Source organism: Stegodyphus dumicola, chromosome 6 (genome assembly GCF_044657685.1).
Source record: "Stegodyphus dumicola isolate Sdum_Otavi_A_Nest chromosome 6, ASM4465768v1".
Taxonomy (NCBI): Eukaryota; Metazoa; Arthropoda; class Arachnida; order Araneae; family Eresidae; genus Stegodyphus; species Stegodyphus dumicola.
Window position 1 is genome coordinate 209,364,162 of NC_140773.1, and position 124,497 is coordinate 209,488,658.

Below are 124,497 nucleotides of genomic sequence, written 5' to 3' on the forward strand. Positions count from 1 at the left end.
GTAAATACTCGAAATTGCAGGATATCAGTAACTGAGAATCCATTCACCCTAAAGCCAGTATGTCTTCAGTCTATAAAAAGGACACTGTGTGGTGCGAAATAATGGCAGTGTTAGTCATCAGTCCATTCTTCTTCGAGATCACACCTGTGGGTCCTGTTAACTGCACCATTTTTTGTCAAGCAGTATGAAGCATTTTTGCTTAACCATGTCCTTCTGGCAGCATCAGTGTGTGGATCGCACAATATTCATGCAAAATGGCACTCCTCCGGACATTGCTACTTGTGTGAAGCAGCTGCTGATTCCTCATAAAATCATAAGCTGCCATTTTCCAACAGGGTGGCTGCCACATTTGCCAGACTAAACCTGTGTGATTTTTGGCTTTGGTGATACCTAAAGAATGTTGTTTGCAATGGGTTGATTGGGAATCTGGTTGACCTTGAAGGCAAGCATCACGCACCACATTCATAACATCAGCACAGATACCCTCCAAACTGTTGGGGAACATGCCATTTTGCACTTCCAACTAGTAGCGGAACAAGGCGGAGGCCATATCGAACTTATGCATTAATCATCCGTAAGGTATTTGTTTTATGAAACTCCTGTTTTCTTCTTGTTACTATTATTGTTTTCGCTCTACAGACATATTATTTAAACTGTTCGCTGTGAACATGTCTTTTCGCCTGTCATAAGCCCTTGGAGTCTATTTCCGTTTGGCTAACAACATTATTGTGTTTAATGATTAGACCTTACCCCTGATAGCGCCATCTATTGGCACATTTTGGAAATATTTCTTTCCCTCGCAAAACAAATTCCATTGCCTCATGATTGTTCTGGTAAACTATCGAGTCATTCTGACCGTTAGTTTTAAAGTTAGAGCATTTTGAATTCGCAACTTTAATTATAATCACCCTGTATGTATGTGCATATATGTGTATGTGCGAACACATTTATACATACATACATCATTTCCGAATACAGTCCTGATAACAGAACTGTACCTGATTATCTTAATCATGTCCATGAGAACTAGATTTTCATATCTCTTCCTTCTTCTTAATTTAAACATGAAACTGCTGCATCAGTATATTTTATTTTACATTGTTTCACATACTATAATAACAGTTTAAGGAAGACAAATCAAAATATACCACTAACAGCTAAATTAATTTTGCTCATAAGAATTATGAGAAAAATTTCTTGTGTAATGTATCACCAATAATTAACAGTATACCTATGAAAGCTATGAGTTGGTTTGGTTTAGTTTATTATGGCAAAGCACAGTATGATTATCTGCCTAAGGGGATGAATGCCTTTGTGGAGGACTTTCATAGGGAAACTGGCTTGTTACATATGGGAAAACCATGAAAACGTCCATGCAGCCAGCCCGTTCACCTGGATTCGATCCCAGATCACAACTACCAGTGTTTATGAAAGCTATGAGAACAGGTGAAAGTGAACTAGTCCTTTCTGGGACAGAATGTATTATGTTTCTTTTAATGCTTCTGAATGTTAGATAAAAATATACTTGAAAGTGTTAATGTATAAAATGTTAGGAGACTAATCTAGTCCCTCTAATCTATTGATGGCATGCTAGTAATTGGTTTATATATGCAAAAGCCTGCTGTATGCAATATATTATGAGCACATAATTGCTAGGAAGATTGTTAGTGTAAGAAGTTTATTTGTTAGTTTCAGCAACAGTGATTTAGGTTCAGGATCTCTAGTAAAGCCTGCTTCAACATCAACAGTGATTCTGGACACTAATTAGTGCAGAGAGAGAGCAGAATTCATTACGATCACATGAATGTACAGGAAACTGATTTTTATGGCTGAGAAGTAATTGTGTGGATGGTTATCATGAGCAATGCCAGAATTTCTCACATCTTTAATGGAAGTATGTAGTGACATCTTTGCAGTATTGTACTGAAATTCTCCTGTATCATGGGTTTTTTTTATAGGGCAATTAATTCATATTTTATGTTAATGAATGATAAGGCCTTCTCATATATAACAGCTAAAATGTCATACACAGTAGCAGGGGAAGATATTGAGTGCATGACATGGCTTGAATATTCCTTGGACCTATTTCTCAGAGTATGTCTGAGATATACTGAGCAGACATATTACTGAAAGAAAGACAGAATCCGCCTGGAATCATACTGGAACTCAAAATCTTTCCGAGAGACAAACATCCTCTAAGCTGTCCTCAACAGTTAAGTGGATGGCATACATAACAGATAGCAAATACGAATCATGATCTGAGGAGATCAGAATCCAGATTGATGGATTCAAATCTGCTCTTATTTCAGTCTGACTACATCTTTGTAATGATTCAAAATAACTGTTTCTTTTTTAGGGAAGGGGACTTACCTTGTTTTGCTATGTAGCAATATCCTGTGCCATTTCAGGACTTCTATTACATACATATGTGGCAGGTCTCATTTCTCTAAATGATGTGGATGATTAGTTATAATGAAAAATGATTCTGTACTGTAGCAGATGGCAAACAGTGTAGTTCCTCAAACAGCCTGCTATCATTTCATAATTACTTTGAAGACCATGCCATTATATTTGAAAAATAGTATATTTTGAACCTTCTATATATTCCTTAAATCTAACTTTTGTGCACATCCATGACCTTTAAACTTCCTTATAACTCCTTTAAACTTGTGAATCCAAACTATGTAAGCTATTGCTCATTTTCGTGATTATTGGTATCTAGTACTTTGAAATAATTGGGGAGTGCATGCAAGAGTGCTTGTAATTTGTAGTATATTAATTATGTTGTAGGACATTTTTTTGACTCTGTAGTATTTATCTATGTGTTATTTTTGTGTTAAAATAAATTTTAAAATTTTTCTTCCAGTATCGTGACGATGCGTCAGCTTAAAGGTAAGGTGAAAGAATCAAAGAAAGAGAAAAGAGAGAGAAAGAAGGACTTTGCTGAGAACAAAAGAAGATTTTTGACTATAGCTCTTCCAATCATCATTATTTTGTTTGCTTTAATAGTTTTCTTCATATATGCTAATACAAGGCAGAAAAGGAAAATGTGAAGTAAAGTAAGGTTTTATCATGATTAAAATAATCAGGCTGTTTATCTTCTTTCTTTCTTTCTTTCTTTCTTTCTTTTTTTTTTTTTTTTTTTTTTTTCATTCACTCAAAATTGAACATTAAAAGATGTAATTTATCTATTCTTAATATGATTTGTTTAATTTTTATAAACTAACTTCATGTGTGTTGATGTAATAAGGATCCACTGATATCCTTTTTAAGCTTGCATTATTAAATTTATATTAAAACAAACTGCATATTTTACTGTATCTATAAAAGCTGTTTGAGTAAAATAAACTGTAAAATATATATTTGTAAAACGATTAGATTTAAAAAAAAAGTCACCTGTATCTTATACACCTTGCAGGCCAAAAAAAAGCAGAGATTATATATGTATACAGTAATCTGTTTCAAAAATTAAAAATTCTGAATGTTTTATTAATTATTACCTTATTAGTTAGATGTTATTTAGGACTCATTATTAATACTTACATGCATGTGGACAGTTCATGATTATACTATGATGACTCTGTGTTATCGTGACTAATCCATTAGAATACCAGTCTGTAACTGATGAGAGCATCTTGATCCATTTTTGCTATAGTGCCCACTTATTACAAGTATTTTTCTGTAGAATACGAAGGGTGATTATGTGGACCAATTATATGCAATTTCCATTTTTAATAGATACTAAAATCTTCATGTAATATGCTGAGTTATATATTTATGATTAATATTTTTTGTATATGTCATTTAACCTTTTATTCATGTTTGGTTTATCATAAAGTTACCATCAAGTTCTTGACACAGCTTTTTTTTTTTTTTCCCTCTTCTTTTAATTTTGTCATTGTATGTCTAATTTAGGTATTGTAAAAGTTTCAGATACTTAAATAATTTTTTTAAATATTCATTACTGGTATCCATAAATTGACAGGAAACAAGAATGAAAAAACTATTGAGATATAAAATTATGTCTGTTATTTTGCTGCTATAAATTTCCCTAATAATAATTTCTCTAAAAGCCGGGCTTTTAGAGAAATTATGTTTTAGTTCTGGTTTCGCCAACAGATTGCGCCACTTGCTTATTCTTGTTCAGGCTTTCTTATCTTATCTAATCATTATTTCCTATCTTGTTCATTTGCGGTTTTGCAGCTGAAGATGAAGGTTCGGTAAAACCATCGAAACTAGTCCTGTGAAAATTTTGTAGGTATAACGCTGATTTTTGTTGTTTGACTTCTGAATTAGTATTGTTGTATAATTTAAAAAACAACTTATGTAATGGTATAATATTGCTTCATTTATGAATTTATATTAAAATTAAAACTAAAATTACAATTTGATTTTAATGTAAGATTAGAATAAAGATAAAATTTGGTTTAGGAAATAAAATTTAGTGAATGAAACGTATTGTTAGGTAACAGATAAGTAATAAAATAATTTTGTAAGATTTTATTTGGAAGCATATTAAAATGAAAACCATGTAAAATGCTTTTGTTAATGCTCTTACTAAGCAAAATCACAAATATTAGAGATATCTTACGTAGATGACTCTGTGCCAAGCCCTGGCCTGAATATCTTGACAAACTAAAATTCTTCACAATTGAGAATATAACAGTAGTTTTTAGGGATAGTTCATAGGTGAAAGACTGGGCAGAAAAGAAACATGATGTCTGGAAAACAGAAGATGTGGCAAAGAGCATAGAATCTTATATAGGTGGAAGAAATGGAGACAACTTAAACCATGTATATTGTTCCGATATTTTAATAAGAATATTTTTGTGTATCAGGCTTGTTAGATGAGAAATCTAATCAGCGTCATTAGATAGGCTTGTTTTTATTATTATTATTATTATTATTTTATTTATTATTATTTTTTTTTATTTATATTTTTTAAAGTTTTTTCATATACCTTTACCATAATGGTAGCAATTTTCTTTTAATTATAAACCTGTAAAAAAATATGTGACAAAAATCTTTATTTTCTTTATTATTTTGATTGTTTTATTATTTTTGCACTTTTCTTCAGGTATTCCACATGTGATGCAACTTCCTGGGGAATCTCAGTGCCTTGTGTTTTATCTGAAATATGCATGAAAAATAATATCTTTTTATGCAATTGAAAACATGTAATTCCAGATATTAATCATATGATATTCATTGATTCTGTTTTTATTACATATTAGCTTTTTTATACATATAGCTTTTATACATCTTTTGCTTTTATCAATTGTTATATATTTTTCTTTATGTAGTTTATTTCATCTTTGTTTTATGTACAGTTTCTGCTTGTCTCCAACTGTAATGCATCGCAGATCTCATATGAATTTTTATTTGGAATTGTGTTTTTTTGTATTGTTTTGAAGATATATTTTTAATTTAGTTAATTCATTTTATTTATTACTTTTTACTATAAAGGTATGGACTTACTTACTTGTTGCTTTGGGAGTATGTTTTGTATTGTAGTCATGTACGACTTTCTAAAATTTAAACATGCAATGGCAAATTCAACTTAACTCAAAATATCACATGAATGTAGGCAATTAAGCTACATATTCATGGGGGGGGAATAATTAATATGTATTTAGACAGACATACGATCATTTATACATGAGCATCATCATTTCTACATTAAAGAAATTGTGATTAATGTAGACAAACAAAACTTGGGTTAAAAATGGAGTGAGTGCTTCTGAATTTCATACAAGCTGTACAGCAACATTCCAGTATTTGTCATTCCCTTAATAGCACAGTTTCCATTTGATTGGAGGGAAGTATGCAGGGAGAAATAGGATATCCAAAGTCATTTCAAAGATTTTCAACAGGGATGAGAATGTGAAGGCCATTTCTTTTCAAGTAATGTGTTCATTCATTAGGTTTGCTGTGTGTAGACTACATTATTATCCATTAAAATAATGCCAAGCAGTATTCATTCTCTTAATGGAATCAAGGACTTTCTTCTGCTACCTTTTAGCCATCACAGAATCTCCTATGAATATATGCAAGCCAATACAATAATTATATACACCATTATACTGCCAGTACTGATAACAAGTGGCCAATGATATTACTACCTTCTAATCAGATCCTCATACTCTTTACTGGCTTTGTACCTTCTAATCAGATCCTCGCACACTTTACTGGCACATGTTTTAGGAGCAGAAAGTTAACCATTGTTTTAAATTTCCAGTGTCAGTTTGATAATATCAGTGCATATGTTTCAAAATCATTTACTCAGTTGCTTTCTCAAATTATTTAATATAATCATGTTTTCAGTATATAAAGAGGCAAATGTGCTTTAATTATGTAAAGAAGGAAAAAATCTATTAATGTTACAAAATTACAAGTAATAGCTGTTGATAGGTGAAAGTATTAAGTTCTTTAAAAATTAGTCACTGAAGACTACACATCATCTGTGAAATTAACTGATGCTTCATAAATATTATTTCTACCCAAGGAGTCTAGAATATATATGAGTAAGACTGTCCCAGAAATCTGTATCCTAATAAAAACATGGAAAAATTCATTTATAAGCAAAACAAATACAATGGTATAATGTCAGAATGGTTTAAATATTTGAAGATGTGCAATTATATACTGTATTAAAGGTACAAGAAGATATATATCCAAGGAGAAATTTGGTCATAGACTTAGAATAAAGAAACAAAACTAACAGGAAAAACTTGTATAAAAACACATTAGCATGCTTTTGTACATTGTTGGAAAAAATATCCACATTTCTCATCTCCTTACACACAACGAAAAATACCACATATTTTGTACATTTATTAAAAAAAAATAAGGTGAGTCCCAGTTTGTTCAAAAATATGTAAATGAAGTTTAGAGATATAACAGTGTTTTAAAATAATGGACAAATTCATACTATACACAGACAGATTTATACAATGATGTCAAAATTTTCATGATTTTATTTTAGATATAATTCACTTAAATTAAAAACTTAAAAAAAAAAAAAAACCCTCATACTCAGATAAAAAAAAGTGAATCATAATTACATAAAAAAGGAAATACCAAAAATATATTTAATATTTCACATTCTTTTGTATGATGTTTTCTTGTTAATTAATTGCTTTTTTTCATATATTTTTGATTCAAAAGTTATATGCTAATTTTAATTTATTATTGTTATCTGATGCATTTTTAAATTAAATTTTTAACACAAGTATTCATGATTTCGAACTATTAAGGATATGACCTGTTGTATTTTAAAAATTAATCTTACTAAAGAACCTTAAAAAATTTAGTTCTTAATTCAGCAGATTATCATCTAGCAGATTAACATTAATTACAATTCAGCCAGATAATTATTTCCAAAAGCTAAATGTACACTGCTTATTATAATGCATGCAAGAAAATTTAATATTTTGTGTCTCTCTTTCCCTTCCCCAACAGAGATTATAAAACAGGAAAAAAAGTAATATTCAAAACACCTTCTAAAACAATGCATTTTTTACAACATTAAGAAATAAAATTACTTTTTATTTGCATAAAATCGGTATATTTCTATTTTAGTTAAAAGAAAGAAATTTTTATTTACACAGGATCCAAATTGAATATATACTCATATTATATTCTGTACTAAATTAAAGAATTTCCCCCCCCCCCCCCCCGTTTAAACAAAAATCTATCACTCTTCAACTAAATCTAAGATATTCTCTTATGATGCAAAATCATGATCTGTGTGTAGATAATGTCAATTAATTAAGATCAAAATTTAATATCTTTTAATTTTTCACTCAGTGGAAAAGTTAAAATATGTAGTACGTAAAGTAACAATAAGTTTGATAGTTCTAAATAAAATAAACTATTTATTTGAAGTATATATAATTAGAATTCTGTTGACCATTAGGAAAAATAATGAATATTTATTTAAGGTGGGAGATTTCTTGTTTTAGTAACTTATTTTGTTGAATAATTTCATTTTTAAATTATAAGAAAATTAAGTCCAGTATGTTAACTCAAACAATAAATGTTATAAGTTTTTAAGATTAACAAAGTTGCTGTAGTTATTTTTTAATTACCTAAAAATTGTAATTTCTAACCAAATTTAAAACATACTCTTTATGTATACGAATAACGAGTATCTGAATAATTCAGTTACTTCACATTTCTGAGAAAATTACACATGAACTCTTTGGTAGGCAGAATATTTGCAATACTGCATACATTTGTGTAATGTTTCATTTATAAATATTTTATTGTTGATCATTTGTTCTGCGAGGAAGTTGTGTTTCTTTCAAATAATGATATGTTCACAAATTGAAAGCATTTATTATGCTGTATTGAAGTGTGTTTGATGGTATAAAAAATCACTATTTAAAAAAAACGTCTTAAATAATAACGATTACTTAGTTTGGTATATCATAACATGCATGTATCATGCAATGAGACATCAGTTGGAACACAAGTATTATTATATCATAACATGCATCTGTACATTATCTTAAGTTCTTAAGAAATGTTTTGGCACAGCTTGAATTCACTATCTTAAAAAAAAAAAAAAAAAAAAAAAAAAAGAAGAAGAAGAAGAAGAAAAGGTGTACAAATAGGATGGTTAGGTGAATATTTTAAGTTCTCGGAATAAAATTCTTCGGCCTTATCATCATTTCTGCCCCTTTTAATGCAGCGTTGCCTTTCCAGTCGTACCACAAAATTCCTTGCCAGCCTTCCCTCTTGTCTTCAGCTTTGAAATATTCGCCAGTTAGGAAACCGAAATAACATCCATTGAACCACCAGCCTCCTTTGTACATTGCTGCACAGTTCTGTTCAAATTTGTCATTTTTGCGATCGAAGGTACTGAACGGATGCTGGTTATGATAAAGCAAACTGTTCGCTGCTGTGCTTGGTGTTCCTATCGGAGAGCCAATATGCAGACGATAATTAGAGCTTTCATTTCCAATAGTGAAAAAACCGTAATCCAGGTTGATTTCATCGTCATCAAAGGCAGATAAATGAACCCTAAGCATATTTTCATCTTCCGTTGTCATAAGATGTATGACATTGTTTCCGAGCCAGAATTCACCTTCCGTATCCCCGAAACCATTTTTATAGCTGATCCAGTTTTTATTGAAGCTTGTCATTTTATCACCGTACTCACCTCTTCTCATGAGCACCTAAAATAAAGCAGAAAAATCTGAATAGGAAGACAGAAAGGTTCGCAACTCAATTCATAATTTGTTAAAAAGTATAAAGAGAAGTACTCGATATAGCTTTAATATCATAAGTAATCGGAAGATAATCACAGAAAGTCTTTTGATATTATTTTTAAGAATAATGTCTTCTCTGTACATATTCAAAAATCCAATGAGCTCTCGATTATGTATTTCGCTAAATATTTGTGCATCGTTCTCAAAAGGCAATTCAATAATTAGAAAACTTGTGATTATTTCTTAACAAAATACATAAAATCTGATGAGTTATGAAATGAAGATAAAATTATTGTCTAGAAAAGACTGATTCCTAACACTGCAAAACAGGAAAACTAAGTTTAGGAAAGGATTTCAACAAAGTCGCCAAAACTTCCAATTTGATTGATGACCTTGTTGAAATTATTTCTAGTGTTTAAAGACTTTGAGTGTACTAAAGAAAAGTGGGAATAGGAAAATGAAGGCGCAGTGGGAATCTGCAGATAAATGATGAAATTATATGGGTAAAATATATAATTTGAGTTCCACAATTGTTTATTTTAGTATTTACAAAACAAAATGTATCTATGTATGTGACTAAGGATCCAAAGATTAGGTTCAGTTATATATGGCAAAGCACTCATGAGTTAGTAAATGACTAAGGGTGTTAGTATGTGACTGAGGATGTCAGTATGTGACTAAGGATGGATGAAGGGATGCCTTCATGCAGGATATTCTGAAGGAAACTGGCTCGTATTTGAGTTAACACAGAGAATTCCAACGATGTTCTTAGCGCATTCGTTTAGGATCGAACACAGGTTGAACTGCTTATTTTCAGCCGTTTTAACCACTTGGCCATTGGTAGATTTATAATAGCCAAAATATTTGCATGCATTATTATTTATAATTATTATTATTGCATGTTGTTATTTATAATTGCATAAACTGAATCTGGAATAAACCTTTTGCTTATGTAATAATTTGCGTTAATATTGCCATGATCGAAAGAGCTTTCCGTGTTGTCCTTTTTGTTAAAGCAAAAATAGGAAACAGAATGTAGTTGGATATTCTTGTTGCTAATCTGGAATAATATAAAACCAATATACTTTTATAATTTGGAAGATGTCATTCAGCGTAGACTGTCTACAATTTCTTTTCTCAAATTGTAAGAGAAACACGCTCATATAAAATTTTAAATTAAGCGAAATGGCAATTATAGTTTGGAGCAAATTTTGAATAAAACTATCGATTTCGAGGCGACCGGAATGTATGTCAAACTAAGCTTGCTTTTTTCCCAAATTTTTGAGTTTCTTTTTTGCAAGGACACGATTTTCTTTGCTAAATGTAAAGCAATTCTATTTCATTTGAAGTCAATGAACGTTAAGCTGTCCAGAAAGTAATGTCGTTTTAGAATGACAAACATAAAACGGTAGTATCAGAAAATATTTAATGGCTTAATTACAAAATATCTATCATTATCGATAATGATACACAATTCTAGACTTAATACTTTCTTTATAAAAAAAACACGGTTAAAAAAAACGTTTATTTTGACTTAGTTAATATTTCGGAATGATGCCTCCCATAAAAGGTGTCATAGAGATCAGAATCTGTCTGAACAGTGTCTTATACCCGAACGGGGCAAAACATCCCAATTAATTCTGCAGTCTTTAGCTGGGTCTTGCGTTTGTTGTCTTGCATTGTTGTGTGGGACAGGGTAACACTTTGGTTGTGTAACGCCGGATGCTCAGCAGAAAGAGCGTGATTCAGATCATAGAAGTTTTTGATAAAAGAAAATAGTAGTGTAAATCTGATCAGGTTTCATTACTTCTAAGTGAACTATGCTTGCGACATTCCAATGAACACGAAATGGAAATAGGAAAATGAAGGCGAAGTCGATGCCACAGGCACTGCAACTGGTGTAGCAGCATTTAAGGGTGGAGAAATTTTGAGAATTTAGGAGCTACGGATATCGCACCGTGCGATAAAAAGCTTAGCATCGGTCCTACGCTACAAAATTATTGTAGTTCTGATTAATGTTGAAATTGTTGTCTGACCTGGTGAAAACAATTAGTTTTGCTCTTAATGCCGAGTTCATTTCTCAACTTCAATGCCAATTCGATGAAAAAAACGGTACTTCTTGAGCTTCCTCCTTTAATTTAAAGATAGGAGAATACTTGTCAGTAGAGAATTATCTTCTTACCCTAATGCTTTGTCCATAGACCTTCTCAAATTTGCTGTAGGTGCTTTTGCACAATTTATGTGATGCTTTTAAATAGCTGTTATTTTTTAATCAATAACAGAGAAATTAAGCCGCCCAACCAGTATAGTGTTTAGCGTCGCTGACTGCCGTGCCGAAGAGCCCTGCGTAGGCATGGATGTTTGTATATGTATAGTGTCGGTGCGGCACTCTAAATATGCGGCGAGCTGAAAGTCCTCTCGTGTGGTTTGGTGGAAGGCGAGAAGGGTGGGAGATCCTCGGACCAATCCCCCCGAGGTGCTCGCCACCAGAATTAGGGACCGAACTGAGAGAAATCGCACTGTCACCTGGGGCTTGGACTGATGCTACTGTCAGACAATTGAGCACAAGTAACAATCGCACAACAGAGAAATTAAATTTGAAAGGTTTCATTCATTAAATCTTACATTTTGCTGAATGGCAACAAACTCGAATGAAAAATGAAGCAATGTGACACTGGATGATATTTAAAATGCTCAACGCAAAATTGTGTTTCGAGACTAATCGATCTTTTAGGCTGAAAATTATTAATTACCAATATCTAAAAGGTTATAATAGAATAATGCTCTCAAATTTCGGCTAGCCACCTAAAATAATTATTACAAAGAAGGAACGTACATATGAGAATTTTAATGAATCCAGCTAATAAAATTTCACATGTACAGCTAATAATTAATAATGATTGAAATGAATCTGCGTTCATTGGTTTTAAATCGCTTAGTGTGTTAACCAAAAGTTTTGTACGGATTATGAAATAAATAAAAAATAGGTTGGAAATTCAAAATTCGGGTTTAGAACAATGATCTCACGCTGGCGGCCTGCGAATATATTTCAGTTAAAGATTTTAATTATAGAAGTCCGAGTTTATATTATTTCCATTATGATTAAAAACAAATATAAATACGCACCAGGAAATCTGTAAATGAAGCTAATTAATTTGCAGTGTATGTAAATCTTATTTAAAGATTTGAAGATACAAATTTTATTATATTTTCTTCGTATTTGTCAAAAAATAAATTAGTGGCGAATTGTTGCAATGAGAATAATCTCTTTTTTGTGGGGGGAGGAATGCATTTGTATGTGAACAGCTTTCTTTCTCAATTGGAAATTCATAAGAAAAGAACCTGATTAACCGATGAGAATCGACGATTTGTGATGAAGATAATTTGCAGTAATTTCTCTTCAAGGCTGACACTTTATCAGAATCAAAACACCATCAAGTGTCAAGTTGCAGTAAGAAACATAGAAATTTATAATTACACTGCTGGCCATTAAAATTGCAACACCATGAAGAAAAGCAAATACAAAAAAGATATTTATTGCACGTAAACAGTATAGCATGAAGACAAAATGATTAAATTTGTAAGCAGCTTTGTGGTTTACAAGTGTGCGAAATCAGTAAAAACAGCTACCACTAGCGTTGCCACCTCTTAGCTGTCAAAATCTGGGAGAAGAAAGAAAAGTTTCTTTTCAGTCAGAACTGAAAAAAATCTCCACTTCCTTAACCTCGTTTAAAAGTATTTTTTGAGCTGCAGGAGCAAGCAGACTCTCGCAAATACTTGTGCATTTTGTTCTACCACAAGAAATCGTTTTTGTAAAAGCTGAATCTGGAAATAGAGTGCTGTACAATTTGTGCAATCCTAGCTATTAAAATTGTGATGGTGCTGACTGACGTGATTTCAATTGCTGATATATTGTCTTGTTCTTCTGAAGATTTCTTCATGAGAAAGTTTTAAACCGATTGCGAAGAATCCCTATTCAATATTAACGACTGGTGTTTCTTGCTTTGAGAATGTACAGTTAAAGCTCTAACATCCTCGTACTTAATATTAACCGTTTTCCGACATACTTTACATTCTCCGTTAAAGCTGTCTCTCTTCTTAAGCTAACAAATTCAGTTAACCACTTGTCTTGAAACAACGTCAAATATTTTGTCTTTTTTTTTTTTTTTGCTGGTACTTGTTTACTTGCAGAATCAGAATCTCGTTTTTTTTTCACTAGACATGATTATGAAAGCATTTAAATAATTTCAAAATACGCACTTGTTTGTAGATAGCTAGCTAACTGCAGACTAAATGAAAGAATGGATTGAAAATGAGAGGATGAGGGCGACACGCCGGCATGAAACCACGACTCAAGGCGCTTACTCTCCGCTCACCGTAGATCGCTGCCGTAAAGTATTTGTATTGACATAGACGTTCTTGGGTGCCAAGCGCAGTCGTGTGATTTTCGATACTCTCAACCATTTCGTACGTGCACATTTTGTTGTTATTTTCGAAAAACTCGGTATTCCGGGAGAGTAATATTTATTTTAAATTCCTTCCGGGAGATCTTAATTTTCAAGACTGAATTCGGGGAGAGGTGGGAACCCTAGCTACATAGGTAGCGAAAACGGCCCTTACCCGGTTAGGCATGAAGTTGAACTGACTCTTCGATGACAGAACGGCCAACTCATTCCATGCTGCTTCAAGTTCACGCCACACTTCATTAACCGTATTAGCTGGAGAGAGAGATGGCGGGCCACTCTCTCAGCAACCCATGACCAGACGTTTTCAATGGGTTATAAATCTGGAGACCGTTCAGGCTTAGGCAGCAATCGAATACCCTGTGTTTCGAGGAAAGTCAGAACACGACTTGCAACATGTGGACTTGCATTATCTTGTTGGAAGGTGGCGTTTGGCAGGCGTCGAAGATAGGGCACAACCCACTGGACGTAAGATTTCAGAAATGTACCGATCTGCGTTCAAATTACTGTCGATCCGAACTCTAGACATGCGCGTGTCGTGTACCCAATGGCTGCCCAAACCATCATATCAGGTGCAGTGTCCTTACGCTGATATCGAAAGCAAGCAAGTGACGTGCAGCCTCCTCGAAGCCTCCAGATACGTATACGGCCATCAGAATACTGCATGCAGAGCCAGGACTCGTCTGAAAAGACGACATTGTCAAACTCCTGAATCCAGCTTTGTCGTCTGGCGCACCAGTGTCGCTGTCTTTGTCTCTATGCTGCATTGCCAAGGGAAGCCGAAATAATGGTCGCTGTGTGTGATAGTTCACGCTGCTGCAAACGTCTACGCACCGTACGAGCGGATAAAGGGCGTGCAGCAAACATGCCCTTTTCCTGTCTAATGGCCCGTTATATGGTTGTAGGGTTTTGCAGGGTTGACCTCACAATATGTCTGTCCTCTCAGGCCTTAGTCAGGGGAGGGCGTTGATATCCTGCATGACGCTCAGTATGGCCCTCAGCCTCAACCCATTGATTCCATATTCGCGTGACAGTGGTGGTTGGATGGCGACCAGTGCGACGGGGGATATAACGGAATGATAATCCGTACTCTAGATAGCAATGATCCTGCCTGTATCGAATTCCTACACTTGCTGATAAGCATTTCTTTTTATTATTCGAGGCATATCACGATATTCTGAACAAACTCCGACCTTACAGAGTGCTTTCCGAATGAGAAATCTACTACACAACTTTTCTTTTTTAATGCAGTGTTTCAGATGTCGTTTCTCTCACCTGTGTCATTTAAATGCGCTGAAATACTAATCATCTGCATATCCCAACCTCTTCTTTCTTTCATTTGATTTTGACGTTCGTCAGATCATTCCTACCTGGTGTTGCAATTTTAATGGCCAGCAGTATATTTACATACAAACATATGTATGCGTCAAAGGAAAATTTGGTAAAAAAAATTACTTCATAATTAATACTTTTTTAATAATTATTTATAATTTTTTATAATTATTGCTATAATAAAAAAACTTTCAATAATCATTATTATGCGAATATCATAATTATAATTTAATGCTCAGCGAAATTGAAAAATAATCCGTAAAATCAATGTTTCATTTGAAGTTCTGCAATTTTTTGACTCGCAATTTTGCAATTGTTTTTGATCTTTTCTTTATTAGTAATAGTGGAAAACTTTTAAATAATTATTTCAAAATTTATTTTTTAAAAAATGAGTGACACTAGTGAGAAGCCGAATAGGTAGCATTAAAGCACTAACATACCAGTATTGCGACGTTTATGTACTTTAGTTATGCCTCAGAAGAGTGAAACAATAACTTTAGAAGGTAATCATACTTGGAGAAAAGTGAAAAATTTTTTATTTTCATTTTTTAAAAATTATTAATAACTTAGCAAGACATTCTTTCCAAAATGAATGTTATAAATAAAACTAGTTAACTCTCAAGTCCTAATTTATTAGATTTACACAACTGCTTAAAAAATGTTGTTCCTATTTGAAAAAATTATAAAAAAAGTTTCTAAACACACTGCTATCGCTGCGACAGGTAAAGCGACATTGAGCCATGTTTGAACTATTAAAGAACATAAGATACGAGAAACATCGATTTCATGAAGAAGCTGTTAAAAAACCTACACACACACACACAGAAAAAAAAAAAATGAAAAAAAATCTGAAAGCTTTCAGATTTTATATTACGCCCAAAGGGGCGTTCTTTTTTTTTTTTTTTTTTTTTTTTTTTAGCATTTTGTGTGTTACCTTTATTTATTAAATATCATGTTTTTTGTGCTTAAACCATAAAATTTAATCCAACAGCAATATCACAAAATATTTAAAAAGAGCATATCTTTAGAATTTCTGATACAGTCTCGCACGCTGGAGATAATCCCCCCCCGTACAGTGTTGCCATAGCTCGCTTTGAAATCGTTAAATTTCATAATCAAAAATTCATAAATGCTTTACAAAATATGAAATAGATAATAAAACAAATTTCAAATTCAGGCTTCCAGATGCCCATATTCGGGTGGAGATGTACGTTATTCAAGATTGGATGGCTCTAGGTACCGTTGTTTTATTACATTGCGAGAAATATGCATACATTTATGCAGATTCTTCATTATTTAATTTCTTTAAATATAATAGTGGCCGATATTATTTGGTGGCAACAATTCGAAAAGCGATTCGCCGTTTGTAGTGAATCAACGTAAAATGCCAAAACAAAATTAATAGCCCTTCTGGGCAAATTGCCACTTTGGGCTAAAAAAAGATTGTTTGAAGAACAGTTTTTTTTAACACTCCATTGAGCAATCCGCTAATGTTTTGAATGGATGCTTTCAACAGTTAAATGATTTTGTTACTGCATGGGAATTTGTATACGAGTTAAAAAATATGCATATTGAGAGAGAGGAGCATATTGAACAGTGTGTTATTATGGCTAAAATTAACAATTAATTCCAAATCAGATATTGAATAAGAGAGCGTACGCAATCTGTGGATCAGTTTCAAAAAACTTATCGTCGGCAACCTGATGCCAATCCGGCATTTTCCATAAAGGTACGGGGAACCTTATGCAAGTTCGATTTTCATTTCAATTACTGATTATTTAAGCAGGGGATGAAATAAGTCTTCGACACCTTTATGAGAAACAGATACTTTGCATAAGGTACTCTTAGGAAAAGCGCTGAAAAACTGCCCAAACTTTTATGAAAAATGGTGGACTGGCGTAAAGCGGCCTGCACCTTTATGATAAAGCGCGGACTCAGATAAGGGTGCTGAAGTTTTCGTCTGTCAGAACAAAAGTGTAGGTTGGGTTTCTCGGGTTTAGGCATTTTAATAAATTAAATTTTATTTTCACGGAAATGACAAACATATAAGAGGTTAAAGGTTGTATATAGTTCTTTTTAAAACCTAATTTTTAATTAATTTCAAAACGAAATTTTGCGTCGATTTACCTTTCAAACTGTTGCCACCAAATATTATCGCCATGTACTGTATTAAAAGAAACTGAATAATGAAGAATCTGTATGAATGTTTCTCGTATTATGAAGAAACAACGATACTTAGATCCATCAAATTGTGAATAACGTTGTCCTCCAACCAAACATGGGCACTTGGAAATCTGAATTTTGAATTTGTTTTATTTTCTATTTTAAATTTTGTAAAATTTTAACGAATTTTTGATTAACAAATTCAACGATTTTAAGGCAAGCAATGGCAACTCTGAACGAAAAAAAATGATCTCCAGCGCGCGAGACTGTGTATCGGAAATTTTAAAGATACGCTGCTTTCTTGTTTTTAAATATTTTTTGATATTGCTGTTGAATTGAATTTTATGTAGTTTAAGTGCGAAGAACCTGATACTTAATCAATAAAGATAACACACAAAACGCTAAAAAAACGCCCTTTTGGATGTAATATAAAATCTGAGAGCTTTCAGATTTTTTTAATGTTAATTTAGTTTACTGTCTTTCTTGTGTTTTGTTTGTTTTGAAAGCGAGAGTGAATATAGACCGCAAATTAATAAAAATGTCTTAGATTAAATCTTCAATATTCTATCAAATATTCAATTTTTCTTATGTTCATTCGATAGCAGAAATATCCTATCGATTTTGTTTTCGGCTATCATTTTGTCGATTTCAAATATAAAAAAGCATTTTTATTGTTAGTAATGGAATGGTTAGAATACCATTTCCCATTTAATATTTTTTTTTTTTTTTTTTCTAGTGTTTCCCAAATGTTTTAGCATTATGACCTACGAGCTCTCTGGAAAAGAGAAAGTTGCTCTCTGGAAATTTTTTAGAAAATGTTGCTCTCTATGCAACATAAAGAAGGATTCGAGAAGAAAATTATGCTATCACGGATTAGTGATAACTAAATATGAATAACGATCAACAAGCAATTAAGTCAATTAATAATAATAAATTGATTTGAGACATTAGGATTTTTCGCAGCAGGAAAGATGAAAAATTAATTAGCAATCGCCTTCGCCGGGAATCGAACCACGGAAATACAGGCTCAGTATACTGACCACTACACCACGAAGGCACGCCAAGAAGGTAGGAGAACTACTTTATATACTCCCCATTTTAAAGGGCGACTGAGGTTTCTAGGGAACCCATTCGCCAAATCCTGGGTGAGGAGAATCATCATCCAACACCCTTTTACTTCGGGCGCCACTGTAGAGTCATTAGGTTTATTTCGGAAGCAAAGGAAATTAAAAATTAGCAATCGCCTTCGCCGGGAATCAAACCACGGATCTCTGAAATACCGGCTCAGTGTGCTGGCCACTACACCACGGAGGCTCGCTAAGAAGGCGGGGAGAAATACCTTAAAGATTCATAATTTGAATAAATATATTTCACTGTAAAATAATAATAAAAATATTAAAATATATTTTCACTCATCAACAAAAGTTATTTTACGACGTAACCCATGCTTTGGGAACTACTATTCTAGTTTATTCATTGTTTGAAATCTGCTTTTCCAGAAAACATTGCCAACTTTTTCTAGCAAGGAACGCAAATGCGAAGTAACATTTTAGGTTCCCAAACAATTTTTTGATGGTGGAAAAGCATAATGCTTTTTATGGCAATGGGTCAGGGAGATCATAATAGCAAAAATAAAGAAAATAAAATGAAAAGTAACTTTAACAAACTTCACTTTAACAAAGTTTTATTAATTGATGTATAAGTAATATTGTAAATCGTAACTTTTGATGTCTTTTTCGATACTTCCTTTTGCAAATCTGTTTATCACTCTGCATAAAATATTGAATGAAGAAAATATTAAATAGTCTATATTACTAAAAGAATATCCTGCATTTGCTACGGGCAAAATTAAGCAAACAATTAGTTCACTTTTTTCAGCCCAAAGAGCAGTTTTGGCATTTTGTGTCGAAAATTTTAAAAGTCTGAATCACTTTTCAAATTGTTGCCACTAAATATAATCGCTCTGTGTTATATTTAAAGAAATTAAATAATGAAGAATCTGCATAAATGTATGTATGTTTCATGTATTGTGGTAAAACGACGGTTCCTAGAGCCATCAAATTTGTCGCCACCTGAATATGGGCATCTGGAAGCCGAAATTTGGACTTTTGGAAGTTTTCTTATTATCTATTTCATGTTTTGTAAAGCTTTACTGAATTTTTCATTAAAAAATTCAACAATTTCAAAGCGAGCAATGGCAACACTTGTAGGGAAGAAAACATTTTTATCTCCAGTGCGCGGTACTGTCTATCAAAGATTGGATTTGGATAAACGTACGCATATTCTGATAAAATACGCCAAGGATAAGGCATAAGGGTGCTGACAATGAGTTCCAAGCGATAAACTGATTTTCAGCTGCTCACGCTCCGTTATTCCGTTATGAAGGCATCTGTCTTTTCGAACAACGGCCGTCTTACATAAAAGTGCAACATCGTTATGAAACGGTCCATCTGAACGTATGTTTCGCATGGCACATACTACTATATATACCGACAACAGTAGCGAATGGAGTGCATTGTTCTTGTAAACTTAAATAATTAAAGTTTACAAAGACTGATAAATCACAAGACTGAATGAACTGATGATTTTATCAATAGGAAAAGGATGTTGTAAATAATACTGATTTTACTTCCTGCGTAAGATAAATTGCAGACAAAAATCCCGAAAAATTAGCTTTTAATTTGTTGAGAGATTAGGTTATTTTGATGATGGAGACACGAAAAATGATAATACCTTAAAAATTCTTAATTTAAATTGGTTTAAAACTTTTATTTTTTGGGGGGGAGGTGAAGTAAGTTAAAAGGAATTAAAAATTCTTCTTATCTAGTAAATGAATGCACTTTATTTGCAAAATAATTTCAAATACCAAAACTTTAATCGACCCACGGATATGGGCTGCAGTTTAATTATGCGTTATGTATTAATATTTTCAAAAAGCTGTTTAGGGATTTTTAGAAGGTCGCCAAAAATATTCTCGGCCAAAGCACCAAATGTATTAAAGCCGGTCCTATGCATAAGAATAGGATTTGAAAACATCATTTGCATTATTTGAAATTCAAATGTTTTCGACATTAGAAATATCTTTATATTTTTTTCAAAATTTCTGAGTCGATATGTTAAGTTATTCTATCATGCATTTATCATCCACGTGATTTGTCAAGCATGGCATCGACACGAAAGATAAGATTCTTAATTTATTTTCTACGCGGCTATAGCAAAACACCAGTTTCCAGAGTGCTACCGTTCGATGAGCCATAAGATCTTCTATTTGTCTTTCTAACACTATTTGAAAGACACTGAATGATTTGAAAGCGATAAACGCGTTTCTTAATAATTTAAATCATTATTTTTAAACATATTTAACTAATATTATTTAAATATTTTCCAACATAATTTTTATGAATATTTGTAGTATTACTGAAATTAATCAAAATGCTATTTGAGTTCAAGTTTTTTAAATATATAATGTGAGCATCAAGAAATCGTAAAAGAGAAATATTATAAAAGCTTAACTCTGCATTACATTATCTTTTAAACACTAGATATCAATAGTTTATTTAAAAACAAGCTTACGAAATTCAAGTACATACTGTTTAATAAAATGTATACTATATATATTTATCTGCTTTCTGAAATATTTAATAATTTTATAATATATTATTAATAAATTAATTAACTTATTATTAGTCACAGAAATAGTATATTTAGCAAGGAAATTTTGATATTCACAGCGTGATATTTTCTTGTGACGGAATTTTCGTGGTGATTTCACCAGCCGTTCTACCCAAGATATCAAAGGTTACTTAGGTAATATAACATTAACTTAATTAGTTTAAGTAAACTATTTTATAAAGATTTATATCCTTGATAATCAATTAGACCGTTTTTAACTCCAAAGATTATGCAGAAAATTACGCATTTCAGTGATAATTTGCGCATAATTTATAAACGAATTTCGTTATGGATTATCACTCATTACTTTTCGAGAATTTAATTTTCATGCAAATAAAAGCCTTATTTTCTTTATAAAGATAGAGTGAGAATTGAAGATTTTAAATGGTTAGGTTAGGTTATTTAATTACGGCAAAGCCTCGAGGGCTATCTGCCTAAGGGGAGGGATGCCTTCGTGGAGGACTTTCTAAGGGAAACTGGCTCGTATACACGTTACACATGGGGAAAACCACGAAAACACCCATGCAGCCAGCCCGTTCGCGGGATTCGAACCTCGGACCGAACTACCAGTGTTCAGCGACTTTACCGCTCGGCCGCTGGTGGGCCCCAAAGGATTTTAAATGGAAAAGATATTCTCATGAAACTTCAGATTTCTTATCTCTTGTTTTTTAATACATATATGTAAAAATAAAAGGAAAAAAAATGATTACATACTTTGCCGATTTTGAATAGTCAGTGAGAAATGCATGTCACCCCCCCCTTAACGGAACTTTAATTGATAAAACTCCCTTTTAACTCATGAATTTCCAAGTGCAATGATACTTCAGAAACACAGACATGCTACTAAACTTTGAAAACAATATAGCCGAATGAATTTCTGGAGACAAAAGTGTAGGTTTCCGTGCATCAGGAATTAAGCTTTTTCGACAGAATAATGTGTTACTAACAACGATAGACCTGCAGTGTTTTCTTTAAAAAGCATTTAACTTCATTTATTTGAATGGAAACCAGAGAATGTGTGAAATTTAGTTGTGAACATTTCTTTTGCTTATTTTCTGTAAATTATAAAGCAATCTATTTTATCAAACGACCAGTATGTAGTTACCTAAACCTTTTATGCACGCATTAAAACAAAATCTTAAAATTTAAATAATTAACTCATATTTAGATGTGTCTATTATTCGTAGCGTTTTAAAGCCCTTATATGTTGTTTTCATTCCCGGGAGGATCATTTTAAATTTAATTTTTACCTGGTAAAAGCGTATAATATTGTTTATATATATATTTTCCAAAGAAATATTGATTACATTATCTCTTAATATTAATTTTAGTAGAAGTATCTAAAAAGAGTGAACCCATAGGTAGGAAGTTTAATTCCGAAAATTGGTAGGAAGGTAGGAAGTTTAATTCCGATATTATATATATATATATTTGAATTTAACAAATATTCTCTATTCGTATGAAGCTAATATAAATTTAAAATTTAATTAAGAAATTTTAATTGCAAAAATAAAAAATTAATTATTGCTGCGAACTAATTTATCATTTAAATTCTAAGAATATATGTAAATTAAGTGCACGTATCTAAAAATCATGGAAAATATATAATATTCCAAAAAAATAACTTAAAAAAAGATTTTTAAGGAATTTTTAAGACCAAATTAAATTGCATAAGTGAATAATTGTTGAGCAGGCAGGAGACAGACTTATCAAGGGGAAGTTGCCTCCAAATAATTTACATATGCTCTTAGAATTTAAATGATACTGTAAGTTAGTTCGCAGCAATAATTAATTTTTTATTTCTTTATTTTTGCAATTACAATTTCTTAATTAAATTTTAAATTTATATTAGCTTTATACGAATAGAGAATATTTGTTAAATTCAAATTTCTGCAGCAATGGCGCAAGAGAATTATTTAAATATAATTTAACTTTACTATATTCTTGTGAAACAATATATATTTGAATGCTTTTATCTGTATTTCCAAAGTACAAAGCGAATAAAATTCTGACATCATTTTATCAAACGACCAGTATGTATTTACCTAAAAATTCTGAGAGAAATTTATCATATTTAGAAAAGACAAACAAATGATATGAGATATTCACATTTTAGTGAGATAACTAATTTAAATTAAACATTAATATGCCAAAAAAAATCAGATACTAAATTCTTAACTTACCGTCCATCCTCCACCGTCTGTGGTCATATCGCAATAAACCCTCACAGCTCTAACGCTCTGTGGGAAAATGACATAAATACCATCACATGTAGCACCCCCTTTCCTTAAGTCAGCACATGATTTCGGATTCTGCACGTTTTGCACGTTTTTAGTGCAAGATTCACCTTTAGTGGACTTCTGATCATCTACAACCTGCTGAGGATGTTTTGCATAACTTGGAGCGATACTTCTGCTACTGGCCACAGAATCTGAAGGGATCAGAGGATCACACTGTGGAACAGATTTAGCGAGAACAGTCAGATTGTTTAACTTTTTATCGATATCTTTCATTCCTTGCTGAATATCCTTTCGTATTTCGTTCGTAGACCTCCCCAGGCTCTCTACTAAGTTATCCAAAGAATTTTCTACTTTATCAATAGCCCTTGCATTTTGTCTTCCTGCAGTCGATCGAGCATTGTCTTGAGGTGTCAACCATTCTTCGTCTTCCTTATCCGATGGATTGTTGCAGCTAATACTAGATGTCATTATTTTCAAGCTGGTTACTTCTGAGCGTATATTGCTGGTGAGTATACTAAATTGTTCTTTAATTTTCCTCTCTAATTCTTCCAGGTTCTCGACGAGAAATTCTGTGGCGTAACTGGATCCAGATTCACTCCTTAATTCTCCTTGAGTGTCGCTTCTGGGACTACTCATGCTAGATTTCATATCTTTATTTAATTCGTAAAGCTGAGTTATTACATTCATCATCTTTCGCAGCTTTGTGTTCATGTCATCTTTCAGCTGAATCGTTCTGCGGTCTATTTCTTCCAGTTTGGCAACATCGAGATTCATTTTCGCCACATTGTCTTCCATACTAGACACTGAAACTTCCAAACTACGTAATCGCGTGTCAATCGCTTCCAAATTAGTTTGTATACCGCCAGGAACAATATCTGTTGATCCCCTACTGCGAGGAATAGGTGAAGCTGAGTTTTCCATGATATTCAAAGCTCGTTCGACTTTGGAGTTCAGTTTTTCAAAAGTAGTTTCCAGTTTTAGAAAATTTGACATTTCTCTTATTTTCTCTTCTTTGAGATGTTCTTCGATTCTTTTAACACCGTCTAAAATTTCGGCAATTTTACGTTCTCTGTTGCAAGAAACGACGTTTAGTATTCCACTTAGAGTGAAATATAAAAAGAGAGAAAAAAGTTCCATTTTCTTCCTTGATCGCGAAAATGCTAATAATAAAATTCCTAAACCGTTCTACAGATTTAATTTTATAGCTTCGAGTTTCATGCGATTGCTCTTAACGCAAATATATAAACACTCAGTAATTCCAGTCCCTCAGCAAAATGAAATTTAGCTGTCACGTCTGGACTTCTGAGTGTATCCTGGCTTAATGAATGCTGTTTCTCTTTGCTGCCGCTCTCTTTTGACGCAGTTTCTGAGAATGAATTGATTATCTTGTTGACTTTCAAAGGAATGACTACCACATCCATGTTTTCTTCTGCCGCATCTTTAATTGATGATTCAAAGCATGACGTCCAAAAGACAAGTTAATTCCCATTGGCTCCAGATCGTGCAATTCTAGCTGGAAAAGAACCTTAAATAACACTCCATAATGAGCCTCGAGTTGATTTCTTTCTTACAATAATCCCCGCCTCCACTCCTCGACGTACTTCTTAGCTTATCAAGTGGCAGATTGTTGACGAAAACGACCCTATCCTGTGACAGCGGTGCGGGTCGAAAGGTCACATCGCGACTCAAAAGAATTTTCTGTGCATGGAATTCAACGAAAGGGGAGGAAGGCGAATGAAAGAACTTTTTATCTCTTTTTCAAAATAAAAAAGGGCTTATCTTTAACTGAGTTCGCGTCCGGGATGTGGTGGGAGGGAATGGCAAGAAGGGGCCGTAACGGGGGTGTCCGGAATTAGATACATAATAACGCAAGCGACATTCCAAGTATTCGCAAATATTGATCTTCCTGATTTCCTTCTAAAGAGGTAGTACTGAGTCACAATAAAATATTCCTATTATCTTTCAGGATGGGAACGGTAAAGTTACACCCTAGGGCACTTTCGATCAGAAAGTTTAACTTATAAAACATTAACAGATAGAAATTTTCACTTTTATCTATTTTATATAACCACATATTGTATATTTTATAAAATAATAAAATCAATTTGTAAAAAATATTTCAAAATGAATTACTAGAGTTTAATCTAATGTTAAAAAAAAACCATTAATGTCTATAAAAAATGCAAGTTGAAATTAAAAAAACACACACATGTATGCCTAAAAATTAATATTTTCATTAAACGTGGAGAAAACTAACGAAGTAGTTAACTCGTTCGCTGGGTCTGAACTAGGGTCGCCAACTATGTCGAGTTGCAATAAAGCATGCAAAATACCCATATTTCCATTAATTCCTTCTTATTATTATTGTAAATCATTGGAATATAATAAATTTTAGAATTAATGCACATGTGGAGAATCGTTTGTTTAAAACTTCGAAAACAATCCGAAGAGGTTTAGTAATTTAGGTTATAATATATCGATTCATTTAACACAAAAGATGCATTCTTAGAATAATCATTAATTTTTTTTTTTTTTAAATTATCAAAAAATGTAGCAAAACTTTAAAAAAATATTTGAAGCTTTTAAAACTAAGGCTAAAATAAACTTCTAATATTTAAAATTATATATATACAGACTTCAGAAAATGTGCATCACATTTTATTTTTTCAGCAAATTTTCTTTCAAATTCAAATATATAAATAATTAATTTTTTTTATAAGTTCAACACGCATTTCGTTCATTTCTCCATTTGGTTGACATGATACTAAGAATTCTCTTACAGTATGCTGATGCTACAGAAACTGCATACATATAAAAAACTGTTCTTAAATATTCATATATTTCTAAGCATTTTTTTAAATCTTGTGCGATTTACCACTTCTTACTTTAGATTCTGTAAAATGTTCAGAATTTTGAATATAGTCAAAGTTTCTTTAAGTCCAAAGAGGCGTTAGCTCAGAAGAGCTATTAGTCTAGAAAAGGCATTTTATCTCAAATCACTATAAGCCGCTGTATCACTTTTCAAATTGTTGCCACCAAATATTATCACCCTGTATTATATTTAAGAAATTAAATCATGACGAATCTGCGTGAACGTATGCATATTTATATGCATTGTGAATAAATAACGATACTTAGAGCCATCAAATTGTGAATAACGTAATCCTCCACCCGAATATGAACACCTGGAAGCCTGAATCTTGAATTTCGAATTTGTTTAATTATCTATTTCATATTTCTTAAACGTTAACGAATTTTTGATTAAGAAACTCAATGGTTTCGAAACGAGCAGCGGCAACACACTATACGAATAAAATATTTTTATCTCTAGCGCGAGACTGTTTATCGGAAATTTTAAAGGTATCATATTTTTAAATATTTTTAGCCCAACTGCTCTCGAAACGAGTATGTATGCGTAACTGAAAAAAACGCCCCTTTGGGCGTAATATAAAATCGGAAAGCTTTCAGATTTTTTTCTGGGTGGGGAGGAGGAGATTAAATTTCTTTCATGAAAAAAGTTATCCTCCATATTCAAAATCCAGTTTTTTTTTTTTTTTTTTTTTTAAGCTTCGAATTTTCAATAAATTTCTGGTATGTTAGAAATTAATTATTTAACAGACTTAAAATTGACAGTTTACCGAATGTGAAATTTTCTTCAAAGTATTCTAAGTAAGTGATTGATGAAAGAAAAAATAATAATTCATTGCAATCTTTATAGATTTTGAATTACGAGGGCTATAAATTAAGTAATGGCAACATAGGTATAAATCAGTTTTTAATGAACAATTGCATTACATTCCTTCTATGTAATCACCAGCAAAGCTTATAACCTTTTGCCAAGTGTCGGGAAGCTGTTGTAGACCAGTGGCAAGGTGTTGATTGTTGATGTGAGCGACCGACCACTCTACTGCGGGGAGTACAGATGAAACGTCATGAAATCGGTGATCTCAGAGGGGTTCCCTCAACTTCGGAAACAGATCGAAGTCACAAGGACTCATGTCGGGTGAATAGGGAGGGTGTTCCAGGATTTCCCACTGCTACCGTCGCAAAAAGAGAGTGACATTGTTTGCGACCAACGAGCTGGACATTTGCGCCGCATAGCCGGACGCAGATGGTGCTGTAGAAATCGGCAATAGTAATCTGCGTTAACTGTTTGTCCTTCAGGTACAGCATGTGTAAGAATCACACCGTCTAAGTCGTATGCCATAATCAGCATAACCTTCACCCGACTGGATTCCTGTCGAAATTTCTGTGGACGTGGCGAACCTTGGTGACGCCATTCATTTGACTGACGCTTTAATTCAGGCTCATAGGCTCGTCCCATGTCTCATCAATGGCGAGAAATGCGTATCCTTCCTTACGGTATCTCTCCAAGTGGGTGCCAGCCAGTGAATACTAGTGCCATTTCTGTACTTCGGTTAGTCAATGTGGAACCCAGCGGAAAGCAATTTTCCTCATGTTGAGAGATTTCTTCCTTATGCGCCACACCGTTTGATGACTCAGACCAACCTCTAAGGATAATTTTCGGAAAGTCCATCGGCGGTCTATGGTAAGGAGACAGCTCAGGATGACAATCTGCTTTTGAGGAATGGAGGGCCGACTTGTGCGTTGCAAATCTGCAGTCTCATTCCGACTCGAACGAAATGCTATCCCATCGTGCTACTGTCCTATACGATAAAGCATTAGTGCCACAGGCTTCCACTAATCCTCGATAGCATTCTGTTGCATTTTTGTCATGGGCAATCTCGATTTTAAGCCACGAGCTCTGATTACCTTTTGAAAACATGCTTTAGAGCGATGGAAACGATACTCCTCACTTTAACGCCACACAACAACTACCTTTCTAAGCAGATCGAATGTTTTTTTTGCACTCTACACATCGACACCAGCGCCACCTCACCGCTCCCATATCCTATTTGCGCATGCCCGCCCCTCTGCGAGTTTCAAGGTTAAGTTGCCACTATTTAATTTACAACCCCCGTACATACGTTTCTCAAATTTTGATGAACTTGAAATTGAAAACATCTGCACCAGTAGTTTCATTCTTTTCTAGTTCTTCAACAACTAATCTGAATACCGCCATGTTGCGAGAATAATATATATATATATTTAAATAATCGGTATAATTTCATCATCAGTTAAAAAGCAGTTTGAATAACTGTTTAGAGCAGGGGTTCTCGGATTTTTTAACGAGTGCCCGCCGCTGTGCGATCACAATAAAAATGTTTTAGTTTTCTATAAAATTCTATGTGAAAGTTTCCTCATTTTTAATGAAATAGAATTTGAGTTCAACACAGATACAGCACACAGTGAAATACGACCGATCTCTTTTCTATGTGTATGCATTATTAACCCTGTCGAGCTATAAATTCACCTTGAAAATGTAGCCCGCAGTCCGACAGATGTTCCATGATGTGTTCTTAGGACAAGAAAGGTTGAGAAGCTCTAGTTTAGAGAAATCATTTGGTCTGCTTAAGAAATAAGAACTTTAGACTTTCTACGAAATTAAAATTCTTTCAATACATAAGTTCAAAGAAAATCACCTAATAGGCACATACCTAAAAATTTTGCAGCTCTGTTTCTACGAATAAACGAAATGCTTAAGTGTTTCACGTCTCTTTGTTGACATAGAAAAATGGACAATTTTTAGGACAATATTTTTTGTGTTCACATTAAAATTTCGCGTAGCACATTTTGCTATATGTGCAATATAACAATTGTAATTATTAGCTTTAACAAAATCTTAATCTAATGTGAGGATGTCAGTATACACTGACTACCAATAAGTATTTGGACACCTGTGATAGAAAAGAAAAACTAACTTTATTTAAAATCAATAGTTGGTAAAGCCTCCACGAGAGGTAATAACAGCGTGGACCCTCCGGGGCATATTTTCCACAAGTCTTTGTATGACAGCTAGTGGTATTTTCTTCCACTCGGCTTGGAGAAGACATAGAAGTTCTTTCACCGATTTTGCACGGGTTGTGCACCCCTGAATTCGGCGATGCAACTCGTCTCAGAGGTTCTCGATAGGGTTCAGGTTTGGACTCTGGACAGGCCAGTCCATTAGATGAGCTCCATTGGCACCAACCAAGCCTTGGTTAACGTCGAAACATGACAACTGGCATTGTCGTCTTGAAAGTAACAGGGATCCAACCCTTAAAACTGCCACAACGTAGGAAGCACATTGTCATCCACCACGAGAAACACCCCCAGACCATAATTCCACCTTCGCGGAACTTGACTGTTGGCACAATGCATTCTGGCAGGAGACGTTCTCCAGGTAGACGCCAGACCCAGACCCTACCATCCGAACGGTAAAGGGTGAACCTTGATTCGTCACTCCAAAGAACCCGTTTCCACTGATCTACGGTCCAATTTCGATGTGCTTTGCACCACATTAACCGAGCAGTTATGTGGTCAAAGACTTTGTGATCAAAGGCTTATGGGCAACAGCACGACCATGAAAACCAAGCAGATGTGCTTCCTTACGGATGTTAGTCATTGAAACAATACTCCCGGATGCCTGTTGAAACTCCTCGCGGATGAGGGCCATCGGTTGGGTGCGGTTCTTCCGAATTTCTCTGGACAGCACTCGTCGGTCTCTATCTCCCAGTTTCGCTGGTCTGCCGACTCGGGGCACATTCTGACAATCACCGCTCACCTTCCACTTCTTAATCACATAGGCCACTGTCGATTTTGGGTACTTCAGATCGCTAGATATGTCCCTTAAGAATCGGCCACATTTGTGATACCCGATAATTATACCTTTCTCAAAATCAGAGAGCTCCGAACTGCGAGGCGTCTTGCAAGCCGATCCTGTTTCCTACACGATATATACCCGCGGAGTCCGTGACGTACCTTAGGACCGCAGATATCGTCATTTGCATAGATGTCCAAATACTTATTGGTAGTCAGTGTATAAGAAATGCCTTGTTCCAAAATTACACTTTTAATCTGCACTGAAAGAAGAAATTCTTCTCCATTCCAATTGAAAATTTTTCATAGTACTTTTCAAATACTATTTGAACATTCCATCTGAATTTTCAAAAAAGTCAGTAATATAATTTACTGTACTGAATTATGTATTTCTATATTTAAAAATCTGAACTTCTATTTTATTCTTACTTTGTTTCTCCCACCCCCTTTAGCGTCAATTTGAAAACAAAACTAATCATAATTTTTCAGTTTTTTTTCAGAGCTACTCCTAACGTCTTTTTACCAAACCCATTTGCAACCATTGCTTCAGATTTTGTTCAACGTAGCATAGTTTAGCAGCTGCTTTCGATTGTTGATACATTTTTTACATTAAATCTTCTTTAGAAATAGATTTTACGATAAACTTACCAATTAATGAACTGAAATATAATGCACTCTTTTATTTTTATGACAATTCGAATGTTTATGCCATCTTATTGCTAAGAAAATCACATATCCAATTTTAAACACCACGGTGACAAATATTTTACTTTTTTTCTTGTGGATTAGTATTTGCCGCTAACCATGGGCATAGGCAGGATCCAGTCCAGAGGGGATGCAAAACGTCCTTAAGCTATTAAAACTAAGACACAATAACACGCCGAACAAATACCAATTCAAACAAAAATCAGCGTTATATTTTCAAATCTGTGAAAATTTGAAAATATAAAGCTGATTTTTGTTGTTTGACTTTTGAATTAGTATTAAAACTAAACTAAGAATTGATTCGAAGACTTCAAGCAGGGGCGAATAAACAAGTCAGCTGTGGATAAAACTTTGTGCACTGTTAATGCAGCTGAAGATTTCGCATTTCAGCAAAGTGGCTGGCTGCATGGGCGATCTCTTGTTTTTCTCATGTGCCACGTGAATAAGAATCCGTTTTTCTTAGAAAAGTCCTTCACGAAAGCATGCCTCTCCGTAGGCATAATCCTCGTCTCATGCTTTGCCTGATGAACGAACAAATAAACATTGGATTTGAAAATATGAATGTAATTAGACTATTAAAGTTTGACGAACAGAAATAAAGAGTTTCTTGAACTTTTTTTCTCGCCTGTAGATTAATTTATGCTTAAACTTATGCTACAACAGTTTCCCCCCCCCCTGTGTTACATCTTCCTAGACTTTCCTTTTCTGTTTCGATTCTTCTTTCCTGAACTAACTTAAGATGTGAAAATATACGTAACCCATTAAAGCGATCATCTGCCATGTTTATTATTACGGAATTATATTATTGGTTATATTAATATAATTATTGAAAATATTGTTTCAAAAGAATAAATTGAGTTTAATTAAAAAAATAAATTTAAATACATATTTAATTAAATATTCTTTGCGCCATTGCTGCAAGGAATGAAATTTAAATTTAAACAAATTTAAATTCTAAACAAATACGTATAAAAGTAAAAAAGTAGAAAAGCAAATTTAAATTCTAAAAAAAGGAAAAAAGCCAAAATAATTTAAAATAATTTAAAATCTTTTACATGTTTGCATATTTTAAAATTATTTTAAATTATTTTGGCTTTTTTCCTTTTTTTAGAATTTAAATTTGCTTTTCTACTTTTTTTACTTTTATACGTATTTGTTTAGAATTTAAATTTGTTTAAATTATTGAAAATATTATTTATGTTATTTATTATAGAGAAATATGTTACAACTAGAAATTTTTAAATAAAGGCTGTCTCATGTATTAAATTTTAGTCGAAATAAAATCGAGCTTGATATGCAATAAAAGTAAGTACAACTTGGAAAGGGTGGCATTTCAAATTAAAATTAAGTAGTCAGAAATTAAAATAAAATCTTTTCATTTATACAGACATGCAGATTGTCCTTAAAAGTCCTTACATTACTTTTATTTTCATAATCGTTAGCCGTTTTCGTTTCATATTTTTTTTAATGTTTTTGGCAGCTTTGGCCACATACAATACTAAATGATAAGATGTAAATCGCAATTTCTTTGGTGGTAAAAATTTAAAAAAGTTTCTTCAAATCATTCATTTAGCTGTTTGAAAAACAAGATAAAATAATAGCTGCTGCAATATACACATACACACAAAACGAAATAAAACAAAATAATTTCTTGTTACATTTAGCTTTATTACCGTTAAATTCAGGAAGTGGTATGAGCATGGGTTAATTATTTTTTTCCATGCATATTAACCAAATTAGAATGGCTTTGATTCCATAACTCGTTTAAAATTATGCCAAAATTGGGAAGTTTTGCAACTATTTTTTCACGCATGATTGCTTTGCGTAGCTTTGATTTAACAAATCTAACAGCAGGGCTTGGTTACAGCCTAGGCCCGCAAGGCGTCGCAGGTGTATGCCTCCCTGTTTTAAAGGGTTCGAAATGTATGCCATAACTCTTCTTGACACTATGTTCGTTTTTACAAAGAGTAAGGAAAAAAAGACATTTAGAGCCTTAAAGAATAGTCTACCTAGGGCATGAGGCTTTCTATCGCGCCCTGTCAAAAAAAGGTAATTTAAAACTAGTATGTACAGAACATTATGCATTTTATTTCGGATCAGGAGGTGAAAGATTAGTGCTCGCCCAGGTATTCGAGCTCCGGCCTTCCCGGTTGCCAGCTAGACGTGTTTTCCAGTTACACCACGAAGACACGCCGAAAGGAAGGAGAAATCCCTTACATTCTCCCTCATTTAAAAGGTGAATGGAGAGGAAAGAACTCAGTAGCAATATCCTGGCGTTGGCGAATTATCATACAGCGCATTTTAGTTCGGGTGGCACTGTAGAGTTATAAGGTATTTCTCCCGCCTTCGTGGTATAGTGGTTCTGCACACTGGGCCCGTATTCCAGAGGTTCGTGGTTCGATTCCTGGCGAAGGCGTTGCATATTTTTCATCTTGTCTGCCTCCAAAAATACCTAATATCTTCACAGAGTAATGTAGAAGGTTTGAGACAAAAGACGTCATAAATATGCAACGCCGTTGGCAGAATTCGAACTCCGGAACATTCGGATTGCTAGTGAGATGCACTTTCCATTTACACCATGAAGGCGCGCAAAAAAGAGGATGAAAAACCTTATAACTTTATGAATGTATCTAGGTAACGCTCAGTTGTCTTTTGTGCTACATCGGCTGCGGTCGCAGATAGTAACAAGGTATGCAAACTTTAGATATAATGTGGTGTAGTGGCTGAACACGCTACCCAAAGCCCCTGCTGTAATGCCGGGTTGAAAAAAATTCCCAACTCACGTTATAAACGACAAAATGAATTTTAATGAAAACAGTTGCAGGTGCGGTTAAAAACAATCTGGGACTTGGACATTACTCAGTTCAATAGTTTCAAAAATGGTTACAACAAGAATGTGCTAGGTCAACATCAAACCCGAAGTACCTTCGTGCAAATTCCAATAGTGTCATCAGGAAGGTTCTAGCCGATGCTGTCCTGAAAACCACCTTCGCATCTCGCTGCAAAAACTCGAATAACCCTCACGTTGTTGCTATTCTTCCGCTGACTCCGGAGAAGGGGAAAGAATTTCTCCTCTCATAGACAACAAAATGTGTCCACATTCTGAACATGGCGAAAGAGTTTTAAAACTTTGGAACCATTCGGCGTGGCTTGTTATGGCCATAAGACCAACTTGTTTGGTTAGGTGGGTCGGGCTGCGGCCATTTCGGGTACCTTGGAACTATGGGAGTGACCTTAGAGAAAGAAACCAGACTAATTAACAATGGGACCTTGTTTCAACAGGATTTCTTCTCGAGTATGAAAGAGGCACAATTGCATTCCGAGTCCGGTCTTCCCCTGGGGGAAATCAGGCAAGGAACGTTTATGTGACCTTGTCACAATAATCAGGTATGTAAAAGTAATAAAATATGTAAACTTTGAACTGTCACAGATAGTAATATGGTATGCACTGTATGCATACGAAGGATATGAGAAAATTGTTGGAGATATGTTGTTGGAATTGTATCAGATTGTTGGATATGAGGAAATTGTTGGATTGCCGTCGAGATTTTCTCACAACCGTTGCATCATTTACAGCGTCAAAAATCAGTAATTACACTAAACTGTTGTGAGTCACATTTCGAAACTAGTTTTAGTTTGACTGAAGTGTGAAAAACAGAAATAAAAAGCATTATTTTATAAAAATTTCTAAAATGTAGAAGCTGACAGAATACGTGAAAAAAAAGGTGACCGGAAAAATGCCCACAAGAAAAATGCTCACAGAATAATGCTCACAGGTATAAATGCTCACAAGAAAAAAGCCCACACAGAAATATGCCCACATAGAAAAAAGCTCACATGGAAAAATACTCACTTAGAAACATGCTCACACGGAAAAAAGCTCACATAGATATATGTTCACATGGAAATAAGCCCACTGATAAATAAAATACGTAGAAATAGCCCTACATTAATCAATCCATAATTAATCGATTTGAACATCGTTCACCTACTTGAATTTTTCAAAGAAAAATTATTTAAATTACCAAAACATCTATGGTATATATATATATATATATCAAAAACTGTATAACTTATGTGTAGATTTAGTTGCTATATAAGATTAAAAAATGGGCCGTTTTGAATTAGGAAAAAGCGAGGAGGACAAAAGAAAAATGAAACAGAATATACAGCGCAAAATTATTACATTTTAATTGTTAAAAAAATAAAATAATAGTAAGTATAAGTTACACATTTTACAACATAAACATTTAGAAGAATAAGCAAATAGACATAATTATTTCATTTAAATTAAAATTACCTTGTTATTTATGAATCATGTATATTTCACATAAACTTATAAGGTATTTCTTCCGCCTTCTTAGCATGTCTTCGCGGTGTGGTGGTCTGCACGCTGGGCGCGTATTCTAGAGGTCCGTGATTTGATTTCCGAAGACTTTGCTCATTTCTCACATCTCCTGCTTCCAAAATACCTTATGTCTCTACAAACTTACTCAATATTTGCTAATGTACGTAAATATCTAATTTTATCATCGATTTCATCTTATGTTTAGTTTCTTACATGATTCGCGATTACGAAATGTAAGCTTTCATATTTTTTTTTTTTTTTTAACTTCAGTACGCCTTGTTTTTACAATAGCTAGTAATAAACGCTGACAGGCTAAATCTTTTTTCAGGCCGTCAAACAAAAACCACATACTAGGATGGCTACAATTAAATGATGAATTTAGTACCTTATGAAAGCTTTCGTAATAATTTGTTGTTTTAGGAGATTTTTCGAAGGCTGCTTCATAATGATTCCACACTTCGATTGGAAACTGTAGTAATCTAGAACTTTTTTGGCTCCAAACTTAAATAACTACATTCAAACATCAATTTCTACAGATACACGTAAAAAGTATGCAAAAATAGAGTAAATAAAAAATAAACTATTGGCAGTTACAAGGAGAAAAAAAAATATCGTACAGAGGGCAGTGGTATAAAATATTAAAGTACATGCAAAATTTTACTGCAGTTTTCATTCTTTTATATACCGCCCCTGGAAAGGTTAATATGAGCATTTGCCCAATATTTTTTTCAAATGATCAAATAATTTTTCTTTAAAAAATTCTCTTTCGTTCAAATAAATTCAGCAAATTATTATTTTTTCGAACGTTCCTTTAACAGTAACTAAGCGCTTTGCCAAACTCTACATTCAAGTAAAATTGCAAACAATTTTCTTCCCATGTCTTGTTACCCTAAAAAGCGATTTAAAGCTGTCGAAGAACATCAACACTAGTGAAAATGGCATCAAAACAGGCAATCGAAAAAGACATTAATATAGAAGGATAAAAGTCAAACAGTTGCAAAAGTCACATGGCATCTACATTAGGTTATTAAGAATAGCGATAGGTCTATTGGTCCATTGGTCTTCTGGAGAGCAGTAGTCAGAATTATATACTAGGATAATGCTACTATTATTTTTCGTTAAGCTAAATGAAAATTGTGTGCCATAAAATGATAGTACGTACGTAGCTTGAGAGTAACCAGTTCCTCCTGAATTATTTTATTTTTGACTTACCACAAGCAGTCAAATATTTGTCTGAGGATGCAGTTCTGAGCTGTTTGCGATCGGTGCGGCAGAAGTACGCTCAAACTGCGCAGGCGTAACAAAGCATGGGATGCAAGAGGATTTTGTAGATGAGTAACTTGTTGTCAATAGATAAAACACGATTCTGGGCAATTAAGGGGCAGAGTTTAATCGCACTCATAGTTTGTTTTGTGCATGCCAATGATAGTAGCCTCAAGGGAACGAAGCTTTTGAGAGCTCTACCTGATAAAAAAATTATCTGCGAATTTCAATGAATGAACAACGATTAAGAGGTCTTTGTATACTAACAGCAGAAATGCAGACTGCACGTTCATTTACCATTGACAAGTTAATTAAAATGTTTGGTGCTAAAAAAACACGAAATATGAACCTTTAAAGAAACGTTGGAAAAAGTTATCTAAAAAGGAACAAACAATTTAAAAATAATAATAATTTTTAAAAAGTCTGAAAGCTTTCAGATTCATATTATGCCCAAATGGGCGTTTTTTTTTCATTTACAAACACATACACATTTCGACAGCATTTGGACTAACGCCGCATTGTGCTAAAAATATTAAAAAACAGCACATTTTTAGAATTTCCGATTGACAGTCTCGCGCACTGGCCTCTCACAGATTGAAAACGTGTAAGTCCATCGACTATTATTGCTTCCCTTATCATCACACCAATATAATTGAAATAGTCATGTTCCATACCATTCGAAGGAAAATTTCGCATTTCTGGCTCAACTTCAAGATGTAAACATTTAGAATCAGATGTTAAACTAAACTTTGAACTCATCAGCATAAAGATAATAGGAGGTTTGGTATTCACGCTACATTGCAGCAATTAAAGCAATCAGTCTTTTGTTGTCAATGCAGTGAAACACATTCCCTTGGCTTTCTCGAAAAGGCCTTTTTCATTGAGGTTTCTCTTTACAGTTTGCAGTGATACAATAGTTCAGTGGCAACTGCAAGCTCTGAACTTGACTGCAGAGCTCTAGACTTCCTGTTATGATGGGCAGTTATTGCAAGACATTGGTACTGAGAAGCAGCTGGTATTCATTTACTGCCTTATGCGAGCTTCTTTAAAATAGTTCCAGAAATCTGAAATTGTTTCCATAGTATAGAGACAGTCTATCTGAAAATATTCACACATCGCTGCTTCCATGGTTATCTGCCCTGCTTCTAGAAGGGCAATAATTCACACTTCATGGATTCCATTAAATAATACTTCAGACATGCATGCTGTTTTCAGTCCTTACACGCTGAAATCAAATGCTGTTTACTCAGATATTCACTTTGTATCAAGCACTTGATTTGCTATCAGATGAAATAATGCCTTGATTTGCTATCAGATGACATAATGCCTTGATTTGCATATCAGAAACCATTTTATCACATTTGATTGGGTAGTGCTAGCTTGTCCTTTACATTCCCTGCAAAAATGGATAACTCTGATTGGATATTTCATTGAATATTGGGCTGAATTATATATTTTTGAGCCTGTAAAGATAAATTTGGACATGAGGGCATTTTAAAAAACAAAAGTTTTGAATATGCAACACTCCCCCCCCAAATAAGTTTTTCCGTAATCAAAATTGTAGTTATGTGGTGTTGCCATTGGAAAGTATTCAACTGCAGCTCTTCTTCTTGAAGCTTGGCTTCCCTTTGATGCCAGCCCTTTTAACTCATAAAAGAATATTACATGACTGGGTTCAAAGCATGCTTATGTCAGGAAATAAAAATGGCATGCATTTCTTGCAAGCAAACAAAACCTCACAGAAGTTAGAAGCTTATATACAAAGATTACTTCCGGATAATATATGTAATCTCTACATATAATAAAAGAAAGAGTCTGTGTGTCTTTTGTTTGTGCTGCGTGTAAGCTAATAGGCCGAGGGCTACGAAATTTGGAATATATGTGCATCTAGACAAGAGCCAGTGCACCTCAAAGCGATTTTTTCTAAATTCGAATCAGATTTTTTTTTTATTTTATCGCATCATTTTGAAGAGTTTCATTCTTTTAGAAATGTGGTTTTGGCAACAGTTTTCCATTTAATTGTATACTGGACTGCTATCAATAATCACATAATATCAGCACTGTTGACTCTTGAAAAAATGAGGGCGATAATTCTGCGCATTTTTAAAATTTAATGTTTCTCTTGGATACTGGACATTTGTCGAGAGAAGGCAACGGGAAGTTGGCTAATTTATTTATTAGAATAATTAATATTTGTATTAAGGTATATTGCTTATTTCATTGTAATTTTGTTATATGTAATACATTTTTTATATGAAGTTGTTTTGCAGAGTAAAATTCTGCACAGTTCTTTAATTTAAAGTTTGGTGTTCCATTCAGGCATTTTTCCGGACATTTAAAAGCCAGACAAAGGCTGGCCGGGTAGCTGCTAGTAAATAAGTATTAGAAACTTAAAATCACACTTAAAAATACTATTTCTTATGCTGTGGAAATTTTTAACATCAAGCATCTAAAAATCTGAATTTCGATTGGAATAATGAAGACATCCTACACATAATACAAAGTTTTTGCCATCTTTCAGTGCTGTTTAGGAATTTTGACTTAAAAGAATATTTTTACTATTTGCGATTACTAGAACTTAGCAAATATCGGCATATGTTGAAATTTGAGATAGCTTACAGCATTTCTAAACATTATTCTTTGATACATTAATAAGATAGGAATAAACTTAAGAGATTACTTTCACTGTAAAATTTTACATAAAATGTTTTTCTTTTTTTTGTTTTTTTGTTCCTGTTTTCAATATTTGTTTAGTCGAAACTGCTTTTTAATTGATTTCCACATCTGCTTTAAGTATATAGGTCTTCCTAACCAATTCTCAGCTAATCAAAATAAATTAATATTTATGGCAAGATTAGTTAGACCAGTTTTACTGGATTTACATTTTAAGGTTTTTTAATACCTTTCCTAGCCAGTATTTTACACCTTTAACTAACAAAATACCACAGAAACTTTTGTTCTAATTAACAGCTTTTTGGTTTACAAACTTTAAAACGCTTATCTTTAATGATGTAATCTTGAGTTGCTGTCTGTCATTTTGAAAGGATATTCTTGTTAAATTTATATAAAGATATTTATTGAAAATCCTCATTTTCTATCTATTTTTCTTTCTAGTCAGAGCTCTTGAAACCATCACTTAAATTATCATACTTACATAACTAATTGAAAATCATGCTATTTCAACAGTTTCTTTTTTTTTAGTCATATCTCTTGAAGCCATCACTTAATATAAAACTTAATATAAAATTCCAAAATACCCTGGCTTCAAAAATTAAGGAAAAATCACAAAACTACCAACAACTCATTCAAAAATAATCCAATCCATAAAAATTTTGAATATGTTGTCAAGTTAGAATTGCTGACTAAAACTGCAGTATACAAATTAGTGGCACTGCAGCCGAAATATGTCATCTGTGAGGAGCATAAAATTGCATGTTTCAGAGCAAGCCTGCAAATTTTGTTGATACTGAGATAAGAAATCTGGGATAGCCAATTTGTAACAATGACCACCAGGCATCATTTGCCTGAAGAACTGCAATGGAGAGCTATTAGCAGACTAGAGGCAGGACAAAGGCAGACAGAAGTGGCCACATGGCTGAATGTGAGTTCTTCTGTGGTTCATAGACTTTGGTAACAATTTCTAACCACAGATTCAGCATCCAGGAGGTTCAGTCAAAAACAACTAACCACTACAATCACTACTGATCAATATTTCTTGTTATGCACATCAAGGAACAGAATCTCAATTCTGATCTCCCTTGCTGCAGTCACTAAAAGGTTGGTGCCAATGTCAACCACGCATAGAAAGCTTCACGAAGGAGGTCTGTATGCGAAACAACTAGCCATTTGCACGTCACATCATAGAAGGGAACATTTGATGTAGGCACGTCAGCATGTCCAATGGAGGATTGTTCTCTTTACGGATGAGTGCAGGTTTAGCATGCAAAGCGATATAGTATAGTGTTATTTGATTTGGAGAGAACCTGGAATCCATTACCATCCATCAAACATCTGTGAAAGAAATGCATACAGAGGAGGCAGCGTCTATGTTTGAGGTGGTATATCTTTGGGTGGATGCACAAACCTCCATGTCTTTCCATGTGCAACCATGAATGCTCAGGCCTATAGAGATTACATCCTTGATGCTTATGTGCACCCTTGTGCTGGGACAATAGCTGATAATTTCCTGCTCCTGGATGACAAAGCTAGACCGACAGGTTCGCATTTTGGATGATTATCTTCAGCAGCAAACAATTCAGTGATTGGAAAACCAGCTAGATCATTGGACCTGAATCCTATTGAGCATGTCTGGGATGCTTTAGGAAGACATATAGCTCGCAATTCTCCTTTTCAGACCCTTGCAACTGCTTTGCAAGAGCAATGGCTCTCACTTTTTATGGAACGGCTAGACTGCATAACTGACAGCATCACACATTGCTGTATGTGTTGTAGTGCTTCTAGAGGAGCTCATGCTCCATATTGAAGGTAATTTTCCTACACCAAACTATATACATATGTTAATTTTTATAACACCATAACTATATGGTAATTCCTTTTCATGTTATTTTATACCTTACTATGTGCTGTATACTGTGAGTCAGTTTCATTAAGTTCTAAATGTAACTTTTTGACTAATGAACATTTTTGTGATTTTTCCTTAATTAATGATAACGAGCATATATCAGCTACTCACCTATTAATCCATTTTTCGTCATTTTGCAAAGAGAAAAACTTCATCAAGTCATTTAGTGTTTACATATTTATTCTGCCGACAACAAAATGGAAAGGCTTAAATCAAATGAAATGATTTGTTTACTATTTCATTTGCTCACGATTAAAGATACATTCACATGTTTTTCAAACATAAAAAATTGATACTTTTCATTATTCACTGAAAACTACATGCAAAAGAGATAAGAATAATGACTCAAAGATTTTAAATAAGAATTAAATATTTTATTGTATAATACATTATTTACAATTACACAACATATCTTCCACGTGATTTTTCTTGATTACCACAATATTCATTATAAACTAGTTTTGCTAAAAAGAGATGGAAAACAGCTATAAGGAATGCTATGGAAACCCAGAAAAATGCTGGTAGTCCACCTAGTTGATGTCCATGCCTATGTAATGCAATAATATGGTGCTCATGTGGAGGAGCTGGAAAGATATATATATTTTTTAATGTTATTTAAAATACTAAATAGCATAGAGAATTTTTATTATTATAAGAACTTAATGATGAAAATAAATGAAATATTCAAATAAATATTTTTATTATGTTCTTATTCGAGCATTTGTATGATATAAAAGTTCTTTTTAAAGCATGAAATCTGGTAAATTTAACTGTATTAAAAAAAGAAAAAAACCATTAAAAGTAACAAAATATTACTATTATAGTACAGTACAAAGTCTAAAATCCAAACATCCAATATCTGGTTCTTTGGACCATCAGCCAAAGTAAATAATATACAAATAAAAAATATCTCCCCTTGCAAGGTCTAGAAATGGAGAACATAATAACAAGCAGGTGTGCCATAAATTTTGATTTTTCTCCAGACTAAAGTTCCTCCATGTTACTTTCTACTGCTGGCTAAGGAGTCACATCATAGCTGATAACAATGCATTGATTGACGTTGCATTGATGTTGGCCGGAATGACAATTTTGACCTTTAACTGGTTGTAAGGGAGGGGGATAGGGCTGATGCTTAGCATTTTGCAGCCTGGTGCAATCTTCATAAGTCTTAAATTCTGCTGTACCAGTACCTCCCTAAATTCTTAAAATTTTGCTAACCTAAATTATAAAAATACTGCCATCTCCAGTTTTTGCTGTTTGGTGTGTTCTTCTAAATTTTAAAATTTTTGCCAATCCTAAAGTCTGACATGCAAGTACGGCTGCACCAGTTGCACTTTTTCTGATGATGGCCCTAGGGAAGGTTAGCATTTTTCTATCTGACCTAAACAATAAATAGCTTCATTGTTGCAATGCCTACATGTCATCTTACCAGATATAAACTTATGATCTAAAATCTGGAATTGTTGAAATCCTGATAATTCCAGATATTAGACTTTGTACTGTACAATAATTTAGATAAAATATATTTCCGAATGAAGGTAACGTTATTAATATTAGAAAATATAACAATTTTATTAAATATTACTATTCTGGCCTGAGTATAACAGCTTGCATATAACATGTCTTTGTATTCCTTTTAGCATAAAACTGAGATAAATATTAAATTAACGTACTTTTAAATGTTAGGTTTTGATATAAGACAGACATGATTTTTTCATGTGAGCATTTTAAAGGACGGGGATACCCATATTTTGGACAATACTGTGATAAAATTGTTGAATAAAAAGTTTCTTAATATCAGATTTAAATTTCTTAATTCAAATTTGAATTCTCCTCTTTTTTTTTTGGCAGAAGGGAGTGGGCTAGCAGAAATAACAGCACACTAATTTTGTTAATTTCTTCAAAAAATCTGACTCAATCTCAGATGACTAAAGCAAGAAATTTTAATGACTTTTCATATTTATTTTTATTATTTTTAGAAAAACGACATCAAATTAAAAATATACCTTCCATAACTCCACTGATATGTATGGCATGCTTGAGTTCCTCCATATGTTGTTTGTCTGCAGTTATGTACAATATGGCAGTAATTGGACTAGTCAGTTTTACAGGTAGCTGCACAGGTTCTGATCTACAAAGACATGTTCAAATTATATGATTAACTTAGCTTACTTGGATGAAATTATTTTTTACAATATTTCAGCAGCTTATTAAACCCCTTTACAACTCCAAATCTTATGATAAACAACAAAACATTGGAAAATTATAATTTTTATTTTATTATTAAAGAAGGGGAATCCCCAATATATATAATAAGTATTTTTAAAACATATTTTACATAAAAAAAATTTTTTTTATATCAAAATGCAATCAGACTTGCAGTTTTGTGGTTGAAATTAATACACTAATACCATTCTACTATAACAAAACTTTTAAATTAGCATATTGCCAATCAGATATGAACAGCTAAAAATAATATTCACAAATGCTTCTAAAATTATTATTATTATTTAATGAATCCCATTCGTCTTTTTGAATGTTATATATTTGTGTATTTTGTCTCAGTTTTTTGATACATTTAAAATACATAATACAAAAGTATACTAAAGGATTAATTAAAATTCAGCAAAATTCAATTAACATATGCACATGCCCCTCAACCCCAATTCCTCTTTGCCTCTTTATTATCAGTATTTTTTAAAAAAAATTATTTATAATTAAAGCATAAGGACTTTTACAGTAAGCAAGCTTCTATATAATATAAAACGAGATATATTAAAAATTAAATAATTTATTAATCTGCAATCACTAAAAATTAAAAAGTAATTTTTAATTTGGTTTTTTAGATTTCAGCTACAAGGACATCTGAATAGTGCCTTAAATTGTTTCAATGATACATAAAACTTGTGAATATTAAAAAAAATCCAAAATTCCATTCTTTCCTATAATGTGAAATATTTGTTCTAGAACCCCTATTCAGTTTATGTACAAATAATACACAAACTGAATAGGAATTCTATAACTAAAGATCCTGAATTCTACAATTAGAGCTTTCATGAAATACAATATAGAAGGAAATCATAGAAATATTTTTTTGTTGCTTCCAATAAAAATAACACACATTGTAATCATCCACTTAAAACAAAAACTTATTCTTTACTTCTAATTAAAATATGCAGATGACATAAATCTATATGTTGCTACAGAATTTTGTTAACACCATTAAGTTTTATTTTTGATGAAGTTAATAGTGTATAAGCAGGATTACAGAGAAATTTAGTAGTCAGTGTCTATAATAATTGGTTTTAGGAAAATTTTTCATGAATTAAACAAATTATATAAATGTCATGAAAATAATTAATTTTTATGGTAAAAGAAATCATTTTATAGGAAAATAACGGTAAAGTCAAAGCACATGAATAATAAATATCATATTAACAATCTTGCTGTCCAAAAGAGAACCTAAACTGTAAAGTACATGTTGTTCATAAACATGTATATAATTCTCTTTATTATACTGGCTAGTAGCTTATCATTATAATTTAAAACATAAATAAAAATATCTAAAGTTACTTAGATTGGCCAAAAGTATAAACTGTTTTAATTTTTTTCATGATTTTCTTCTTCTAAAGCAAAAACATTAAACCCTTAAAAACTGCATAATAATAATAATAAAATAATAATAATAATAATAATAAAAAGTTAAAAAATTGATTTTTTTTTTAAAATTCAAAGGAAACTGTTCAAAAATAAGTGTATGAGCAATATATGTATTCATTTTTTATTTTTGGAATTTTATTTCGCTCAAGAAATCAAGAAAATATGTAAAATAAGAAATAAATTTTTTTCTGGATATAAGAAATGGATTGTTTTTAATCTTTTTAGTAAATTTATATTGAACACTCCAGCCCAGAATTATCAAAGGCACAAGAAATATATGACGAAACCTCACCCGTAAATTTCATGGGTGTGAGAAGGAAAGTGTTAATACATATTAATAAATATTTGTTAATACTAATACTGACACCAAATGTTAAGAAAATGCCTGCATTTAACAGTAAAATGGGAATTTTATTAAAATTAAAAGCATTAACAAACTACAGTGCAAATGCCATTGGGCACTGCACAACTTAAGAGAATTAAATAATTTTAGCAATTAATTTTCCTCTCTCAAACATACATTATTATTATTATTATTATTTACATGTCTTTACTAAATATTCATAAAATTAAACAAGAAATTATTTCCAGTCATTTATATTTAATTACATTTACAGAACTCACCCAAGTTTCACTGGAGAATCTAAACAACCAGCATCACAGGCATAATAATCTTTATCACTGCGATCCAAGGCAGCATAAATCACAGCTTTATTATCTTCTTGAACAATAACACTAACATTCACATGTGTGGCATTACCATAAATAATGCGTCGGAAATAATAATCTCTGTGCAAATCTTTAGGCTCGGTATCAAATTCCAAATGGTGATCACTGAATTTAAAACCACCAAAACTTAGTAACATGGCTTGCATCACTCCTTCCGCTCCTGGAAAGTTATTCAGTAAATTATTCAATGATTCAAACTTGAAACAATACATTAAAATCAGAATAACTTACAAAACATAATACATAAATACAAACAAATTTCATAACTGGAAATAATTTTAATAAGTCAAAACTAAGAGCTTACAAACTGAATTCTCAATATTTTCTTTAAAGAAATTTTTACGACATGCATATCTCAATGTTTTTTTTTCATTTCTATGTTGTTTTTAAACATTACTGTGTTATAAATTACTATACAGAAATGCAAAATGAGTTTGTTTTTATATGTAATAAATCAATACATCCACTAGTATATTATAAAGATATTCATGTTTTTCAGGAGAAATTAAATTTATAAAAGATGTTTCACAGATGTACCTTCATTATATTAATGATAATTTACTTATTTATAGTAATGATAATTTACTTATTTATATTAATGATGACACCAAAACTTTCTGAAAAGCGTGAAAGAACTTCCCTTTTATAATAAGAATAAACGAGAAACTTCAATTTGAACTCATGAACTTTTGAAAAATACAGAATTTTTTCCTTCGGTAAACTTTTCTCTGTTGAAGGAAAAGTTGCAACATTGACTTAGATAACACACTTCAGACCTTGGTGTGTATTTTTTTAAAGGTCCATGATCTTGCAATCCCTCAGAAATCTTTTTATTCTTGTTTGAACCAAATTTGATAAGCTGGCAAAAATTCTTCATGCCTCGACAACTCCTACCCTCCCAAAAATGTTAATTCAAATGTAAGGATGGAAGTGGGATGACAAAAGTAGTGATTATTATAGCAATGGCAATGTTAATGTACACTGTCTTTGTACGTTTTAATGATTGTTCAGTTTTCTTCTAAACTTTATTGCTGCCTTGCTGCTAATATATATAAGGCATGAATAATATGCATACTTGACATGAATAATATCAAAAGTGTCTTACATACATTAGAGTGGGGAATATATATATTTCTAAGGCATAGCATTTAACATATTTATTATCTTACCAGCTAGCAACAGGCGCTGGCAACCTTGCTTAGTCAATGTGAGAAACCACAAGTCTACAACTTTATTTACATCAGTGATAGTTTTCAAATCTGACCACAAAGTTGAGGCTTGCCTGTTAAAAAAAAAACAATGCTAAGAGCCTAATAAAAAATACATAATTTTACTATTCCTACACATCAGATAAATAGGATTTAAATTTATTCTATAAAAATGCACAACAGTATTTTTAATAATCTTTCCTTTACTGAATATGTATAAAAAAACATTCACATGGCACTAATTTATGACAAAGTAATTCCCTATAGTAAGTTTTTTCTCTGCCTATTACTTGGCAGTACTATGTTAGGTAGTTCATTTTACTACTTTGATTTTATGCTTTGCATCATAAATTTCTGGAGATTAATTCTTGAACTAACAGAACATTGTAAATGTTTATCTTAAAAATGTTTCACATATTTAACTGGAATTTTAGAATGACTGCAATTTTAATGATTTTTTAATACTTTAAATATTTTTTATTTGTTCTGAGCCCTGCAAATTTCAAGATTTAACAATTTACGAATAAAGATTAGAAATACATATTCTTTTAATAAAACTAAAATTTTCTCAGAAAAAAAATTTACCACATTATTTATATGCAACACTAATTACAACAGTATTTATAGGAGAGAAAGTGTCCTTCTAAGTGTTGCTCTAATGATACAACTCTTTGTAGTTGCATTTATAATAAATGCATCTAAACTTCTTCAACAGAATTTCTTTCAAAAATATATTGTTACGAAATGTACAGGCACGGTAAGATGGCTTCCACGCAAAGCAGTTTTAGGGTTGCCATAATATGGGAAGGGAAAACAGGGTTGCCACATTTGGCAAGAAATCACCCATTTGGTGACAAAATTGGCAATTTGCCATGGACGGATGGAGAACCTTCTGGAATGAATTCTTACCAGTTTAGCCCAGAATGTTCTCAAACACAAGCTGAAAGCTATATAAACCCTGCTGGTACGCGGAGAGTTAGTTAGTATCGAGTGTGTGCCTCGTCTAGCGAGCTGATAGTCAGTCATTGAGCAAGTGTCTCGAAGTCTAGCGCCGAGTTGGTAGTCAAGCACATCAAGAGAGTCTTTTAGTTTATTGCGAATTAGTGCACCGTTTTGTCTTAGACTGCGCTGAGTCAAGAGCTATACTCTTGTGTATTGTCAAGTGCATCGCGAGTTGTAGCGTGGAGAGTATGTGGAGTTCTGAGAACGACCGAGCAGAGTCGGAAGCTGTACTCTGGTGCTTTGCAGTGAAGCTATCTCCACCGTTATTGCCTGACAGTGTGAAGGCTGTGTCGCTGATTGTTCCAGCGAGTTTATTGTAGATCTTCGATGACTGTAAAAGGGTTTTGGAGCTGTCCTGATATTGGTAAATAAAGTGTGTTTCGATACTTCATCAAGTGTTGTTGTTATTCACTCCAAATCCACAAGAACCCCGTACGAACGTGATGGAAGAAAATAACGTAACAATTGGTATCAGAAAAGAAAAACGCAACAACTGATGTCAGGAGTAGGTTTTGCGAGTGAATGCCAGCCACCTGCCTGCAGAAGAAAGCCATGGCAGAAGAAACGAAGACTTTGATGGACCTTTTAGCAGAGTTGAAAGCCGGACAAAAAGTGATGAAAGCTGAAATGAGAGCTAAAATAAAAGCCAAATATGTTGAGATATAAAGAGATGAAGGCTGACATGAAAGCCGGACTGGCTGAAATAAAAGCCGGGTATGATACGATGAAAGCTGGACGGGAAGAGATAAAAGCTGGATTTAAAAAGATGACAGCTGAGATCAAAGGCGGACTGAAAGAGATGAAAGCTGGATTAGAAGAGAAGATATCCCAACGAGAAGAAATAAATGTCGGCCAAGAAAAGGTGCGAGAGCAACTCCAACAGGTGAAAGTGGAGCTTACAGAAGAAACTGGTGCCATAAAAGACAATATGGAAATGATAGAAATGGTACCTGAAGAATCAAAGGATGAAGAAATGAAGAAAGTAGCTAATGAACTGTCCGAGGAAGATCAAGAAATGAAAGATGAAACAAATAATGGGATAAAAGAAATAGAACGAAATCATGAAGAAATAAAAGATGGGAAAGAAGCTTTTGATTCTCAAGTGCCTGATATTCAGGATATAGCAAGTTTATGTATGGATAAAAGTTATAAATGTAAAGCATAGCATACTATGCCTGGACAGAGTATATGAATATAATGGGGGATAGATAAAAGTTGAAAATATGTGGAAGTGAAATCCTGTTCCCAGCTGTCAAACACTGATTTGTCTAATCATGTAGTGTTATCTAAATGGTGATATAATTCAGTTTTTGTCAAAAGTTTAAATGTACAATTCATGCAGTAGTAAAAATGGCAAAGCTAAAACAGTAAAAATTATTCATTACAATTATGAGTGTTATCCAAATATCTAAAACTTAGAATTTAGATATTTGAATGACAGGCACATTGTTATTGCTTCATGAGCAGTGCGTTGCTCACCCTGTACAAAACAATAATGCTTATTTACATAAAAAGCAAATAATTTTGCAATTACTGCTCAATTTAATGATAGTAAATGCCATATTTCATATGCAATATAGATAACAAGTCCATAAATAAATATCACATGAAATATAAATTAGAAGAGAATACGTATGCTAATAATTACTTATATATACTAATTCTTTTTCAATTTCTAATTTATGCCTTGGTTTAAAGAAACTTATTATTATGGTTGTCTTCACATAAGGGAATTTGTTGATTAAATAAAACACTTGAGTTAAAATAACATGCCAAATAACGATTACTGGAGAAGTTAAAGCAACGAGAATCAGCCTAATAGTGATTCTTGTTCCTTTAACTCTTCCAATAAACAAAACACTAGCTTACTATAACAAAATTAAATGATGAAATGTTTACAATTGAAAAAGATATATTTCTTACAAAGTATGATGTCCACCATAACACTTGTCAGGCATATACAGATGTTTTTGATAAATAAGGCGCTGCTGTGGTGTTATGTCAGTTTCTGACATATAATCTCTGGAATTAGACAGAATATAATACAATGTTGCATTTATTTTATCGCCATTTAAAGCACCTTGAGCTCTTGAGATACTTATACTAAATCCACTGTGCCACAACTGTGGAAAAAAAAAAGCAAAGTTAAGATGCATATTTTCTCAAACAAATGCACATTAATAAAACATTTTATTTGATCTACTAGAAAGTTCTCTCCGTTTCTATGAAAACAATTTTCGACATGCAAGTACATGTTTATTTGGCACATGTTCAGCTCTCTATTTTTATCACTTAACGTATATATACTGATGTAGAAAACTAAATAAAACAAAGTTGATTCAAGCTAGTCGTAAGTGCAAAACTATGGTGTACCCATTGCTACTGATAAAATTCATTTACACCACTGTAGTTTATATGAATTTCAACAAGGAAGAAATGCTACAGAAGCAGGTAGAAATTTATTGAAAGTGTTTGGTGAAGGTGCAGTTTCTGACAGGACATGCAGAAAATTGTTCGAAAAATTTGAAAGAGGTGATATCAACCTTTTTGATAAGCCACGATCTGGGCGACCATCTTTGGTCGACGATGATGTTGTTGAGACCATATTGGCGCGAGATCCTTTTCCAACAACATCAGAGATCGCAGAAAGGCTTGATTTAGCTCAACAAACCATTTCGGGCCATATTCAGAAGATAGGATTGGTGTGGAAATATTCAAGATGAGTGCCACATGAATTAAGTCAGAAGAATTTAGATGATCGAGTCATCATATGCACATCTCTGCTTGATCGGAACAAAATCGAACCCTTCTTAAACCGGATGATAGCTGGGCATGAAAAGTGGATTACCTACGATAACATCGTAAGGAGAAGGGCATATTGTGAGTCCGGAAAATCTAGTCCTTCCACCTCTAGACCAAAATTGACTTTGGATAAGAGAATGTTGTGCATATGGTGGGACATTCGAGGACCAATATATTATGAGCTTTTAAAACTGAACAAAAAGCTCAATAAGGAGAAGTACTGTCAGCGACTGGATAATTTAAAGACAGCAGTCCAAGTAAAGAGGCTGGCAATGTTCAATAGGAAGGGCACTACCCTGCACCATGATAATGCCAGGCCACATGTTGCTTTAGGGACTTGTTAAAAAATTGCAGAACTAGGCCGGGAAATTCTGTCACATCCACCATATTTCTTGGACTTAGCACCCTCCGACATTCACTTGTTTTTGTCCTTACAAAATTTTTTGAAAGGCAAAACATTCAAGAATGAAGAAGATATCAAAAAAGCACTGGTTCAATTTTTCGCATCAAAAGATACAACATTTTTCAAAAATGGGATATACACATTGCCCTCACGCTGGCAAAAAACCATTAATAATAATGGCAATTATATTATTTAATAGAGTTTATTGACAGTAAGAAAAATTTGTATTTTGTGTTATTCTAAAAAAGGACAAAACTTTCCAGTAGACTATATATAAAAACTTACTTTTTTCCATGCTTCAATATGTTTCATCCTTAAATACAAAGGATCAGAATCAAGAGCATTTCTAAGATCCTATAATTCAAAACAATTATGTGAATATATATAGACTAATTCCAAGAACGAAAAATCTTCAAATGAAGTTGTTATGAAATACAAACCATCTGAGACTGTGATTCTAGCTTTTCTTTAACAGACTCTGGCTTTATGACAGATGAAGGCTCTGAATAATGAACAGATGTCCTTATAATGAGTTTTTTAGAGCTAAAATTTACAATAATATTTTACTGACATTTAATTATTTTTGTTTCATACATATGTACTATAATTTTAGCCTATAATTCATATTCAGTTATTATGCTATTTATGATCAGCTTTTCAGAAAAAATTGATCTCATAACCCTTGAATAACTTTTAAAATTTGAAAATATCAAACTCTTTGCAACTAATGAATGAACATGTCATATTTCACACACTTTAAAATAAATTAAGAATTTAGTAAATATACACACACACACACACACAAAATGAGAAATTTGGATATTCCAATTTAGAAGGTCACAAGGGGAGTCATCAACTTTACACAAAAAAATCGAATTTTATTTTTTTTTTTTTGCATTTTTAGAAACTGTAGTTATTTCTGAGTCTGTTAAAACAAACGGCATTACGATATTCGAATTAGAACCTTAAAAATTATGAAATAAAGAAAGTGAATCCAAGTTGAATGTTGCCAGATCGGGCATTTATTTCATCACCTGACCTTTATTTACGTCTGTACGCACAGCTGCTTACGAACGTTCACTCGTAGATTGCTTTAATTTCAAAAATTCAGAAAAGAATGGGCGAAAGCGAAAGCAAGAAATGAAGGGAAAGAAACTTAGCGAAGGTAAAACTCTCAGTGGAAAAGATTGCCTTACGGATGATATTATAAAACAATTGACATTTTATTACAGAAATGCTATTAGAAAACATGGCAATTCTGTAAAAGATATGCAAAAGGCAGTATGGGCAATATTTTACCACAAACGTTCAACCGACGTGGAACCTACTTACAATTTTTGCCCAACAGGGGAGGATTTATGGTGTTCACATGAAAGAGCGAGTGTGAGTGGAAATCTGAAATCGTACAAACAAACAAAAATTCAATTCCACCACCTGTAATGGATGCTATCAAAGATATATTAGTAGTGTACAAATGAGAGAGCTGGCGCAGTGACCTTTGGGGGCGAAACAATGACTGCGAAACCCTCCATTAAAATCGAACCCACTTTTAGAATGTGATGGCTCTCCAACCCTCCATTAAAATCGAACCCACTTTTAGAATGTGATGGCTCTCCAACCCTCCATTAAAATCGAACCCACTTTTAGAATGTGATGGCTCTCCAACCCTCCATTAAAATCGAACCCACTTTTAGAATGTGATGGCTCTCCAACCCTCCATTAAAATCGAACCCACTTTTAGAATGTGATGGCTCTCCAACCCTCCATTAAAATCGAACCCACTTTTAGAAAACAATGGCTCTCCAACCCTCCATTAAAATCGAACCCACTTTTACAAACGCTACTTTTCCAAAACGCCGCTTTTACAAACGCCACTTTTCCTCTTCATCGCATGCTTCTTTTGCAAGGGGACATTCGTCCCCCACATAATCCACTGGCATGGTATATTTAGTGAGGGTATTAATTTATACCATCAGTGCACTATTATGTATGGCTTCTAGAGCGTCAAAGGAGAGACAATGGGTAATTGATTAATAATACCTAGTGAATAATAAAAGCATTTAAAGAGAAGGTTTGTAGTATATAGAAAGACAAAATGGATTTTCAATCAAAAACAGTTCGACAGTTACAAGATTACTGTCGAGAAAATGATATTCGAGGATACTCGAAACTTAAAAAGGTGGAACTAATCGCCCTCATTCAATACCACAACGGCTTTTCCAGGTTCCACAATGACTTGTTTATCAAGCGAAAGAAGAAGAGGGAGCTAAAAATCAGGTGTTGCGGAAAGTTAATAAAGGAATCTAGCATAAATAAGCACTTACAAACTAAAGCTCATCAAAACTATAAGCCTAAGAAGTCCAGCCAGGAGGTTCACAGAGATGATTTTGACAATATGCAGGGGCTGCATCATATGACCATTAACCAACTACGTGAATTTTGTCGATCGCGTGGCATCGCAGGCTATTCCAAACTACGGAGGAAGGCAGACATCAAAGCATACATAGAAAGCGTTTTGTTCAACCGTCACTTCGAATTTGATTCCGACCTGTTTTCAGATTCGCGAGAGAGAAGGCTATATACCCCCAATGAAATTGATACGGCTTTTGAAAACCGTTTGGTGACGTATGATGTCCAAAATGAGCACAATCTGATGCTTCCCAAAGACTTCTTGAACGATGTTTCATCACTGGTCCGGGGTCTTATTACAAAACATCTGAAGAGGCTGCATGGCTTGAAGGTTAATTTCCAATTTCTCTGTGACTATGAAAAAGGGAAAGATGAAACGATGACAGAAATGGAGAAAAACTTCAAAACAAAAAATGAAGTCATCTTAGAATCAACTGATTTGGTAGCTTATTACAGATCAGTTATCCAAAAATTATTGACGGAGATGGAGGAGTTTGTTGCAAGGGGTTCAGGTTGGACGCTTGCTAGAATCAAAAGTCTTGAGGTGAGGATCAATAAGTACACCCCACTGAGAGGATCATCCTACATTGATTTGTCAAAAGTGATTAAAGCTAAAAAAGCAGTCATAAACGTAAAAAATGAGAATGATAATGAGTGTTTTAAATGGGCGATACTGTCTGCACTACATCCAGCAGAAAAAGATGCCCAAAGAGTCACCAAATATAAGCCATATGAAAATGAGCTAAAGTTCGAAGGCATTGAATACCCAGTAAAGATGGAAGACAGAGTACTCGAAAGGTTCGAAAAATTGAATAACATATCAGTGAACATATACTCATACGATGAAAAGACTAACATATACCCCTTAAGAATAACTAAGCATAAAGTAGATAAGCATGTCAATTTACTTTACATAAGAAACGAGAAAGGGAACAGTCATTACTGTTGGATAAAAGACATGTCCAAATTAATATGTGGGCAATTAACCAAGCATAATGGAAGAGTATACCCATGTGAAAGGTGCCTGTTATTTTTTCACTCTGAGGAAGATCTTCAAACGCATGAAAAGGATTGTAAGAAAAATCAGGCTGTTAAAATAGTAATGCCTGAAAAAGATTCAAAATTAAAGTTCAAACATTACCATAAATCGCTACGAGCACCTTTTGTAATGTATGCAGATTTTGAAAGTTTAACAACTAAGATAGATACATGTCAGCCAGATCCCAAGAGCTCTTACATGCAGAAGTACCAAAAACATGAACCCATGAGTTTCTCACTTTACATTAAATATAAGCACGGAGACTACAAACCGCCTATCACATATAGAGGTCCAAATGCAACTAAAGTATTTTACGAAACGTTGAAAGCTGAGGCCTTAGAGATAAAGAAAATTTATGATAAGAAGCACCCAATCAAAATTACTGATGAAGATGACAGGCATTTCAAGAGAACCCATATATGTCATATCTGCGGGTTTAACATCAAAGAAGTACCATCACCATATTCGCCGAAAGACTCTGAGGACTTCCAAAAAGTAATGGATCATGACCATTTACTCGATCCATCCAAACATGAATCAAACTATAGAGGGCCAGCTCATAAATTATGTAACTTAATGTACCAATACCCTTCCCTCATTCCTGTCTTCATTCACAACTTATCTGGGTACGATTCTCATTTATTCATAAAAGAGCTAGGTGGTGATAATGGGAATATCGATGTCATTCCAAACACTGAGGAAAAATACATTTCATTCAGCAAAGAGGTTGGAGCGGAATGGGTAGATGCAGGTGATGGTAAAAAGGTCAAGCTACCCGGAATAAAGTTGAGGTTTCTGGATTCTTTTAAGTTCATGGCTAGCAGCATTGATAGTTTAGCCAAAAATGTGAAAGAATTCAGAGAAACAGCCAAATTCTTTCCCAAGGACAAATTGGACCTCGTTACCAGAAAAGGCGTGTATCCGTATGATTATATGGACTCGTGGGATAAATGTGACGAAACACGACTACCCAACAAAAAAGAATTTTACAACAAAATGACTGAGTCGGATATATCACACGAGGACTATGCACATGCCAAAACAGTATGGAAGACCTTCAACATTAAAAATTTAGGTGAGTATTCTGATTTGTATGTGAAGACTGATGTACTGATCTTAGCTGATATTATGGAACATTTTAGAGATGTCTACATAAGGACTTACAAATTGGATCCTGCATGGTACTTCACTGCACCCGGTCTCTCTTGGGATGCTATGTTAAAAACCACTGGAAAGGAATTAGAATTATTGACTGATTATAACATGATTTTAATGTTAGAAAAAGGAACCAGAGGTGGGATTTCTCAGTGTTGTAATAGGTATGGGAAAGCTAATAATAAATATATGAAAGACTATGACAGAAGTAAAGAATCTAATTATTTAATCTACCTAGATGCCAATAACTTGTATGGATGGGCAATGAGCCAATTTCTACCATATGGCGGCTTCAAGTGGGGGGATACCGATATAGATGTAACAGCGATCCCCGACGATTCAGATGTGGGTTATATCTTAGAATGCGACTTGGAATATCCTGAATATTTGCATGATCTCCATTCAGACCTCCCACTAGGAGCTGAGAACAGAGTTCCTGATGGCTCAAAACATACAAAATTACTAACAACCTTATATGACAAAGATCATTATGTGGTTCATTACAGGGGTTTGAAACAATTTTTACAAATGGGCTTAAAATTGAAGAAAGTACACAGGGTATTAGAGTATAAGCAAGCACCTTGGCTGAAGACATATATCGACTTGAACACTGAAATGAGAACTAAAGCAACTAATGACTTTGAAAAAGATTTCTATAAACTCATGAACAACTCTGTGTTTGGTAAGACAATGGAAAATATTAGAAAAAGGCTTGATATCAAACTGTGCTGTGATGCGGAGAAAGCCGAAAAACTTATTGCTAAACCAAATTTTAAAGGAAGAACCATATTTGAAGAAAATTTAGCCGCTATACATATGCACAAAACTGCAGTACTCTTTGATAAACCTATCTATGTTGGAATGAGTATCTTAGATTTATCCAAAACTTTAATGTACGACTTCCACTATAATGTGATGGCACCTAAATATGGGAAAAACATTATAGTGTTGTACATGGATACGGATAGTTTCATCTATGATATAAAAACTGATGATTTCTATGAAGATATGAAAGGAATGCTTGAACATTTTGACACGTTTGATTATCCGGAGGATAATAGGTATGGAATGCCGCGAGTTAATAAAAAGGTTTTGGGGAAGATGAAGGATGAAAATGCAGGGGGGATCTTGGAAGAGTACGTTGGCTTAATATCTAAGATGTATGCCTGTAAAACTGAAAAAGACTTAGTTAAAAAATCAAAAGGTATTAAGAAATGTGTAGTGAAAAATAGAATTACTTTCGAGGATTACAAAAACTGTCTATTCTCACATCAAAAACAGTACAGATCTATGAATCTCATTAGAAGCACAAAACATAATATTCATTCCATACAAGTAAATAAGATTGCCCTTTCAGGAGATGATGACAAGCGGCACATATTACCAGATGGTATCCATACCTTGGCTCACGGTCACTATGCGATAAAGAGCAACCTCAAAAAGTCACCTGTACAGACGCCAGGCGAAGGATCAGCATTTTGGTAAGGCCCCCAAGAAACCTCTCCTCTATAATAGCTCGGCTACGTACTGAACATTTCAAGGGTATCACCAACTGGTCCTATCCCAACTGCTGTCCTGAATCCCTCATGCCTCTTCGAACTCCGCCAATAGAGATCCGCCTCCAGAACTGGCAGCACCAAGACTTTTTGATTTTTGCACCTCATGCACTTATGTATAGACATGACAACAACATTATCAATCAATTTAAAAGGGGTTAAAAGGAAGACTTATTAAAATAAATATGGACATGACGGAAGAAATGGAGGAAATAATGAGATTGTTTAGTCCAGACACAGAAGTTTCTTCAGACTTGAAAACTAAAGAGTGTGAACACAAATATGTAATTGGTGATGACTGGTACAATTGCCAAGCATGTGGTGAAGAACTGAGATATAATCCAAATAAACCCCCTATCAAATTAGAAGATTTATATTTCGAAAAGGCGCAGACAGCTAGAATGAAAAGCAGAATGACAAATCTTTATAAATGGATAAGTAAGTATAACTTTCCTTTCGAAGAAGAGCTTATGATTGATTTGTCATCTTTTATCTCTAAATACATAGAGTTGTATCCGAAGCGTAAGAACTTAATTAGCAAAGACTATATTTTATACCAAATGTTACGGAAAAGAGGTGGTTATGAGGTCCCACTTAAGCTACCTAAACTGATGACAACGCTAGCTCAGAATGAAGAAATCTGCAGAACCATCTTCGATGCATTAAATTGGAGCACAAATATGGGTGCGATGACCCCAATGAGTGAATTATAATTTTTAATAGCTTTCGTCGGCTATTAAAAATAAACTAAATCCTTCTTATCAATCCAGCTAGTCTCAGGATAGCCTAACCATTTTACTAGATATTTGTCCCCTTTCTTTTTGATGACTTTTTCAATCTTATATACGTTGTCTTTCTTATCATACTTTACCAATTCATTTTCATAAAAAGTACCTTTAACCTCTTCATTATTTAAATCCTGAACTCTATAAGTGATTGGATCAGTTTCTAATACTTCAGAAATGACAAATATTTCTTCTGTAAAAGTTGCTTGATAACCTCTTCTGAAGGCAGACTTATATATTGATATTCTTACTTTATCTCCTACTTGGTATTTAGGTTTATGTATGACCTTTTCTTTAAACAAATTGTGATACACATCACCACTGTTTTCTTTTAGACTGGCTTCAACAGGTGTCATTTTGATACTTCTGTGGTAGGAATTGTTATAATTTTTTACTAACTGACTCAATACATCTATGTATCTTTTTGTATTGTTTGCTGCTAAATATTTTCTAATTTTACCGTTTAAAGTTCTGTTGAACCTTTCCACTATGGAGCACTTGATTTCGACATTTTCAGTAGTAAACCAGTGAATATTATTCTCTTTAAACAGTTGTTGCGTCTCTTTGTTAATGAACTCGGTCCCCTTGTCTGTCTGAATTTTTTGAGGAATTCTTTCCTTAAAGATCTTTTTAAACGCTATAGTAACTTCTTCTCCCGTTTTTCTGCGAACTGGTATAGCCCAAGCATATTTGCTAAAAATGTCTATGACTGTTAGTAAGTAGTTGTTACCATCATTAGAACTTGATAATGGTTTTAAAAATAGCAAGTCTGCTTGCCATTGGTCGTCAATGTGTGATACGTAAGTTCTCCTTCTTTTGAATTTACGGATAAGTGGTTTGTGTTTGGTATAAACATCTTGCTGGTGTAAGAACTCTTCGATATCCTTTCTAGGAACATGCACCTTCCTCTGAAGCTCCTTGATGCCGCAATATCCAGTTTCAGGATCATAGTACACATCTCTCAGTCTAGGGGTGTTCTGAGTTACCCCGTCAACTTTAAAAAAGAACTTTTCCTTGATCCACACTTTTCACACTTTCCTTTCATAATAGGCCTTCCGTTGCTTGTTACCGAATTTTCAACATTTAGTGTACCTGTCTTCTTTTTACAAATCAAGCAATATGTCACAATAGCACCTAGTCCAAAAACTCTTTTGGTTTTTATGATAGGTCGGATGATAGCCCTAGCTTGTTTTTCTCCGAGTGGATAAAATCCGCTGTTTGGGTTTTCAATGGCATCTAAATCCTTTAAAAGCTCTTCATCTGCAACATGTCTCTGTCTAGTGTCTTTTGTTTGACTGTATGCTATGTCATGCTTCTTACATGCTTTATCTACTCTGTTAACTCCTGGATCCCCTCTAGTCAATCTTTTAGAAAGCTTTGTAAAAGGTCCACAGTACTGATAACCAGGAAGATGCATTTCTGGTGGATTGAGCTTATCTTGCATCCAACCGACTAAATCTCCACCTTTAATCTTTCTATCTTGTTTGCTCATTTATTAAGAATAGAAAATTATTTTTCGTACCCATTCAAACCTTTCTCCTTTAAATATTTTTCCATGGGGAAGTACTTCAAGTCCTTAATAAATTCTTGCTCTTTAATCAAAGCTTCCTCCTCCGAACTAGTCTTTGCTCTCAAGCAATTTAGTAAAGACTTATAAAACTTGTAGGCAAACTTGTATTCTTCTTTCCTTTCTGCGACATGCAAGGATTTATCAATAATCTCTATGACACTGGCCACGATGCTCAAGGATGCTAAGGGAAGCAGAGCGAAAGCTGTCAAACTCGAAGTACCAAACAAGAACTTCGCAATTGTCAGAGACAGACTAACATCACTGTAGAATTTGTAGCTTTTTCTGTATGCGTACAAGCATGACTCTAATTTTTGTTCCATGTTTTATTTAAAGAAGAAAAACATTTCCTATACCTCATTTCAGGGTTAACTAAATCAAGCATGAAAAAATCATGAGGTTTCGTGACACACTTTTTGTACATACTATCGAACTCCTCGCTGGTGAGACTACCATCGATTTCCCTCAGGATTTGTTTAACCTCTCTTGGTTGGAGTCTAAAGAAGATAAAGTAGTTACAGTTCTTGCGTATGTTGATGGGTGTTGAGTAATATGATTGAGATATATAGATGATGGACGCATTTTTCTTCCTACCTCTTATGAATAGGTCCTCTATGACTTTTTGCTTCTTTTCTGTCACGCAGTCATCGAATACAACTAGATTCTTAACGTTAGGATCAAGTTCATCTACTGTTATAAAATCGCCCAACTCTGACGTGAATAATGTTTCCTTCTTGAATTTGTGAAACATTTCTAAAACTTTTTCTTTATCAACCTTCTTAACTTTTTTAAGGCTAAGAATATCATCTTCCTCTATATCATTAAACTGCGTGTATGTTTCTTGTAGAGATGAATACTTGGGCTCAAAGATGTCTTTAGCACATACGTAGAGATTGTCAAACTTCAACCAATCATAGATGAAGTTAAGAAGCAAGTTTGTCTTACCACACCCTGAAGGTCCGGTGATTAAAAGTCTGAAGGGATGTTTGGGTAGCAAAGGATGCTGATCAGCATATGCAAACTCTTCAGGTTGCGTGTAATTCTTTATTCGAATCATATCTTTATTTAAGGTGAAAATATTTGCTTTAAGGCAAAAAATATTTACTTTAAGGCAAAAACATTTACTTTAAGGCAAAACTTTATTTGCTAAGTAATAAAGATGAATCAATTAGAAAAGGAACGCATTGAAAAGATAAAGGGGCAGATACTAGCCCAAAAAAGATTGGGTGAGTTACAAAAAGATCTTAGAAGAAAAAACGAGCAGCAGCTTCAAGAAAAATTAGGTGTTCGAGAAATGTTAACAGAGTTTCATAAGCCTGTGACAGAAGAGATGACTAAGCAGGAAGTATCTAGAAACAAACACCTTAAAGCTGTTCAGGATGCAATACAGGAAATATCCTCTCCATCGTTAGAGTCCACAACAATTCCAGAATTGGATTATGGAATAAAAGATTTGGAGCGCAGGATTTATAATTTAAACTTAAATAAGGATATCGACGAGTCTTTCATTCGGGAAGAGGGTTTTGAACTACTATCGGAATTAGTGAACAAAAGTGAGGGCGAGCTGAATGAAATCATAAAACGCGCCAACGACAGAAATAAAGAATTCGGAACTAGAAAAGGGCCTATGAAAAAAGAATGGAAGAACAGTGCAGAAGATAATGAAGATAGGAAAAAATATTTAAGAAAAGAGTTGGACAAGTTCGACTACAAAATTCAAATGATGAGGAACTATACAAAAGCACTCAAAACACTCAGGGATGGAAATTATTATTCAGGCGAGGGTATCGATAGGGTGGAGCTGCTTTCGCGACTGACGGATAAAAGATGTGGAGGGAATAAAAGTAAAACGCTCTACAATAAAATCGTTACTCTGTTGGATGCGCTTTTGAAAAAGGGTGAGCTAACTAATGATTTTGTAAAAAGCTACTACGCAAAGTTTTTGAGCTAACTAAAATTTTCTCTACATATAATAAATGAGTAACTACATTAAAATAAAAGTGCATCTGACTGATCATCAGATCAACAAGTTAAAGACTGCACACAAGAAAAAAGAGGAGGTCACTCTACAGATCAATACCTCCAAGGCGCCAAATCATGATCTATATCTTACACAAACACAGATCGAGCAACTAAAGAAGGGCAAACGCATAAAGATCAGCAAAACACAACTGGAGACAAATGGTGGATTCTTGCCTTTTCTTCTTCCCATTCTTACTACTTTAGCTACCGGTGCTCTTTCGGGGGCAGCTGGATGGGGAGCCAAAAAGATTATGGATAAAGTGAGCGGATCCGGTTGCGGGGGAAAGAAAAAAAAGGGGAAAGGCGTTCTACAAAACTGGGAATCTCGAACAAAATGATTGAGGAATGCATGAATGGTGAGAGAGGATTTCGTGGCGTCTTCACATCAGACTTGCTACCCAAAAAGATGAGAAAGTTTGAAAGTGGAATTATTAATTTAGACTTGTCGACAGGGCCTGGAACACATTGGGTGGCTTACTACAACGATCCAAAAAATAATTTTGTAGAATATTTTGATTCATTCGGAGACTACAAATATAAAGGTACTACTTTAAAGGATGACACTATCCCGGCAAACATATTTCATTACCTGAGAACATCAAACAAAGAAGTTCGGTACAATTCAAGCTTCCTGCAGAAACCCACATCTGAGCGTTGTGGCTACTTCAGTATGACATACATAAAAAAGAGAAATAGAGGACACCCTCCTTGGGACATCTTATACTCCCTAACTCAAGAACCAAGTGATCATAATGAGAAGAAAGTGCTACTTTAATGAAACATGTGTGTTATTTTAATAGGTAAAAGCCCATTAAAATAAAAAAAAAAAAAATATAATGCTTATAATAAAATGACTCTGCTTATATTAAACTCAAAAGACTACCCGAAGTCAGAAGACTTTACTGTCGAATACGCTACGCCTCTGAGAATCAAGAGGGTTGCTTTGCAATCATTTTCCTTATGGGTTTCATGGTACAACATTTGCAAGGCCTATGAGAACAACATGCTTTCATTCTATGATGGAAGCCTTTGGTATGATCTAACTATTCCGGATGGAAATTATACTCTGGGGGAGCTAAACGATTACATGATGCAGTACTTCAAGGACGAAAGTCCTCCCATACAGTTTGGCGTGATATTCGCTCGACAGAGATTTGTGATAAAACTGAAAGAACACTACAAGCTTGATTTATCAAAGAGTAAGCTTCATGAGATTTTAGGATTTGAACCAAAGATTTACGAAGAAGTGAAACAAGAAGCCAAGTATGTGGCTAATATTTCTCGAAGCATCGATGATATTCATATCCATTGTGATATAATAGAGGGAGCTTATTTGAACCAATTTGCATCAGAAGTTATCCATTCTTTCACACCGGCTCAAGAGCCAGGCAGTTTGCTCTCTAAAGATTTTGACAGACCTATCTTTTTTAAGACAAAGAGTAACCACATATATAGGATCAGGATGCGTCTGACCAATCAGGATGGTGAACCTATTGAGCTCAATAATCAAAGGGTACTTTACAGGTTGCTGGTGGAGTGAAGAAAATTTTTGTACTTACAATAAATGAACAGACATAGACTTTACGGAGCAAGCAAGAGGATACAAGGGCGAGGTTTCTTTGGGAGAAAGCTTTTGAACCTAGCTAAGAAAGAGGTTGAACAAGATGTGCAGCAAGCAGTGAATAGTAAATTGGAGTCAATCCTTAATAAAACGATTAAAAGAGGCACAGGTTTAAAAGTAGTGAACGAAGCTAAATTAGAAGCTATCCTTGGAAAGAATATGAAGCGAAAATAATTTTACTGCATATAATAAAGATGAACAATATTTGGGAGTTGAAACAAACGTCAGAAGACGTCATCAGAGATATAGAAAGTTTTGAGTATAGAGAAATCAAAGAAACGCACAACACTCAAGATACGAGTGAAGATGCCACGTATAACTTTCACATACTCGATACAACTGCTAAAATTCTCTACTCCAAAGGATATATTCACCAAGAACTCAGAGTCCTAAAAGCAAATGGAGATTCTGTAGGGGAAGAGAACGTGACATTGGTGAATGGTGGAGGTTTACTCAGGAGAAGTATCATGACCATCGGTGCCTACGAGATAGATTCAGATGTGCATGACACATCCTTGATGTTACAGGTTATGGGTTTAATTAACTTCACACCTGATTATGCAACTTCGGAAGCGACCAATATGTTTTACTATATAGATACCTCCGATTCTACCGAGAGAGGATCGTTCAAGTTTAACGGTGCCCTTACCGACGCTACAACAATAACAAATTTTTTCTCTAACTTAAGAGTGAATGATGACCATAACGAAGGTTTTACCAAAAGATGGATGTATACCCGAGATAGTCAGTCTGTGCACATATTTATACCGCTCAAATACATTTTCGGCTTCCTCAATGATTATGAAAAAGTCATTACAGGCTTTGATGTAAAATTTCAGTTTCAAAGAAACAGTCACAGGAACATGTTGTATACAAATGTACCTAATCCTAAATATAAAGTACAAGTCAAGAAACTTTCGCTTTGGCTACCTTATGTTAAATTCAATTCTTCTGTTGATGGTCAGTTTACAAAACTGATTCTGTCGGACCAATCCATCGACATTAACTGGAGGCAACCTAGAGTAGTCAAGTCCAACATTTTGGAAAATAGCAGCGGATCATGCAACATACCCGCCACTACTGATGAAGTGATGAGCCTTTACGTTGTGCCCCAATATGATAAAAGAAACGAAAACTTTTCTCAAAACAACATGCTGTTCGATAACTTAAACATGATTGATTGCTGGCTTATGGTCAATAACGTGAGGGTGCCAAACATCAATTATACTATGGACTTTGAGAAAAAAGATTATTCGAGACTCTACACCGCTCTCTTAGATGCAGGGCTTAACAATATCACTTCCGAAGCCGGATGTCTGATCAACTATGAAACCTTTAGAAGTCTCTATCCAATCATATGCTTCAACTTATCTTTTCACGAGCCGTACGTAAATGTTAGCAACCTGATGATTGAATTTCACTGGAGACTGAAGAGCAGCCCTGATGATAAGTATGTATTTTACTTTGTTTTGAATGAGAGAAAGAGATGCAAACTCAATATGGTAGAAAAGAAGATCATAGTGTTGAATACTTTAAGGATGTAATATTTAGAGATTATTTTTAGATTTTAATAGATTACAATCTATTAAAAACTTATTTATATAATAATAAAGATGGCTTGGTATCCTTTTGGAATATACTATCCCAGAAAAGCGGTGGGTCTTCGCGGTCCACCTGGAATAGGGTTTAAACTCACAAACGATGGGAATTATGATATGGAAAACAAGGTGCTGAAAAACTGTAAAGATCCAGTAGACGCCAACGATGTCACCACGAAGTCCTTCGTTTCCGGAGAATTGGAGGATTTAAAGCTGGAAATTAGGACACTTTATGATGTTATGACCAACAGAATAGAGGAATTAAAGCTGGAAGCTAGGAGAAGTAATGATGCTATGGTAAACAGCTTTAAAAATTATTCGTCAGAGACTTCGAAGAAGCTTAAAAGCTTGGAAATAGGATTCAAGCATACTGAAGAAAAATTACAGGAATATACTCAAAGTGTTTATGTATGCGCAGATCCTCCTGAAAGCGGGTACAGCAGCTCAAAATTTCAGAAGGTGACATTTACTTCGTTCAGTAATAATTTACTGAATGGAGCACTCATGACATTGAATGAAAGTGTAAAGGCTAAAATAACCTTCTTCGCACTCATAGATAATAATGGTACTTATCTTGAAAGTGTGGTTGAAGCTCAAATTTTTAACGGTAATAAGATGCTGCGGGAGTTCAATTATAACACCGAACAGGTATCATTTATAAACTATATTAAGAAAGATAAAGAGATACAAGTATTCGTTAAGACTAAGGACCTAAAAACTTATGTATACTTGAAAGTAGAAATTCTTTTGTGTTTATAATAAATGGCTGACGTAAATTGGAACGATATTTCGAAGACCGGTTTGTTGGAAGGACAAATCAGGGCATTACAACAGAATATAAGTTGGTCGCTCGTGAGTCGATACTTGACTCTTTCGGAGGAGTTCATCGAAGAATTCTCAAATCAGGTGAACTGGAAGGTCATTTGTCAGTATCAGACGTTATCAGAACCATTTATAGAAAAACATGAAGGTTTAGTTGAATGGTATGAAATCTCCAAATACCAGAAATTGTCGGAACCCTTCATGGACAAATATGCCTATAGTTTAGACTGGGAACAAGCTTGCAGGTACCAAAAGATGACAGAACCTTTCCTCGATAAACATATAACAAAAGTGCATTGGATAACAGTTTCCCACTACCAAGTACTGAGCATAGACTTCATGCGGAAGCACAAAGACTATATCGATATGGTTCTTATCTCTTCCCAACAAACACTCACTGAAGATTTCATGAGGGAATTCGCAGAACAGCTGGAATGGGAACGAATTGTCAGATATCAAACCTTTAGCGAAGAGTTTATCTTAGAACACCAGGATAAGATAGACTTTTGTCATCTGATGACTTATAAACACCATTTACTATCGAATGCCTTTTACGAGATGCACTATAAAAAACTGATTTGCATCCTTCTAACATATGCAACAGAAATTTATATAGATATAGCAGCGAAAATGAACCTTAAACCTAGTAATTTTTTAATGCTGTGTAGCATTAAAAATAAAATAACTACCCGCAATTTGTTATGATCGTGTTTCCGTTTTCAACGTCCCGCGTGGGGAAAAAAAATCGAAGCGAACGCTGATGAAATGACCTTGGAGTGAAACGTGTTCCTAGCTTGAGGAAATGATAAGTGCTTTTTTTTTTTTTTTTTTTTTATTCTATCGTATACGTCACGACCTTGACTGCGTCTAAATGCGTAGTATTAGAAAGTGACAACAGATGGCAGCACTTCACAAAACATGTTTGATATGTTACATTTATAAGACAGTTAGCAATTATTGAATACGGGTACCCTGGCTGAACGGTTAGCGCGCAGGACTACTAACATCAAAGTCCCAAGTTCAAACCCCGACCTCTCCCGGATTGATGGTCTTAACCTAGCCAAAAAGACATGTCAGCTTACTCTCGCCGTTGAACCAATAGAGTAGCATTCACCGTTATCCCAGCTTACTCTCGCCGTTGAACCAATAGAGTAGCATTCACCGTTATTCATAAGTGGGATCCCCGACGCTAAAGCGTCAGAGTCTTACAGTGTATGTCCTCTATGTGTCTTATATATGTTGTGCGAGAGGTGGCCTGTGGAGGTGCAGCTGGCGCGCCTGTGAGCCCTGTGAGTCCAGTCAGACCACAACTCCAGGTGAAGGGCGCTGCGCCCTCCACTGAGAAAAAGTTGGAGGGCGCTGCGCCCTCCAACCTCTACATTGGGAAAAAGTATGATAGCTTATCTTATCATGATGGTAAGGCCGTCTATATTTACTGTGTATGTGCGTGTTGTAATGGCTGTTCGCTCAAAGTTTAGTCCAATGGGGGAGAGTGTCCGCGGGGTCCTTCGGTCATGCTTGCGGGGCCTTCCTGGCTTTCTTCTCGGTACCTCGGCGAGCGAGTCCTTGGTATCGTTGGTGAGTGTCATCATAGTTAATTACTACAGCTTATGAATATACTGATCTCAGAGTCATTTCAAACGAAGGTTTCGTAAAATTTCGAGGGGTCTGATGAAACCTAGTGAATAATAAAAGCATTTAAAGAGATGCATTCTATATGTAAAGATGGCAAATATTTATGACTTATTCGGTGATATTAGAGCTTTATATAGCTCAGGTAATAACAGCAGAATGTGCGGCCTTGCTAGAATGTGTCAGCATTTACTGACTGCTGTTGAAGAAGAAACAGATATGAATAATAATTATCCTGAAATTCATTCGCTAATTTTAAAATATATTATTCAAATGTATCAAATACTACACGAAGAAAAGAATAGTAAGGTACAGAATATGGGTTATGACACTCTATCAAAAATGACCAGTAACTAAGCCTACTTTATTTTTTAATGATTCTATACCCATTAAAAAAAAAAAAAGTTATTGCTCAAATTTAAACATGTTTCCAGGTTGGGCTTTCCCGACATCTTTACTTCCTAAATAAACAAAATAAAGAGGTTTAATGCCATTGAGCTTTAAATAATCAGATGCTTTGTTATCACATCGCTTCGGTAAAGATACAACACACTCAGGTAAATGGACTATTATTTTTTTACCATACTTTGTGTTTATTTCTCTAATTTCTGTAACCGGATACTTTTCATTGATATTAAGTTCGCTCATTTTCTTGAACTCATTGAGAGAACTAAATGTGTTTAATTCTTGTAACAATTCCATCTTTACATATAGAATGCATCTCTTTAAATGCTTTTATTATTCACTAGGTATTATTAATCAATTACCCATTGTCTCTCCTTTGACGCTCTAGAAGCCATACATAATGGTGCACTGATGGTATAAATTAATACCCTCACTAAATATACCATGCCAGTGGATTATGTGGGGGACGAATGTCCCCTTGCAAAAGAAGCATGCGATGAAGAGGAAAAGTGGCGTTTGTAAAAGCGGCGTTTTGGAAAAGTAGCGTTTGTAAAAGTGGGTTCGATTTTAATGGAGGGTTGGAGAGCCATTGTTTTCTAAAAGTGGGTTCGATTTTAATGGAGGGTTGGAGAGCCATCACATTCTAAAAGTGGGTTCGATTTTAATGGAGGGTTGGAGAGCCATCACATTCTAAAAGTGGGTTCGATTTTAATGGAGGGTTGGAGAGCCATCACATTCTAAAAGTGGGTTCGATTTTAATGGAGGGTTTCGCAGTCATTGTTTCGCCCCCAAAGGTCACTGCGCCAGCTCTCTCATTTGTACACTACTTATATTTAAAGATCTTAGCATACCATTATTACTAAAAAAGTATTTAGGAGAACATACACAGAATCCAAATGAATCGTTGAATACTTTGATTTAGAAATTGTGTTCTAAAAATTCCGGTGTGGTTATAATATTGTTAAGACAGCAGTGAATGAGGCAGTTATTATATACAACGAAGTTCAAGCTGGGCGATTACATACTATGAATGCACTTGGATACCAAATTGGTGATAATGCAGTCAAGTTTGCAGCAGGCACTGATCAACATCCTATTTGGTCAGCCAAAATAAAGGCTGAGATGTCTAGATATTCGCAGGGCAAGAAAAAGAGCCAAACTTGGTGCAGTAACAGCTAAAGAAAAGGAGGGTTTGGTGTATGCAGCTGGGCAGTTTTAAACTGTTTTGGTGTTATTTTAGAGGCAATATACTGAAAATTTTCAAATTTTAAAATTTAAAACCATTTTTCTCAAAATGGTGATTTTCATACTTTCGCGCACTCTTTAAAAAAAAATCTATCATGGCTATTGATTTAAAAATTTCAGGGTAAGTACATTATGATATTCCTTTGAAAATGCACCTACCTTTTTCTCTAAAAAATTAATTTTGAAGTATTTATATAATTTTACTTAAAAAGTTTTTAATACTTTTTCTGTTTTCTAAGATCTTATTGTAATGGCATTAATATTCTTTGATATTTTAAAATTTAAGTAGGTGAAGAATTATATCTAATAATGTTTGATCACAAAATTGTAAAAATTATTACTGCAATTAAATTTGTATTACTGTCAGTTTGCGCACTGTGCTTCAGTGCAAATTTTAAATTTTCGGAAAGTATAGTTCATTTTCTCTATATAAAACAAATTTTTAGACACTCTTAATAAAATAAATTCAGAAACATAATCATCTATGTATAGAGATGAAACACTGAAAATTTTATATATCTATGACCATAACAATTATATGGACTTATTAAAACTAGACTTATTAATTACTAATTAAGAAATTTGACTTATTAAAACTAGAAAATCAGCCAAAATTTTCTCTTTTTGTGTTGCACAAAAGTGATGACTCTCTTTTTAAAGGCTGCAAAATTTATATCACGGTATACAGTGTTAATATAAACTTAACTATAAAGAAAAGCAGTATATAACACAAACTACAGTCTAATACTGACAAAAGTATGCATACAAAAAATAGTATGGTGTGTCCTTTTTATAGTCACTTTTTAGTTTTAGAATGCCCTTTTTATAGTAACAAGATAAAGGAAATGCTGGCACAATCTGTACTTAAGGAAGGCACCTTAACCTTGAAGTCTGCACTTAAGGACATGTTGTCAAATGTTATCAACTGCACGAAAAAGAAATTGATGAAGCAATTACTGATGATAAAATTTCCTAATTTGCATATGGTTTACATTTTTTTTCAGCTATGAAAATAGTTACTACTAAATTAACATCATGTCAGCAAATGATATAACATCTTCAACTCATTATTAGCAGTAACAGCTGAAGTGTGGCTACCAGGAAAGTTTGTAAAAAACATATTATTGGGTATGTATGCATATATGTATGAAGTATTAGTACTTATTTATGTATATAGTAAATAAATTACTATATATAAGAAAAAATGCTTCTGTAAGTACATATTAAATAAATTTAGTAAATACTGCACAAATTCTGAAGTGAATACCAGATATGTCATTAGCAGAATAGAAGAGATACAAAGACAAAACAAGAACACAATACAAAAAGTAGCATAAAGCCCTTTCTCAGGTGAAAATTCACAATATAATTGGTAGACAATGAATACAGTTTCACAAGAAGTGCTCTAAGTTCTGACTCTTCACAGAGATACATGCCTCATATTGACAATATATCGAATGTCATACATTTCAAAGATAATGTGATGTTTCACAGATAAAATAACCCATACATGAAGTGCATGTCTATCAACTCAAGAACTCTGAACTAAAAACTGATGCTCTCTCTGGTTTTATATAGTTACACCCCCCCCCTGCTGCGGAGAAATTTCCACTACCTTTGATTTCTCGAAATTGCTCGAAGGCATACACAGTTACCATTACACAGAACCGGATATGGCTATAGTTAAAATAGTGATATTGTAAGGATCTTAAGTTTTACTAACGTTTATTTTATTTTAAATCTTTACTATCACTTCTTATTTTCTACTTCCGGCCAGAATCATAAGCATGAAGGTATTTATGCAAAGTTTGTCTGGCGAACGCCAAGTATTTAAGCGTGGCCTTTTTGCCAAGCGAAAGAGAGGAAGCAGTAAGTCAACGCAGGCTGCTTACCTTAGAAGTTACGCAGTTGCTTGTTGCCTTCCAGGCCAGAGGTTTCAATCCTCTTGATAAATTTTAAACGTATTGTAGTGTTCACAGTTCTCTGTACTACATACGCTTCCTGTTAATATAAGGCCAATCTTCAACGTTTATTATTCTAAAGTTAAATTAGAGTTTAGTTTTATTTTTATACTTTTACGTTTTGACCCCAAGTAGCGGGTCGGTGTATTCCGAAGTACGGAAGTCATTGTAAATAGAGAAAAATAAAGGATTTTGTATACCCTTCTTGTGTATCCTGTTTACTTCCCACAGTTTTGAACATAGCTTTAGAAAGCTCTCTGTTCCGAGTCAGGTCCTTGCATGTTCCCGAAGAAGGTTAGAAGGGACATAGACCCTGATAATATGAACAGTTATAATTTTACACGGATAAGACCAAATCCTGCCAAATAATCGTCTAGATTGGCAAGATTTTGCCAAACTTGGCAACAAAAATTAGCCACCAAAACAACTGCCGGCTTGGTGCTATATTGCCAATTTGGCGAGATAACCATTTACCTCAATGTTAAATGGACCTGCCCCTGTAATCTTACTTTTTCTGACAGAGTTTTCCTTTTTTAAGGCATTTCATATTACATCATACAAGAGTTATTACAATTTTATACATAATTTCACTCAAATTATTTACATATATACAAAATTTGCAACAATATATACGTATGGGGGTACATGAATATTGTAATGATTTAAAATTATGGCAAAATCTTTTTAAGATGATGAACCAATGGATACAGATGATTTTGATTTTCTGTGGAAACCATTACCTTATAAAACATAATTACTGCCAATATACAGTAGCAATAATTAAGTTCTACTGATATTAAATATTACCAATATTATGTTTCAAATTCAGTTTAATTATACTTTCAGCAGAGGCAATCATCTTTAGGTAGCTGATTGCTGTGATAGATTTTACAGTAATCCCATTTTATGGAGTTTGATATTTATTTATTTAATTAATATATTGCATATTATACAGCAAATTCACTACAGTCAGTTTTTTTAGTACAGTCAGTTTTACGTTTTGACCCCAAGTAGCGGGTCGGTGTATTCCGAAGTACGGAAGTCATTGTAAATAGAGAAAAATAAAGTGTTTTGTATACCCTTCTTGTGTATCCTGTTTACTTCCCACAGTTTTGAACTTAGCTTTAGTAAGCTCTCTGTTCCAAGTCAGGTCCTTGCATGTTCCCGAAGAAGGTTAGAAGGAACATTGATCCTGATAGTGGTGCCCAACGAAGAAGAATAACCATGGCCGAGTTTCAAGAAGAACCTGTGCTGCCTGCAGAAACGGCTCAGAATCCAGAAATGCCAGCTGCCACCCTGGAAGGATTTGGTTACATCGTCCAGACCATGCGCGCTTCGATGAAACCAGAAGCAACATTTAATGGAAACTCACCGGTAACCAGTTTTTTGGAAAAATTGGATGACCACTTCATGCTCTACCCCGTGCACGAGTTTCAAAAAGTTACCTTAGCTACCAGCGCTTTGAGGGGCCAAGCGCTTAACTGGTTCAAATGTATAGGCAGAAGTCTCTTAGGTCAAGCAGGAAGTCCCACCTATACTTACGAAAATTTCAAGACTGCCCTACTAAAAGCCTTCCCTGTTGTAAGAGATCGTGCGAAATTAGAAACGGAACTTTTTAGTATATATCAACAAAGAATCGAAAACCTCTCAAGCTTTATTTTAAGAAAAATTCACGTCTTCAAGCTCTTGTATGGAAACCGTCCGGATCCTGAAATAATTCAAGTGATTTTGCCGAGGTTACTGCCCCAAGTGCAAGACTTTATTGAATTAAGAAATCCGACTACACTGGAAAAGTTATTTGAGCTAGCAATCCAGTTTGAAAGTAGAAGAACGGCGGACGTTGAAAGAAGATGCCAATATCAACAGCGAAACCAATTTGGTACGCCAAGACTACAGCAAACTCAAGCACACGGCTACGGAGGCAAAGCGAATCAGTGGGCAAGGAAACCCGAGCATTCAAAAACAGCCGGCGAACGTCGACAGTTCAATAGCAACCCAGGAAAAAAAGTCTCAAGGCCAGTGGAAAAAGAAGGAAAGCACGGAAATGAAAAATAATTTAAACTAAAACGGATTTCTGCTGACGGGAGGGTGCGGAAATCCGAAGGCCAAGAAAACCCCTCTTCCTACAAGTTAAATACAGTAATGGTGAAAAATTTGACTCTTCCGAAGATTGAAGTGTTGGTGAATAATATCCCAGCCACCGCACTCCTGGATACAGGCGCGCAGTGTTCCTGTGTGGCAGAAGATTTTTTTAGGAAGTATTTTCGTAAATATCGCATATATAATTCGGATAATACGACAGTGTTAGCTGCGCAAGGAGAAAGATGTAAGTGCATAGGTAAAGTACCTCTGTATATCCGTATCAAGGACGAACAAGTAAAGGTGATGTTTTTTATAGTAAAGAATCTGCAAGCACATATAATCTTAGGAATAGATTTTCTTTCAGACGCACAAGCAACACTGGATTTTAATGAAGCGTCCCTTAAGCTGACAATGAAACCAGTTCGTGCAGAAAAGGCTGAACCGCCGATGTTAAAACTTGACCACCTCCCTAATGACGAGCAAGGAAGAATCCGACAAGTGGTAAGTGAATTTGCTTCGTTATTTAGTGATATTCCAGGATTTACTCAGGTTACTAACCATAGTATTGACACCGGAGATGCAATGCCAGTTCGTCAAAAACCATACCGGTATGATAAGAATAAGGAAAAAATTATAGAATGGCATATTACCGATATGCTACGTAAAAAGATCATAACGCCCATCTCAAGTAGTTATGCTAGCCCGGTGGTGTTATGTAAGAAAAATAATGACTATCCTTTGACGCATCCAAAAAGGTGGAGATTCGCTATTGATTACCGTAAATTAAACTCCATAACTAAATATCCGGTATATCCGTTACCGATCATTGAAGAAATTCTAACGAACATAAAATCAACCAAATTTATGACGACTTTAGACTTAACGACTGGTTATTTTCAAATAGGGGTTAGGCCTGAGGACGTGCCTAAGACTGCTTTTATAACCAAGTCTGGCACTTATGCATTTTTGCGTATGCCGTTTGGCCTTTCAGGGGCCCCGGCAACATTTCAGCGATGCATGGACATTGTGTTAAGACCTGTTCTTGGAAAGTCCACATTTATCTATTTAGACGATATCATTATTACTAGTGATAATCTCGACCAACATGTACAGGATTTAAGACAGGTGTTTTCTTTATTAAATGAGGCCGGTCTAAAAGTTAATGTCGAAAAGTGCAAATTTGCAGCCCCTGAATTAAAATATTTAGGTTACAAAATATCTCAAAAAGGGATCGAGACAGATGAATCAAAAATAATCGCTGTACAAAAGTATCCGACTCCAAACACGGCAAAGAAGCTCTCTTCTTTTCTAGGACTTTGTTCATATTATAGGTCCTTTATAAAAGATTTTGCAGGTATCGTTGAGCCATTGTTAAAATTAAAAAGGAAAAAAGCAAGATTCTCGTGGACGGCCGAAGCCAATAGTGCTTTCGAAAAATTAAAAGAAGCATTAACGCAAGCCCCTGTGTTGAAATTTCCTGAAAAGGATGAGAATTTAGAAATTTCAGCGGATGCTTCGGATTATGCGGTAGGAGCGGTACTTTCGCAAAATCAGCAGCCCGTGGCATTTTTTAGCCGAACTTTAAATCAAACACAAAGAAACTATTCCGCGACCGAGAGAGAGGCACTTGCAGTTCTGTTAGCAGTGCAAAAGTTCCGAGTCTATTTTGGAAAGGCGCCAATAACAGTGTACTCTGATCGTGCGGCGGTAACTAGATTGTACTCAGGGAAAAACTTATCCCCAAGGTTAATAAGATGGGCACTCAAGCTGCAAGAATATAATCTAGTAATCAAGCATACCCCAGGAAAGGAAAATATCATAGCAGATGCCCTATCAAGAATTAAAATAGATGAACAAGGTAATACCGTAAAGATGGCAATGCTCACAGCATGTACAATAAATTCCCGAGAAACTGTAATAACCGAACTGGGTAAGGATCCTGAGTTCGAAGCATTTATGAGTATTTGAAGGATCCTGAAAATTTTAGCCACCAAGATATTGTGGCGATAAGAAATAGGGCGGCCCATTACGAACTAATAGATGGTCTATTATTCTATACAAAAACTACGAATTCCAACAACGAATTTCGACCTGTTATCCCAGCTAGTCTTAGATTAAATATCCTGCAGGAGCTCCATGACAGCCCTTTAGCTTCTCATGCTGGTATTCGAAAAACTATCCAACGCGTACGCGAGGCAGTCTACTTTCCTGAACTGCAAAAGTTAACAAGGGCGTATGTCCAGTCCTGCCCAACATGTCAAGTAGTTAATTATATTAATTTCCGCCCGGCCGGGTTTCTAAATAGTATTAAATCCGAATTTCCAAATGAAATAATTGGCATCGATTTATTGGGCCCTTTCCCAAAAAGTCAGTTAAATAAAAGTTGCTATCTCCTTGTTATGGTTGATCATTTTAGTAAATGGACCGAAATTGTTCCCTTAAAACGAGCCTCCGCGAAATTAGTTACTGATTCTATTTTAAATAAATATATTTTAAAATACTGGGTGCCCCTAAAAGTTATATCGGATAATGGTCCTCAATTTGTAAGTAATATATTTGAAGACATATGCCAAAAACTGGGCATACGTCATTTAAAAATGGTCCCGTATCGGCCGCAATCAAATATAGCGGAACGGGTCAATAGAAATATAGTGAAAATTATCCGTAGTTATGTTAAAAATTTTCATAAAAGCTGGGATAACTATGTCAATGAATTTGCTTTCACCCTTAGGACCGCAAAACATGATACAACGGGCAAAACTCCTGCTGAGTTATTTCTAGGCAGAAAGATTATAACGCTGTTAGATAAATTATTTTATGTGCAACAAAGAGCCCCAGAATTTAAAATGGGTGATATAGAAAAACTAATTAAGAAAGCGAGGAAGAATACTGAAGTAGCACAGAGAAAACAAAAATTATATTACGACTTGAAACGACGGGGAGTAACTTATAAAGTAGGGGATGAAGTTTTAAAAATTAAGCATTCACTTTCTTCAGCACCAGAAGATAAGACTGCCAAATTTTTTCCACGATTTGAAGGACCATATGTTATAGAAAAAATAACTCACGCTGTAGTACTGTTAAAAGCCAGAAATGGTGAAACCTGCTCCGCAAACATTGATCAAATCAAACCCTACTTTGATCGTAATAAAATGCAAATATTTTCAGATCTTTTGCAGGATCCGGCACGGCAGACACCGCAGGCACAAGCTCCAGAGGTGGAAAAACGACAAGTACAAGGGCAAGCCATTAAGAGGCAGGAGCAAGTGAAAAGAAAATTTCCCCGCGGAAAAATTGAAGGTAGCAAGAATAAGAAGCCGTTCCACCATCCAGAAAAGAGAGTTCACGAACACCCCCAGAATGAAGAAGGGAGAAGAACGACGTATGTGAAGAGAACCAGGAGAAATGACGGCAACTATAACCCGGCTCTAAAACGGAAGATCTACTCATCCGACAGGACTCTCCGCAGCAAATGTCGCCGAACTGCGGAAGGGCCATCAGTGGCGGAGGAAAAGTTACAAGGAAAATTTGAACGGCCAGCGACGAGGTCCAAGCAGGAACACAAAAGAAGTTTTCCGGTTCCGCCAAGACCAGCTGCCGTCAAACGGCCAAGACCACAAGCAGAGAAGAAAAAGAAGGTATTCAAGGGTGACCGAACTGGTGAAAAAAGGAAGCTTCCAGAGGAAGGCACTGAAGGGCGAGCCCGTACAAGAAGGAGGATAAATCAAACAACTATCTGCTATACCTTTAAGGACTGGGGCCCAGAAAAGGATGTCCGAATATCACAAAGATAAGTAAAATTTTATGTTACTTTGCAAACTTAAGTTAATCTTTCATTCTTACTGCAAGTGGCAGATTTCAAGAAGTTTTACCTCATGCGAGGTCTACCTTTATCGCCAAAAGGGCAAGAAATGAGTTGTTACCGATTTTGGTATTATGTTTTTCAATTACTCGCGCGTAAAACTAAAGTTGATGTATAATAGCGTTGTGTAAAGACTTAAATATTGTAAAAAGTTATTGTATAAATTTTATTTAAAACATTCTAGCAGGAAAGAAGTTTAGTCTGAAAGACTTTTTGAAATGTAGTATTTCAATGTAGAAAGAATTGGCACTTGCTTTGAAAAGAATAGAAGTTAACAATGTACTACTCATGTATGTTTTCAAATGTGTAAAATTAACGGCATGTTAATATGTTCTTATATGCAATGTGAACTGTTATTTTAAATGTTAAGAAATACCGTGATATGGTAAAAGTGAATGTTAAAATTTTTTTTATTCGTGTGTCTGTAAAAAGACTAAAGCATGGTGAATATGTGTTAAAGGTTGAATGATGTAGTTAGGCTCTCTGACGCTACACTTTAGAGTTAGCCACTTTTAGAATAGTACCTCAGGGTTTAGAGTTGAAATTAGGGTGTGTTAAGAGGTCTTGTTATGTTGAATTTTAACACGTTAGTGTTTTGATTGTAGGAGGAAGTGTGGAACACGTAGACAGAAACACATTCGTGTTTGGTGTTCTTTTACAACACATGTCAGAGAGCATGGGGAGAGATAATTAAAATAGTCATGAATGAAATAAGAATGTTAAGTGAAATATAATTATACATGTTACTTGCCATTTCATTGTGTAACATTTCATTAAACTAGTTTTCCTTCCAGATCTCTGGAAGGAACCAGATTTGAATAAGAGCTCCTGTTTGGATGCAGTATAGATGAAAAAAAAATTGTGTATCCGGGGAGCTGCTATTGTAAAAACAAATTTCTTTCTTTTAAATTTCTAGTTTCTAGCAAAAAATATTTGTAAAAGATTGGCCTCGCGTTAGATTCTAGAACTAAAAGTTTTCAACAAGGTCGTTTTAGACCTCAGTTTCAAACTAATTAACACTGGCGGGAAGTATGTAAGGATCTTAAGTTTTACTAACGTTTATTTTATTTTAAATCTTTACTATCACTTCTTATTTTCTACTTCCGGCCAGAATTATAAGCGTTAAGGTTTTTATGCAAAGTTTGTCTGGCGAACGCCAAGTATTTAAGTTGTGGCTTTTTGCCAAGCGAGAGAGAGGAAGCAGTGAGTCGAAGCAGGCCGCTTACCTTAGAAGTTACGCAGTTGCTTGTTGCCTTCCAGGCCAGAGGTTTTAATCCTCTTGATAAATTTTAAACGTATTGTAGTGTTCACAGTTCTCTGTACTACATACGCTTCCTGTTAATATAAGGCCAATCTTCAACGTTTATTATTCTAAAGTTAAATTAGAGTTTAGTTTTATTTTTATACTTTTACGTTTTGACCCCAAGTAGCGGGTCGGTGTATTCTGAAGTACGGAAGTCATTGTAAATAGAGAAAAATAAAGGGTTTTGTATACCCTTCTTGTGTATCCTGTTTACTTCCCACAGTTTTGAACATAGCTTTAGAAAGCTCTCTGTTCCGAGTCAGGTCCTTGCATGTTCCCGAAGAAGGTTAGAAGGGACATAGACCCTGATAATATGAACAGTTATAATTTTACACGGATAAGACCAAATCCTGCCAAATAATCGTCTAGATTGGCAAGATTTTGCCAAACTTGGCAACAAAAATTAGCCACCAAAACAATTGCCGGCTTGGTGCTATATTGCCAATTTGGCGAGATAACCATTTACCTCAACGTTAAATGGACTTGCCCCTGTAATCTTACTTTTTCTGACAGAGCTTTCCTTTTTTAAGGCATTTCATGTTACATCATACAAGAGTTATTACAATTTTATACATAATTTCACTCAAATTATTTACATATATACAAAATTTGCAACAATATATACGTATGGGGGTACATGAATATTGTATTGATTTAAAATTATGGCAAAATCTTTTTAAGATGATGAAGCAATGGATACAGATGATTTTGATTTTCTGTGGAAACCATTACCTTATAAAACATAATTACTGCCAATATACAGTACCAATAATTAAGTTCTACTGATATTAAATATTACCAATAATTATGTTTCAAATTCAGTTTAATTATACTTTCAGCAGAGGCAATCATCTTTAGGTAGCTGATTGCTGTGATAGATTTTACAGTAATCCCATTTTATGGAGTTTGATATTTATTTATTTAATTAATATATTGCATATTATACAGCAAATTCACTACAGTCAGTTTTCAAATCTTAAATTTTTGGCGTTATTTCCCCTATTAACATAATACCAATATACCCTTTATATATAGGGTGTTTATAAAAGAATGGTGCAGTTTTAAAAATTAATAATAAATTAATGTATTACTTTATATGGGTAAACCTTATAGCATAAGCAGGGCAACTGTTCAAGTTTGTAATGTACTAATCACAGTTCTTCAATACTTTGTGCCCCTCGTGGTCACATGACACATATCTACATAGCAATCAAATTCTTCCTATACTCAGTGTAGCGTGTCTGCCATAATTGTTTGCAGTGCATGTTTTATCCATCACAAAATTCTTGAAAGGACATGGGCATAAACTTGTATCATCAATGCCCATGTCCATGAGTTAGTCTTTAAAAAACTCCCAAAAAGCGATATTGCATAGTGTTAAATCTGGCAAACAGGATGGGTAGGGAGTAGATTTGTCAGCTGTTGCAGCATGTCCAATGCAGCATTAATGAAAAACACGATTAAGAAGCTCTGATACATTCCTATGAAAACGGGGATGGAGCACTATCCAGTTACAAAATGTAACCATCATAATTGGTGTTCAGCTGGGGTAACCATCAGGTTTCAAACATGTCTAGAAATGAGTCAATGGTCACAGTTTTTTGTTCCAAGAAATATGGGCTGTGCACTTTCTTGCGGGATACCGTACAGAAAACGTTCACTTCAAGAGATTCATGCTGATGTTCTACCTGTTTATGTGGTTTCTCGCTTCCCCTGATACGGACAATTGTGATTTTCACCTTGCCATTTACATGGAAAGCAGCTTCATTGCAGATAAGTCTTTCTACAAAACCATCTTCCCCCATTTTTAAATGCATCTCTTCGCAAGTCACACCTTTTCACTTTGTCTGCTGGTGCAAGGGTCTGCATTAATTGCACTTTGTACTATTTAAAACACAGCCACTTATGCAGCACCTCCCACACCATATTCTTTGGCATGTCCCATTTCCTGCTTGCTTTACTTAGTGACTTGTAAGGACTTCACTGAAACACCATGCACACTCTTTCAATCTTTGTAACAGACACACAAGGTCAATCAGAAGTCTTGCTTTTACAAAGGCATCCAGTTTTCGCCAACTGTCGGTATAACCTGCTTATGTTATTCTTATATGATTGGTATTTCCTAAACTTCATAACAAAGTCACACTACACTGTAACCACAGATCCGACACTTCAAAATGGAGCACACAGAAAGCCTTTCCCTGTTGTGATGCCATCTTGGAAACTGATGCTGCTGCTGCAAAGCATGACAAGCAAACAGGTAGCACATGAGAAATTTGGATAATTATCAATGCTTACAGTGTATGTTTCACCAGAGGTAAAGTAATGCATCACTTTATTATTAATTTTTAAAACCACACCATTCATTTATAAACATCCTGTATATCAACAATGCATACTTAAAATATTTATTTCACTGGTCGTCTATTTACCTTCCACGGTCGTATATTACCTTTATTTTATTACGGATTTTACATGCTTTTTTTTAAGATAAAATCAGCAATTACAGTCAAAAGTCGTTAATCCAGACTCGTCGGGACTTCGGCGATTCCGGATTATCGATTTTTCCGGATTATAGATCATCAGTTTAAATCGCGTAAGATGGCATGCAGAAATTCTAAAATTAAAAATATGAAACCGTAATTTATGAAATAAAGAACAATTATGATCCAAAGAGTATCAAAATTTACAGAAAAAAAAAAAAAAAATAAATAAATAAAGCTTAATATTTATTTGTTTATTTTATTAAACATTTCTTTCAATGTAAGTTGTTTCGTTTTATGTGATAATACTTTCTCTTTAATTCTATAAACAGACATAATTTTTGTTCACTTACAAAGTTCCGCTGTTCAAGTCCCGTTAATTGCTGTGCCGAGAATACCGACTAACTTGTCAATCGAAATTTTTTCGTTTTCACTAACCTCTCTGTCACATTCTTTATGTCTTTATCCATTTTTTGCAGCAATTCCACTTTTTGTTTGATGGACATCGAAACATACTTTCGTTTTGTACGATCCTTTGGCAGCTCCAGAATCAAAAATTCTATTTGACATAATCGAAAGTTCAAGTTTACTTTTTTAGTATTGCTCTTACAGTCTGCAAAAAATAAGCTGGATCCAATTCGAAAATTAAGTAACAACGCAATCATCAACATTAACTGAAATAGATAATTAGATAATTTTAGCTTACACCGTCCGTTATACAAAAAACGGGCACGTGAAAACGTATTCTGCGTTTGCGCACACGCAAATGCACAGTCGTAAGAGATCTTACGCGCACGCGTAAACGCCTATGCGCATGTGTCAACGCGGAGCATGCGCAGAAAGTTTTTAGCTTTGAGGTCCGGATTATAGATCATTCCGGATTATGGGTGTCCGAATTAACGACTTTTGACTGTATATCATCATGCTGTAGTTTTCTAGCAGTATTATTTTCTATCAACATAAGTGCAAAGGAATTCAATTTTCAAGACTTAAACATGGCTTGAAATGCATTTAAGTCCTTAGAAAAGATTTAAACATGGGCAGAATTATCTTCTCTAGATCCAGAAAAAATAAAAGAAATGTACTGACTGAAAGGCTGCAAATATTCACAGATACAATATGCATTTTTTTAAAAACAATTTACCACAAAACATATAAACCTTTATAGGTATGTGAAATGTATAGAATCTTAACCTTTAATGCTTTCCTGCTGTCATTAAATATTTATTATACATATATATATTATATTATGCATATAAACATATATTATACCTATATGTTATACAATAAATACATATAAACATATTTAAAATAAAACATACAGTAAAACAAAACATTCAATATTTTGGGAGTGCATATATTTTTCAATACAGATAAGATACGGCGGGTTTTCCAGAAGACATGATGTTCTACAAATGTTATAGTTGAATTAGAGACTATTTTGTTCATGCATGCACATATCATAAATGTTCCTTAATAAAGTAGAAATTAAAAACACTTACCTCTTTGGTGATACTGTTATTGTGCTGGGTACTTTTGCTGCAGCAATAGAAAGCATTATGGTTTCTGTTGAGCCAGGGACTTTTACTTCTTCAGAAAATACTTTATAATCAAATTTATTTCCATTTGGTAATGTTCTAAGCAAAGTGACATGTCTGATTACATGAGCATACTATCAATAAATGCACGTACGTGCTACATAGTATACCATACACAAGAAGTAACATAACATTTCAATCATTTTTATAACTATTTTTAACTATTTATATTATTGAATGCTTTGAAAACAAGCCTACTTTAAGAAATATAAATTACACATATAAATTGAGAGGAAAAAATCAACATATTAATTGAAGTATTACAAATACACTACTGGTCATTAAAATTGCTATAGCAGGAAGGATGCATACAAACAATCCAAAACAGCATCATTCGAGCACATGTGAAAGATCAGCAGCACAAAACACATACATTTCTTTCTTAAAGTACTGGCATTGCTTACGATACAAAATCCTTTATTATCCTTATTTAAAATTAATTATAGTTTATAAAAAAATACTGCAGCCACATTAGTAGTTTTTTAACTTTGATTGCATGAGAACAATAGAATGATTATGAATTAAAAGGCAGTGATGCACAGGACAGAATGTTCCCTTTTGATGTGGTTGATAAAAGTGCGAAGGATTCTAGTTTAACAAATTCACCACTGCAAAGTATTCTAGTAGTCCACACATAGCACCAACTATGACAACACGTATCTTATGAACACGGTTTTCAAGGACTACATTTCATCATCCTAAATCCTATATTATTGGACTTCAGAATGTCTATGAGAATGAAAATTCCCATACAACTCCAATAGGAGTTTCACAAAAAACAAAACAACAACAGCAACCAAAAACATGAGAAATTTTTAATACCACAAAGGCTGCAAAAGTAAACATCCAAAATAATTAATTAAATAATTCCCCCCTTATCATTACTGTTACCTGACATAACATGTAACAGATCTGCCTGAGAAAGGCCTTGTTAAATCACATATAAATAAAGCAAAAATACAGAATCATTCATACGTTTGTCTGCATGAGAAACAATGACTTTCTAATGTCATAAAAAAAAGAGCTATACCCGAATAATTGCAATTGCTCTACATCCAAACATTTTCCTTGCTATGTGGTCATGATAAAACAAATACTCAATACACTAAAGGAGATTTTACACGATTATATAAAAACATGCAATTGAAATTTTCAGCTTGATGTTTGGTTTGATTAAAGTTCTAATTAAATATATTTCTACCCACATTACAATGTATCAAATATTTTCTTGTTATACTACTGAGTAGTAGAGCGATACTTCAGTGAGCACTCTGCGAAGCCACTGAATAAAAAGCAAAACAAAGCACTTAGAAGGGGGGGGAGGAGAACGCAGAACAGTTCACTAAAGTTACAAAGGTAATTTATTGCACATATCTTGATAATGGTTATTATTTTAATGAAAATATAGTAAACTACTCTTAAAAAATAAAAATCTTTTTCTCATAAATTCAAATTGGAAATTAATACAATTAGGTAAGAAAGCTTTCAGAGGCAAAACTTCATTCTCAAAACTGTTCACACATACAACAGTTTCAGAAATACAGATATTTCTCAATGAAACTTAAAAATATACATGTAACAGTTCAAAACGAATACTAATGACAATTTAAAAACCAATGAAATGAATATATTATAATTCTTTTACATACTTACATAACTAAAGGGCTGTGTTCATTACTTGTAGCTGATTCTTGTCTTAATATAAGAGTCAAATCTTCACTCTGCAAAATTTAATAAAATAAATAAATATACAAATAAAATAAAATTTGGAAATATAGAATAATGTTGTTTTATGACTTCCAATAAGATTAAAATTATGAGCATTTATTATGTTAAACAGAATCTTTATATTCTGAATCGATTTATCACAAGATCTTTATTTTTCTAAATCACTTGACATATAGTGTCAAGTGCCATGCCACTCATTAAAAAAGAGGGAACGAAAGAAAATTTTCTTTATCTGGCATAATATCAATGCTTTCTATCGGCAGTAAAACCTAATGATAAATTTTCATTAAAAAACTTCTCAGTTAACCTATTTATTTAGTTAAAAAGTTGTGTTTAAGATTTTTTTTCTCTCAAAGCTTGAACTTTTTCAGCTTGAACTTTGCTCTTGGACTCACTCCTGTTGATACAAATTTGTCATTTTAACTATTAAGTATAATTTTCTTCACACTTACAGCACATAAAATTGAAAAGTAAAGTAAAATAAAATAAAATTAAAAACAGCATATCTTTACAATTCCCAATATTGTATTAAATGTTGACATATATTTTTTAGCTCAGACGGACTATATTCTCAAATCTCACTTTTGCATTTACTCACATTTGTTGAATGTTTCACTTTTCAAATAACAAACCATTGGTATGGACAGCTGCCTAAATTAGTTACTAAAAAAAAAAAAAAAAAAAAAAAGTATATATGCTTTTAATACATTCAGCTAGTGTAATTTCATGGGCAAAGAACTGTGTTTGCTGCTTTTAAATCATTTAGTTTGTTTATCAATAATAAACAGATTCAATTAAAAATATTAAATACTTTACACTTTGCCAAATGGCAATAAACACAGAAGTTAAAATATTTTATATCTGATATTTTTAGAATTCCTGATAAAGTTTTAAATATTGCTATACATTTTTTAATATTTATTGTATTATTTCTTTAAAACACATAGCAATACATTCTTTTATTTGTGTTGCCAAACATACTTTTACATTCGATATATTATTTCATTACTAATAACACATAGAGATAATATTTTAGTGGCAACATCCTTTTATTTTTATGGCGATCTTTTAGTATTTCCTATATTATTTTTTAAAAAGAATATACGGCAATAACAATTGGGCAACATTTGAAAAGTGATATGGATAAAACGTATGGTTCGAGACCAATACCACTTCTGAAGCTAAAAATTAAGCAGCTCTTTAATCACTGAAACAATTATGTATTAAAAGTTAATTAAACAGTATGATGGTCAAATGGTATTCCTTAGGTGACATGAAGCCTGAGGCTTTCAGATGGGTTAACAAAATTCATTATCATCAATGAAATTTCTGAATGAGTATATTTTCATACACCTAAGACACCTATATCCATATAAAGATTATTTGAAATCAATAGAGAACTTTAAAAGAACTAGAGTTTTACAAAATATTACAATATGCACAAAACATGACCACTTATTTTGAATTTTTTTTTCCCATTACATTTCCATATTATTAAAAAAAATATCCTTCCTTTTATCTACTAATTCTAGCTTTGCTTGCTTCTCTTCCTCATGTTTTTACTTCATCTGGTAAGCTGCAAGCGAGAGAGTAACATTCTCTTGACACAACTCTAGATTTTATTATATACTATCTGAAATAATATTAAAGCAAAAATGATATGTCACAAAGTTAATTCCGGTGGCTGTGGCAGTTTTTCAAACTTTTTAAATTTTGAAAATTATACTTGGAAGTGTTCACATAGGACTGTTAAAACTGCACGCAATACAGCAGTTAAATTACATCAGTTTATAGAAGTTTTTTTCATAGTGTACATGAATTACAGCAGGCAGACATAAGAATAATTCTTTTTGCTATGACTAATGCAATGAAAAAAAAATTTCAGAAATTTCTTACAGAAGAACAAAACAATAATAATGGCTGCAATTAAAAATCCATTATTTAAGACTGAAAGAAAACATGGAGCACATAACTCAAATGTTAGTTAATATCTATTACATAAAATTTTATATTCTTTAAAACCACCAAATAAAAATCTTTAAATATTTTAAATCTTTTAAAACTTCTAATGCTCTCAAATATAATATCCAAAATTTTAACACTGATTACTTTTTATATACAGTAACAAAATTAAACAAACATATCACATATTAAATAAATGGAATTTTTTTCAGAATTTTTTTGACTTTCTGAAAATACATTGTAGGTATTGAATTCTGCCTCTATATTTAAACCAATTATACTCAAAACATAAGAATTTCCTAAAGACAGCATTTTTTCAACCTAAATTATTCTTTACTAAACTACTATTTTATTAGCTTAATCAATGATATAATAGCCCTTTACTTGAACTTTTAAAATTTTATTAATTATTAAACTATTATTTGCTATTTACAATAATTTACTAAACTATTATTTGCCATTTACAATAATTTTATGTAAGTAAATATTTAGACAATTTTCCCGAAAAACGTCTTAAGCAATACAATATTCTGGAAGTGAGAACTACATTCTTATAAAATATTTCTTCAGATTAAAAATTTTACAAAAAAAGAGATACACAGAGTATATTACATGTAGCCACAAGGTAAAAAAAACAACAACTTACAAGCGGATTCACAATTTCAATTTGTTGAATTAGAAGGGATGGTACAATACGATAAGCATAAAACTGATGGATTACACTGACTGGTTTCCGCCTCTTTAAAAAAAGGAAGAAAATATATTACAAAAATATCATACTCAAATGCCAAAATGACGTCATAAGGCAATCTAAAATAAAAACTATATATTTCAAAACGTTATATAATTTATTTATAACTGTGACAAATGAATAGGGAGTCTGAATTAAACTTAATTTTTATAAACCTTCAAATTACAGTAGTTTTACATTTCTTTGATTTTGATTCTTTGATAGATCAAGCAAACATAAAAAAATGAATGTAAAGGTTAAGTTTTCATGAAAGTTAAACATAATCCATAATCAAGATAGAATTTTTTTAACATATCTTAGTCGCCTTCAATGCAATTCTCCCCTTTTTTTTAAACTTTTTGCATACATTGAATACAAAATTAAAATATTTAATTCAAAGATAAATAATAAACTCCTCATTAAAAATACTTAAAATATGATATGAATATTCACCATAACTCAGTACATTGAAACTTTGATACATTATTTTAAAAGGGGGCAGCAGGGTGGGATGACTAAACTGAGAAACTGCTGAACATTGTAAAGAAGTAACATATAAATTCATAAACATTTAAACATTTAGAATACGTAAATTGTGGTAATTCAAAATTAGGTCCATATGTGATTTAAGTTTTTCCCTCTCAAAGTTCATCTATGCATTTAATTTATTTGCAGAGACTACAGCAGATATAAAACAGGAAGGAATTGCTCATGCAGGAAACAAACAATTTAGCAATATTATCAATGGATTCTAAAATTAATTTCTTCAAGAGACAGCTAGCTTAATTATCTTAAAAACTGTCTAATAAATAAGAAAATATAAAAATTATTGGTATTTATGTACCAGCCAGTATCTACTGATACATTGTCAGAAACATACTTTTGAATTCAGCAGATTGATGAATCACGATTTTTTTATTTCCAATGAGCAACAATGTTTAACAATTTCATAAAAAATAACATTCTATTAAAAAACTATCTCCATCTTTTCTAGTTTTTTTCATCCCTCCAAAAAGTGAACACTAACAAGAAAAAAGGGGATATCTTCTTTCTAGAAGAATCCAAAACTTCTACACTTGCTCAATGCATATAAGAATCATAGATGACATTTTTAGTGATATACTGGCAGGGAGTGGCAATGCAAGAGTATCAAGTTATTTAATATAATAATGCAATATGCTAACATAATGCAATGTGATAATTTTGCAATATAACAAAATAGGTTATTTCTATATCTAATTTTTTTAAAAATTAATAACAAATTGGATATTTACCATATTAAAACACTGAAATTTATAAGCAATTCCATTGGTAAACTGAGTTGCTGATCCCTCTGAAGAATAAAATTACATGTTAAATGGCAGGCATTTAGCTCTAACAATATCAAGCAAGAAATTCATTTTGACAGGAAGGAAAAAAAAAAGTAAATAACAACACATAAGCTTTAAAATTTCTTGATGCTAAATTCTTAGATAAAAAACAGCGACATTCATGCTTATTTTCATTCTTAAAACTGGCTGTATACACAAAACTTTATTATCAGTGTTTTCATGGAATGAATTTCATCTTTAACTTTTTAGAAAAAGAATAAAAACTGTAACATAAAATGGAGTGTTTATCATAGGTATCATAGGGGGAAGAGAGGAGGTAGAGAACACACATATCAAATCAGCATGTAAAATGCTAGTTTTGCTTGAAATAAGGATAGCTATGATTTGCATTAGTGTGTGACCCTATCAGATACTGATGCATATTTGGCATCTCATGCACATGCTGCCCACTGTACTATTGAATAGAGCTTAACAAATGTTGTTTCATTTCTCTCTCAAAGCAATTTGGAGTTCCTATACGATTCAAGGAGAGTTCTGTCTTTGAGCAATATATCTGTCTCATGCATTCCAGGCACGCTGTATGGCATTTAGATATGAAGAATTTGGTAGCCATATCATGCTCTCAGTATCTTCCCCAGCTAGTATGTCAGACAATTTAGATGTCCTTTGCAAATAGGCTTTGTCATCCATGAACAGAGTCTGGATTAATGGAACTACAGAAAACACAGACATGAGGAGTTCTACCATTACACATGATACCCACCTATACAACCATTCCCTGTCTACAGTTCTGGATATTCTGGAGATGGCAATGAGTTCTCCTTTTCCTCCATACTAGCTGGTGTCCAGAATTACAATTGATAGTGAAACAGAATTTATCAAAGAGCATGATCTTTGTTATTGACACTAATGAATATGTGTTCCTTACACCAACATAATCTTTTCTGACAAAGATGTGCTTCTACAGGAAAAGATGGAACAGGCTTCTGTGCATATAACCCAGCATTATTTAATTGCCAAGAAAGGTTCTCGCTGAGATGTAATGGTAGTGCTAACAAGGTCTGCAGCTATCTGGCTACTGTTAGTATTTCTGTTCCTTTTCACCACTAGGGCAATGTATTTATCCAAATGAAGTGTGGTGGCCCTCCAACAGCCCCCAATGCGCTTTCACATAGTATTTCCACATTTGGTAGCCACCTTTAATCATGAGACAATACTCTGACTTAAGACCTGCCAAATACTGTTGACGCATGAGCAATACTTTGCTCTGCCTCAAGATTTTCAAATATTCCAATCATACGTATTTGGGTGATGTCTTACAGACATACTGTAATTAATACTTGCCATAAAGAATGAAAATTTACAGTAATATTTACAGAAATCAATAATGTGTCAAATATAACTGCCTACAGTTGTGAATAAGGGAACAATGGGATTGTACTGCCTTTTATAAAGATAAGAAGTCTCATCCTAGAATATACTCCATACTTACAGTTCCTGTAGTACTTATATATTATCCCACTGACCATGAAAGTTAGCTATCATTGAACCAAGAAAACTGGAAGCGATCCTATCAATTGCTCCTGCAGAAAGTTGCACAAATCGTACCTGCAGAATTACAAAGGAATTGAAGTTTCTTTATTTAATGAACAATCAATATTCGACCCACTTTTCTTCTGCTTCAAGGAAAAAAGTTTTTGTTGATTTATACTATTTTGTTGAGCACTGCCACTTTATCAGAAATTCTATTGAAAAAGCTGTGTACAAACTACAAACAGGTAACTGTTCCACAAGAAACATAAACAAGTACAGTCAAAAGTCGTTAATTCGGACACCCATAATCCGGAATGATCTATAATCCGGACCTCAAAGCTACAAGCTTTCTGCGCATGCGTCGCATTGACTCATGCATGTAAGACCTTTACGGCTGCGAATATGCGTGTGCACACGCGCATAATATGTTTACGCATGCATGTTTAATGTGCATGCGTAACGGACGGTATAAGCTAAGCTAAAATTATCTAATTCAGTTAATGTTGCAGATTGCGTTCCTTAATCTTCGAATTGGATCCGGCTTATTATTTTTTGCAGACTGTTAGAGCAATTTTATAAAAGTAAGCTTGAACTTTCGATTATATCAAATAGAATTTCCGATATATATTTACTAATATGTAATGGATCTACAAAGCAAAATTATGTTTCGAAGTCCATTAAACAAAAAGTGGAATTGCTGCAAAAAATGGATAAAGGCACATCCTTTGTTTCTTAACCATTCCGAAATCTGTTTATCAATTTCACACTGCTCTGCGAGGGGGGGAGACGCCGCGGAGCGCAATTAATTGGAAGTTGATCTGTCAGCACTATCCTCCTCTTCAGGGCAGATGTTTTTATTTTATTTGGCTTATAATTCCTTACTAAATGTAGTATTTCATCTTGATGTACTCCGTCTTTAGTATGATTTAAATCAAGTTCCTCGTCATTATAATTCGCTTCCGATAGTGAAGAAAGTGACACAGAGGTTATTGAAAACGAAAAAATTTCGATTGACAAATTAGTCGGTATTCTCGACACAGCAATTATAGGACTTAAACAGCAGAACTTTGTAATTAAACAAGAAATTATGTCTGTTTAATAGAATTAAAGAGAAAGTATTATCACATGAAACGAAGCAACTTAAACAACTTACATTGAAAAGAAATGTTTAATAAAGTAAACAAATAAATATTAAGCTTTTTCTTTCTGTAAATTTTGATAACCTTTAGATCATAATTGTTATTTATTTCATAAATACGGTTTCATATTTTTAATTTTGTAATTTCTGCATGCCATCTTACCAGATTTAAACTGATGATCTATAATCCGGAATCGCCGAAGTTAGGATTAATGACTTTTGACTGTAATTGTTCTAATTTATTACTGTTTCGTTGACCCATACTGAGCTGACAACATCGTGTTCATTAAACACACACTTTTGTTGATGGTAGGATTTCTTACCTTTAAAACTAATCAACTGTTTGCAATTCTATGCTACATACATCCCACATTTTAATCCCTTTTTCAAAATGCAGGGACAAAATACAGCATTAATAATTAATTTATATCCTTGCACATAGAAACAAAATGAAGCTTATCAAGAATCTTCTTGGTTTATACCTAAATAAAAGCATAGATGTTGTAATTGTGTTGCGATATCACAGTTATTCACAACTGCTGCTTAATTGTGCTCCTTGGTCACAATTTCATAGGGATACAATAATATTTAAATACCTTTCCTGCCGTTGCATGGCTTCCAGGAACAAACAACTACATAAATGGTTTTAGAAACTGTTATGCAGTGCAGCACTGAAAGTAAATTCTGATAATCTGAAATTGAAAAAGTAAGAAGGGGGGGGGGAACTGAAAATTATTGAAGAGAAGAAACATTAATTTTTACTCTGTTTTTTGACATTCAATTGTATCATCAAAGTCTGAGTAACGAAAATTCTGCTGAATTAGCTTGTGCCATCAATATGAATCTGTTTCAATTTTCAAATTAAAAAAAAAAAAAAAAAAAAGAAGTGCTTTAAAAATAACTGCTATTTTCCTTAGTCTTTAAAATAAGTCTGATTTACTGCTGTTCCTTTTGAACCAGATGGGAAAAAACGTCATACAAGAAGAACAACATGCATCACAATTCCAGCAAAATGCAATATTATTAACAAAGCATTAAAAATTATAAACAATTACTTCTTACCCATGTTACAACGAGACAAACATTTTTACACCTAAAGCAAAACAAGCTTTGTTTATCTCAGCAATGTATAAAGTCATCAAGAAAATACTTTTAAATTATTCTTCCATTTCAGCTGCATATTAATCCTAGACTTTACAAGCCTTTTATTGAGAAAACAGACACAAATAACTAGACTTCTTATAGCTTAAGAAAAATTAAAAACATACAGGAAACAAATTTCCTGATTTAAATATAATTTAAGATGATATTTTCATTAATTCACAAACAAGTTCTGGATCAAAAATCAATAGCAGCTGAATTCAGGCAAGCTTTAAACTATATCTAGCAAACAAATTTCTGAAGAAAGATACTAGAAAAACAAAGATGATCTTTTGAAATCATATGAACAATGAGGATGCAATATGTCTAAGCTGCTTTTTTCTTTTTTAAATGTTCCCATTTTGATTTCTTTATCTTAAAGCAGTGAATAATAAGCATGAGAAGTAATTTCGTAAAGATATTTCTGATACTAAGGTAAGATATCAAGGCTACCAGAATCTTAGCATGCCAGATGACTTTTGCTTTTAAAATACGGTACAAAGTCCAAAATCCGGACTGGTCGGGACATCGGCAATTCTGAATTTTGGATTTTTCCGGATAATAGATTATCAATTTAAATCTAGTAAGATGGCATGCAGAAATTATACAATTAAAAATATGAAATCGTAATTTATGAAATAAAGAACAATTATGATCTAAAGGGTATAAAAAAAAAGCTTAATACTTATTTCTTTACTTTATAAGACATTTCTTTCAGTGCAAGTTGTTTAAGGATCTTCCACAAAAAATTCAAAAAGTTCCTTATTCTTTTTTCTTGTGTCATATACAGTGGACTTTCCAATGCCATACTCCTCACACAATTTTGAGATGGATATGAATTTATCCATATTTGCAGCAATTCCACTTTTTGTTTAATAGACATCAAAACATGGTTTCGCTTTGTAGATCCTCTGGCAACTCCAGAATTAGAAACTTTTGTTGACATAATTGAAAGTTCAAGCTTAGTTTTTATAAAATTGCTGTAATAATAACAGTCTGCAAAAAATAATAAGCTGAATCAAATTAGAAGATCAGGGAGTAGCGCAGTCAGCTACATTAATTGAAATGCCTTATAATCAGTAAAGGTAATTTTAGCCTAGCTTAATAGCATCTGTTATACATTATCAGGGTTTGTACACATTTCTGCACATGAAAATTAAGTACTTTTAAGGACTTTTAAGAACCATTAATGAAAAAAATTAAGGACCTATGAAGAAACGGGAACTGAATAAATTCAATTGAAGATATTATCTATGCCTGAATTTCACTTTTATAATACCATCCTAAAAATAAAATAGATCCCTAAGTAGTACGCATTATTACTAAACATGAATTAATTAACATAATTGTTAATAAGTTTGAGAATAAAATAAACTATGCAAATTTATCAAGTAGTATTAAATATTTTACACTTATGATAGTTGTTCATATTTGAACATTTATATCGATTTCCTTCTCTTTTAAGCATCTTTTCTAACAATTAGAGATTTGTCTCAATATGCAAACCAATGCTCTCACTAGTTTCTGCGTGCTTCATCTCCTAACTTATAAATCTCTCCATAATATACCTATGAGGGTTTAATTGATCTGGTAAAAGTTAAATAGTCCAAAACCTCTGACAGATGTGAAGCATATTATCGCTATGTCTGAAATTAACTACAATATCAGACAAAGGTTTAAATAAGCCTCTTATTTAAAAAGAACTTAGAACATACAGGCATGTTCTGATGCTAACAAAATAAATTACAGCTCACGGTGACGTTGTAAGGATCCTAAGTTTTACTAACGTTTATTTTATTTTAAAACTGTACTATCACTTCTTATTTTCTACTTCTGGCCAGAATAAAATGCTTTAAGTTGTTTATGCAAATTGTCTTGCTAACGCCCAAGTATTTAAGTTACAGGCTTTTTGCCAAGCGGGGGAGAAGAAGGAGTTTTTAGGAAGCAAGGCGCTTGCCACTGTAGTTTTACAAGTTTTCACTCTGTTGCTGGTCGCCTTTAAGGCCAGAGGTTTAGCCCTCTTGTTATTTGCAAACGTATTGTAGTTTAAGCAGCTCGGTGTACTACATACATACCTTTCTTTAAATAAAGGCCAATCTTAGTGCTAGGCATTTGTATACTAATTCAAAGTTAGTTTTTAGTTAGAGTTTTAGTTAGTGTTTTTTATATTCTTACGTTCAGACCACAAGTGGTTGGTCTTTGTATTCCGAAGCTCGGAATATCCTGTAAAAGATAGAAAATAAAGGGTTTCACATACTTCACACTTTCTGAACATAGCTTGAGTAAGCTTCCTGTTCTGATTCAGGACCATTCATGTTTCTAACGCAAATCAAGAGAAATACAAGTCCTGATAAAGTAATTAAACAAGAAGAGTCAAATTCAAACTAATAATGTGGACTAGTGGTCAAAGATTATACAATTTAATTGTAATTTAATCTGGCTCAATAACTTTATCATATGAGGAAATAGAAATTGGAAATTATAGTAAAGGTTGAAATCAAACAATTGGGTAATTTACATAATAATAACTACACATATCTTTGAAGAATAATTTCCTTTATGTACTCAGTTTCTTTCTTCAACACGTTTCCTTTTCATTTTAGAATTTTTGGATTTAATTAAGGATTTCCGTTATTCTAAAAACACTAAATGCATTTAGAAAGTACAGAAAAAGTGACTAATTTTATTTCTTTAGTAATATGAACATTCAGAAGCAATATGAAATATTAGTAAAGGACGGTTACAGAGCTGATGTGGCAGAATTTCTAGAATTTAGTAACACACCGAACAACAAAATCTAGAAATGGCAAAACTTTTACAATTTAAATTAAGCATTGGAAGCAGAATTTAGAAAGGCAGTAGGCAGCAGAATTTAGGATCCACAGAGATTGCATCAGGTGGGAAAATGCCTATTGCCAGCTATGCGTATGATGCATTAAGAAATATTAGATGAATCTTTTAAACTGAAAGTTTTAAATTTCTTTATTAATAAAACAGGGTTGCCACTCAAACAGGAGAATGAAATTCCCTGACTTTTCCAGGTTTTCCAGGTGTGTTTCAAGAAAATTCCAGTCTATCTGCGTAATGTACGTTGGCTGTACTAAGAGATAAATTAATTATGGTATTACTTGTATTGTGTAGCAAATTCACTTAATTATTTAATAAATCCCAGAGGACATTTATTCTTAATTATTCTTGGTATACTTTGTTTGATAATTTTGTTTAGTTTTCACTTAAGAAACTTAATAAAATTTAAGATATATATATTGGATAACAAATGTATGTTTTATTTAATTATTACTCATGATCATCACCAGTTCAACACAAGGCTAATCCGGTCCTTATAAATCACAATGCAATGCTAAATAGTTAGGTTAGATTTTAGGTAAATTTAATGTGCGTGAGGTATGTTCTTAAAAGGCACCTTAACACTTGAAAACACAAATATAATTATAATAGTTGTTGTTTTCTCCACTGAAGATTGAAATTAGAATCTTCCCAATCTGGAATAAAATAAGGCTTTTTTTGCAGACATTCTGCAGCTAAACGAAAGAAAGAAATCTATTTTAATAAATTGAGGTATTTTATATTTATTTCGCAGCATACATAAGGAAAAAATATGTGCATTAAATTTGGTATGTCATCATACTGCTATAATTAATTTCAGGATTATGCCAGAAAAAATTTCCTGAAATTTGGAAATATTATTTACTAATAATAAATAAATTTAGAGGGAAGAAGCGACATTAAATTATATGAATAACATAAAAATAATTACTTAAAAATTGAATTAGAATAATCAACGATATTTTAGCGAATATAGTTATATTACATGGCTAGCCTAGGTGACTGATTACTATTTTTTTATTTTACTGAAAAATGGCAAGGTAATTATTAAAAAGAAAAAAAAAAGGTTTAAAAAGATTTTGCGGTAAAATTCTAGTATACGGTAAGGCTTTGGCACGATTTTGAAAATTGTCGCCAAGACCAAAATGACCCGTTTACTGCGCATCAAGATGTCGCCAAATCCCATTATTATTCTAACCAAAGAAAGTCTATGTAAAGAAGAAAAGGTTCCATACAAGTAAAATGCTATTACGCCGCTAGAATGCGGAGGGAAAATTTGCCAAGGGATTTGGCGACGGAACCTGGCGGCCAGAATTTCCCTCTCCGCGATGTGTACAGGAAATTGAGAAAAAGAACGCTTAGTTAGTGTTAAGAAGAAACGCTTTTTGACAAAAAGAAAACTACGAAAATCCGTTTTTAAATTATTGCGAAAAATCCAAGAAGAAACGTTTTATCAAAGGACGTTTCTTCTTGGATTTTTCGCAATAATTTTAAAAACGGATTTTCGTAGTTTTTTTTTTTTTTTTTTCCCCTGAAAATAACTAATTCATGAATTAATTTACTTGCGCCAAAAAATACTTTCTTTTCCTTTAGAGTTTAACCACTTGCGCTAAGACTAAACTTCACGGTTGCGGTGCCGTGCGCTACAATATAACAAGCGGTAAAGTGTCTCATTTACGCCGCTCCGCATCTGCGAGTGCAATCCAGAGCTGTAATTCGAGAAATAAACAATCTCGTTGTTAGGCGACGTGTGCACCACGTTATTTTCATTTTTGCGATAAATGCTTATCGACGTGTTCACGTCGCTCGCGGTTTGAGACAAAAGCATCTTGACGTGCGTGGCACGTCTTTTTAGCGCAAGTGGTTAAAGAAATTTTAAACGATATTCATTTTATGAACTCTTGATAACGTGACCTTCGAACTTCGACACCGGTTTCGAGCTTTGGCAACAGATATATCAGACATGCACAGCTGTTTTCCCTCTATGATGGAACGGAGCCACAGCCACGTCTGTTGCAGAGAGGTTTTCCTTCTTTACAATACATATTCTTTGATTCTAACCTCCATGGTACCGTATACTAGGATTAAACCCATTTTGTTTTATACGAGAACAGGTACTTTCTTTAGTTCATGCACTGCACATGCGATTCTCGAGAATATTGGAAACCAAAAGTTGCTTTGCCTTTCTAAAAGACAATCAAATTGGAGCTGCGAAAATTGGCTCTATGCCAGCTACCCGAATGACACTCACGTGATACATAATTCGCCAAAAAAGTTACCTCTTCCGACGTCGGCGCAAAAATCGCTTTTTTTGGCTGGATCGTTGTATGAACTTCCCTGACTTTTCCAGATTTTGACAAAAATACTTAAATTCCCTGACTTTTCCCTGAATATTTTGGTCAATTTTCGAATTCCCTGACTTTTCCCGGTTCTCCAGGTAGCATGGCAACCCTGATAAAAAAAATCCCTTTCTATAATGCCTGCCCATGTGATAAGATCAGAAGCATTTTTGATAATTTCTATGCTTCTCTCTAATGAAAAGTAGAGAAAATAAAGACAAGATAAACATGTTAAGATTATAGTATCAGAAGTCATACATTCAAATATTATGTTTTCATTGTTCTTCCAGATATTCTCCCAAAATTAAGAAATTCATTGCAAACGTTCTGTAAAATACATTGTTTTTCCAGATGTTCTCCCAAAATTAAGAAATTCATTGCAAACTTTCTGTAAAATATATCCACTACGTGTTGATACCATGGAGACATTTCTCATTTTGTCACATATTTCTCGAATCTTCTAGAATCTATGTCTATAAATCTTGCCTTCAAATCCTTCTAAACCTTCCAAGCTGCAGTGTCTGAAATCCTAAAGAAAAATTATCCCTACCATTTCTGTAATAGAAAAAAAGCCAGAAATATTTTGGAAAATGTAGGAGGGGAAAAAGTATAAAATTAATTTCATAGAGAAAACTGATGCACATTCTGAGAATTTTGATTATTCTGAGACAATTACATGGGAAAAACTCTTACTACGAAAAAATTAAAAACAAGACATTTTTAATTAATTACACAGCTCATTTTGCTTTTGCTAAGAGCTGTTTTGTAAATTGTGCTTTATAGCATTATACCTTGTTTATTTTTCAGATTAAAAATATTGTATAAGTTGCCAAAATGAAACTTTATAATATGACAGCGAAAAATAAAAATGTTTTATTTTAATGTTATTTTTAAAATATAATTTCAATATGTTACCATTATTTTAATAAAATTTATCAATGTTATGATGTTTTAAAAAAAATCGTCGAAAAATTCTCAGATTTTGGAATTAAAAAGTTTCTATAGAAACTAATCTTAAAATCGCCAAAATGTTGAAAAGTCACCAAATTTAGAACCATTTAATAAAAGAATTCACATCCCCAAAAGCAAAAAGTTGTTTAAGAGCTCTTTACTAGAAAAAATAAATTTCAAAATGCTTATGTTTCACTTCTTGCTTAGAAACTTGAGTATCCCATCATTTATATTAGAAATAGAAACAAATTACAACTCATGAACCCATTAAAAAGATTAACATATATATGGCAGTGAATCGTCAAAAATATTCTTCAAAATGCTAATTCACACTCAAAATGACAGTCGTAAAAACACACAGAAATTTTAGATGATTAAAATTAAGGACCTTCTGTTGATTTTGACCAAAATTAAGAACTTTTAAGCACCAAAAATCGATTAAAAAAATCTAAGGACTTTTAAGGACTCTTAAGGACCATACAAATTGGTACATTGTTTTTCCAGATGTTCTCCCAAAATTGGACCATACAAAATCCCAATTAATGGCTGTGTATCACAAGATTGGCGACGAAACCCAAGTTGTTTCACTAAATTTTATCTTGCTTCTATTGCGTACTGAATTAAGCCTGAATTGTATTAGTTATTTATTACACCTACATTTATTTCTTGCACATGCTTAAAACTAATCTGAGTCCTTTAATAAAACTAAAGTGCAATGTTAGCATAAAAGGTTGCCATACTCTTGTTACTCAATTACTAATACAAAAAAAGTTTAGACATCACAGCATAAGTTATTACTGAAGCTGTCATGTATTGATAAACGTGCGGTGATGAAAGCAAAATATAATAAATAATGACTTGCCAGGTGGGCGTCAGGTATATAAAATATGTGAATTTTTCTGTTTGAGATGTATGCCAGGTAGATACTCAGTTACAGAGGCAAATTATTAATCTCACAAATTTATGATTACATAATGAGATATTTCCATAACGAGGTATTTTATTTAGTGCCTAAGTAAAATTAAGAATCGGATTTTTTAAGTGAAAATCTCCACATGTTTTACTACAGAAGGAAAAATCAAATGCACATGCATAAAGCATTAATTAAAAAAAAAAAAAAAAATGTTTGAAGCTTTGAGGTCCAGATTTTAGATCATTCCAGATAATGGACATCCAGATTTCGGACTTTGTACTGTAATACATTCTTTGGGCAAGTTCAGCAGGAAAAAAAATTGTATATATTTAGATAACTTTTGTCCCTAATGTATTTACAAATTTATGTTCCTTGTGGAAACTTTAAACACATATCATACACATACACACCTTTTTCTGCATGGTATGAATCTTGAGCAATATAAATATTGTTACATACAAAGTTTACATATTTTGATTCATGTGATAAAAGAAATACATATTTTTCCCTCAATATCATTAGCCATTGTATACTCAATGCTACATATTTGTAAATGCAAAGAAGCACCCATTACAATATTTTCTTTGTCAGTGCAGAGGAAGTTTTTTTTTCCTATTTATTATATGAAATATAATTTGAAATGCAATTTCAAAATAATTTTTTCTCTAATATATAGAAAATAAGGTACTTACGTATTAACGCAACCAGGCCAAAATTCGCATAAATCGCCAAATTTGGCGACCCTACTTACGGCAACCCTGCGTGTTATGGGGCGTGTACTACCACAGCAATGGGTTTTCGGCGGAATTTGCGAGAAAAGAAAGAAACTTTTTTGGTTACTGTACCTAACAAAAGCGCCGTTTCCCTCATGGAAAAAATTTGTGAAAATATCAAGGAAGGAAGCATCATTTATTCGGATTGCTGGAAAGAATACAAGTGAGTTCAAAAATGCTGGATTTCTGCATGGAACTGTTAATCACAAATATAACTTTGTGGATCCCAACACGGGCGTTCACACACAACATGTAGAGTGCATGTGGGGCTCAGCCAAATGGCGCAACAAAAAAACAGAGAGGAACAGCCCGTCATCATCTTGACTCATACCTTATCGAATTTATATGGCGCCAAGCTCAAGCTGTTAATGGCAAAGACGGTTTTCAATTAGTGCTAAAAGCAATAGCCAAAAGATTTCCGCCGAAAATATAATTCTACAACTTATTCAAATTCGAAACCGGAAGGGTTTAATTGCTATTTTATATTTTAAAACAAAATAATATAAAAAACTGTATTAAAAATTATTTGTAATTAATAAATGTACATTTTCTTTCTATTCATACTTTTTTACTCAAACTTACAAATTGCGCCAACCTGGTTGCGATAATACGTAAGTACCGAAAATAATTACTATTCCAGTTAAAGATTAAAAAAAAAAAAAATTACTTACCTTGGCTGCTAGCTCCTGGAATATCTACTTGCACTATAGGGTGATAATTTACAGGTACTGATAAAGAACGCTTGTAGAATATGTATAGCTGTTCATTTCCATCAAGGGGTACACCTATTTTTCCATTTCCTGTATTAACAATTAAAGTATAAATCAAACAGCTATACATTAGATACAGTATTAAGTCTAAATATAAAGATGTAACAAATGTAAATTTAAGAAAGAATTTTCTTTAGCTACTTTATATGATTATTTATGCCATTTGTGTACAAGGCATGTCCAGGCGTGGTGAGATAGCTTCTCCGCAAAGCAGTTTTAGGGTTGACATAAAATGGTAAAGGAAGGAAGGGTTGCCACATTTGGCGACAAAATTGGCAATATGCCACGGACGGATGGAGAACCTTCTGGAACGAATTCTTACCGATTTAGCTCAGAATGGTCTCGACAAAAGTCAAATGCTATATAAACCTTGCTGGTCCGCAGTCAGTTAGAGTGTGACTCATCTAGTGAGCTGATAGTCAGTCATTGAGCGAGTGTCTCGAAGCCTAGCGCTGAGTGGGTCGTCAAGTGCATTGAAGAGTCTTTAGTGTATTGGAGTTAGTGCATTGCAGAGAGAGCATGTTGAGCTCCGGGAACAATTGAACTGAAGAGTCAGGAGCCATGCTCTCCATGTCGTTGAGTGCATCACGAGTTGTAGCATGGAGAGTCTTGAGAGTATGTGGAGTTCCGAGAACGACAAAGCAGAGTCAAGAGCTGTACTTTGGTGCTTTGCAGTAAAGCTCTAAACCGTGATAGCCTGATAACCTGAAGGCTGTGTTGCTGATTGTTCCAGCGAGTGTATAGTAGATCTTCGACGACTGTAAAAAGTGACTTGGAGCTGTCCTGATTAATATTGGCTAAATAAAGTGTGTTTCGCGACTTCATCAAGTGTCATCGTTATTCACTCTAAATCTGCACGAACCCCATATGAATGTAACAACTGGTATCAGAAAAAAAAAAAAAAAAAAACCCGCTAAAATTGGTGTCAGGTCGAGTGAATGCCAGTGGCCCGCCTGCAGAGGAAGCCATGGCGGAGGAAACAAAGACTTTGATGAACTTCTTAGCTGAGATCAAAGCCTGGCAAGAAGAGATGATAGCCGGACTGGCTGAGATAAAAGTCGGATATAAAGAGATGACAGCCGAGATCAAAGCCGGACTGAAAGAAATTAAAGCTGGCCAAGAAAAGGTACGAAAGCAACTTCAACAGATGAAAGTGGAGCTTGCAGAAGAAACTGGAGCCATAAAAGAAGATGTGAAAATGACAGAAGTGGCTGGAGCAGCTGATGAAATGTCTGAGAAAGATCAAGAAATGAAGGATAAAACATCTTATGAGATTAAAGAAAGAGAACGAAAAGATGAAGAAAAAGATGGAAAAGATGCTTCTCATCCTTGGGTGTCCGAAGTTGAACTGGAAGACAGTGATAATACTGTCTGTAAAGATGAAGAAATAAACGAAGTGGCTTGTAAAGCTTCTGAAAGAGGTGAAGAAATAATTCATGTAAATTAAGTTCCTGATTCTCAAGTGCCTAAAGTGGAAGTGGAAGAATGTGAAAATGCAACTGTTAAGTTCAACGAAACTGATAGTGAAATTATGAAGTCGCAGTTAGCAAGAATTGACCATCTCAAAGTGCATGTGATGCAGAGATGGAAGAAGCTGATATACAGCTTAGGCAGTGTGCTCCAGTATTGCAAGAAAATTCACCCACTTTGCAAACTATGTGTGCGTCCCATAGTGCAGATTTTGCCCACAAGGACTTTATTCTAAACTTGGATACTTCTGCTTGTAAAGGATCAGATTCTATTTATGATCTTGGTGCAAACATCAGAACTGGCTTTCAGGAAATAAGCATGTACCATCTGCTAAAAATACCAAGGTGAACTGTAAGACATGCTGCAAATGAACTACAGAGTGGTGAACAAACTGTCTCAGATCTTCCTGTGGATGACAAGTCTGAAAGGACTGAATCTACAGACTGTGATATGCCAAGCAGGTATACATCTGAGAACTGCAGTGGAAAAGTATTTTACCCGGATATACCTTAATGAAAAGACTGAGACTGAAATTCATTCTTAACTTTAATTTGAATAATTTAAAATTATTGTGTGTTTAATTTGTGTATATAACTTGCATATAGTGTAAATATTTGTTTCTTTAGTTATGTTATTTGTTTCTTTTACAGTTAAAAGTCTTTAATCCGGACTTGTCGGGACTTCGGCCATTCCGGATTATTGGTTTTCTGGATTATAGATCATCAGTTTAAATCTGGTAAGATGGCATGCAGAAATTATAAAATAAAAAATAAAAAATATGAAACCATAATTTATGAAATAAAGAGCAATTATGATCTAAAGGGCATCAAAATTTACAAAAAACAAAAGCTTAATATTTATTTGTTTATTTTATTAAACAATTCTTTCAACACGCGCATGCGTAAAGCATACATTACGCATAGTCGAAATTAGAAATTTTCAACCAGAAAACTATTTGATGTGTATTCGTGATATTTATAATGATGAAGAATTTGATTTAAATCATATCAGAGTACATCGAGATGAAATACATTTAGTAAGGAATTATAAGCCAAATAAAATAAAAACATCTGCCCTGAAGATAAGGATAGTGCTGACAGATCAACTTCCAGGTCATTGCGTACCGCGATGTCCCCCCCCCCCGCAGAGCAGCGTGAAATTGATAAACAGATTTCGAAATGGTTAGAGAAACAAAGGATAGCCTTTATCCATTTTTTGCAGCAATTCCACTTTTTGTTTGATGGACATCGAAAGATGCTTTCGCTTTGTAGATCCTTTGGCAGCTCCAGCATCAGAAATTCTTTTTGACATAATCGAAAGTTCAAGCTTACTTTTAAAAAGTTGCTCTAAGAGTCTGCAAAAAATAATAAGCCAGATTCAATTAGAAGATTAAGGAACAACGCAATCTGCAACATTAACCGAAATAGGTAATTAGATAATTTTAGCTTAGCTTATACCGTCCGTTATACATTAAACACGCATGCATAAATGTATTATGAGCATGCGTAAAGGTATTATGCGCATGCGTATGCCGCGGCGCACAATGAATTGGAAGTTGATCTGTCAGCACTATCCTTATCTTCAGGACAGATGTTTCTATTTTATTTCGCTTATAATTCCTTGCTAAATGTGGTATTTCATCTCGATGTACTGCGTCTTTGATATGATTTAAATCAAGTTCCTCGTCATTATAATTCGCTTCCGATAGTGAAGAAAGTGACACAGAGTTTATTGAAAATTAAAAAATTTCAATTGACAAATTAGTCGGTATTCTCGATACAGCAATTATAGGACTTGAACAGCGGAACTTTGTAACTGAACAAGAAATTATGTCTGTTTATAGAATTAAGGAGAAAGCATTATCACATAAAACAAAGCAACTTAAACAACTTGCATTGAAAGAAATGTTTAATAAAGCAAACAAATAAATATTAAGCTTTTTTTTTTGTAAATTTTAATACCCTTTAGATCATAATTGTTCTTTATTTCATAAATTACGGTTTCATATTTTTAATTTTGCAATTTCTGCATGCCATCTTATCAGATTTAAACTGATGATCTATAATTTGGAAAAATCGATAATCTGGAATCACCGAAGTTCCAACGAGTCCGAATTAACGACTTTTGACTGTATATACATAAATGGAAAAATTCAAAAAAGCAAGTTTAAAACCTAATCCAATTGCATGATGATAATAGCAACAAGTGGTGGTAATAATGCAAAATAAGAGATGCATTTAAAATTCATCACATATTCAATTCAGAATAAGTCATGTTGACAAAGAAATGAGCAGAGGATAGAATATGCTAAAATCATTAATGAAATATGAAATTTATATCTTTCACTGCATCAAATCCCAAAATTATAGCATCAAAAACACAAACAAATTCAACCAAACTGCAAAATAATAAACAAATTTTTTTAAATATTTTGTGTAGATAGAGTCCAAAAACAAAACTTACAAAGTAATAATCCATTACTTGAAAATAAAACCACATGCAAATATTTTATTCCGTTATTAGAAAAAAGAAACTATATGCAAATATTGAAAACATACAGGATGGATTAAGAAAGTAATAAACAGGCAATAAAGCTTAAAAATCTAATAACATCCACATTTTGAGTGGAACAAGTCCAAAAGTATGTAAAACAGAAGTAATTCCCCATATGAAAAAATATATGAAATAAAATAAAAATTTGGTCTAAAAAATACCAAAATAAAAATAGAGGAGTTCTTGAAATCTGTAACACAATAACAATAAAAGTTTTGAAATGAGAAAATATATATATGCCTGTATAGTAGCAAAGCCTAAAATGTATTAAGTAATGAATATAGGTAAACTATGAATTTTAAACTGATTAAACTCAATAAAAATAACTAAAAAACTTCTACTGTAACATAAAATAGGTACAGTCAAAAGTCGTTAATTCGGACACCCATAATCCAGAATGATATATAATCCGGACCTCAAAGCTAAAATCTTTCTGCGCATGCGCCACGTTGACGCATGCTCATAGGCATTTTACGCATGCACGCAAGATATTTACTACTGCGCATATGCGTCTGCGCAAGCGCAGAATACATTTTCGCGTGCGCGTTTAATGTATAACGGACGGTATAAGCTAAAATTATCTAATTATCTATTTCAATTAATGTTGATGATTGCGTTGTTCCTTAATCTTCGAATTGGATCCGGCTTATTATTTTTTGCAGGCTGTAAGAGCAATTTTATAAAAGTAAGCTTGAACTTTCGATTATGTCAAATAGAATTTCCGATGCTGGAGCTCCCAAAGGATCTAGAAAACGAAAGTATGATTCGATGTCCATCAAACAAAAAAACAAATTGCTACAAAAAATGGATAAAGGTATATCCTTTGTTTATCTAACCGTTCCGAAATCTGTTTATCAATTTCACGCTACTCTGCGTGGGGGGCGGGGGACATCGTGGTGCGCCATGAACTGGCAGTTGATCTGTCAGCACTATCGTTATCTTCAGGGCAGATGTTTTTATTTTATTCGGCTTATAATTCCTTACTAAATGTAGTATTTAATCTCGATGTACTCCATCTTTCATATGATTTAAATCAAATTCCTCGTCATTATAAATATCACGAATACAAATCAAATAGTTTTCTGGTTGCAATTTTCTAATTTCGATTATGCGTAAGGTACACATGCGCGCATTGAAAGAAATGTTTAATAAAGTAAACAAATAAATATTAAGCTTCTTTTTTTTTTGTAAATTTTGATACCCTTTAGATCATAATTGCTCATTATTTTATAAATTACAGTTTCATATTTTTAATTTTATAATTTCTGCATGCCATCTTACCAGATTTAAACTGATGATCTATAATCCGGAATCGCCGAAGTCCCGACGAGTCCGGATTAAAGACTTTTGACTGTAGTAGTAAAAAAGAATAATTTGTAAAAGGAAAAAGCATTGAATTACTGGAAGGTAATTTCGATGTTTCTTTTTCTGGATTAGGAATCCTAGATTAGATCCTGGATTAATATTAGAATTTGTTTCCTAATCCAGGTAAAAATGTGGGTTTACCAGTTAATTATTGTTTCTTGATCCAATAGTTTAAAAATATATACAGTCAAAAGTCGTTAATCCGGACGCCCATAATCCGATAATCCGGATCTCAAAGCTACAAACTTTCTGCACATGCGTCAATGCATAATGCTTTAACGCATGCTGTAATACCTTTACGCATGCACATAATATGTTTACGCATGCGCATAATACATTTACGCATGCGCATAATACGTTTACGCATGCGCATAATACGTTTACGCATGCACGTTTAATGTATAACAGACAGTATAAGCTAAGCTAAAATTATCTAATTATCGATTTCAGTTAATGTTGCAGATTGCTTTGCTCCTTAATCTTCGAATTGGATCCGGCTTATTATTTTTTGCAGACTGTCTGAGCAATTTTATAAAAGTAAGTTTGAACTTTTAATTATGTCAAATAGAATTTCTGATGCTGGATACTGCCACAGGATCTACAAAACGAAAGAATGTTTCAATGTCCAACAAACAAGAAATGGAATTGCTGCAAAAAATGGATAAAGACATATCCTTTGCTTCTCTAACGATTCCAAAATCTGTTTATCAATTTCACGCTGCTCTGCGGGGAAGGGGAACGTCGCGGCACCAATGAACTGGAAGTTGATCTGTCAGCACTATCCTTATCTTCAGGGCAGATGTTTTTATTTTATTCGGCTTATAGTTGATTACTAAATGTAGTATTTCATCTCGATGTACTCTGTCTCTGATATGATTTAAATCAAATTCATTATAAATATCACAAATACACATCAAATAGTTTTCTGGTTGCAATTTTTTAATTTCGACTATTTTGTGCTTTACGCATGCGCACTAATGTATGCTTTACGCATACACACGTTAAAAGAAATGTTTAATAAAGTAAACAAATAAATATTAAGCTTTTTTTTTTTTTTTTTTTTTTTTTTTTGTAAATTTTGATACCTTTTAGATCCTAATTGTTCTTTATTTCATAAATTACGGTTTCATATTTTTAATTTTATAATTTCTGCGTGCCATCTTACCAGATTTAAACTGATGATCTATAATCCGGAAAAATCGATAATCCGGAATCACCGAAGTCCCGACAAGTCCGCATTAAAGTCTTTTGACTGTATATATATAGGGAATTGTTGTATTAAATAAACTATTATTTGGTATTTTATATAAAAATCATCAAAATATTTTTGATAAATATGTCACTGACTGTAAATAAACTGCTAAAAAACTTACAAAATTTAGTTTAAAATAGATGAAAATTTACCATTTTTATATTTTTATGTATCTTTGAAAATACTTTTTAAATTTTCTGCTTATATGAATTCATAATAAGCACATACATGGCAGTAGTGACAATATAATCACAAGAAACACCTCGCAAGATATCAGATCAATTAAAAATTTAAGATATTTAGTAACTTTCACTTCAACTATTCTCAACAAACAAAAACTACACCCAAATTGTGTGATTTATTGCCTGCAGTGGCTAAGCACCACATTACAACACACTCTTAAAATTTTCATCTTGATTTTATGTAACCTCAATTAATCATCAATAAGTTAGTTCATATTTTGTAAAGAAGGAAATAAGTTGATAGTTCTCTGTTTTCCCCTGCATTTTGAAAAGGAATTATTAAAATCAGTATCTGCCTTCTACAGAATAGCAAGCAGAAGTATTTTCACTGTTACAAAATCTTTCTATTCAGACATTATTTGAAAATGGATAAACAATGGCAATGCAACATGAAAAACTGTGACAAGTGAATGCCCATTCAAAGAGTAACATGGATTTAAGGCTCCAAAATTGTTAAATAAAGAGCAATCTATTCTTTCAAACCTTATCAAAATGATTGGTTAAAGTTTAACAGCATGTTATTACTACCAAAATTAATTCACATATTTAAATTATATATATGTAATAAAAACAAAGTCAGAAGTAACTGAACAGCAGGAATTTTGATGGCGTAGAAGTGTTGATCTGTAATGATAGGAAATTGGAGGCAAAGGCAGATTAAATCTTCATTCTTATTTCAGCAAACATATTAGGCCACAAACAAGTTGGCACATTAACTGTGCCTATACAGAAAAGTTTTACATTTTAGATAAATTTGCCGTTAGAAAGAAGGAGCAAACAGATAGCAGTCCAGCTAGGCCAAAGCATTGAAAGCAAGTGCATTATGTTCAAGGTTAAATCCTAATTCAGACTTAGTTTTGGTTCTCAATGCATTTTGATTGGAATATTGCATTGATTGGATTTTACAGCAATATGAGTTTTAGTTCCATTTACATAAGAACCATATGACATAGATTAGTCTCGAAACGACGCAGTGCAGAGAGAGGTTACTATTTTTAGAATTGAGAAAGGAAATTTACGTTGTTAATATAATCTTTTATATAGTCTTTATTTTTCTTACATACACACACACACACATACATATACATATATATATACAAGGTCTGTAATGAAAGTAATGCATCCCATTTTCCTCTGCCGTGACTATCCATCACACAGCGTTGTCGCTTGCACGGAAGGGTGAGTGAAGTCTTGGGAACACAGTGCAACCAGCGTCAGTCAGCTCCTTTGGTCATAATCAAGATGGAAAAACCTCTCAAGCAGTGATATGAGAAAAGTTTTGTTTCAGACTTGAGAAAACACCATCGGAGATTAAAAAAGAGATTTGATCATCAGAGATTAAAAAATCCCTCAAAGGACAGCATATGGGGGACTGGAAAACTTCAAGGTGGCTATGACAAGGTTACTAAAGGACATCTCTGTGATGGACTTCCAGGATGCATATAAAGCATGGAAATTGTGTTGGAACAAGAGTGTTATAGCAAAAGAGATGTAAATATTGAGTAGTACGAATCGGTTCAATAAATTTCTAAAAAAAAGAAAAAAAAAACATTACTTTCAGGGCAAACCTTGTATATATGCATGAACATACACCCATTAAGTTTTACATGTGTACTTCATGCCCAACAAGTAAGTTAAAAAAAAAAAAAAAAAAAAAAAAAGAGATAAGAAAAAGAAAAACTTACCAACATATGGTAGAAAGAAATTTTCATCTGGTTCATAAGAACGATAAACACTTGTATCAAAATTATATGATTCACGAACAAGAGCATTTATATTTGCAGCAATACACCCAATATTGGGATCTGTAGGAATTTTAAAAAGTTTAAATTCATAATCTTATGAATAGGACACACATAAATTTGTCGTTACTTACACATCATTATAGCATTTTTTCTTGAGATTATTTTGAATAAAAATTCTCGGGGGAAAAGCAAAAGCATTATTTGTTACTATTTAAGCAGCAAAGACTGAAGACACACTATACAGCAGAGAAGCCCATAAATTTTGAATTAAAACATGAATAAAATTAAGGTTTTATCAAAGTTGGATTTCAGTGTGGAAGTATCCTCTAGAAGAAAAGAAATAACCACAGTTTTCTTCAAATGCTATAATTTTGCTATTGGTATAGTATGTTATCTACTGCTTTTAGTTAATTTGTTATTTCTCAGATAATGCCATTAAAATGCTGTTTTTAAAAATGAAAATAAATACAAATAATTATGTGTGTGTAAATGATTATGGCAAAGCCTCGAGGGTTATCTGTCAAACTGGCTTGTATACACGTTATACATACAAATAATTATGAACACAGAAATGATTTCATTATTTAATTAAATAACCTACTAAATTTTTAATTCCATTAAATTTAAATTGCTTCCAGTTTTAAAGCAGCCATTTTTATGACTCTTTCAGCACATAGATTATGAATGCTGTGCGGCAAGGCCTGAAAAATACTCATCACTTATTAATGGATCTTCATAGTGTTTCTGTGAGATAATGTATTTGAAGTGTGGCACTCTGAAAGTTGTTTAAAATCTTTAGCTTCAAAATCCTCCAACATGATTCAGTTATTTGAGTATTAGTATCATCTGTAGGACTGAGAAAGATATTTAGGCTGTCTGTAGTTTGATGATTATAAGTTATGATCACAACGGAAAAGCACTGACTACTTCGGTAGTAATTTGATATAATTTGTTTTTCATATTTTAAGTGGAAAATGTTTCCCAATAGCTTTGGAGGGTTGTTTACACTGAGCTACAATTTTCTGCTGCCACATGAACTCCGCTAAGTAAAAGTTACCAACTCACATTTCCGCTGAACATCGCCATACACTCTTTGATTATCTCTAATAAAACTTCCTTTTGTGCAAATTGAAATACAGTACATTCCCGATTACCAGCGGAATTGGGTGGCGCCGCCGCCACGGATAACAAAAAAAGCGGATAATCGGAAAAAAGCTAAAAATGAGTATAGCAAAAGAGAAAACAGTCATTCCAACTTTGAAAAATCATTTTATGTACAATAAAACATGAAATAAACAGCAGGAAATGTTTAACTAACGCTTAATATTTTAGTATATCACTCAAAACTAAGCTAAAATGTATTTTGTTAATGAAAACAGAAAAGTGCTTTGTACTTACGAGAGGCGTGAAGGATACACAGAAAAATTAATACAAATGTACTGTTTTAATACTGTAATGTATTATGTAATTACAAAAGCATAACTGTTAAACTACATCTTTTTGAAGAAAGCAGTCATTTGTGTTTGCTTCTTGCTTTGGAAGCATTTTCTCTTGATCCAAGAGTGCATTTTTCGTAACATAAGTTTCTCGGCCAACTCCGCGTCGTCTTGCTCTCCCAAATAGCTCAGCAGTCCGTCGACTTGTTGCAAAGCCGCTTCATGAAACTTCCGCATCTGCACAATGGGCTCTATTATTAAATAACAGAGAGTCTGTATGTATGTTTTTAGCATTAAGTAAAAATGGCAGCACTTAACAGACATCAAATTTTGAACACTCATAGTCTTCCACCTAAATGTGTGAACCTCAAAATCCTGAACTTAAAATTTTTTTATTTATTTATTTCACATTTTGTGCAAATTTAATGAATTTTTATTAACAAACTCAGTGGTTTAAAAACAATTCTTTTATTATTTCATTATTTGTGCAAATTTAATAAATTTTTATTAACAAACTCAGTGATTCAAGAACAATCTTCCAATCTATTTATATTTCAAATTTAATCAGAAACTCAGAGATTTAAAAGAAATGCACTGATGCTGCCTGAAATAAAATAATTTTTATCATCTACACCAGCTGGAATCATGCTGGGGGACCAGTTGGCATATTTAATTTTCTGTCAAATTAAATCTGTCTGCTTTTGATTAACAAATTAAATGATTTAAAAGCAATAAATGCAATTCATTATCTCTTATTATTAATTACCAGCTAGACTCCTGAAGTTATACTGGCTGGATTTATAAAACAATAAGGCAGACTTTCTTTTTTATAATAACTGCTTTCGATAGCTAGCCATGCAATTGGCTAGTATACAATACGAGATACATTCAAATATACATGGGCATTTTTATACTCTGTTCTTGCAAAGAGTTTAACATAATCATGATTCATGGAACAAACATGTTTGAACTTGTCAATAACTGTGTATATTATCTGGTACTTATGTATTAATGTAACCACCTTATTAGAAGTCATCAATTTTTCAGAATGTGCCACAGTCTGGCAAATCATGCACATAACCATCCTTTTAGCAACCATGTTCATAATAGTCCTGCAGTCAAGTAATACCACCATTTCCATATATACTCTCTTTTGTTGTATTTTAAGTTCCAATGGTTTGTATAAACAAATCACATATTTTTTCTTGTCTTGAATTTTATTTTAAAATATGTTATTATGGAATTTATCAGCAATAGAAGAAACTGTGATAGCATTTCTGTAGGAATACAAAATTTTGGAGAAAATTTTCTAACTGGAACAAGCGGCAGATACACTTCCTAGATAATGCTGTTGGCAGGATTTGCAGGAAGCCGGGTCTCCACAATTCTCTGATTTTTTTTAAGGGAAATCCGATTACTTTGTACTTTGGGATGGGAATATCAGAAACAAATTACTGAAAGCTCTGAAGAAGAATTAAGTGTTTTATTTTTTTTTAATGTATCATGTAATCATTACTTCATAAATCAAATTTGTATGTTTTATTGCTAAAGTATACTTTCTTTTCACATGTTGATAATGCTTAACAACTTACTATAAATACTGATAGTTTGGGAATCTTTCTAAAAGAAAGGCGTGAAAATCACCAACTTTCTCTCAATAAGTAACTTCTACCTTTTCATGAGTAAAAAAGTCACATTTATCTTTCCCTCACCTAAGTTCAATGTAATCAAGATATTGGAGGAGGTTAACAACAGATTTTTTAGTTAAAGCAGTAGAAGAAAAATTGAAAAGTAGCAAAAAATAGCACATGATATCAGACATCATGCAAATTTTTATAACGTCACTGGTAACGTCAACTCACGACCTCTAATGTCATCATAAATTTGATCTCCATAAGTCCTGTAATTTGATTCTTGGTGATTTTATTATATATATTAATTTTGACAAAAATCTTAAAACTATATTTCTGATTTTCCATTGTTAATATCTCCATTTCTTCTTTTAATTTTCTTCTTTTATTAATTTAATTAATTTTAATTTTAAGTTAATTTTCAGTTGCTATTTAGTTAATAATCCATTGTTAACGGCTTTCTCATGTTTGGATTGTGAATGTTGCTGTGCTACTTCTTTTGCACTGAAGATGTACTTTTTATAATGCATTGTTTTCTTGCTTTACTTTAATTATTAATGATTTTCAGATAATATTCTGCTCTGATTTTTGACTTTATCAGATTATGATAACTAGTAAAAGCTACAATCTTTTTCTATTAAATTTGTTCATGTGATTAGTTAGAAATCTGGTATTAAGTCTTTATAACTTCAACGAATTTTAAAAACTGTGTTGATAATTTTTTTTTTCTCATTATAATAATGTACATAGAAGTACAGATGATTACATTGTTTCTGGCTTTGAACAACATGAAACATCTGTAGACTCATCCAATATTACAGAAAATCAGAATACGCAATTCAGGTAAAATGACTTTTTGCATATTGATTGCTCTGTGTAAAGTTTCTCAATGAATTTGACAGTATTTCTTTTTCATAAATTTTGTTCCAATAGTCACAGACTACATAGCAGCAAGCCACATGCATGGCAAAATACAAATACAAAAAGTTTCAGTTGAAACAAATTTATACTGTTAAATTTTTTTAATGTATTTTTCATATTACTTTGAGGCACTTTGCTTTTCTGAGAAAAATTTTGCTTATTCTTTAAAGAAAACTTGTACTTCCTTACATATCTCTTTAGTTCATATTCACAAAGCTTGCAATAAGCTTTTGGCTTATCTAGCCATTCTCAAACACGAGCATTATAAGGCAGGCATTTCAAGCTGTGGTGCTGAGTTTTTCATGTTACTCATAATTCACAATTTAGTTAACACAGCAGCTATAATATAATATGCAAGTTAGTCACAGATCACCAAAATATTTTAAAAAGCAATCAATAAAATACATGAAATATTAGCAACTAGCATTGAAAATTGAATGCATATGCTGTACGACTACAGGATAGCCAGCTGTCAGCTTTTATTTAAGCCTAAATAATTGACAACATTTTATTATAATTTAATTGGATATATATATATATCAGTTTAACATATATATGCATTTTGCAATATATTAAAAAAATGTTTAAGTTGCAAACTGTAGCATAAAAATGATGGAGGGTGAGAAAATTAGCAAAATCACAGGGACAGAAATTTTAGTAGCACAAATTGTCAAAAGTAGTAAATTTGCAAAAAATTGCATGATTTGGAAACAGTGCTTCAGTCTATTTAAAGAATTTTATGAGAAAGAAACAAGTAGTAGGGGCATGTCACTTTATTGTATTCAACAAATAAAGTTAAGCTATTAAGTTTTGGTTTATATTTGAAAATTCTTTGTAATTAACCTTATCAAAATAAAATTCTATCTTAATTCATTATAACTTTTTTTTTAACGGTTGGGGCATATTTTTATGACTAAACTTAGCTACACATGCTTACCTATCATTATTGGAGTCTTTTTTCTCAGCCATCGAAACATCGAGGGACCAACATACAGCAAAAATCCTAGCACAACGATAGCTAATAAGAAAGCTTTCCTCAATCTGAAATAAAATAAATAATCAAAACTAACTTTTTAATCTTGATTCAGATACTGGCAATTATGGGTACAATTATGGGTATGTATTATTACAATCACCTTAGTAGCAGTCACCAAATTTTCAGAATGTGCCAAACACTGGCACCCACATGTGTAAACATTCTTCAGACAACCATGTTCATAACATTTATTCAGTTAAGCAATGTCACCATTTCCATATGCATTCCCTTTGTTGAATTCTAAGTTCCAACAGTTTTTATAAACAAGTCTCAATACTTTTTTCCTTAAACTCAATTTTAAAATATACACTTATAGAATTTACTAACAATGGAAGAAACTATGGTAAAATTTCTGAAGAAATGTAGTATTTTGCCAAAAATCAGCTAAAGGAAACAATGATGAAAAGCATTTTGTAGACAGACAGTCATAATGCTGAGGCTGTGCACAATTCTATAATTTTTTTAAGTGAAAACAGATTGCTGTGGATATTGGGAAAAGAGCAGCACAAAAACATTTCAGAAGGATTTTACAAAAAATATATGCATTTTATTTTCTAATGCATTGTATAATTTTAATTTAATAATTAAAATTTTTGGTATGTTGATATGTTTACCAACTTATGATAAATATCAATAGTTCGGAAGTTGTTTTTTAGGAAAGTCATGAAAATTGTCAACTTGCAGCTAATAAGAAACTGTTACTTTTCATCTGAAAAAAATCACCAAATTGAATCAAGGTGATTACATTAATGTGAAAGTACCCTGTAATATAAATTTCTAACGAATCATTACATACACACACACACATATATATACAGTGATGGATATGCATCATAGGTTGAGCCATTGTAAAATTAAACGTCATCTATGTGAGATATTTTACTAGTAATACACAGGGTGGCCATTAAAAAACTTCATGAACATGAATTCCTAGCAGCCTATCACTCACCGAATTGAAATGAAATTTCAGATATTGTCATTCGAAAACACGCACTTGAGACAGCAACGATTTAAAACAACAGAGTTCTTATAGCTTCAGTTATAATAGAAAATATTTTGAAATAGCAATATCTACTTTTGTCCGGAAAAAACTGATCAGCATATTAGCTTACTTTAGTCTAAGAATAAAGCATATCATATATTTAATATAAATACATTTAACACTAAATATGAGTTAATTATTTATTTTTTTAGTAAGGATGTTAGTCTACAGATGGTTATTAACTACCATATACGCTCATGTAATGTCCGCACTTTTTTTATTAAAATGCAGGTGTGGACATTACATGGGTCATTCAAATGTTGCGCTTTTTCTCGTGAGTAATTTTGGGTGTAAATTTCATTTCAAACAGTTCTAAGTGGAAGAAAATGGCATAAAAAATAGAAGTATCAAATTTAAAGTTGTCTAATAGCTATCTTGAATTTACAAACTCACCTTCTCCCATCCAGATATATAATATACACTCATGTCCATAAATTAATGATAATTCGGAGTCACGCAGAAATCGAACTCTAAAATAAATATATCACCTGTAAAATCCCTACACACGTCTTCAAGAATCATATGCAAATTTCAGGAAGTAACCAGATGACACCGATGGTACGTCACAATGACGAGAGTGTAAGAGAGTGATATATAAAGAATACAGGCAAAGAAGTAAGTTATGACAGTTAGTTAGTTATGAAGTAGTTATGACACAAAGGACGCATTTGGATGATTTTTTACGTGGTAGAATTATCAGCCGTCTGGAATATGGGCGTACCCAACTGGAAGTATCAGACGAACTTGGAATTGCCCAGAGTGTCATCTCCAGGCTTTGGCAATGATTCCAAGATGATAGTAATGTGAGTAGACATTACAGCACAGGTCGCCCCAGAGTTACAATGCCGAATGAGGACCGGTATTTGGCAGTTACTGCCAAAAGAAACAGGCGGAGCACAGCCCCAGACCTGTCTCGTCAGCTCTCTTCAGCCACTGATACGACAATTTCAAGGCAGACCATGTACAGACGCTTAGGGCAGATTGGTCTATATGCTCGTAGACCTGACACATTCTTTCTTTAAAGATGTTTATGGTCTAAAGGGAAAAAGACGATGTTCAAAAAAATATATTTTAAAGTAAGAAATTCTTTAGTTTTTTGGTTGCGGACATTATGCGGGGTCACCTTTTTTTTACATAAATTTTACCAGTAAATTTGGGGTGTGGACATTACACAAGCATATATGGTATAGACATCTACAGATGGTTGTAGTCAACAGATGAGCGTTAACAGTTAAATTTTTCTAAGTTGTAAAAATTGTATGGATTTGGAACTGCTTAGTATACTGCTTCTCAAAAAAATTTGTTTCTTCCCTTCTTAAAAAAAAAAAAAAAAAAAAAAATAGTATCTACTAATGCCAAACTCATAAAACTAAATCTTTTGCATTGAACAACAACAAAATTTAACTTAAAACGAATTTTAGTTTTTAAAGGTTCACTGTTCATTTCTGCATTTCTTTTTTGCATGCAAAAATGTATAAACAAAAACATCAAGATATTAAAAAAAGTACGCTACTGTTTGAATAAAACAGCAAAATGAAACACAGACAGTGAATTACAATCTGTACATTATTATAAATTCTATCATTATTTGCTATTATTTTGAATGGAAATTATATATACATATAAAAAAAGTAGCAGACTTAGAAACATTGTAATCAATGAATGGTATCGAAAAAACAGTTTACCACAATAACACTTGCTGCACAATGTTATTAGCAAGTATTTTTTTAAAAAAACTTTTTAATTGACTCATTTTCTTACAGTAATAAGTAGCACATTTATATATTATCAAAAATAAATCAATGATCTTACAATGATAATTCAAAATAACATATTGTCATATTTTTTATCTTCATTGGCAACACATAGATATTAATTACTAACTAAAAATAATAACCCCTTTTTAGAGCAGTTTAAAAAACTTATTGAACTATATAAATGAAATGTAGTACCATAATAATTCACTGAAGATTCATTTCTATAAATACAATGGTCATACTGAAAATAATGCAAAAGTATACCTAACCTTTTCGCTAGCTGATAAAGATTGTCAAAATTCTATATGATGTTAAAGAGACTTTTTTTTTTTTTTTTCTTTTGCATATAATAACACTTTTCTTCATCATAGGTAAACTGAACAAGCCTGATTAGTGCCTAGTTTTAAAAGATCTCAAAATCATTATTTAACTTATAATACCAATTATTCTCTCATGAAAATAATCATTTGGGGTGGGGAAGGCTGAATGAATACAGCATATATGGTTTCAGAATACCTTAACCAGGCCTCTCCCAAGAAAGAAGGATGCAGTAGTCGGCGGTAATATTCCTCAAATGCTGTTGTGTCTTGTCCGCACTGGCGGCAATTCCAAGCTGAGTGTTTGAACTCACATACATAAGTACCAAAGATGGCTATAGGCTGTTTATACAGATGACACCATTGAAAACAGCAGCACACAGAGATGTATCAGGTTTAGAAGGTATATAAAACAAGCTGGGAGATGCAAACTGGTAAATCTTCAACTGATGATCAGACTGTTTCGCACAGACAACTCCTGAATTTTTCTGCAAATACGGGCTGTGTAATACAAATGATGATGAAGACTTAGATTATTGTAAAGTGTGTGCAAATCAAGTATCTTCATAGTTGACAGCCAGTACAAAAGAAAAAAGTGTTGTTTTGATCATTTGTTCTGATCTATTGGAAAACTTTCAAACTAATAAAAATGTATCTTTTTTTCAATTTTGTGACAAAAGACAACACATGAACATACCTTTCTGACACAAAGGCATACAATCAGTTCAAGAAATGACAATAACACTCCTTTGCAAAGCCTGAAATGTTAAGCAGCTAGAAATTAGAACAGAAACTCATGACGACTGTTTTGTTTTACGGGGAGAAGGGGGGGATGATGAAGGCTTTATACTTCTCGATTTTTAGAGCATGACTATATTGTGATCATCAAATGATACAGCACAAAGTCCGAGATCTGGAATGATCTAAAATCCAAACCTTAAAGACAGCAACAAAAATTTTTGGTACTTTTCCATTTTGTTGGTGCAAACGATAAAGTCGCCAATAATGGTACAACTGATGCCAAACAGAATATCTTCACTGGTAACCTTTTATGCTTCATTTTCAAAACACGTCACAGCCATTTCTTATCAGATTGATTGTTTGTTTCAATACTGGCATACAATTACATAGAATTTTTACGAGATAGTTAAATTTTATGCCCTATGACCATTCGTGGTAATTAAGTCAATTAGGATGCAATCACACCACTCACCCTAAAGCGAAAATATAGCAAAGTCGAGAGTTAAATTCATCAATTCTAATGAGAATGCACTAGCAAAGGAAAGTACTGCGGTTTTACATAATTTCTGAGTAAGCTATTCATACAAATTGAAATAATTCCTGCATTTAAACTTGTATTCCAAATTGAAATTAAACTTGAAATTAATTTAGATAATTACTGAGAGAATTAGATTTTTGTAGTTTACATGAAATGAGATGACTTGGTGTCACAAAAAGTCTATTTTCTCTTTATTCTCATACGTAACAGCAGTAATGGAAACATAAAGATGATACATAAATTTATTCAACTAATAATACAGCACCATATTAAATAAAATATACTTAATAACAGCATTATACTTTTGTAAGATAAAATAAGTATTTATAATTCAACATCTTAGAAGAACTAAGAGGTGTTAACAAAATTCCTCCAACCTTGCTTTCTAAAATTCATTTGATTAAACTGTAGGTAAATATATAATCTTATCTCCTTGAAGTGCCAGTGTATTTTAATTTTAAAATGTCTTCATAGCAAATTTAATATAATTAGATTCTATAAACAAACACCTACTTTTGTTACATCATTATTCATTAGTGAAATTTTAAAATGATAGACATGCTTTTCAGAAGTATATAAAATTATTTCAAAATAAGTTTTCTCACTATATTAAGGCATTACAAATTATTCATATTATATACCGCAAGGAAAAAAAAAAAAAAAAAAAACTCACGACATATAGCTGTCAACCGCTCTTTTGCATCTTCGACCCAAATCACATAATTCAACAAGCATGTTCCTAAAAATAAAAAGCTCAAAATGTACCATCAGGCATTTTATTTTATGCTCAGCTATGAGCATACATACTATCGGTTTATAAAAGGATATCTTTATAATTATTCATGTTAAAAATATTCAGTTGTATGAGACAATGTTTCTTGTCATTTTTTAACATATATATTAAGTGCACTTATATAATGATAATTTAAATTGTTGTACTGTTTAACTCGAAATCCGGACGGAAAAGAGAGAACTTTTAGTAAAGTGAGAATGAAATTCAGTATTTGAAGCTAACATAGCTACTGCTCGAAACTAACAGCTATGATGCTAATTTAGGATCATATAAGCATTGCAAATTTCACAAGATACAGAGATGCATATTAATTTTGCATGAAACATACTAAGACATCTGTAAACAAGTTTACAAGTTACTTATAAAAAGTTGAGATGTTTCAGAGCAGACGCCAGTCGCTTTATGAGATACATTCTACAAGAGAAGAAGAGGAAACTGTGGTCACGTGTTTTAAGAACAACATCTGCATGTGGTATGTTTACAATGGAATCGATAGCAGATATTCCGCTGAAATTAATTGATTTTTCGAATTTAGAAATTTATGGCTATTGCGAGAAATTAAAAAATACGCTTGGAAATGATTTCTTTTTCCTTGATGTCAACAAGAAGGGTCTTTTGCTATTCAAGGAAAAACATGTGAACAATATTTGTTTCAAAGTAATGTCGCCGGATAGCACAGTACTTATAACAAGCTGTGTTAAGGCCGAAATGAAGAAATTTCATCGGGGTATGTTTTAATACTTTAGCTGTTGTAATCGATTTTTAATGAATACACATAAATATCGGAATGCTAATTTTTTTCATACCTTCCATTGTAGATATTAAGGATAAAAAAACAGCTGTAATATTAGAAGCATCAGTAATACTGAAACATTTTAATATAAAAGGATGCTTTTATAAGAATTTATACTTAATTCTAAATTTTCATAGGAGATTGCTGAGTTTTTTAGTTTAAATATTAAATTAGCATGTATATTTAGTCCTTGAAAATCAGTGGTTGTGCCAGTCCATAGTTTGAGATAACATGTGCCTTGGGTATATATTCATTAGAATTACACTAGTTGGATATTCTATTTCCTATAGTAGATCTTTTCAATAAATACACTTGAAAACCTTTTTGAGTTACATGAGTTTAAAACAAAAAATTCTGCACATAAAGTATGTAACTTACAAGATTAAAAATAACTTGAAATTTATTTTTTGAATATTTAAAATGTATACAGATAGTACTTTTTTATTATTTATCATTATAAAATGAAGAAAAATGTATTATGAAAAATTATTAGTTTCACAGCTAGTACTGCAGTAAACTCAGTTGCACAAATCTCTATATTTTTCTTTTGAGCATTTATATTATAGTATACAAAATTTGTTAATCTGCAGTTTATACTATCAATAGGATAATAGCCAGTTACTAAAAATTAAATTTTAAGCTGCATAAAATTACATATTAATTTTGAACTGCGCAGAACATTGGCATCGTTATCCTTACATGATTTAAAGATTTAAGGGCCAACTGCATTTACAATGCTCGGGAAATTTGACTGTTACGATTTTCAGAAACCAACTATTTATGTTTACTGTTCTGCTTGTTAAGCTGATAAAATTATAACTTGAAAAAATTTAGAGTAAATTTATTTTCACCGTAGAAGTATTTATGACTTAAAAATATTTAGAGTAAATTTATTATCTATGTAAGCATGATTTTATGTACTCATTTTTACATCTTATATTTATGCGGCTTAAGTGTTTGTCGCCGATAGTTTATTGGTTGCTTGCGTAACTGTAAATTGTTTTATTCCCACACTGATAGCCACGTGAATAACTACCTCTCGTTCCTTAACCCCCGCCTCTAAAGTTCTTTAATGCACACGGCATTAACTCGAGGAACCTCCTTTAACGTTTCTTTAACAAGAAACATCACAGTCAAATAAGACTGATTTAACATACTTTAACCTATCAAATGAAATAAAACTGAAAAAGATTTTTTAAACTTTAACTTCTCTCTTCCTTTAAAAAGGAACTTTCTTAACAGCGTCCTTTTGGCTTTTAAAAACCGCATTGAATATCGGTCAAAAATGAAACTTCTCCCTCCCAGCTGATCACTGGCAGAACTACTTTTTCGACCTGTAAACAGGTTCCCCCCTCCCTCCCACCTCGAAGAACGCGCATCGGAATTCCCCTGCGTATTCTTCATCTGACGTATGCAAAGAAAATGATTATCAAGGTTCAAGGAAACTTCACCTTTTATTTTTCTAGTCAAAATTTTTATGGCTGCCCCTATCTAAATTATTCTGGCCCTTTTTCGGCGCAAAATTAAGACCTTCTGAGTTTTTTTTGGCTTTTTTTGACTCAGTGTGAAGGCACTTACTCCAAGTCATTCGGCTTATCAAAATTTTACCCTATTTGACAATCCCCTCTTTCGGATGATTTAATTTCCTTTGAAGATGTGGAGGTAAAGGCGTTATTGCCTATGAACTCCGTAAATTGCACTTCCTTGATCCTTGATCCTTGTTTTATTCCCCGTGAAGTGCAGCGCGTGACGAATATTATGAGAAAGCTCTAAAAAAATAAAAATTAAAATTAAAAATACAAGAGCACGTGCATTTAACATTTAATAAATAAATTCAACATCTATATATAATAGAATTCGGAAATATGCAATCGGCAAAAACCGGCAACGATGAAAAAACAAATAAAAGGAAATAAATAAATATCATTATTATATGCGGCTGAAGTGTTTGTTTGTCGCCGATAGTTTATTGGTTGCTTGCGTAATTGTACTAGCCAATGGGGTTGCTACGGCACAGGGTACAATGCCAAGTTGCTACGGCACAGGGTTGCCGTTTCAATTGAGACGTAGACAATTTCCTGTAAAACTTGCCTTTTCTATGACCATCAATAAGTCTCAGGGCCAAACGCTTAAGCGTGTTGGCATTTTTTGACATGAGGCTGCACTTGGACACGGTCAACTTTATTTTGCCTGTTCAAGAGTTCGTGATAGAACGGACGTAAAATTAAAAATAATTGATGATCCTCTGCAAGGCGAGGTTAAAAATGATGGAAAGATCTACACAAGAAATGTTGTGTATAAAGAGATCTTTGACATGTGAATTAACATTTTATTATTTAAATCTCCTTTATTTATTGAGCTAGCGTTAGCTCTTAAGAAATGTACCACCAGTGGTTTCCTTCATTACATTCTACTTTAAGCAATTAAGCAAGTAGAAGGAGAAAACCCAACGACTTACACCACAAGGAGAGTTTTTTTAACCTCGATGGGGGAAAAACATTTTTATCTTCAGCGCGCGAGACAGTGTATCGGAAATTTTAAAGATATGCCGGTTTGCTGTTTTTAAATATTTTGTAATATTGCAGCTGAATAGAATTTTATATGGTTTAAATGCCAAGAACATGATATTTACATGATATTTAATAAGCAAATCTAACACACAAAACATTAAAAAATGCCATTTTGGGCGTAATACAATATAGATTTTCTTTTAAAATTTCTACTCAAGAAATTTGAAGCATCTTACGAACTATATCTTGATTTTTTACTTTCGGACGCATACCATTTTCACGCTACGGAGTTTCGAGCAGTCAGAAATGATGTAAAGAAATAAAGACAATCACCACCAATAGATGGCAGCATACAACCCAAACTATCTATCTTGAAAGCTTATGTAGTGACTGCTGCTGGGGTTTTAATTTTTGAATTTAATAGTTAAAAATACTTTGCTTCTTTGAGTACCATCTATTTTTCTTTTGCTTACCACCAGTTGAGAACCCCTGCTTTAGCCGAAAGAGGTGGTAAATTTGACTGCAGGAGACGTTTTGGTAATCGGCAAAAATTTTATCAGCTAATGGTGATCACCAAGATAAATCTCAAAAAGAAAAGTGAGTGATGATAAATAGAAACCTCTAAACTAGGTAGTGGAGCTGGGTTCAGAAAGGTCAATCAAGAAAAAGACTCTCACGTTCAATTAAATACGGTACTAAATATCTATCACTGCTAGCCGTTTGAAGGAATGCTATTCAAATCGATTTAAATAGAATTTTTGGTGTTTTTCGGAGAAGGTCCAAGTACAGATTCTTAGTCTTAGCGCAAATGATAGCTTCACACACCGAATCGCCTTTTAACTGCTTCTCGTTAAGCCACACAAAAACCATTTCTCAACATCTTCTAGAAGTTTCGGACAGGGTGTTTGGAAATAAACTTCAGAACAGTGCAGATCGTCGATGTCGAATGGCCATAAGTCTTCGCCAATACCCTCTCTATTACACCATGCTTATGTTTATTCTATGATTTTCTTCTTAATTTCAAAGGCCGTGGCTTTCTTCTTTCTCTTTGCAGCGCTATCTGAGGCAACAATCTTCTTGGAAAGCATCGTGAAATAATTATTTTCACATTAAATGTAGAAAAATATTAACTCACAAGCGCACAAACACGTCAGATCACTCAGTGCTCTTTGATCTACCAAGGGGTTCCCCCCCTCCAAGTCGAGCCTGATTTGGAAACCCGCCACGCATACCAACAACCTGGCTCGTTGCTCGTTACAGGAGTCAATGCTCGTATTTAGAGACGAATGTTTCGCTTATACTTTCACCGTATCTCGAAATTCTCGTATATAGAGTTGCTCGTATCTCGAGTTTCCACTGTATGCGATTAAAATTAATTTGGAATGCCCACATTGCTAGAATATCGCTTCGCAGCAGAATGAAATTATAGTTTTAAACAGGCCAAGTCAGGACAGATGCAACATCAGGGTTAAAGAGAAGAGGTATGTCATTCCTTTGTGTGACTGCTCGCCAAAATTCTTGCCTGAAATATTGCAGATTATAAACTTATTCAAAAGTAGTAGTCACCGGGCCACAAACTCAAGAGTTCAACAATAACAGACCAATTCAGAACTCGATTGATTCACTCGAAATTTACAATATCTTATCTATAGCATTGTTCAAGAAAGAAAGGAATTTTCCCAAACATCCATCTTTCAACATATGATTCTTCCAAAATATCTCCTTTGATCTTCAAAAATTATTTTCTGGAAATTTCTAAAACGTTGTCAAGTTAGTGTAAAATTGCTTTCGCAACAAAAGTCACCAAGCTCATATAAGAGAGTTATTGTATAGATACGAGGTGTGACACATAAAAACGAAACTGTGTAGCTTGAAAAGAGTAGTGTTGGCAACAACTGTTTTGGTGACTTCATGCCACACACCTCCTCTATCCATGCGGCCAGTTTCGACTTAACCGACTACGCCAGTGGGGTGTACTGCGTGATTGAGTGAACACGTGCAACTGCATTCTGCCGGAAAAATGTCTAATGTAAAAACCGAACAACGAATCAACATCAAGTTTCTTGTGAAACTTACGAAATCAGCCACGGAGTAAAACATTTCAAATGTTAACCGAGGCTTATGGAGATAAAACTTTGTCTCATGTACGTGTGTTTGAATGGCATAAGCGGTTTTCAGGAAAAGCGCCAGTGTGGAAGATGATGAACGTGCTGGGCGCCCAGCACATTCATCATGCTTGAACGGATTCCCAGTGGTCAGATTGTTAATCACTACTACTATATTGAAGTACTTAAAAGACTTCGAGAAAAATTAGGAAAATAAAAGGCCACAGTTGTGGAGTGATGGATGGCTGTTGCACCAGGACAATGCAACCACTCACATGGCCTTATCTGCCAAGCAGTTTCTGACCAGCAAAAACAATACTGTGCTCCTCCTTATTCACCTGATTTAGCTCCATGCGACTTTTTTTTTAAATTTCCTAAAGTTAAATCTTACTTGAAGGGAACCCAATTAACCTCAGCTGAAGAGGTTCAGGCAAAAACGGAGAATTTCCTGAAGGGCTTTCCAA

General features: G+C 33.3%; 2 protein-coding genes across 6 annotated transcripts; both read right to left on the bottom strand.

Moving 5' to 3' along the window:
* Positions 1 to 7,673: 7,673 nt before the first annotated feature.
* LOC118183257 (uncharacterized) lies at positions 7,674 to 24,650 on the bottom strand. The gene is made up of 2 exons (XM_035352732.2): positions 23,029 to 24,650; positions 7,674 to 9,182 (listed from the first exon to the last, which is right to left on the bottom strand). Exons 1-2 carry the CDS (start codon positions 24,220 to 24,222, stop codon positions 8,637 to 8,639), a joined length of 1,740 nt encoding a protein of 579 aa, XP_035208623.1. The 5' UTR covers positions 24,223 to 24,650; the 3' UTR covers positions 7,674 to 8,636.
* Positions 24,651 to 41,034: 16,384 nt separating this feature from the next.
* LOC118204949 (uncharacterized protein KIAA2013 homolog) lies at positions 41,035 to 118,972 on the bottom strand. 5 transcript variants are annotated; one of them, XM_085819442.1, is made up of 16 exons: positions 118,954 to 118,972; positions 118,506 to 118,571; positions 113,339 to 113,442; positions 108,354 to 108,473; positions 99,688 to 99,816; positions 87,326 to 87,384; positions 85,968 to 86,060; positions 83,285 to 83,352; positions 81,536 to 81,670; positions 50,927 to 51,029; positions 50,772 to 50,840; positions 49,205 to 49,404; positions 46,241 to 46,353; positions 44,967 to 45,231; positions 42,689 to 42,813; positions 41,035 to 41,266 (listed from the first exon to the last, which is right to left on the bottom strand). In XM_085819442.1, exons 2-16 carry the CDS (start codon positions 118,565 to 118,567, stop codon positions 41,082 to 41,084), a joined length of 1,830 nt encoding a protein of 609 aa, XP_085675568.1. In that variant the 5' UTR covers positions 118,568 to 118,571; positions 118,954 to 118,972; the 3' UTR covers positions 41,035 to 41,081. The 5 variants fall into 5 exon arrangements, with proteins under 5 accessions (XP_085675568.1, XP_085675567.1, XP_085675566.1 ...); XM_085819441.1 differs by lacking the exon at positions 118,954 to 118,972 and adding an exon at positions 118,780 to 118,947; XM_085819440.1 differs by lacking the exon at positions 118,954 to 118,972 and adding an exon at positions 118,772 to 118,947.
* Positions 118,973 to 124,497: the final 5,525 nt, after the last annotated feature.

Bases quoted from the DNA above. Each gene is read 5' to 3' on its own strand.
- LOC118183257 (XM_035352732.2), bottom strand. From the start codon at position 24,222: ATGGAACTTTTTTCTCTCTTTTTATATTTCACTCTAAGTGGAATACTA. The intron at 9,183-23,028 runs GTAAGTTAAGAA...GCTTTATTTTAG, and splicing joins CAGACGGTGGAGGATGGACG to GTGCTCATGAGAAGAGGTGA.
- LOC118204949 (XM_085819439.1), bottom strand. From the start codon at position 118,633: ATGCTCATAGCTGAGCATAAAATAAAATGCCTGATGGTACATTTTGAG. The intron at 50,841-50,926 runs GTTTGTATTTCA...TTTGAATTATAG, and splicing joins TAGAATCACAGTCTCAGATG to GATCTTAGAAATGCTCTTGA. The intron at 42,814-44,966 runs GTGAGTTCTGTA...ATGTCTTTGTAG, and splicing joins GATTCTCCAGTGAAACTTGG to ATCAGAACCTGTGCAGCTAC.